General features: G+C 36.3%; 6 protein-coding genes, 2 long non-coding RNA genes and 2 pseudogenes across 11 annotated transcripts; 5 read left to right on the top strand and 5 right to left on the bottom strand.

The window, feature by feature from the left end:
* The first annotated feature begins 1894 nt into the window (after positions 1–1894).
* Positions 1895–3523, top strand: LOC132627198 (premnaspirodiene oxygenase-like). The gene is made up of 2 exons (XM_060342391.1): positions 1895–2952; positions 3099–3523. Exons 1-2 carry the CDS (start codon positions 2042–2044, stop codon positions 3160–3162), a joined length of 975 nt encoding a protein of 324 aa, XP_060198374.1. The 5' UTR covers positions 1895–2041; the 3' UTR covers positions 3163–3523.
* Positions 3524–11780: 8257 nt separating this feature from the next.
* On the top strand, positions 11781–14449 carry LOC132622226 (uncharacterized). The gene is made up of 3 exons (XR_009575848.1): positions 11781–11961; positions 12991–13041; positions 14155–14449. It is a non-coding gene; the product is annotated as an uncharacterized LOC132622226 (long non-coding RNA).
* A 38026-nt stretch (positions 14450–52475) lies between these two features.
* Positions 52476–54350, bottom strand: LOC132622231 (uncharacterized). The gene is made up of 3 exons (XR_009575849.1): positions 54090–54350; positions 53520–53570; positions 52476–52772 (listed from the first exon to the last, which is right to left on the bottom strand). It is a non-coding gene; the product is annotated as an uncharacterized LOC132622231 (long non-coding RNA).
* A 10922-nt stretch (positions 54351–65272) lies between these two features.
* On the top strand, positions 65273–66280 carry LOC132628896 (pentatricopeptide repeat-containing protein At2g36730-like; annotated as a pseudogene).
* A 424-nt stretch (positions 66281–66704) lies between these two features.
* On the bottom strand, positions 66705–83322 carry LOC132627200 (TOM1-like protein 3). Of its 4 annotated transcripts, none has more exons than XM_060342394.1 (11): positions 82855–82993; positions 82691–82739; positions 82428–82585; positions 79315–79393; positions 78608–78706; positions 78406–78519; positions 77916–78061; positions 76358–76439; positions 75446–75531; positions 75180–75371; positions 66705–67607 (listed from the first exon to the last, which is right to left on the bottom strand). In XM_060342394.1, exons 3-11 carry the CDS (start codon positions 82535–82537, stop codon positions 66920–66922), a joined length of 1596 nt encoding a protein of 531 aa, XP_060198377.1. In that variant the 5' UTR covers positions 82538–82585; positions 82691–82739; positions 82855–82993; the 3' UTR covers positions 66705–66919. The 4 variants fall into 4 exon arrangements, with proteins under 4 accessions (XP_060198377.1, XP_060198379.1, XP_060198375.1 ...); XM_060342396.1 differs by having other exon boundaries at positions 82691–82729; positions 82855–82991; XM_060342392.1 differs by lacking the exons at positions 82691–82739; positions 82855–82993 and adding an exon at positions 83166–83322.
* Positions 83323–87687: 4365 nt separating this feature from the next.
* LOC132627201 (small ribosomal subunit protein uS5x-like) lies at positions 87688–89967 on the bottom strand. Its single transcript, XM_060342397.1, has 2 exons — positions 89233–89967; positions 87688–88021 (listed from the first exon to the last, which is right to left on the bottom strand). The coding sequence occupies exons 1-2, from the start codon at positions 89893–89895 to the stop codon at positions 87848–87850; spliced, it is 837 nt and encodes a 278-aa protein (XP_060198380.1). The 5' UTR covers positions 89896–89967; the 3' UTR covers positions 87688–87847.
* A 1923-nt stretch (positions 89968–91890) lies between these two features.
* On the top strand, positions 91891–97204 carry LOC132627202 (pentatricopeptide repeat-containing protein At3g26540). Its single transcript, XM_060342398.1, has 2 exons — positions 91891–94652; positions 96403–97204. The coding sequence occupies exon 1, from the start codon at positions 92131–92133 to the stop codon at positions 94225–94227; it is 2097 nt and encodes a 698-aa protein (XP_060198381.1). The 5' UTR covers positions 91891–92130; the 3' UTR covers positions 94228–94652; positions 96403–97204.
* Positions 97205–98214: 1010 nt separating this feature from the next.
* Positions 98215–100695, bottom strand: LOC132628897 (putative receptor-like protein kinase At3g47110). The gene is made up of 5 exons (XM_060344649.1): positions 100645–100695; positions 100262–100498; positions 99590–100164; positions 99217–99506; positions 98215–98857 (listed from the first exon to the last, which is right to left on the bottom strand). The coding sequence occupies exons 1-5, from the start codon at positions 100693–100695 to the stop codon at positions 98328–98330; spliced, it is 1683 nt and encodes a 560-aa protein (XP_060200632.1). The 3' UTR covers positions 98215–98327.
* Positions 100696–108892: 8197 nt separating this feature from the next.
* Positions 108893–110984, bottom strand: LOC132628898 (amino acid permease 6-like; annotated as a pseudogene).
* A 5302-nt stretch (positions 110985–116286) lies between these two features.
* On the top strand, positions 116287–121692 carry LOC132627203 (pentatricopeptide repeat-containing protein At1g43980, mitochondrial). Its single transcript, XM_060342399.1, has 2 exons — positions 116287–119195; positions 120619–121692. The coding sequence occupies exon 1, from the start codon at positions 116564–116566 to the stop codon at positions 118490–118492; it is 1929 nt and encodes a 642-aa protein (XP_060198382.1). The 5' UTR covers positions 116287–116563; the 3' UTR covers positions 118493–119195; positions 120619–121692.
* Positions 121693–121896: the final 204 nt, after the last annotated feature.

Consider the following 121896-nt stretch of genomic DNA (forward strand, 5'->3'; position numbering starts at 1 on the left):
AAAATAACACTACCATAAATAGTTTTTTTAGATGATTATGCCTAAAATTGATATGATAGAGATTTCATGGTACTATGCTCCTGAAGCAACTTTATCCACCTTGTCATTGCTCTTACACTTTTTGCTCTTCTCCGTCCTTGGATATATTAATAAAAGTCATTGCAAATATTAGTTGAGGTTGGGAAGGACTAATAGATCTGGAGATATGAAGATTTCATTTTTAAGATTATCTAGGTTGTTATCATTTTTTGTGTTGTTACCTTTATCAAATTGTATTTATAACAATTCTTTTTATATTATTGGTGATTTATTTGAATTTATTTGCAAAATTTTAATGAAAACTTTACTTTTGCTTATTTTTTAGTAATAAAATTACAAAATTGAAGATACATGAGACATACGTTCTGTAGATCCATGGGACTTACGCCCCGTGTCTCGGGGCTTATGCCTCGCCCCATGCTGCGTAAAACGCCTCGCCTTGCGCCCCGTCTCTTAAAACATTGGATGTGAACATGCTTCTCATATGAAAAACAAAACGTAAAGAAGGCAGAAGGAAAAACTTTTACATACCTAATAAGTTTGCATAACTGCTGTTGTATATGCTCTGTAGTTTAATTCCATCAAATGGTGAGGGGTAGGCATATTCTTGATGTCCGTTTTATATAATGATGATTAATTAATGTGCAGAATTTAACATGTCAGCTAAAATGTTTCATCATTAATTCAATTTGTTAACTGAAGAAAACTAAAAAGTTCTGTAACGGAGGAAGTAAAAAACCATAAGGTGCTATATAATTCTTATTTCCTAGTAACTGTTAATTAGTAAAGCAGTTACTCAGAATTTATATGGATTTCGTTAAATCCCATTCACCCAGATAATGTTTCAAATTCAATTATGTATAGTCAAACTTTAATGTAGGAGCTGAAGCATTCTTTCCAAGTTACAATATATTTTAGGTATTATTCAGTATATAATAGGATTTCATTAAATAATACACTCACTTTTAATGTTCATAATTATCTAGAATTCAGCCAAAAAGTTGTAGAAACTTTACTGACGTAAACATTGAAGTAATTTAATTTTAGTTAAGGGGTAATTTAGTTGTTCAACATTTGAAGGGTATTTTCGTAAATCAATTTTTAACTATAGAGCTTCTCACTTTTAATACAATATAATAATATTAGAAAAATATTAATGATGACCGGTTGCGATGAATCTTTTCCCCACATTTCTATATAGTAGAAAAGAAAAGTATTAATGATGACAAGGTTGCGAAATCCAATTCAAAGTCCATAAAATGGGATTTAGGAAAAAAGGTTCACAGGTGATGTAAGTATCATAGACCCTCTTATGAGAAAAAACACTTTGCTGAAGGTGTGAGACTGTGAGTAAAACACCAACCCAAGAAAGAAAATATATGAATATAATTTATCTTTTCAACAAAGCTACAAATGGGTCACCGAAAAACAAAACTCACAAAAGAAAAATCAAAATGTTGGTAGAAAATTCATGGCACACCAATTTTGAGAATATCGATCATCTAATGCAGGGGTGACTTTTGGGTGAAGTCACTAAAGCAAAGGCTTTAGGCCCCTCATTTTTGAGAGCCCCACTTTTCATAAATATAGGTTATATATATTTATTTATTTTGAAAAATTATTGTTCTAGTAAAAGAAATTAGTTAACTAATTGACGAAAAAGAAGGCCCCTAAATCAGTAAGTAATGTTTACTAATACAAATAAAAGTTAAGACCCCTCATTGAAGTTTGGCTTTAGACCAGCCGTCCCTGATCTAATGGTCTATCTCTCGCCTGCTGGCCTACATCAAAATTTGTCATTAATAGAACCCTTGGATTGAGTCAGCCTACTACTATGGAGAAGTAAATGTTGTATGTTTTCTTATCACTTCAGTTTCCGAAAAGGAAAGGATTACTCCTGTAGTTTTACTTTTCAAAGATTCCCATATTATATAAACACGAAGCTAAGCATGTAACTCCACACCATAATATCATACATTATGCAATTGCTTACCTTTCTGAAATGGAGACTCAAAACTTGTCCTTCATCTTTATTCCACTCTCGCTATTTATTTCCTTCATCTTCCTTCTATTTCAGATATGGAAGGACTCAAAAACAACCCTTAAAAAAAGATTGCCTCCAGGGCCATGGGGGCTACCTTTTATTGGGAATTTGCACCAATTAATGAATGGTTGCCGACCGCATCATACTCTAAGAAGTCTATCACAGAAATATGGACCCATCATCCACTTACGTCTTGGAGAAATATCAACTGTTATTGTATCTTCACCTGAAATGGCGAAAGAAATTTTGAAAACTCAAGATCTCCAGTTTGCAAGTAGGCCTGCACTTATGCATGGAGATATTGTTTTCTATAATCACACAGACATAGGAACTTGTCCATACGGCGATTACTGGAGAAATATGCGCAAAGTGTGCACCTCGGAACTTCTTAGCTCGAAGATGGTCAAATCATTTAGCTCAATTCGACAAGCTGAGATGTCAAGTGTTATTTCATCGATTAATACCATGCCTGGTGACTTGATCAACCTATCAGGCAAATTTAAGTGGTTTACAAGTTGTGTAACTTGTAGGTCTGTTTGCGGAAAAGTGGTCCATGATCAAGATAAGTTGATAATGTTAGTGAAGGACGTAATGTCATTTTACATAGGATTTGAATTGGCTGATATGTTCCCTTCGCGAAAGTGGCTTCATAATTTCAATGGATTGAAGTCCAAATTGATGAAGGCTCACGCAAAGGTGGATGTACTTTTGGAGAATATCATTAATGAACATAAGGAAAATCAAGCAAATGGTAAAAAGGGTAATAGTGAGTCTGGAGGTGAAGATTTGATTGATGTTTTACTAAGAGTCATGGAAAGTGGAGAAGGAGGAACCCAATCACAAATAAGAATATCAAAGCAGTTATTTTTGTAAGTGTAGTTCCATTTGATATTCTCATTCTCTTATTCTTTTTTCTTTTTGCATACGAATTTTTGAAGTTATGTTTTATGCTAGAGTATGACCTTGAAATATTAGAAATTGGGTTTAGAATTTTGATGATTTTAATTGCATGCAGGACTTGTTCATCGCAGGAGCTGAAACATCATCTTCAACAATTATTTGGACAATGGCAGAATTGATAAGAAATCCAAGTGTCATGGCTAAAGCACAACTTGAAGTTAGAGAAGTCTTAAAGGGAAAGAAAACATTTGAGGATACTGATTTGGAAGAGTTGAAGTATCTAAAATTAGTAATTAAAGAATCATTAAGGCTACATCCTCCGGAAAGCCACCTGGTAATTGGAATTAGTGTAATTACTAGGGTAGTAATTACACAGCCTAGTAATTACACAGTAGTGTAATTACAACGACCTGTTTGTTTGTCATAACGTAATTACAGTGTAATTACAAGCGTGTTGTTTGGTTGCACAAGTGTAATTACACAGTCAGTTTAATTTAAAAATAAAATTTAATTATAAAAAATTTAAAATTAATATTTTAAAAAATATTGCCTTTATAAATAATATTAAATTAGTTATTTAATAACACATTGTTTCTTGAAAATATATTAATTAATAATCATATATTTGTAACTAATATTGTAACAAAAATAATTGATATATATTTTTCAAATTAATATTTAATTATAAAACTTAAAAGAAGACTTTTTTTGTGAGAACGTCATGGATTGGATGTTTGACAAAAAATTAATATTAATAAAAATAATGCCATAACATCATTCAGATGTTTGACACAAAAAATCCATCAAATGTAAGTGAAAAATAAACAACATGCAATGTGAAAGCAAATAACTTAAAATTGAAAATATAATCTAAATTCAAAATCCAAAAGAAAAAGTTCAACATAATACTCTTATGTCAAATTCCAACATTACATAAGTAAGTTACAATGTAGCTTAAGTAAATAATTCAAAAGAAAGGAAAAATATAAGTCTATAACCCCATTCACAATGAAATTATACTTTAATAACGTCACCTGTTATATGTCAAGTTTGTTAATAACTCATTCTTTCCAATATTAAGAGGTGTAGTTTCAAATATTAGAATAATAACACGGTTATGCTAAATGAATAAAATAAAATAAAAAATACGAGCAATTACATGGAATCACAAGAAGTAAAGGTTGGGAATGAAAAGAAAGAAAATGAAAAATAAATAATATAAAAAGAAAAATACATTTTAAAAAATAAAAATAATAAAAAAGTAAAAATAAAAAAGAAATTAAAAAATAGAAATAAAAAAATATTTAAAATCAAAAAAATTAAAATAATAGAAATAAAATAAATTAAAAATAAAAATGAATTAAAGTAAAAAAATAAACAAACTAAAAAGTAACCCTGTAATTACAGGGTGTAATTACACCCAATTCTCAGCCCCCCCTTGAGAATTGGAGAGTGTAATTACACCCTGTCAATTACACCCAATTCCCACCTAACTGTGTAATTACCTGGTCAAACAAACAGACCAAACTGTGTAATTACACCCAATTACACCCAATTCCAATTACCTGGGTGGCTTTCCAAACAGGCCCTTAGTGTTACAAGCTACATGTGTTGTCAGCTAGTGATGAATAATAAGTTTATACAACAACTTCGTGTGATCCTTTTTACATTAATATCTGTTGCATTAATATAATGACCGACTTGTCAACTAAATAAAAAACATATCTACACTATTAGGGATTTTGTGCCATTCATATTAAAAATTCATCTTAACCAATGATGTGGTTATGTGATCTCCTTCTCATTTCCATCTGCTTACGAGTAGATAAATTTTCACAATCAACTATTGATTTCACGGATTGAACTTCCTTGAAGTTTCATTACTATTTGTTGCTTCTTTAAACACTTTATGTGCCTCAACAAACTAGTTATGTTGGACTTATGAACTATGTCTTAGACACCTAATTTTGGCTCATCCTACTTGAAATTAACGTCTCAGCACAAAATAGCACAAAATGCAACTTTTTACATATTTTCAAATTTTAATACGATTTATTGATACTTATCCTTATTTATGAAAAGATTAGGATTTTTATCAATTTATTGTAGTTTGAATTAATTTAAATAATCATTATTTTTTCAGAGTCATCTATAGAGATACAGCACAACAGTACAATTATATCTCAGTAAATAACTATTTTTATTTCTTTACAGCACATTACATTTTTTTATAGTATCAATCACATTTTTATTTACATTTTTTAAAATTGTATATTAATATTCGCATTTTTATATGTATATTAGTTATATTTTAATACAGTCCGTCAATATTGAAAAGCCAGAAGAGTTTATTGCAAGCACAGTTAATTCAGAGATATTTAAAATTCACCTTCGGCAAATTACTTGTGATCAAATCACATTTTTACTTTTACTCACTAAAATAAAAAAAAACATGTTTACTTTATTCTAGGCCTATGAAAAGCCACTTTTAGCTTTTTTTATTTTATTTTACACACATCATCACAATTAGAAGAAATCAGACTCTTTCTTTAGCCTCTCTTTTCTCTACGGCCCCCACATATTTTCATCTTTTTACTTTTCACCTTTTCCCCTAAATTCACTCATTGCCTCCATTTTTCAACGACACAATCTTTAATTTTCTACACTCAAATTTAAACTCTCTCTCTTCCTCATTTTCTACATCTTGTATTTTTTTTCTCCACCCTTTCCTCCCCTTTTTCGACTTTTTCTCCAGTTCTTTCCCCCTCAAACTCTCTCTCCTCTCTTATTAATTTCCCTCATCATCGGTTCCACTCCCAAAACTTCTCCCCTCATTTCCTTTTTTTCTTCAACTCTTTCTAACTCACCCTTTTTTTGACGTACCCTTACCACCCCCATCACGTTTTCAATGTTAAAAACAGTGTTTTAAAAGGCGGAGCGTAAGGCGGGGCGTTTTACATACGCCTCGACGAGACGTAAGCCTCGAGACACGGGGCGTAAGCCCCATGGATATTTAATTTTTAGTATTCTTAAAATAATATAATTACAATAAATATTTTTAAATAAGTAAAATTACATAAAAAAAAAAAAAACTGTAAATAAATGATATATATATATATATATATATATATATATATATATATGTGTGTGTGTGTGTGTGTGTGTGTGTGTGTGAGCGCGCGCGCGCTTGATCCTCACAAAAAAATGATCAAAGCAATCAATTATACACCGCTTATAACTTGTAATTATATATAACATAATTTTACAAGTATAAACAATACAATGAAATAAAAGCTATTATGAAATGCAAACAATTCTAACATTTTAACTTTCAAACACGGAAAAAAACACAGTTTCTTAAAACACTATTACTATCATACTATTCATTTTATCTTCTTATAAGCAAATAATCAATAAAATTTATCAATATTACAATTAAAACATAACTTCTTCATGAATAAAAAATAAAATTATATGATAATTCTGATACATAGGACTTATGACCAATGACAAGTGAAAATGTACAATTCCGCTATGTGTTTTTTTTTTTAAATTAAGTGATATTCACCCTCACGACGTTCTCAAATAGTAAATATCCAATACTGCGACTTGTTATATGAGTTACACCCAATCTTCTATTTCTATAGATGAAAAACTATTAAGTATCATTATTTTGTTAAACAATTATGAGGGTGAATGATTTTAATTAAGGAATTTAAAATATAATTTGTGTAAGAACTGTTAGGCGAGCCCTGGACGTTGGGCGTTAGGCGTGTTTAGGGCGTACGGTTGGGCGCTTAGGGCGTAAGCCTCATAGGAACTAAGCCCCGCACGTTAGTCCAGGGCGTTTTGCCACTGTCCTGCCCCGAGACGAGCCCCGAGACGAGTCCTGACACTGTCTTTTAAAACAATGGTTAAAAAAACTCCCTCATCTCTTTCATTTCGGGGAAAAATACTTTCTCCTCTTCATTTGATCATCACTTCCGATCCACTCATTTTTGCTCTAAAGGAGGCTTTCATTTTTTAGTTCTTTGCCTAACAACACTTTCCATACACTACCAATTTCTGTACAACTTTTTTTTTGTCTCCACATTCTTACTTCCATACGTTTTGTTAATTGTTTTTTCTACAAAATTATTTTCTGCATTTTACATCACACATTATTTATAATTTTTTTACCTACTTCGCACTTACATGCATCTATATACCATATACATATTTTTTATATCACATATTATGTACATACAACTTATTGTATTGATAGGCTTAGCTGGGGTACTTCACCAGTGGCTGGTCACCAGTGGGATCTTTGCGGTGATTTATCTGAACATACTGTTACACCGCTATCTCGCTATCATCACCATTGTCTCATCATTTTTCGTATCTTTTTTTTTAGGCTTTGGTTTTACTTTGCTTTTTTTTTTTTTTTTTGGTTGTTGTATAATTGATATTGAATAAAATTCTCTGTTTTGGCCGATGAAGAAATTTCCGTTGATATATATATTATAATTTTCTTACTTCATTTTGATAAATATTTATCCATTATTAATATTTTTACTAAGTCTAATGCAGGTATCTGAAGTTACTTTCCGAAAATGACGCTTGAAAGAAGTTCAAATGGCTTCTCGGATTCTCTGTTTATATTCACTTTTACATTCTTAAAATTTATAAAGCCCAAAACATAGTAAAAAAATTTACTTTTGGGGTGTCGGGTGGATATTATTTATTCACTTGTCGTCGGTGATATTTTTATAGTTGCCACGTTTAGCTAGAGTTTTGATTTAATTACTTAGCACACTTTAGTAAATAATTAGGATAGTTTACCTCGATATTTAAACTTTAGAATGTGATCTCATAATTAGTTAGTTAATTAGGTGTAAAATGCTAGCCAATTAAATAAGTAAACTCACTTTAAGTTGAATATAATTGAACGTAATAAATTTCATGCGTAGGTTATACTCTTCGTACATTTACTCGCTGTTATACATTTTAAGTTATAGATATTTTTTGATCAATTAGATACCATATACATTCTTTGATCTCGTTCTTTCATTCAAAAACAAAACCATTATGTTCATTCACCCATCTCCAAAAATACTTTCATATTCATCAAAAGAATTCTTTTAAACAAAAGTTACTATTCATTGGAAAATAATTGTTTTAAAAAATTGATCCTTTAGTTCATACTTTTGTTAATTATACCTTCTTCTTTTTTTCATTTTAACCAAGCTGTTTCTCTGCATACTTTGTTAATCATAAAGTAAAATTCTTTTGTCTCTTTAAGAATTGGGTCTCTTTGAATTTTAGTAATTAATGTGTATCCTTTACACACTAGTTCACAAGCATATAATTTTCTACATTTTTATTCTTATTTTCATTTTTATTTTATGACGTCTATTTTTATTTATATATATGTACAAATCTTCACATTTTTACTGCATAAAAATATTCATGTTAATTGTTCTTTTACTGATATTCTCTAGTATTCTTTGTAATTAATGGTCAAACGTTTTTTTGTACATTCCTCGTGTAACTAAATCAGGTCCAGTTGGGAACCACATATTGCGGATTCTGAAGGATGTCTAACACCTTTCCTTCAGAATAATTTAAACCCTTACCAAAAATATCACTTATTTTCGCAGACCATTAGCTGCATATATTAATAATTTATAGGTACCCTAGTATACCTTAAATGCTAAGTGACGGCTTGGTAAAAATAGGGTGTAACACTTAGCATAATATTTATCCATGCAAATAAACTACTTACCAATCCAATTGCACTAATAAGTTCTCTGATAAAACTTGTGAATATTTGAACAAGCGTATTTTTACATTCTCTCCATTGTGCGTTGCCAAGGTGTTGGCATTTGTATGTTTTGATGATTGACAAAGTGAATGAACCAGGTCTATGAACATGTTATCTCAGAATTTAGATGCGAGACAAAATGAATGAACCAGGTCCATGAACATGCTCCATCTCAGAATCCTGCTATGGGTAGAACTCTTGAATTAAAATATTCTGAGATAAGGACTTGGCGGAAAAGATATAGGAGTCTTTGGAAGAATTATCTAAGATAAACTTCAGACTCTTAAAGTGCATATATGAAGTTGTATGACACGCAAGAGGTTGAAGTCAACTCAAACACTATCTCTCCTCTTGGGCCTTATCAAGTAGGTGTTTGTGTTCAGCCGAATTACTACTCATCCAAGGCTATATATATGCAAGTCCTCTTTGGGAGAAAGTTACGTACATGCAAAAAAAGAGAAGAAGAATTCCAGGAAATAGACTAAAAGCAATATTTGTGAGTTCTGATTCCTAAAGTGTGACCTGATACGACGGACAAGATTGAAGAGCCCGATTCATTGAGTAATTACAATCTTCAAGTCTAGAATTTTGTATTAGGATTGTTTATCGAGTTGTACCTTTTCAGCTTTCTTAGAAGCATTGGTAATAGGTATAAAAACTTGTAAAAATTCAGCTTCAAGTTAAGTGCAACTTGAAGAGGGTTCAATAGTCTAGGGAGATTATTGAGATAGGAATTAGAGTTAGTTCCTAAATTGTAGAGTTTGTAATCTGAATTTACTGAGGCTCACAGTTGTAGTGGAGTTTGGGACAAATCCTGCAAAGGTGTAGGCTGTGATTTTTTTACCCTTGTGAGCCCGGTAGTTTCCATGTAAAAAGAATGTGTCCTTACATTTCTGTTCTTTATTACTCCGCAAACATAACTTGAAACAAACAGAGTAACCTGGTCTATTCTTTAGGCGAAATCAAGCGACGTATGATAAATATTTAATCGTGCAAAATATCACAAGGCTATTCTTTTCTATATATAATAAGTGCCACAGCTTTTCAAATTGTACCCACAGTGAATATTTGTACCAAATACAACTTGTACATTTTATTCAATTATTTTTATATCCCACATAGACATATGTCATAATACTTAATATTTATACCCTTCTCATGTATAGACATATCCACTTCAAATTCAATTCTCCAACATATTTATTTCCTCCGTGCACTTTTATTTTTTCACTTTTGACTTTTCGTGTTCTAACTGAATATTTGTTCTCTCTCATGTATAGACATATGCAGTTCAATTTTAATTCTCCTACACAAATTTATTTCCTCCATGCACTTTTACTTGTTCACTTTTGACTTTTTACATTCTTATAGAAAAAGTATCAAAAGCTATATAACTTGTACACTTTATTCAATTATTTTATATCTCACGTACACATATGTCATAATGCTTAATATTTATTCCTTTCTCATGTATAGACGTATGCACTTTAAATTTAATTCTCCGTTATATTTATTTCATCCGTGCACTTTTACTTGTTCACTTTTAACTTTTCATGTTTTAGCTGAATATTTATTCTTTCCTCATGTATAGACATATGCAGTTCAATTTTAATTCTCCTACATAAATTTATTTCCTCCATGCACTTTTAACTTTTTACATTCTTGACATATTTATTTCCTCCTTGCACTTTTACTTGTTCACTTTTAACTTTTCATGTTCTAGCTGAATATTTATTCTCTTCTCATGTATAGAGATATGCAGTTCAATTGTAATTCTCCTATACAAATTTATTTCCTCCATGCACTTTTACTTGTTCACTTTTGACTTTTTATATTTCTATCTATATTATTTTTCTATATATAATAAGCAGCTTGGTTGGGGGGGGGGGGGGGGGGGGGGACACGGCTCCCCAAGCTTGTACCAACAGCTTCACGAATTGTACTCACATTAAATTCTTGTACCATGAGCTATATAATTTATATACTTTATCCAACTATTTTTATATCTCATGTAGACATGTGTCATAGTACTTAATATTTATTCCCTTCTCATGTATAGACGTATGCACTTAAATTTAATTCTCCGACATATTTATTTTCTCCGTATACTATTACTTGTTCACTTTTGACTTTTCGTGTTCTAGCTTAATATTTATTTTCTTCGCATGTAAGACATATGCAGTTTCATTTTAATTCTCCTACACAAATTTATTTCCTCCATGCACTTTAATATGTTCACTTTTGACTTTTCACATTCTTTCACTTTTGACTTTTCACATTCTTTGAGAATTAATAAGTCCCACGTGGATACATGTCATAGTACTGAAAATTTATTTTCTTCTCATATATACACGTGTGCACTTCTATTTTAATTCTCCGACACATTTATTTCTTCCGTGCACTTTTACTTGTTCATTTTAACTTTTCACGTTATTTAAGAATTAATAAATGAAGTACTCCAATTCCGTCCCATATAACTTGGCCACGTTACTATACTTGACTTTTCACGTTCTTTAAGAATTAATATGTTATATCCCGTATTTTTGAACGTCGGATTATTTGTAAGCTGAGGTGGGGCCCACACGTCAATTTTTTTTTTTTTGGAACATATGACAAGTTATATGAATCACATATGTAAAGTTAAACACAACTCATGAAGGACCCTTGGGCCAAATCAAAGTGGAAGCCTCCAAACGAATATTTTTAAGAAAACGTTTTCGGGTGACCTGACTTTGAGGGGCAAAAACGGTATTATAAGTTTGGAATTTGGAAAAATACCAAGAACTAAAAGTTGTAGATAATTGAATTAGCTTTCCAACCATAAGTCGTGGGTTCCCATGTGACGTCGGAATAATGATATATGGACGTTTTAAGGCAGAAAAGTCAGTGGGCTAGGCCCAATCTGAGCCCAATCCGAGTTAGGCCCATTACCCATGTCCTTATAAGTGCCAATTTCGGCCTTCCTCCTCATTTTAACACCAGGAACATCCAGAAAATTCTGGGGAGAGAGAGAAAAAGAGTTTGGAGAAGAAAAAAAACTAATTTTGATCGAAATCTGAGCCCCGAATCCCGAAGCCCATGAAGGGAAAAGTGTTGTACGCTGCGTTGTCTTCAATTTGAGCTAAAAATCAACCAAGGAGGAGAGTGATAACGTGGTGGCTGCATACTTAAGGTAATATGAAGGTTCCTTTTCATTGTTAACAAGTTTATTTAAAGATTTAACGGATTAGGACGGAAAAAATAGCGATATAAATTCGTTTGTCGATGTTGATGTGGTAGCCGTATAGGGGGCTGTTTTGGTGGGGTATGATGAGCTAATTTTATTTAGTATTTTGATTGTTGTTGTGTTGTGGAATGTAGAAAGGAAAAGAATTCATGAAAATATGAAAGTTGCATGATGAATATATATAGCCGTGGGTATATATGTGTGTAGAAGGATGAACCAATTTTATTTTTTATGTTAATTGCATTGTTGAAGCCTTGTAATGGAAATAGAAGGAAATGGTTCAAGTTGGTATGGAAAAATTGTTGAAAATGGTTATAGGAACTTATGTGATTTTAATGTAGTTTTTATGTAATTATGGAAGTGGAGTTCTAAATGTCTATTGTTATGTTGATTGGTGAATTTGGAGGGATGTAAGTCCATATTAGCATGAAAGGTTGGTTGTTAAGTTGTTATGAGAAGTTTTGTGATTTTATGGTAGATTTATGTAATTATTAAAATGAAATTGTTAAGGTGCAAATTATGATTATTGTAAATGAAATTGGAAGATGAAAATGTGTTATGAATATTTATGTCGAAAATTAGAAGTTTTGGATGAATTATGATTTTGGTGGAATTTTTGTATATTTTGTAAATATTTTGTAGAATGATATGAAATGCTTCCGAATTGTATTGGAATAATCTTGATTAGTAAATGGATATGAAAACATTGATATTAGTTTGGAAGTGCGAAGTTAGATTGGAAGTTGTCGCACTATGTTGGAAAGAAGACTATTTATGCTAGAATGTGTTTTGTAGCGATTGTTGATGCGATTGGTATTGTTGTTGGTATGGTTGTTGATATTTTGGCCGAGTTAGAATCTCGGGGATGTTGTATGTATAGGGGAGATGCTGCCCAAATTTTTGTAGACAAGTATTGGTTAAGATTGAATTCTTAAAGTTTTATGATTTATATTTAGTAAATGTGACCAATTGTAGATTTTGGAGGAAATGGGATTCGAATTTGGATAAGCGTAAAAGGCAAATAAGGTATGTAAAGTTTTACCTTTCCTTCTCTTGGCATGTCTTAGATGTGATAGGCTTGGATACCAGCCTTGGGGGCGACTCTACTCTTAGGAATCCGCGCCTAAATTTGCCCTTTTTTCATTCAGTAGAATTGAATTAAATATGTTATGAATAGTTGGAAAAATTGCCTAAACACCTAGAACTTGTACAAATAGGACCCGACTACCTTAAAACTCTCACAAGTGACGTCATGAAATGTAACATACGTAAATTGTGTATGCCACCTCATTTGACCCGAGGTGGGCCCACTATTCCCGGATTTTTTTCCTTATTGTTCCGTTTGACTTATTTGAAGTAGAATCCAAAGGAAACTCTTGGCTACCCTTCTAACTACTATATGACAGTTGTTTGAATTATTTTGTTAAGTCCCATAATGTATTTTGAAACATGGGAACGATTTCAGAAAGCTTATTTTGACATAAATCATTGTGACACCCGAAAGGCATACATTATGATTACTGCTCAATTTCTTTTATATGACTTGTCATCTGAGTTATTCTATTGAGTCTCCGTAAATGTGTTATACTTTGTACTGCATTAGTTTCTCACTACTCCATTCGTGGATGCCTCAATGCTTCCTCCACTGAGCCCGGGCCAGGATATGTTATCACGCGTATTCCACTGCATTGTTCGCCGTGCCTCGATGTGAGGGGGCAGGTATGACACGTACATGGGTTCTGGAGTTATGCTGTGCCATGTACATATGTTCTGACATCCGATGATATGATATGATATGTGCATATTCTGATGTTTGATATGATATGGCCATCTGATATGTTATGATATGTTACGGAGATATTCCCTACTCTGGAGTTATGCTGTGTTGTGGCGCCAGTGACGGGGTGGCGACCACGTTCTGTTCACCGAGTCCCATAATGGGGCCGGATATGGCATATGTTTTGACATGCACTATCTATGTTATATGAGTAAGCATTTCTGATATTCTGATTATTGCACTCATTTTCTGTACTTCCTGTTCCGGTTATGATTCTGTTTATTATACTTCATGCTTTACATACTCAGTACACATTCCGTACTGACCCCCTTTCTTCGGGGGCTGCGTTTCATGCCACGCAGGTACACCCAGATGATATGAAGTTATTATAGAGGATGTTCCGGCAGAGTTGGCAAGCTCCATTTGCTCCTGGAGTGCTGCCGAGTCAGAGTTTATACGTATGTTTTTCTGGATTGATGTTAGAGGCTTTGCAGACAGAGTCGTGTCGTGGGTATAGTATGTCAGTTGTGTATGCGGCTTCATCAGCCGATATGTCATTCTGTATTATGTGTTAAATTCTGTATGATTATAGATTCTGTTTGATTCGGAAAGCATCGAACAAGCATATTTTGAGAGTTTATTATATATTTTATTTTTATCTGATTTAAAAAGTCTACTAAGATTTTGTGTGTCCCGAAAGTCTGTGGGTTCGCTCGGCTCTGGATGTGGGGCCGGGTGCCCATCACACCCTAGTGGAATTGGGGTGTGACATAATAAAACTGAAGTACTCCCTTCGTCCATATTAACGTAGACATGTGTCATAATACTTAATATTTAATAAGCGGCTTGGGGGGGACAAACACGGCTCATAAGTGGCTTGAGGGTACGAACACAGCTGCCCAAACTTGCACCAAAAGCTTAACAAATTGTACACGCAATGAATGCTTGTACCATAAGCTATATAACTTGTACATTTCTAATATGTCATAGTACTTAATATTTATTCCATAGACGTATGTATTTCAATTTTAATTCTCCGACACATTTATTTCCTCCATGCACTTTTACTTGTTCATTTTTTACTTTTCGCGTTCTTGAAAAATATAAATATGTGTATGTGTCCAAATTACTTGTTCATTTATAAAATCAAAATAAAATTAATCCTTTCTAATCAATATTCTTGAAAATAGTCTATTGGAGAGAGACAATGACAAATGTCTAAGTGGATAAAAAAGTAGTTGGTTAAAGTGTGCAATTTATATAACTTTTGGTACAAATTTGTATTGCTATTATTCGTCCTCTTTTCACATTTAAAGTATTAAGAAAGAAGGAAAACTCTTTGTCAATACTTTACTTAGCTTACTCTCTTTTGCATTATCTGATTATTGTTTCTTTACATTTATAATATATATTAGTTTATATTTTCATTTTGGAATTAAAATTTGGTGATTTACGATAGAATATATCACATTTTTAATATGTCATAATACTTAATATTTATTCCGTAGACGTATGCACTTTAATTTTAATTATCCGACACATTTATTTCCTCATATTTTTTAATTAATTTAATAAAAATATTTTATTAGTTTTGCTTTTAAAAAAACCAATATATACAACAATGGTTCTTATGTTTGGATCTGAACAGTTAATTGATTGGGATGGATATCAACTTGTTAGTATACATATAAGATATTAAACAATTTAAAAGAAAAAAAATCTAAAATCAAAATATTAATTTTCCCTCACCTTCTTACTAATTTTCTTTTTCACATTGATGAACAATTTTCATTGTCATGATTATGACAAATTTTTAAAAATTATTTACAAAATACAAACCTTAAAGACAAGTTAATTAAAGTGAATAAACATGTTCGGTCTGTTCATCGCACGGGCATATATGATTAGTATAAAAAAATTCCTAAAGTGGGACAAAATATAACAGTTGCCTCATAACATCCTATTTGTTGAAATCTCTCCCTATTGTTGTTTACCTAATGCGCCAGAAAGTACTTGACCAACTTTTAAACTTTTCCAAGATCGTTTGTATGTAATTCTTAACAACTTGTTGGATGGCTGTTACCTATTTTATTGTATTGTTACTTTATACATCACATTTGTTTTTATTGTTACTTAACAATCGAATCGTTAAAATCACAGTTATGTAATGATGAAAAGTCTCATTTTACGTAATAATCGATTCGCTGTGATCATGTTCAGAGGCGGATCCAGGATTTAAACTTTAAGGGTTTAACATTTTAAGATTTTTAGTTTGAACTTGTTATATTTTAAAAGTTATGGGTTCATATATACTATTTATTGTAATTTTAATAAATTTTTACATATAAATTTATGCTCCGCATCAAAAGTTGAGGGTTCACTTGATCCCCCACCTATCATGCATGCTACATCCGCCACTGATCACGTTGTTACCTATTTCTTTTCTTATTTTGCCTTTGCTTAAAAATTTAATATTCATATTTTATCCTTTACCTTAACTTTTTGTATACTCCCTCCATCCTAATTTATGTGGCACATTTAACTTGGCACAAAAAGTTTGACAATGAGAGGAAAACTTTTGAAATTTATAGTTCAAAATAAGTCTTAGATATTTGTATGGATGTAAATCATTTCTTAAAGTTAAATTGCTTCTAAATATTAAAAAAAAAGTTACATTTTTTCTGTGACAGACTAAAAAAGAAAGTGTGTCACATAAATTGAGACATAGGGAGTAATAATTTAGCCTTGTGCCCTAGTTTTGTTTATAGGTAAAATACCTAAGCAGGCCCTCAAATTTGACCTAGCTGACAAGTATGTCCTCCAATTTTGGGTGTACATAAGTAGGAACCTCAACTTGTATAAAGTTGAACACGTAAACACAAATGTTGACGTGACACATAAATTTTGGAGGTGGCTAGATCATCATTTTGTAAGTTGGAGTTTTCAGCTGACAAAGTAGAGACAAGTTAAGGTGCCTACTTGTCGGCACCCAAAGTTGGCGTCCCTTATAGTTTATGAGTTAGCTCTATGGCCCACTCAGGTATGACTATGAGATGTATGTTTTGCGGTGCTCGGTATGTTAGCTCCGGATGCTCGTCATGGCCCTCCGGTTGGGTCGTGACATAGACGTTGGGTGGGGGTGGAATTTGGTTGGGTGTGGATGGTGGGTGTGGGGCTTGGTGTGGTATGTTGGGGTGGGGTTGGTGGGGCCTGGATTTTCCAGAAATACCAACCAACAAACATGATAAAATAAGTAAGAAATTCACTTATTTTCCACTACCCAACCGAACATGAGAAAATAAGTAGGAAAATTCACTTATTTTCCAAAAACACATTTTTCAGGAAAACATTTTCCGTGAAAAACATTTTCCTCCATACGAACACACTTCAACGACCCATCCAAATTTTAGAATAACAGACCCATTATTACCCATTAACAATTCAACGACCCATCCAAATTTTAGAATAGGTTAAATTTTTGCTCTTTCACTGGCATAGGAGTTAATATGCCACCATAACTCAGAGGCACACTTGAGAAATTCAAAAAATTTATAGGAAATTTAAAAAAGATAACCCAAAATCATTATATATAAAAGAGAGTTTTACACGATCCTTCAAGTTTAATAAAGTTATAATACAAACAACGCAACTGTTAATATCTTTCGGAAGTAGCAATTTTAATTACACTTATAACATATTTTAAAATAAATAAAATTCCAATAATTTAATAATTAATTCCCTCTTTCTCTACCCTCTTAAATATAAATTTAAGAATTAACCACCTCTTTCTCTCCCTTATAATTTCTACATCTCTTCTTTTAACCTTATAGCCGTAAATCTTGTCTCAATCTGGATTGTACGTGGTCACGAGTGAGGCATATATATATATATATATATATATATATATATATATATATATATATATATATATATATATATATATGTAATATCTTTATATTTTTTTATATATGTCAGATATACATTTTTTTTTTCTCCCTCTCCCTGTGTGTGTGTATATATATATATATATATATTAGTAGATGAGTTTTTCTTAATGGAAAATATCCTCTCTCCATTATTTTTACCTTATTTGTAGGAATTATTGATCACTAGTTAACTTAATCGCGCTTCGCGCAGTAATAAAACCCGTCACTAAATTTTAAAATAGTAAATTATTATGTAAGAACAAAAATTCTTAAATGGGGTATTCTTTTTTATCTATTCTAAAATGTTAATATAGGTGAAATTATTGTTTAATGTTTCTTTAAAAAGCATTTTAAAGGAAGAAAAGAATCAAGAAAGATCAATCATTTTACGTGCATATGTTAATAACTTTGAAAACATTGTTTTTTACTTTGTACATTTGATAGTATGTGATATAACTATCAAGAAGTTTCCCTATCATTAGTGAATTAAAATTTGAAGCTTTCTCTTAATTCGAAATTTAAAATATAAAAATAAAGAAGAATTAAATTCCCCCCCCCCCCCCCCTTTTTTTTTTTTTTCTTCTTTCTTTCCGTGCTTCCTTCCCTATATTGCTATTCATTCACCTGAATTGAGTTTAACATTAGAATCACTAACATAGTCAAGAAAAAAGACAGCAATATTTTTTTAAATGAATTAAAGAAGAGTTGCTCGTTGACAAAGGATGCCAGAGGACAAATAGGTAATTAAAAGATGCAACACAAGGACTCCGAACTAACATAAGATATTAACTCAATTTACCTACGCCATTATTAGAGAAAACTATTCCCATTCCAAGACAACACCAAATCAAATATACATTAAATTCAAAATGAAACGGAGGGGGAGTAATTGACCGAATAAAGGAAACGGTCCTTGGATTTTTCTGAAGCTGTTGGTAAGGTAAAACCCTTTAGTTAAGCAATTATAATACGAAAATCCTTTGACATTGCATTAACTTTTGTAGCAATGACTAATATATATTGTGCTAGTTTTTCAAAAAATAAAATTACTAAATAATTTTAATTTATTAGAGTTCATAGTATATATATTAAGATATTGTTATATTATTTACGAAATATCAGTAGAATTAGTAACGTGAAAGTTGAGCGATAGTTATGTTTGTCAACTACAGATTTTAAACTTTTGATAAACATATCATATAGGAAACTTGCTTGTATATTTTATATGGAAAAAGTAATTCTAACAAAAATTAATTTTCAATTTTTTTTTTCATTCAGATGACATTTTCAAGAAATCATTAGAACCCAATTATATGAAACTTGCCGTATAACCTATTAAAAGAAGAATGCCTCCCTCTTTTTACACTATTCTTTCTCTTAAATAGATATCATACTTCAATTTACAACAAACTTTTGTTAAAACTCTTCATTAATAAATTTGTTCAAGAAGTGGATATTACATTTTCCCTCTAATCCTTTTCCATTTAGAAGAAATTTGCAATCAAGAAAGGACTGAGGGTCAATTATAGAGCTTAAACTGGAGAAAGAAAAAATAAATATAAATAGAAGTAGGTAATACCTTGCTAGTTGTTCTGCTGGAATGATAATGGATGTAGCTATCTCCATAATGTCAGTATTTGTAACCACTTCAAGCAAACATCAGATGGTAAAAATGAAACATGATAAAAATAGTATAATAATTGCTTGTTATGTAAGAGTTTGGAAAGTATAATACATGTAAGTATATGTAAATTAAAGCAGTAAATACTTTCATATTGAAACTCCATTTCTCATGATCATGTTAATGTACCGGAGGACTTGCATTTATTTAATTTTAACATCACATTTGAAAAGGCATCCATTACAGGAAGCAATTGGGCACATGATGACATAATAGCTCCTTAATATGAAAATACTACTGTAAATTGGTATTCACCTACCATCAACATGTCAATTGTTATTTATATTAGAAAACACTAAACGTGAATACGAGAAGATAGGGACGTGAAATAATATGGGAGGAGGTGGAAAAGTGTGTAACTGATATGACATTATAATGTTCATTGAAATTCAATAAATAGGTTAAAATATGTTAAAAATTTAAGAAAGACTACCAAATAACCGATATTGTAATTCAATGACTTTATTGATTAAATAAGGTAGAATATGATTAATTATTAATTAAAAGAAAATGGGGGAAAGATAGAGAAAATCTCAAAAAAAGGAGAAAAAAGATAAACACAATTCTTGGTCATAGAGAGGTGTCACGTCACCTAGTCTATATCTCGTTTTATATTATATATAGATATAGATTTATTTTCACCACATATACTTAACATATTATTTGTACACCTTTTTCTTCTACGAATAATTATCAAGGTTAACACTATTAAATACACAACAAACATCGAGATCAGAAAGATGAGAACTTGGAATTTAGATGACAAAATCGATTTTGTAAATCTACAGTCATGAGTACAAAATTTTTGAACTTTCTATATTCATTCATATGACTTTAGCATAAGCACCGACATGATTATTGGTATTTATGCACTTACCGTTACTCCCACATTGTGTGAAGCCATCCTTCAAGGATTACCCATGTTATTGGCAGATAATTAGTAATTTCAACCAACAACAAAAATACCTTAATGTAACAGAGACAATATGCAAATATATATAAAATTTGTATATTTACTGAAAAAGAATAGATGGCTTTTTATACAATAAATCAAATAAAGGCATTAATATTAGGTCCTACACTTAGTTTCAAACATTTGTTTTCCGATTAGATGGTGACATTTGATTTAATATAAATGATTTTTTATAAAACCAAGATGCTAATAAGCATAAATTTACTTGAAAAATAGGGAAAGAAATACAGAGAAAACAAAAATAAGAACAAACTGCATATTTATTAGCCTCAGACATCTCTTTGAGTGCATCTAGGGCTGTTCACAGTTTTGGTTAAAATCAAAACCAAACCGAAAATTTAACCAAATCGAATAAAATAACCGACATTTGGTTTAGTTTGGTTTGGTTTGGTTTTAAATTTGAAAAACCGATAATATTTGGTTTGGTTATGGTTATAGTAAAAAATAACCGAATAAATAACCGAACCAAACCGATAATTATATACATAAAATTTATAATTATTTATATGTATAATATTAGCTTTTCATAAATAATTAAAGATATTTTATACCTTTTAATTATTAATTTAATTTTGGTCTACTTATTTTTAAGGCCCATGTCTTAAAAGAATATGTCCAACAATCCAAGTCCAACTCTAATAAGTCGTAAGCATAAGGGTTGTTTGTATTTTGAAACCTCTGTTTGACTTGTTCTTTTGAATCTAAACTGCGTTGCAAGTTTGGTCCACCTGATTTGCCAACAGCGTGTTTTTCCCTCAATATGCAGCAAAGTTCACCCTTGTGGGCTATGAGGAAAAAAGAGTTTCATAAGAAATTTGAAGAATGTAGAGAGAGAATATTTGAATTATCACGGCTAGTCATAACCCGAAAAAATCGAACCAAACCGAACCAAACCGACAATAACCAAACCGGTGGTTATTATTTTACTTGGTTTGGTTATGGTTTTAGACATTTAAAAACCGACTAAATTGATTTGGTTATGGTTTTAACCAATAACCGACCCAAACCGAACCATGAACACCCCTAAGTGCATCTACCGGAACAAAAGCAAAGAAAATGAAAATTCAAAACATTACAATCAATAAGCACATTCAAAATAAATACAAAGCAAGTAGGCACAAAGTGAAAGACTATTTCCACTGACAAAACTAAAAAAGGGTAAAATAAAGCCACGTTGATAGGATTAGTGTAAAAGGTGATAGTGAGACAATAAAGATGACGCTGCTAAATGGACCAAAGTAATTATCATAATCAACTAAGTTTAGTGTGAAACAAAAATATCCAAGTTCGATTTTCAATTGACATATATTGAAACAATATCTTTAGATGAAAGAAAGAATAGTTGTACAAGAAAAGAAAAGACAATAAAATTTTGTGGAACGTGTAATCAACATCTAAATTGCACTTCATTCATAAAAAGTGTGTTGCTCAATATACATATATATAGCACTTGCAATACGCAAAATTTATGTAATGCATTAATACTGCTACATAATGCATGAATAGGAATTAATTGTCATTAAGGCCATGTTATAGTGCTCTTACGTGGGTTGACATAATGCATGAATAGGAATTAATTGTCATTAAGGTCATGTTATAGCGCTCCTACGTGGGTTGTTTTAGGCTAAACGATAGATCGGACTTTATTGCAAAGTTTTATCATAAAGACAGCCTTGGTGCTTACTGCTACGTGGTTAATTTTAATATTTATTTTATAAGGCTTTTATTAATTCATTTACTTAGTAGATTATGTACAAAATGAATCAAAAAATTCAAAAAAAGGAGAAAAAAGATAAATAAGAATGCTAGTCATAGAGAGGTGTCACATCACCTTATCTATGCCTAGCTTTATATTATACATAGATTATTCCATATATATATTAATGAATGGAGGATGAACTACATTAATTGGCCGAATAAATTCCTAATTTGCTGAGTTGCGTAAATTACGGCCAAGTATGGATGGTTGCCTTATCTGTGCGTTTTGTTATAGAAAAAAAGATGGGCTAAAACTGATATATCAAATTATATGTTTAAAATACGTGATGTTAAATTTAACATTGCCTAGTTGTAAGAAATACTCTATATGAAAATGAAAACTTACAGCTGTAATTAACATTTAGTTACACCAAGGAGAGGGTTTCTAAAATGGAGAATAGGAGGTGAGCTGTGAAGGGGATGGAAAGAGAGATAAGGGACCGGTTTGGGTCAAGAATTTGGTAAAATGACAGAAAACTCCCTCCTCGTAATGTGTTACTAGTAAAGGTGTTAAATATGGCCCAAAAGATGATGAACTGGCTAACCCGCCCAAAATTTTATGGGTTGGACTTAAGATAATTTCATGTTGGGTTGATTTTAGCTCAACCTAACATAGCTCATTTTAAAGTGATCTTCAACTTAGCCCAATTCTAGCTTATTCTTAAGATTTACCTAAATTTGGGTTTATTACTTGAGATTTAATTTAGTTTTTCTATGTATACACTTTTCTTTTATCATGCATCTTATAAGTTTGTGGTGTGTTTGATATGAAAAATATTTTTCAACAAAAATGTTTTTCTCGAAAACCTCAAAAATATTTTTCAGGAAAAATATTTTTCGCGAAAAATGTATTTCTAGAAAATATTTTCCACGAAAAATGTTTTTTTTAGAAAATAGACCCTTCAAAAAAACTGGGTCAAGTTGAGCGGATCATTGACCCAGCGCATTTCAATCCAACCCATTTCAGCCCGAGTAACTTTTGGGTCATTGTTAGCCTAACTCATTTATTACCTCAACCCATTTTAATTAGGAAAATTTACAGCCCATAACTACCTCTAAGACTTATAATTTATTAGTAATAGCAACCTTTTTTTTTTAATTACATTTGGTAGCTTAATTATTTATCAAATTACCATCTATAACTTGTTTTTATAACTGCAGTGTATTTCCCTAAAAATAAGGTACATCTCTCCTACTTACCCACAATTTTTTTTTCCAAATATTTTTCTCTCACCTATGAAATTTATTTTCTCCCTCACCCCTCTTTCTCTCTTTGTTCCATCTCCTAGTCTTTTAAATTGATTTTTTCTCACCTACCAAATTTATTTTCTCCCTCACCCCTCTTTCTCTCTCTGTTCTATCACCTACCCTAGATCTCATTTTCTCTTACAAATAAGAAGAATCCTACAGTAGTAGCAATAGCCATGGTCGACGACAGAGTGAAGCCATGGTCAACGACGGAGTGAAAAGAAGAGCTCTAACAACGGTGAAGGACCACGGAGTGAAGCTTTATTGACAAGTCCAATTGAAAGTCTTTATCTCCGGATAACGTCCTTTTTGTAGCAATCTGAGACGACTCGCTTCTTTCCCATGAGAACACCATTGATGAGAGTTATGGAGCTTCATGCCCACCAAGTATTTGATAAAATGTTTCAGTATATTTCAGTGTATTTCTGTGTATTAACAAACAATATATTTAATTTTCAGTGTATTTCAGCATATTATTTCGCTGTATTTCAATATATTTATCTTTTTTTGGTGTAAATATAGTGAATGTTCCAAATATAGAGCCTATTTTTACTACGTTTTCACGAATTTTGTATTTCGCTGTATTTCAATGTATTTCTGCATTTTGTATTTCTAATTTATGAAACAGTTTCTGATATATTTCATTGTATTCCATTGTATATACGCATACTACAATTTTATATTTCTTAAACAATTAACTATATTTTATTATATTTCAGTGTAAATATTTCTGTATTTGGAAGTTTTTAGATCTTCAGTAGTTTTTGAATTCAAAAAGTTTTGATTGTGATAAAAGTTGAGAGAGATTCGTAAGCTTTTATGGAAGAACAACCGTTTTGCGTGATTTATGAGAAGTTTTAAATTGAATCCCATAATTTTTTTTCTTAAAAAAATTGTTCCATAAATAGGGTCTGGTTTTACTCTTCAGTGATTTATGTGAAATATGGTTGATTTAATTTGACTTATTATTTAAAAAGGAAAAAAAATTGTGTTCCAAAGAATATTGTGTGGGGTCACTTTATATATGTGTGGCACCTAAACATATAAACTGTTGACAACCAAGACATTCAAGATTTATTTCACTTCTTTCATACTCTAGTTCGTGCAGTTAAAGCAGTACTTTTAGGAATTCTTCTAACTTGTGTGAATTACGTATTTCAGAATTGGCTCCAAAAAGAAAGTACAACAAGAGGAATACAGCTACTAGCCAGAGGGCTACTGCTGATGCAGCTACAGAAGAGAACACTTAGGCTCAGAAAACCGCTGCTACTGCTACTGAGAGGCCTACGGAGACCCATACCACAATTACTCCGCCTAGTGCTACAGACGCAGATGTTAGGGAAGCTATTTAGCTGCTCACTTAAATTGTGGCTAACCAGGCTCAGCAACAAGAAACGGCCCCTAGCTCAGGTGCTAGTGGTGGGCCAACCAATTCTAGGACCCAAGAATTACTGCGCATGAAGCCGCCAGTGTTCACAGGGTCTAAGAAAGAGGAAGTCCCTCAAAATTATATTGATGGTGTCCAGAAGGTATTTCGTGTGATGCATGTTACTGATATAGAAGAAAATTATATTGATGGGCTCCAGAAGGTATTTCGTGTGATGCATGTTACTGATATAGAGGAAGCAGAATTTGGAGCTTTTCAGCTGCAAGATGTGGCCCACATTTGGTATGAAACATGGAAGCAGTCCCGAGGGGAGGATGAACTTCCTGATACATGGGATGAATTTGCAGACGCTTTCATTGAGCACTTCATGCCAATCGAAGTCAGGGAAGCAAAGGCTACTAAGTTTGAGAACCTAAGGCAGAATGACATGACTGTCTAGGAATACTATCTCAAGTTTGTGTTGTTGTCCAGACATGCCCCTCACATAGTTCCTGATATGAGGGTCGTGGTTAGAAGGTTTGTTCTTGGGCTTAAACCCGAATTACATAAGGATGCCAATACAGCTGCTCAGAATGGCAAAATGACTATTTCCAAGATACTGGCATTTGTGCAAGGTAACGAGACTAGGTTGAAGGAAGAAGAAGCCCTGTAGAAGCAGAAAAATAGGGAATTCAGCAAGAGAGCCAAGTCTACAGGTAATTTCAATCATGGAGGATCTCATGGAGGTGGAAATCGTTAGTTTTTCAAGAATATGCCTTCAGGACCTGCTTCCTCTACAGCCAGTAGCCTCTCTCAGAGGTCTAAATTCAATCAGAAAGGCCGAAACTTCGGGGTAGCGGCTACTGGCTGTATAATTCTCAAGCCCAGCAGGGGCGTAGAGCAGCAAAGTCTGGAAATACGGGGGGTGGTCAACACCGTTTGTATGCACTGTCAGGTCGTCAGGATACAAAGGCCCGTGGAGATGTTGTTACAGGTATGATAACAATCTTCACTTTCGATGTTTTTGTTCTTATGAACCCAGGATCCACTCTATCTTATGTAACCCCTTATATTGCTAAAAAAATTGTGATAGAACCCGAAAAGTTGCATGAACCCTTTAAAGTATCCACACAAGTTGGGGAATCAGTTATAGCTAGACGTATTTATAGGGTTGTCCGGTGTTAATCGACCACCGCAATACCATAGCAGACTTAATAGAATTAGAAATGGTAGACTTTGATGTAATCATGGGTGTGGATTGGTTAGAGTCATGTTATGACTCAGTGGGTTGTAGAACCAAAACAGTAACCTTCGATTCTCCCCATAAACTTATAGAATGGACGAGTAGTTCAATAACACCCAGGTGTAGATTTATTTCCTATCTTAGAGCTAGAAAGATGATTTTCAAAGGGTGTATTTATCACTTAGTTCGAGTCAGGGATGCAGATGCAAAACTCCGACCCTCCAGTTAGTACCAGTTATCAATGAGTTTCTATAAGTCTTTTCAGATGATCTACCCGGAGTTCCTCCCGATAGGGAAATTGAATTTAGGAGTGACCTATTTCCCAGCACTAAGCCGATATCTATTCCGCCGTATAGAATGGCCACAACAGAATTAAAAGAGTTAAAAGTTCAGTTGAAAGATCTTCTTGACAAAGGATTTATAAGGCCAAGTGTCTCATCTTGGGGTGCACCGGTCTTGTTTGTCCGAAAGAAAGATGTATCCTTGCGTATCTGTATAGACTACCGCCAGTTGAACAAGGTCACCATTAAGAACAAGTATCCTTTTTCCAGAATCCGTGACTTATTTTATCAAGTTCAGGGTGCTCAGTATTATTCCAAGATTGACCTCAGATCGGGCTACCACCAGTTAAAGGTTAAGGAAGTTAATATTCCTAAGACAGCATTCAGAACCCACTATGGTCATTTTGAATTTCTTGTCATGTCGTTTGGGTTGACGAATACACCAACAACATTCATGGCCTTGATAAACAGGGTACTCAAGCCTTATCATGATTTATTTGTGATTGTGTTTATTGATGACATATTGGTGTATTCCCAAAGTGAGGCTGATCATGCAGAACATCTCAAATTAGTATTGCAGACACTTAAGGATCGTGAGCTTTCTGCTAAATTCTCTAAGTGCAATTATTGGCTCAAATAGTGGCATTCTTAGGCTATGTGATTTCAGGCGAAAGTGTTAAAGTTGATTTTTAGAAAATTGACGCTCTAAGAATTGGCCCAGACCCACCTAGGCATCAGATATCAGAAGTTGCTTGGGTCTGGTAAGCTATTACAGGCATTTTGTTGAGGGATTATCCTCCATCTCAGCTCCGTTGACTAAGTTGACTCAGAAGAAGGTCAAACTTAGATGGTCAGATACATGAGAGCAGAGTTTCGAAGAGTTAAAGAAGAGATTGACTTCTGCTCCAGTTTTGACGCTACTAGAAGGAACGGAAGGGTTCGTGGTTTATTGTGATGCTTCGGGGGTTGGTCTCGGATGTGTTTTAATGAAACATTGTAAAGTAGTAGCTTATGCATTTATACAACTTAGGGCTCATGAAAAGAATTATCCGACTCATGATCTAGAATTGGCAGCTGTGATTTTTGCACTTAAGATATGGCGTCACTATTTGTATGGAGTGCACGTAGATATTTTCATTGACCACAAAAGCCTGCAGTATATTTTCAAGCAAAGGGAGATGAATCTTAGATAGAGAAGATGGCTTCAATTGCTAAAGGACTATGATGTAGATATTCTCTATCATCCAAGGAAGGCGAATGCTGTAGCCAATGCTCTTAGTCGGCGTTCTATGGGAAGTTTAGAGCATGTTGTCGTGGAAAAGAGAACTATGACCAAGGAAGTTCACTGTTTGGCTAGTGTAGGGGTTAGAATTTTAGACTCCGAGGATGGCGGTGTTTTTGTTTATAATAGAGCTCTTGCCTCCTTAGTCGTTGAAGTTAAAGAGAAACAGTATAATGATCCCTATTTCTTGCAGCTGAAAGAGGGGATTCACAAACATAAAATGACGGCTTTTAAATAAGGGGGATATGACGGTACCTTGAGATACCGAGACAGATTATGTGTACCAGATGTAGATGGGTTTAGAGAACGAATTATGTCAGATGCTCACAATTTCAGGTATTCCATTCACCCAGGTTCCACGAAAATGTATCATGATCTTAAGGAGATTTATTGGCGGAACGATATGAAAAATAATGTAGTAGATTTTGTAGCTAAATTTTCAAATTGTCAGCAAGTGAAAGCCGAACACCAGAGGCCTGGTGGCTTGGCTCAGAATATTGATATTCCTGTGTGGAAGTGGGAGATGACAAATATGGACTTCATAATAGGTTTACCTCGGTCAGCTAGGAGGCATAATTCAATTTGGGTGATGGGGGATAGGCTTATGAAGTCAACACACTTCTTGCCGGTTAAGACAATAGACTCAGTAGAAGATTATGCCAAGTTATATATCCGATAAATCGTCAGAATTCATGGGACTCTAGTGCCAATTATTTTAGATCGTGGTGCCTAGTTCACGGCCAACTTTTGGATATCCTTTCAAAAAGGATTGGGTACCAAGGTTAATCTTAGCACAGCTTTTCATCCCCAAACAGATGACCAGACAGAGCGTACCATTCAAACTCTTGAGGACATGTTGAGAGCATGTGTCCTTGATTTCAAAGGTAATTGGGATGGTCACTTGCCTCTTATTGAGTTTTCTTACAATAACAGTTACCGTGCTAGCATTGGAATGGCACCGTATGAAGTTTTGTGTGGGCGCAGATGTAGATCACTGATTGGTTGGTTTAAAGTTGGTGAGGCAGAGTTGTTAGGACCAGACTTGGTTTATCAGGCTATAGAGAAAGTTAAGTAGATTCAAGAGAGTTTGAGAATGCCTCAGAGTCGCTAGAAGTCCTACACAGATGTGAGACGAAGAGACTTAGAGTTTCAAGTTAATGATCGGGTATTTTTTAAAGTTTCTCCCACGAAAGGAGTTATGAGATTTGGTAAAAAAAAAGAAGCTTAGTCCCTGCTATATTGGACAATATAGAATCCTGCGAAGGGTTGGTCAAATGGCTTATGAGCTTGAGTTGCAACAGGACTTAGTTTCTGTGCACCCAGCATTTCACGTGTCTATGTTGAGAAAGTGTGTGGGAGATCCATCGTTGGTTATCCCGATTGATAGCATAGTGATCAATGATAACTTGACTTATAAAGAAGTCCGAGTGAAAATCCTTGATCATCAGGTTCGCAAGTTGAGAACGAAAGAAGTTTCCTCAATAAAGGTATTATGGAGAAGTTAGAAAGTTGAAGAGGCTACATGGAAAGCCGAAGAGGACATGAAGTCTAGATATCCCCATCTCTTTGAAAAGTCAGCAAAAAATGTTAAAGGTAATTAACCTTTTCATTCAGCCCATATAAATGTACTAAGTCTCCATGTCTTTCAATATCCAGTCAGCTCAGTATTCAGTCGGTTCAGTAGCTACTCAGTTCAGTAGTTATTCAGTTCAGCAAACTGTTCAATTCAGTACTCATTTCAGCTCAGTATTCATGTGTTCACGACAGTAGTGTACACATGTTCCCGTCAATTTAGTTAACCATGACCCATTATTCAAGGATGAATGATCACAAGGGGGAGATATTGTAATACCTCGTACCCCTAACTAGCTTATGTTCATGATTCGAGGACTTAGAAACCAAGACAAAAGTGTTAGAAGTGGGAAAATAGGGCTAGAGCGTTAAAAGTACATTTTACATCAAAAGTACGGTACGTACAATGAAGACGTACACTGAGGGAAGGAGTTATGAGCTTACTGGTTTTACAAGGCAAAGTACGCCCAGTGATGTACGGGGCGTACATCAAAGTACGGGATGTACTTGTGTCCCGTACATTACCCGACCAACTAGGCCACCCACTGGAATTTAGCATGCAAGTACAAGCTGAAAAGTACGGGACATACCATAGCCCGTACATTTCCCATGTCAATCTGAAACTATAAATACCAGGGGTTCAGTTCTAAATTCACTTTCACCAGTTTCCAAGACCTAGAATGAACAACTCTCATTCTCCATCACCAAAAACACTAAGAGTTTTCAAGAAAACCCATCTAAGGGTTCAAGACATAGGCTTTTGGGATTCTTCTCAAAGTTCATACCTTTCGTGCAAATTTTGGAGCGTATACAGTTATGTTGTCACGACCCAACCAGAGGGCCGCGACGGGCACCCGGTGCTAACCCACCCAGGCACTTCTTAACATACTTTCACATTTACCTCTAGGTGATCCATATAGCTAATTCATACTTTCTATCCATTATTTAAGCTAATTCCATTGGACAACAATACATATATACATATCACCATTAATAGCCATTCCCATAGCAATGTACATAAGCCGACGAGGCTAACAAAATGACATCCAAAATATAAGCCGACAAGGCCAATCACATCTAACTATATACACATGTCTACGAGCCTCTAAGGAGGGTGTGTCGTATTATATAGGCGGGACAGGACCCCACTATGCCCATAAATATACACACAAAAGAATAAGTACCAAAAGCTTTAGCTCCGAATGAAGTGGAGCTCCGCTAAGTAGTCCCTGGAAATATAGCTATGGATCAAGCCTGTCTCCGTGGCCACCTGCAGGCATGACGCAGCGTCCACAAACAAAAGGACGCCAGCACGAAGAATGTGCTGAGTATGTAAAGCATGATCAATATCATTATGAAAGCATAATAGACAACATAGAAATAGCATAAGATGAGAGATAGTAATATCATCTTCATAAGCACTTACTTGCTTCTCATAGGGGATTTCCAATTCTAACACGTAGTTGTGTACATACATCCATATCCGTATCCGTACTCATTTACATTTTGTATTCATAGTCGTATTCATATTCATATTCTTATTCGTATTGGTATCATACTCGTATTTATACTCATATCTATATCACATACATAGCATTTACATAGCTTACCCGACCACAGAGTTTAGGTGTTTCACGTACCCAATCATGGCTAGGCTCGGTTATCCTACATATCTGGCCAACCAAGGCTCGGGGTTCACATACCTAGCCCTACCAAGGCTCCAGGGTTATCCGTACCCAACTGCAGTGGTGCGCGTGCATCATATATATATATATATATATATATATATATACACACACATACACACTTATATTCTACCCGACCATATAAGCTCGGGGTTTCATAATAATCATACATAGGCACATATACGTAAAAGCTCATAGGCATTCTTAGCATCATTACTATTATCATCGTCATCGTTATCATTATCACTATTATCGTCGTCATCATTATCGTTATCACTATTATCGTCATTCATTACCTCTATCTTTATAGGATTACTCGTCATATGAGAAAGCTAGTACAATCGTAACATATCGAGAATCATGAGCTTAGTAGCTTTTGAAGATAGAATCATTTGGAGGACATCATAGGCTCATAGAAGGTTTAGATATTTTGCCAATGAACCATGCCTTATGAAAGAAGGGTTAGCCTTACATACCTTTCCGTTCAACTATTCTATCACTTGCACGTTCTCCTCCAATGCTCATGTTTCTACATTCATTAGAGTTATATTATCATTAGAAATCGATAGCTGGCATACACGACTAAAACTAGAGAAAATTGGACAGCATCTCCTTTATTTATACGACTTCCTCCATATCATCTATCAACTCCCAAACATCAATAATACATTCACAATATCATAACAATACTCCTTATTCACATATATTATCCTTACTTCACAATTCACTTCCAATCATCCATATCAATGGTCATAGCACGCTATTATATTCACTCATATACAGTGTTTATCCCATATTCTTAGCATCATTTATAACATAACCATATCATAACACATCAAGAATCATGACTCAATTCAAGCTATTACTCAAAATGACACTATTCTCACATTCAAGACCCATTTTCTATATTCTTCTACAATCCAAGTGTTTCAACTTTCAACCACCTCAAACAACATGGAAATACCATAAAACTTACCTTAGATGGTGTGGGAATGAATCTTGAGTGTAAATACTTCACTTGAACCAAACCCTAGTTCTCCTCCAATGGAATTTCTTGTGGTCCTCTAACCCTTGGAAGCTTTCTAACACATAAACACTTGATTCTAGTCTTTGATCTTTGTGTTCTCTTGGACTTCAATAAAATATGCTTAGAGAAGGGTTTTTGAGCTCTCAAAACTTGTACAATATGAAAAATGAAGTAAAAGAACCCAAGGCATCTATTTATACAAACATTAAAAATCTGCCCGTCGGGACTTCCACGGACACTTATACGGCCTATATAGTATTGTACGGCCCGTATAAGTGGTCGTGGTTTGCCAACCAAAAATCCATCTCCCTGCTGGGAGTTATACGGACTCCTTATATGGAACGTATAAAGCTATACGGACCGTATAAGTGGTCGTCTAACTCCATTTCTCTAAAATGGTTTTCGTCGCTTCGTTCGATCTCCAATCCTTATGGAACCTTCTTAACACTTGTATAATACTTTGGTAACAATATAAGGGAAATTATAACTCTTCTCCAAAACAACATTAAGTCATCACTAACTTGGTACTCGTAATTCCTTTTCGATACCTATCATATGCCTTACCTTCTCTTGGCAAACTTTCCTCTCTTACCTCGAATGTCTTTGAAATCTTAATTAGGGTCATCAAATGTCATTCCTTACTTATTGAAATACCGTATACTTCGTTCTCTTCATTAGTCTTTTCATTGTGCATTAACGGAAATTTTTTCAAGGTGTAACATATGTGATGCTAACTATCTACGTTAGGGAATGTTCATGATTCTCGCTACACCTCATTCTTTATGCTTATCAGTGATTTGACTCAGAATATAGTTATGCCCTAGTTTCATGAGTAATTGTAGAACTGTTATCTTATAGGGTTATAGTTCCATAATTCGTTCCTGGTTATCATTTTGAATATCATGAACTTAGTACGTAATCATTATAGACTTGTGAATCGACATCACATGAGTCTTAGTCAGTGTATAATCAGTTATTGGCTTAAGCTCCATAATCAGAAACAATTATCATGCGGTCAGTTATATCTGTGTCTCAGTATCATTAAGTGTTTAATGTTGAACACATGTATATGTATTTTCGGGCCCTATGCCACATTTTATGCATGCGTATTGCTTGGGCCTGAGGCCACAATTTTTGTAAACATTATTTGGGCCCTAGGCCACAATTTATATTTATAGTTATACATGTGATTCTTCATTCAGAACCAGTAAGTATTCATACCTATACTTCATATATTCAGTTATCAGTTTCAGTTTTAGTACTTGCAGTTCTTTCTTTCAGTTTGTTTTACATACCAATACAATTCAAATATGCTGATGTCCCTTATTATTATTCGGGGGCTTGCATCTCGCGATGTAGGAAACGATATACAGGTCGACGATTCAGCTACCTAGGATTGCTCGTATCAGCTACTTGGTGAGCCCTAGTTCCTTCGGGGCATTATCCTGCTTTAAGTCTTTCCAGCATTTTAGACAGCTTTCTTTTTAGTATTCTTTAGAGGAATTGATAACGTTCAAATCCAGTACTCAAAGAGAAAGTATACACGATCGTATGCAATATAATTTACCTAATAATGAGTTGGGGTCGAACCCGCAGTGAACAATATTGTAATGACCCTTTTGGTCATTATAGTTCTTTTGGCACTTTCGCCCATTCCCGAGCATCAATTGGCTCACTTTTGAACTGAGGGGACCGTTGACATGCTTCTCGAGGTATCTAGACTAGATTCGGGAAACTTTGAGAAAAATATAGACGTGAAGTGAAAAAGGGTTGACCCGAGGTTGACTTTTGGGTAAACGGATCTTCTTCGAAATTCTGTCGATTCCGAAAGTCTGGATGGTCGTTTAGAACTTGTATGTATAATTGGTTTGATTCCCAATGCATTCGAATGCATTTCAGGACATTGGATAGGAAATGGAAATTAAGGCATCGATGGTTGACTCGGTCAACGAGATATTCGTTGGAAATTCTGAGGCCATAGGTACATTCGTAGCGCATTTTTATGTGGGACTAGGCATCTGGTATGAGAGCAGATGGTCTCGGGAGTTAGTAGAAAAATCAGATAGAAGGAAAACATTGGGCCAAGTTTCTGGTATTTGGTGCCCGCTTTAGCGGCACCGCTGTGGCGGTGGATTTGCTGCTGAAGCGGTACTAGCCATTTAGGCTTGACTGCTAAAGCAGTCAGGTGGCTGCTGGGTTGCCCAGGTACCGCTACAGCGGTGACGGGCAGTGACTGTTCATTAAATGAGTCTTAGACCCTCGTTATTTCATATCTTGATATTGGGGGTTGTTCTTGGGGACAAATTGAAGGAATTCTTGGAGGTAAAACCTTGTCTAATCCTTTACTTCTATGTAATCACAATCATCTTAGACTTCTCCTTGCCTTTTCAATCCCTTAGAAATGGTATTTGAAGGAGGGTTTTGGGAGATTTTTGTCCAAGATTATTCTTGACAAATTGATGATGTTAATGTTAAAATGTGATGAATCTAAGCTTAGTAAGCCCATATCTTCCACTTTTAACGTTGAAGTTCAAATTTGGAGAATTAGGGTTCATGCCCAATTTGAGGATTTTTACTAGAAACTAGATTTGGGGATAATTCTTGAGCTAAATCAACAATTAATGATTGGGTTATGATTACCTAGGATTCAATTTGTTATTTTACCCGCGAATATCCCGTTTCGCCCTTATAGGCCCGTTTCCCTAATTTCTAAGGTTAAAATGGACCTAATTGATATCATAGTAATATTAGTATCATTCTCCATAATTTCTAACTTAGAATTCGATTATGCTTACACTACTTTGGTTCCAAGCTTCAGAGGAAGGGCAAGGCAATAGAGTGACTTGTTGGATTTATGGTTTGGCAGTCCAGGTAGGTTATGGTTTACCTTTGGTGAGACTTCGTATAGCGAATCACATATTTAATTTATAATGTCGAAGACAACATGTGAACCTTCGGGTGTGGAGTTAGGGTGGATATTGCCTTAGGTTGGGCCCTGATGTGTGTTGGGACTAGCCACCTCGTTATGCGTGTCGATTGTTCAATTGTGTTGGCTTGATGCCATGTGTAGTTGGTAGATATAGAATTCTGCTTGTTGTCCTGATTTGAAATAGGATCGACATACCCATTTTTGGTACTTGTACTTGATATACTGTTGGTGTACCCACTGTTGGTACTTGAGTTATTGATATATGTTGCCATACCTACTGTTGGTATTGTGATGTGATACGTTGTTGGCATAACCGTTGTGATATTGGTGATATTGAACTCGACTGTGGGTGATTAACATATGCATTGCACGTATTCTCTCATATTTATCATACATAGTCGATATTCGGTGATGATCCGGTATCGTTGATTGAGCAAAACTAATATTTGATAAACTCTTTTACTTGAGTGATTGTGAAAAAGGCCGATGTCCGAAGATCCATTCCGGAATCGTTGTTTATATGAAATTGACACTTGATAAACCCTTTTACTTGAGTGATTGTAAGGAGGCCGATGTCCGAGGTTCAATTTCGTAATCGTTGATTTATGAAACTGATATTTGATAATTTTTTTGAGTGATTGTGAGGAGGCCGATGTCTGATGGTTATATTCGGGCATCTTTGTTGCATGGCCAATTCCGATGTTATTTCGGAATCGTTGTTCATGCATGGATCCGCAGGTCCCCTAGGGTGGTTCTGGTGAGACTCCCCTTGTGAGCAATTAGCCAGGGTCCCGTCTGTCTGTTTGGCAAAGATCTGGGATGGCTGGCACTTAGACTTCGCGAGTCACACTGGGTTGTGCTACCGAGAGGTCGATATTTCCGTCCGGAGTGCACGTGTACACCTCATTTGCATTGCATGGCATGGCATCACATTCATACAATTATTGCACTGCATTGCATTATGACTTGAGTGAGATGTCGTGATGGTTGTATTGTGACGATTATGTTGTTGATGATTGGACTGTGATGATTCTATTGTGGTGATTGTTTCAAGATCGGATATACTCAGACTTATTATATTGTGGTTAGATACTTACATAGGTGGTGACGGATAATCGGTTATGATTATAATTTTTCATGCATGATTGGTTTACTTGTTTATCCGCTTTATTTTCTGAATTGTGTTAACTATGCTTAGTCGGCCTATGATGCCTACCGGTACTATTGTTTGTACTGACCTGCACTTGCTGCATCCTTAACTAGGTCATGCGGGGACCTACCTTTCCCACCTCAGTAGGCAAATCTTTAACTCAACATTCACAATAATAAAAAAAATTGCGGAAGAAAGTAAAATAACGTAAGTCTCACAATATAACATAACGTTAACAAGTGCGGAAGCAAATGAAATCCACTCCAGTATCTGGTCTGGTCATACAAGAGCATCTAAATCCGAATACTAAAGGTCTGAATAATAATACTTAAGTAGTCTCAAATCATGTCTCTTAATGGAAAGCAAGACATAAGTAAAAGAAGAGTCTTCGAGGTCAGCGGACACCATACTCACCCTGGAAAACTCAAGTGGAAGCTGAAGAGTCGATCAGCCACGAGTCGAAGAAGTAGATCTGACCTGATACTCTGCATTCATAAAAGAATGCAGCAAGTGCAGGTTAATACAAACAACAATACTAGTAGGCATCATCAGCCGACCAAGCATAGATAACACAATTCAAAAAATAAGTAGATAGCAAGGAATCCAACAAGTATAAGATAATAAGATCACAACCAAGTATTCGCCATCGCCTACGTAAAGCCTCTAAACCCAAGTACACCAAGTCCAAAATATGTATATATCCAATTAAATCATCACAATAGAATAATCACGATCCATCATCATAATAGGGTCATCACAATCCAATCATCACAACATCTTAATCAAGTCATAATGCAATGCAATGCAGTGAAATGCAATAATGGAATGGATGAGATGTAATGCCATGCAAATGAAGTGTACACATCTACTCCGGACGGAAATATCGACGTCTCGGTAGCACAACCCAGTGTGACTCGCGAAGTCTAAGTATCACCCATCCCGAATCTTTGCCCAACGGACAGACGGTACTGTGGCTAATTGCTCACAGGAGGAGTCTCACCAGCACCACTCTGGGGGACCTGCGGAGCCCATGCACTAATAACAATTTCGAAATAACATCGGAATCGGCCATGAAACAACGATGCTGGAATAGATCACCGGTCATCGGCCTCTAACAATCACTTAAGTAAAAGAGTTTATCAAACATCAGTTTCATACAATCAACGATTCCGGAATGGATCTTCGGACATCGACATTTGCAATCACTCAAATAAAAAGTTTATCATTTATCAATTTACTCAACCAACGATACCGGATCATCACCGGGTATCGGCCATGCATCAAGAATGTGTGAGAATGAGTACAATGCGTACATCAAGTATCAACAATCAAGTTCAATAGCACAAGTACTACGAAGGGGTACGCCATCAATGTATCATATAACAATACCATCAAGGGTATGCCAACAATATATCAATATTGCTAGTGCCAACAACGGGTACGTCAACAACGTATCACAATGCAAATACTAACAACGGTTTGTCAACCATATCTTAGTCAAGATAGTAACACAGATTCTGATATTTACCACAACCCGTAGCATTAACCATCAAAATGCAACAATAAACACACATAATGGAGTGGCTAGTCCCAACACATATCAGGGCCCAACCTAAGGCAATATCCAACCTAACTTCATACTCGAAGGTTCGCATGCTGTCTCCGACATTATATTCTAAATATGTGATTCGCTATGCATAGTCTCACTAGAGGTAAGCCATAACATACCTGGACTGCCGAACCTGTTATACCCTGTATATTTATACATCAAATTATTCGCAAGCAAGTCGACTCAAGTTAAATGAAGAATCATTTTCGGACACGAAATAGAAATCTTTTAATTTTCAATTTTAATTAGAACATAAATTGTTTATAAATTTTATTTACTGTAAAAATATTATTGAGGATTAGGAACTAATTAATTGTGATTAAATGTTTTAAAATAAAGGATTAGTGATTAATTAATTTAATTAATAAGAGTGGGCCCCATCGAAAAAAATAATAATTAAAGGGATGCCACGTGGCACCAATTGGGAAATGATGAGTGGCAGCAACGTGTCCGCAAGGGCAGCAGCATATAAGAGTAAATTGGATGACTTGTAAGATGTGCATTCATCTTCACTTTCCAAACCTAATTGAGAGGAAAGAAAATATGAAGCTTAAGGTCATGGCTGCTACGGCCATGGCAGATCATATAAAAAAATGTTTTCTTACTTTGAATCAATTCCAAGGTGATTTACAAGTTCAAGGAGGTGATAGCAACGTTGGATATTGAATAGGGGGAGAAGAAATTGCGAAATTGGAGCAATTAAGAGTAGAAATTACTCCGAGAAAGTTTAGGTAAGATTTTCTTGTTTTATGATGTAATTGTGTTAATAGTGTTGTAATGGAGTTATTAAAATTGGATTGAAAAAAATTGGAAGTAAGAAAATGCATAAAATTGATATTATATGAAATCATGGGTTTAAATGGATTTAGGAGAGGTTGTTGGGTTGTTAGAATTGTTATGGGATGCATTGTGAAAACTTATATGTATATCCTTGTTGTTGGTATTTCGGTGTTAACACGGGAATAATTGAAAATTCGTGTTAGGCAAATATATAGGGGAAATGTTGCCCGATTTTCGTTAAGCCCTTAACTAATGGAAGACCCTAAACGAGGATATATAAGTTAAGGAATAAGTTCTATAAAGTGATGGGCTACGGTTTACGAACTAGAAAGTATAGTTACTGATGATAACGTTACCTTTATGTTAAATAGGCTAAAAGAGCGACAAGCAAACGGTTTTGCGATTAGTCGTCAACAGGTATGTAAGACAAACCTTTCTTCCTTTGGCATGATTCTTGTGCTATTCATTCTATATGTACTCCATATGATTCCATTCTTAGACGAGTAAGGTCTAAATGTTTCTTGTGATGGCTTATTGATATTGTACTCCTATTCTGTTCTGAAGGGACCACCCATAAGATGCCAGTTGAGTTGTGTATATGGTTTTACTAATGATTTCGAGAAAATTAGTTTTATACTAAAGGAAACATAAAGTTTGATTTTCAAAACCACTCCGAAGGGGGTGCGAGATTTTACTATTTCATTTCATTTACGATTTATGTTTACATTCCATAGCATCATCTCTTGTATTGATATTTGTGGATTAAGTTTGTGTTGACATGATTATGATATTAAGCCGGAAGTGGCTGCCCGAAGGGGCCATTATTATTAAGCCGGAAGTGACTGCCCGAAGGGGCCATCATTATTAAGCCGGAAGCGGCTGCTCGAAGGGGCCATCATTATTAAGCCGGAAGCGGCCGCCCGAAGGGGCCATCATTATTATGTTGGAAGCGGCCGTCTGAAGGGACTATTGTGATGCTAGCCAGAAACGGCTGTCCGAAGGGACCATTTTGTTAACATGTCGGAAGCGGCATGTGTGTTAGATTGCGTTATTTACTTAAAGAATGTGTGTTGGATTGCATTATTTACTTAAGATTATTTTGAGACTTCGTGTATACATTTATGTTTCTTCCAGCGAAGGCTGCACGTATTGAGTTAGATTGTGATTTATTCTCTCCTAAATCAAATTATGATTATGATTTGTTACCACCTTACATACTCAGTACATTGTCCGTACTGACGTCCTTTTGCCTGGGGACGCTGCATTCATGCCCGCAGCCCCATATTGTTTGGCAGGTTAAGAATATAGCTAGGATGCTCTGACGTCTACTGGGATTGGCAAGTTTCACCTCATTCTGGAGCTGTGCCGAGTCATGTATAGATATGTATGATTATGGGTGTGTCAGGGACCTGTCCTAACTCATAATGCCCAGTTCACATCTTAGAGACTTCTGCAGACAGTGTCTTGTGGTATGTTTGTCGAGATGTCGACAAAGTGATATCAGTTAAGTCATTTATGGATTTTAAAAGAGTATGTATTTTAGATGATTTAGATTGGTCTAAACTACTTATTGATTGAAATTTTTCATAATCGTTATAGAGATAATGATTCCTATTTGAAAAAAAAATTATTTTCTTAAAAGTTTTTGAAATGACAGATTTTAATAGAGCGATTGTCTAAGGGTTCGCTCGACTCTGATGAGAGTCGGGTGCCCGTCATGCCCTACCATTGGTAGGGTGTGACAAAGTGGTATCAGAGCAGTTCGTTCTAGGGGTTATCTGCAAAGTCGGGTCCGGTAGAGTCTTGTTCATGGGTGTGTTGTCGACCACACTTATGAACAGGAGGCTACAGGGCATCTAGGGTGGTTTCGCTTCATTCAGATCATAGATTGTGTTATAGAGCTGTGTTATAGACCTTAAATCCTTGCCACTAACTTTAAGATTTGAATATTGTTTAAGTGATTGTAAAGTGCAGCTATGATTGCGAAATTGGAATTGTTCGTAAGAAAGGTAAGTTCTTTGATGATTAATGATTGCTATGTGAGTCAACCGCTGCAGGTTAAGGATTGCAGTAAGAAAGGTATGCTTCTTATCGAATTGAGAATGTCATTTGTGAAGATCATTTGTACATGTATGTACACGGTGTTGTAATATGATTTTGGCCTTGTGAGGCATGTTGATATATTTTGATTGTTGCCTTGTGAGGCTTGTTGGTTAGCAGTATACAGGTGGGTAGTACAAATTACAGAGGAGGTTCTGCCAAAATTTGGTTAAAAATTGATTGTGATCAATATATATATGTGTGCTATGATCAGTAAGATGCACAAGTGTAAACTGAAGGATGGAAAGTTAATAATAAGTGTAAATCAGCTGAAAGAAGGGCTATGAGATGGGTTCAGAATGAGTTTGAGAGTTAGTTTGAAATTACTCGAGGATATAGAAGTGAGTCGAGGGCTAAGTTAAGTTCTCTCGGGGATTAGAAGCAAGATTGATGAATTAAGATTAATGTGATTCGAATAATGTGGTAAGATTACGGAAAGAGACATAAGAGGGGAAGGATATTACATCCCGCATTCTCATTCATTGGAAAGTGTGCGAGTTAAATGATATTAGTAATGGACGCGAGGTTATCCCCCAAGCTTATAGGTGATTAAAGTGATGGTGTAGATGTATCGTAAGGATTAGAAGTTGTAATATGGGGGAACCCTAGCGCTAATTGATATCCAACCCTAAAGATCGAGATCAAGGACAAAAAGCGAGTGATAGTTAAAAACCATTAAAGGAAAGTCAGAAAGTGACACATGAAGCTGAGGATTCCAGAATACGAACTATAACAACAGAGTAAAGCAAGGATGTTGGAGTGGGAAAAAAAATGTTACCCTCTGGGAAATTTCGTTTTACTCGTAGAACCTGTAAGGGTTCACAGGTTACCAGAGTCATGCGATACTCCAGGGATATTAAAATCTAATGAAACGACAAGGGACGTCTGTGCGTTACAAGATCTTGTTTAAAGAAAAGAAGGTAAAGTGAAGTGAACGATACGTCATCTTAAGGGAATAACAATAGAAAAAAAAATAGTCGAATCATGACTACATACACCATGAGTACAAGTCCGAATTAATCAATGACAGTGCAACTGAACAATATGCAGATAAGGGAGACAGTAACACTTCAGCAGAACAGCTCGAAATACGGCTGATAACCAACTGTGAAATAAAGAGAAGAGCAAAGACAATGACGTGGAGTTATTACCTCGGGAAGCAACAGAAAAAGGAAATATTACCGGAATGACTATGTAAAGACCCGGAAGGCGTTATAATGAACTAAAGTGAGTCGACAAATGGAAGAGGTATGTGAAGGGCATGATTAACTAAGAGGACACTTGAGAAAGTATTGGGTATTCAGAATCAGTTCAACATTCGAGGAAGAATGTTCTAAAGGGGGGGAGGATGTTATACCCCGTATATTTATATGTCAAATTATTTGCAAGCAAGTCGACTCAAGTTAAATGAAGAATCATTTTCGGACACCAAATAGAAATCTTTTAATTTTCAATTGTAATTAGAACATAAATTATTTATAAATTTTATTTAGTGTAAAAATATTATTGGGGATTAGGAACTAATTAATTATGATTAAATTTTTTTAAATAAAGGATTAGTGATTAATTAATTTAATTAATAGGAGTGGGCCCCACCGAAAAAAACAAAAAAAAATTAATTAAAGGGCTACCACGTGGCACCAAGTGGGCTGCCACGTGGCACCAATTGGGCAATGATCAGTGGCAGCAACGTGTCCACAAGGGCAGCAACATATAAGAGTAAATTGGATGACTTGTAAGATGCGCATTCATCTTCACTTTCCAAACTTAATTGAGAAGAAAGAAAATATGAAGCTTATGGCCATGGTTGCTACGGCCATGGCAGATCATATAAAAAAATGTTTTCTTACTTTGAATCAATTCCAAGGTGATTTACAAGTTCAAGGAGGTGATATCAACGTTGGATATTGAATGGGGGGAGAACAAATTGCGAATTTGGAGCAATTAAGAGTAGAAATTCCTCCGAGAAAGTTTAGGTAAGATTTTCTTGTGTTATGATGTAATTGTGTTAATAGTGTTGTAATGGAGTTATTAAAATTGTATTGAAAAAAATTGGAAGTAAGAAAATGCATAAAATTGATATTATATGAAATCATGGGTTTAAATGGATTTAGGAGAAGTTGTTGGGTTGGTAGAATTGTTATGGGCTGCATTGTGAAAACTTATATGTATATCCTTGTTGTTGGTATTTCTGTGTTAACAGGGGAATAATTGAAAATTCGGGTTAGGCAAATATATAGGGGAAATGCTGCCCGATTTTCGTTAAGCCCTTAACTAATGGAAAACCCTAAACGAGGATGTAGAAGTTAAGGAACAAGTTCTATAGAGTGATGGGCTACGGTTTACGAACTAGAAAGTATAGTTACTGATGATAACGTTACCTTTATGTTAAATAGGCTAAAAGAGCGACAAGCGAACAATTTTGCGATTAGTCGTCAACAGGTATGTAAGACAAACCTTTCTTCCTTTGGCATGATTCTTGTGCTATTCATTCTATATGTACTCCATATGATTCCATTCTTAGACGAGTAAGGTCTAAATGTTTCTTGTGATGACTTATTGATATTGTACTCCTATTCTGTTCCGAGGGGACCACCCATAACATGCCAGTTGAGTTGTGTATATGGTTTTACTAATGATTTCGAGAAAATTAGTTTTATACTAAAGGAAACATAAAGTTTGATTTTCAAAACTACTCCGAAGGGGGTGCGAGATTTTACTATTTCATTTCATTTACGATTTAGGTTTACATTCCATAGCATCATCTCTTGTATTGATATTTGTGGATTAAGTTTGTGTTGACATGATTATGATATTAAGCCGGAAGCGGCTTCCCGAAGGGGCCATCATTATTAAGCCGGAAGCGGCTGCCTGAAGGGGCCATCATTATTATGCCGGAAGCGGCCATCCGAAGGGACTATTGTGACGCTAGCCGGAAGCGGCTGTCCGAAGGGACCATTTTGTTAACATGTCGGAAGCGGCATGTGTGTTAAATTGTGTTATTTACTTAAAGAATGTGTGTTGGATTGCATTATTTACTTAAAGATTGTTTTGAGACTTCGTGTATACATTTATGTTTCTTCCAGCGAAGGTTGCAGGTATTGAGTTACATTGTGATTTCTTCTCTCCTAAATTAAATTATGATTATGATTTGTTACCACCTTAAATATTCAGTGCATTGTCCGTACTGAGGTCCTTTTGCCTGGGGATGCTGCGCTCATGCCCGCAGCCTCAGATTGTTTGGCAGGTTAAGTATATAGCTAGGATGCTCTGACGTCTGCTGGGATTGGCAAGTTCCACCTCGTTCTGGAGTTGTGCTGAGTCATGTATAGATATGTATAATTATGGGTGTGTCAGGGCCCTGTCCTGACTCATAATGTCCAGTTCACTTCTTAGAGACTTCTGCAGATAGTGTCCTGTGGTATGTTTGTCGAGATGTCGATAAAGTGATATCAGTTGAGTCATTTATGGATTTTAAAAGAGTATGTATTTTAGATGATTTAGATTGGTCAAAAGTACTTATTGATTGAAAGTTTTCATAATCGTTATAGAGATAATGATTCCTATTTGGAAAAAAATTTATGTTCTTAAAAGTCTTTGAAATGACAGGTTTTAATAGAGCGATTGTCTAAGGGTTCGCTCGACGCTGATGAGAGTCGGGTGCCCATCATGCCCTACCATTGCTAGGGTGTGACAGAACCGCAACACCAATAAGTCACTCTATCGCCTTGCCCTTCCTCTGAAGCTCAGAACCAAAGTAGTCTAAGATAATTTAATTCCAAATTAGAAATCATGGAGATGATACTAATATTGTTATGATATCAATTAGGTCCACTTTAACCCTAGAAATTGGGGAAACGGGCCCAAAAGGCGAAACAGAAAATTCGCAGGTAAAATATCAAATTGAATCCTACGTAATCATAACCCAATCATTAATTGTTGATTTAACTCAAGAATTGTTCCAAATCTGATTTCAAGTAACAATCCCCAAATTGGTATGAACCCTAATTCTCCAAATCCGAAATTCAATGTTAAAAGTGGAATATATGGTCTTACTAAGCTTAGATTCATCACATTTTAACATTAACATCATCAATTTAGCAAGTATAATCTTAGGGAAAAGTCTCCCAAAACCCTCCTTCAAATTCCATTTCTAAGGGATTGAAAAAGGAAAGGTAAAATCTAAGATGATTGTGATTAAAGAGGAGTAAAGGATTAGTCAAAGTTTTACCTCCAACAATTCCTTCAATTTGTCTCCAAGAACAGCTTTCCTAAGCTCTAATATCGAGATATGAAACAATGAGAGTCTAAGACTCATTTAATGGATTTAACTGCCCATCACCCGCTACAGCTGTACTGTGACCGCCCCAGCTGCGTCGTCCCAGTGGCCAACTGACCGCTTTAGCGGCCAATCCTAAATGGCTCGTACCGCTTCAGCGACAGGTCTACAACCCCAGCGGTGCCGCCATTGCTGTGCTGGTGCTACCAAAGCGGGCACCAAACACCAGAAATTTAGCCCAATATTTTCCTTCGATTCGATTTTTCAACTAACTCCCGAGACCATCTGCTCTCATACCAGATGCCTATTCCCACATAAAAACGTGCTACGAACGTACCTATGGCCTCAGAATTTCCAGCCTCCTCGGGTAAAAATTTAGCCAACCAATGCTCGGGAACGGGCGAAAGTGCAAAAAGGACTATAACAATCAAACGGGTCATTAAATCAGATACCAATTGAACCGTTGCTAGCCCTCGAGCAAGGAACAAAAAAAATTAGGAAAATACCTGAATTAGTGAAAAACTAGGGATATAGGCTACGTATATCAGAATCAGTCTCCCAGGTAGCCTCTTTCACAGGACGGTGCTTCCATTGCACTTTTACAGAAGCAATCTTCTTGGACCTCTACTTTCGAACCTGCCTATCCAATATCGAGATAGGCTCCTTCTCATAAGTCAAATTCTCATCAAGAAATATAGAATCCTAACGGATAATGTAGGTACCGTCGGCATGGTATCTCTTTAGTATCAAAACATGAAAAATCGGGTGAACTGTCGCCAAGCCTGGCGGCAATGCTAACTCATAAGCTACATCACCTATGCAATCCACGATCTCAAACGGGCCAATGTATTTAGGGCTCAACTTTCCGCTCTAAACAAACCTCATAACACCTTCATGGGTGAAACCTTTAATAGAACTTGATCACCAATAGCAAACTTCAAATCCCGAACCTTCTGGTCCGCATACATCTTCTGCCGGCTCTGAGCCGCCACAAGTCTGGCCCGAATAACTCTCACTCTATCAAGGGACTCTTTCAAAAGATTCGTGCTCCCAAGTAAAGTTTCTAACCCATCGAGCCAACCAATCGGAGATCTATACCTCCTACTATATAAGGCCTCAAAAGGTGTCATACCAATACTCGAATGATAACTGTTGTTGTATGCAAACTCCACCAAGGGCAAGTGCTGATCCCAATGACCACCAAAATCAATAACACACGCTCTCAACATGTCTTCGAGCACCTGAATGGTTCGCTCAAACACAACCAATCGAGCTAAACTCCCCATACTCACCGTTCTGAGACTCAAGGCATCAGCCACCACATTGGCTTTACAGGGTGATACAGAATAGAGATGTCATGATCCTTCAGGACCTCCATCCATCGGCGCTGCCTAGAATTAAGATCTCCCTGGGTAAACACATGTTGTAGGCTACGGTGATCGGTAAAAACCTCACAATGGATACCGTACAAGTAATGCCTCCAAAGCTTCAAGGCAAAGACTATGGCTAACAACTCCAAATCATGGGTAGGTGATACGCTCAAATTTACACTTTGAATAGCGAAAAGCGGACGATGTCAAATATAGTAACCCAACTAGTTTAGGATAGAATCCCACAGAGAATATGGTGTGAAAAGTTTACTAAACAAGTATTATACTAATCTTTACGGTCCTGGTGTATTCCAGAAAAAGGATTTTATGTTTGTTTTGGTTTGTGGACTAATTTAAAGTGACTGAAAATTTAAAATTGAAATTACATGGGTAAAAAGAACCAAGGTTGTGTCCCCGTCAGATAAAGTATATGATCGTGGGTATCGGTCTTGATATACTTCTAATGGACTGTTTGTATGGATGCACTTAACCTCTATGCGAATCTAAACTATTTCCAAATAAGAAAAGATTATTTATTTCTATGCTTTTTCCAAAGATAAGAAAGTATACATGAAGAACGGTTAATTATGTCAAGTAAATTTCTCTTATTCCTAAGTGAATTTATTAAACAGGATTTAAAGCCTTGAGTTCTTGTTATTTGTTCTTACCTAACTCTAGCTATTTTCCCAATAAACTAAAGTTTATCGCGTTAGCTAATGTTTGCAACCACTAACTATATGATGAAAACGAAAAACAAATAAACCCTAACAATCTATTATGCGTATATCTTTCACGATCCCCAATCACAACACACCCATTCTTGGGTTCACAACCTTAGTAAAGGTGTTTATCTACTCATGGCAACAAGAAAACAATAAAATATTGAAGATTGCATAATTGAATTTTGTATTGAACTTACGAATAAAACTTGAAAGTAATGAATGTAATTTGTCCGGAAAATCTTCAAAAGCAATAACAACTCAAAATTAATTACTACAAGTCTAAAACTCCAGATGTTCGAAAAATAAAACCTAAACAGGTATTTATACAAGTCAAACTCGGAATAATAGATCCCAGTCCTGTTCCAGCTCGACTTGCACTTCACCGGGTCGCCGTTGCACTTCAACGGTCAACGACATGTTCGACGACCATAATGATGATCTGATGATAGATTTTTACTCTGCAGGAATTCCATCGTCGAAGCACTTTGACGGACCATCGATCATGTCGACGGTGCAAGTCGACGATCTGATGACTTTGTCACTTTGCAGGAACTTGAACAACAAGGCAACTCGACGGACTGTCGAGCATGTTGACGGTCCGTCCTTAATGCTTATCATAACATACCACTTATATTCTTTGTTTTTCGCTTTCCGAGCATTCTAACTTCGAAATACCTATACAACACACAAAACACATCAAACTAACACAAACCTGCTCGAAAACTAGTAAAAATTAGAGTTAAAAACCATTGGATCTGCCATAATTTCACGGTACATCAACACCCCCAACTTAAAGTCTTTGCTTGTCCTCAAACAAGTCAACTAACAGACACAATCTACAAATGTCTCGTTATTACAAAGTAAAACTATCTACAGTGGTAGTGGCAATTAACTTTCGGCATATCATGTGTAGCACAATGACTCTCCCCCCAATAAAGACAAAACCAATCAAGGACTCATTGCAACTAACAATGAGGCTTCAATTTATGACATCTAGTTATCAAAGAAACCATAGCGCACACGAATCAAGACTCACGGGAAACCAGTCAATTAACAAATTCTCATGCCCTCACAAAGACCAAAGAATGTCCCAACATATATGTACACCCAGAATGGGACCAAAGACAAAGGAGAAGAGAAACACTCACACTCACAAAGAAATTCTCTAGCTAAGCATGCAATTACCATAAACTTGCCCTTATTTTCAGTGTCCTCAACTTTGGACAGTTCGGCTGTGATCACACCAGGACTTTTCAAGGTTGTAATGTAGGCTCAGGGACAGGTATGATAGATATTTGGATAATTGTGACTCACCCTCCTTGAACGCTACATATTATTCTTTTTTTTTTTACCCTTTTCGCCTTTTGTTTTCTTTCCTTATTTTTTTTTCTCTTTATTGCCTCGGTGTGATTTTATTACTATTCTACTTCTATATAACTTTTTTTTTCTTTTTTTTTTCTTTTTCTACACTTACCACACTGATATCTTTTACTAGGCAATTCACGTCCACCCCACTTTAGGCTTACACCTCATGTTCCCCTTATTCCACCTATCACCCCACGTTTAGCCTCAATCTTAGTATTTTAGTGCCAAGGAGGGACCGGGTGCAAAGATATGGATATTCAAAATGGGTATCGGCTTATTACATCTACTCAAAGAATAGGTTTTAAGGCTCAAAATAGCTAACAAGGGATATTAATCTATGGGTAGGCTTATATTTAGGCTAAACAGGGGTTCCTGTAACACCTCATATCTTTAACTTAAGCCTTGATCATGAACCCCGACTTAGAATGTGAGAATTGAAAATTTCTCTTCAGCTGTAAGATGGGGATTACGCCCCAGAATACGAATCGGTAAATCAGTATACGGCCCGTATTTTAAGTCGTAAAGTGATACCAAAAATCACTGTACATTTTGTAATTTGGCGTATGGAATTTTATATTGTTAAATACGAACCGTATTTTGAAATACAGCCCATAAAGTGTGATCGTAGTTAGGAAGGAACATAAAACAGTGATGTTTATTGAAGTATGTTGACATACGGTCCAGGTTTACAGACTGTAAATCGGTTTACGGATCGTATTTTGGCCCGTATTTCCCAGCCCGCACCAGAGCCTATAAATACCAGCCTTCAGTTATTTTATTTCGTTTTTGATAATTCCAAGCCCTAGAAACGGAGTGTTCTTCTCCCAACAATCCAAAACAACAAGGTAAGTCATTCCAAACTCTTCCAAATCAATTCTATCATATATGCTCTTAATCTAATCATGAAACCATGTTCTTAACATAGGGTTTTGGAACCGGGTAGGAGAGCCAGATAGATTTTTATCCACTAAACTCATCAACCAACCTTGACCTTGACTCTCATTACGTACTCCAACTCTATCTATTAATGAAGACGCTTTATCTAATGAAGCAGCATTGGGAACCCCCATTTTTTTCTTCGGAGTCATTTCTTTTTCCATCCCCCCGCCCCGGTTGGGAAAGCTTTATTATACGGATATTCTTCTATACGCTCTTTTTTTTCAGCTGCCTCATTAGGATAAGGAATGGGACCCGACCTTGTGGTAGTGAAATCTTTCAATAGTAACATAGTCACACTACTCTAATGAAAAAAAATGAAATCAAAATAATGAAAGTAAAATACTCTTCTTCAGAATTAGACCTTCTGTAAACGAAACTTCATACTTCTGGATAGGCCTGAGAAAGCCGCCAGAAGCAGAACCCCGTTTTTTTTCTAGAAAATCAAGAAAACCCAAATTCATAAGTTTGGTAAATGACATAAAACTCCCACCTCGTAACGTGCTACTAGTAGGGGTGTCAAATATGGCCCAAAAGATGATGATCCACCCAACCCGCCCAAAATTTTATGGGTTAGACTCAAGATAATTTCATATTGGGCTGATTTTCGCCCAACCGAACATAGCCCATTTTAAAGTGATCTTCAACTTAGCCCAATTCTAGCTCATTTTTAAAATTTACCTAAATTTGGGTTTATTGCTTGAGATATAGTTTAGTTTTTTTATGTATACACTTTTCTTTTATCATCGAAAATATTTTTCACGGAAAATGTTTTCCTCAAAAATATTTTCACCGAAAAATCCGCGAAAAATGTTTTTTTTTAGAAAACAGACCCTTCAAAAAAACTGAGTCAAGTTGGGCAGGTCATTGACCCAGCCCATTTTAGCCCAAGTAACTTTTGGGTCATTTTTAGCCCAAACCATATATTACCTCAGTCCATTTTAACATGGCAAATTCAGCCCATTTGACACCCCTAGCTACTAGTGTGCTAGGTACATTCCTATTTATATATGTATGTATGTACACACTAAAACAACTTAGGCTCCAAAAGTTGAAATTTGAAGGTGTTATCCAAGACAAAAGTATCAATTTTCATAAATCACAATATTAACTATCAAAACATCTTAGGCACCAATAATTTGAAGAAATAGCTAATTACCAGAAAGGCGAAACAACAAACTTGTTTGAAGAACAATCTGAGAAGAAAATAACAGCACAGTTCGTAGACTGTAGAATAGAAGATACACCAAAGTAAGATAAAACTTTATCTTTGAGGGTAGGTTTATAATGATCCTTTAAATATACACTTATCAGTTTTATTTCTTTAAGGATTCAAAAACATAAACTATCTTGTCTGAGGGGTTAATTTTGGATGATATGACAGTAATGATAATCGATCCGAGTCATTTCAAATCCTAGTTTGGTGTAACTAGTTCAGTCATCCTTAGGAAGTTTCAGTTGCATATACCTCAAAAATTAGCCCCGACAGCAGATTCCTATTGATAGTGATCCAAGTAAGATGCCAAATAGAAAATATATGATTCTTTACTTCTTAGAAATAGTCATGTATGAAATAACAACAATAATATAGTTTGGAGATAATAGTCAAAAACACACCTTAAGCAGTGTCTGAGCGAGGATTTTCACTAAAGGGATTCAAAATATGAAAAATTAAACATATGAAGAACCCAAAGGGGGTTCAACATCTATTAAATATACATAAAAAAATAATTTTGACTACGTATAAACAATACTTTTTATCCCTCTTGAGGGGGTTCAGATGAACCCCTCGGCCCCATGTGGCTCCACCCCTAACCTTAAGTATCACTTTTTTGTGAGTTTCCTACGTGAACTGTTAGATGTTTACATTTCCTACCTAAACTATCCCAAACTATCCCAAACTACTTATGAAAACACTTTTTGCCAGTTTCCAGCACCATCAGATACTAGTCGAGGTGTGTTTTGATAAATTGTTTGTGATAGTACATGTAGGACACGCAAACACTTGATAGTTCAAGTGTGTTTTAATAAATAGTTGGTGATAGTTCAAGTAGGAAACGCAAACACCTAATAGTTCAGGTAGAAAACTCACAAAAAAGTGATACTTAAGATATTTATTTAATACAAAAGTATTAATGATGAAAAGTTTGTCAAACCCAATTTTGAATTGGAGCCACGGGCAAAGTCCATGAAATGGAATTTAGGAAAAAAGGTTCATAGGTGATGTAAGTATCATAATAACTCATATGAGAAAAAAAAAATCTTTGCTGAAAAGGTGTGAGACTGTGAGTACAACACTGACCCAAGAGAGAAAATACATGAATCTAGTTTATCTTTTCAACAAAGCTGAAAGTGGATCACCGAAAAACAAAACTCACAAAAGAAAAATGAAAATGTTGGCAGAAAATTCATGGCACGCCAATTTTGAGAATATCGATCAATCTAATGCAGGGGTGACTTTTAGGTGAAGCCACTAAAGTCGAGGCTTTAGGCCCCTCATTTTCGAGATCACCACTTTTCATCAATATAAGTTATATATGTTTACTTATTTTGAAAAATTACTGTTATAGTAAATGGAATTAGCTAACTAATTCTCGCCTGTTGGCTTACATCAAAAGTTGTCACTAATAGAACCCTTGGATTGAGTCAGCCTACTACTATGGAAAAGTAAATCGTGTATGTTTTCTTATCACTTCAGTTACCAAAGAGGGAAAGGATTACTCCTATAGTTTTACTTTTCAAACATTCCCATATTATATAAACTTAAAATATTGGTGTAGACGGATGGCTAGTAAAAATCTAAGATATCTCAAGTTCAGTTGTAATTGACATGGATTCTAATTTATCTGTCAATTCAAATTTTTAAAAAAGTTATTCTTTAATTCAAAATTTAATGTTGCTACATTATTTAATAATTTATTAAACATTTTCCTTAAAATTTCCAAGTGACTCGTTATTAGTTATAATATTATGAAATCATTGATATTAATTATTATTAAATGATGATTTGATTAGACAAAAGATAAGGCAAAAACAAAAAGAGATAACATCCGAATTTTTTAATTTTAATTTGAATAGAGAAACACTCCTTATTGAAACTCTTTGTTTAATAATCTTTTTTTTTCTTCATGTTTCAGGCCTTATGTACAGGATTTTCTTTGCTTGCAGTTGTGCCTTCAGTTGAACGATTTTTCCCTCCACATTTTTCTCATTCGTAAGGTATACAATGCATATCACCATTCCTTTCTATTCTTTTAGTTGTATATGTGCATGCTTCATTTGAACCCGCTGGTTCTCGTTATACTCATAATATTACTGGACTCTTAATCATGAATTTATATGCATAATGAAATATTTCCAAAACATTCTTTCCGTATTTCTTAAATCAAGTAAAATCTGTAATAATATGAATCCGTAAAGTAATGCAAAACTATATGTCAACTTACATAGCCGCTTACAAGACTGACATACTGTGTACATGACTCTATCTACAAAAGTCTCTAATGTAGAACATGATATCAAAACATAATTTTGGGACAGGGCCCCAACATACCCATAATGCATCTAACTCAAATCATAAAGAAATACTCTAACTCGGTCATACTCTGAATGAAATGGAGTTTACCAATCTCGCTGATAGCCTGGGAATGCCCTACAGTCAGTCTCCTGTATAATCTTTCCTGCAAAATTATTTGGGTCTACGTGGCATGAACACAGCGCCCCCAGGCAAAGGGATGTCAGTACGAATAATGTACCGAGTATGTAAGGCATAAGAACATCAAGTACATATGAATCATGAAAACCAGTCTCAATATTTGAATGCATATGTGGCTAACATCTGAGAATATCTGCATAACTCTATATGACTGAAACTGACTCTGTGGCATATGATAGGCATAGGTTATAATATAACTAATAGTGCTGTGAAACGTACAGCCCTATCCATATATAATATAATAGTGCCGAGGAACGTACAGCTCAATCCATATATAATATAATAGTACCGAGGAATGTACGGCCCGATTCATATATAATATAATAGCGTCGAGGAACGTACAGCCCGATCCATATATAATATAATAGTGCCGAGGAACATACTGCCCGATCCATATATAATATAATAGTGCTGAGGACGTACAACCCGATCCATACATAATATAATAGTGTCGAGGAACATACGGCCCGATCCATATAATATATATATATATATATATATATATATATGCATGTAAGACTCGGAAAAGGATTCTCTGAACTCCTCTGATGACATAAGAAGCTAGGTATGATAAGTCTCTGGGAGTTATGGACATAAAACATAGGAGGCCAAGGATACAAATATCTCTACTCTATCTAAGAATAGAGTCTTTGGAACCCGCTTGCTCACTGTGTTCGTTCATATGATAAGGATCATGCCAAAATGAAAAAAAGGGATAGCCTTAACATACCTTGTCCGCTTCTTAAGCTAATCCAAACTTAAGTCTCGGGTTTCCCAAGATCTATAACAACATCAGTAGATACCAAACATTAGCTATAGGTACTTAGGAATCCAACCCTAAGCTAGCACGTCATTTATAGAAATTCGGACAGCATTTCCTTTACAAATTCAACAAACCCAGAGAATTCAACTCGGCCCAATCATCAACAACAATACCAACAACCATATTAACAACATCAACAATTAATCCCATCGATCCAGCCCGCCAACAATATAAAAATAGTTTCAATAATTTAAACAATAATGCAACAAGCGGCAAGCTCAGCTTGTCAATTAAACAATAGTTTTAAACCCCACCTTCATTCCTAAATTTCTCAACAATATTAATAACAAACAACACCTCCGGGTTATTCAATTAATTTCCAGTCATATAATTTCATAAGAACAACCTCCCAAAACAGTCCACCGAACTACAACACCAATTTATCTGATTTCCGATAAAATTTTCGTATTTCTTTCATCTAGCAATGTAGATACGACTTGGATAAATCAAATACATCTAGGAGAGAGGATTTCTTACCTTATATGCTAAGAACTACTCTTCTTCCACATTACTTCACTTTGAAGAAAGTCCGGATCCAACAACACGACAAAATGAAACAACGAGATCGAAGCAGTACGCAAAACCCGTACGTTGTTCTTTGAGAAGGATTACACTTTTCTTCCATGAAATAAATAAAGCACAACATTTTTGGTTTCAATATGAAACGTTGCTGCACACCAAATGGAAACTATGTTGTACCCTTCTTTATCTTAGGCGAAATACCAAAGCAAATGAGATTAAAACTTAGATAATATTTTGCCCTTTGCACGTGCCACTTGTTGGCCAAACTTTTATAGTAATCATCCCTAGGCTGCCACAATAGCACTATGTGCATGCCAAAAAATGAAGCTACAGCCCACTCAGAAGTTGTCTACGTGGACTATGTCCCCCTAGTACTTATCCAAACAAATTCCAATTAATCTATTTCCCCTACCATTTTCAATTTAATCAATTACACACGCATAACTAATTTCTTAATCACAATTCACTTAAATAGTAATCATTTTTAATACATTTTATGTAGTAATTGTCATGATCATGTGATATACCACTAGTCCATGACCTCATTTACCACACATAAAATATTATTTACAATTATCGCCGTCACCCTTTTCCATCTTAAATCATTTCGGGACTTCATCCCTTGTATACACCGAGTTCTTGATTGTTATGCCTGAATATGACCAAATTCTTCGGGCTCGGATAAATTTGCTCATGTTGGATGATTCAATTTCCTAGTCCAAAAATACGGGATGTTATAGCTTGGATCGTACTTCATTCAAATAAATTTCGAACCTTAACGAAACTTATTTTCTTCAATTTGTTTAACTTCTAATCCTTATGATACAAATGTACACACTCTAACCACCTATAAGCTTGGGGAATAACCTCGTTTCCATTACGAGTGTCATTTAACTCGCATGCTTTCCAACGCATGAAAACGAGGGATGTAACATTATTAAACATTTTCCTTAAAATTTCCAAGTGACTCGTTATTAGTTATAATATTATGAAATCATTGATATTAATTATTATTATATGATTATTTGATTTGACAAAAGATAAGGCAAAAAGAAAAAGAGATGACATCCGATTTTTTTAATTTGAATTTGAATAGAGAAACACTCCTTATTGAAACTCTTTGTTTAATATTTTTTTTTTCATGTTTCAGGCCTTATGTATTGGATTTTCTTTGCTTGCAGTTGTGCCTTCAGTTGAATGATTTTTTCCTCCACATTTTTCTCATTCGTAAGTTATACAATGCATATCACCATTCCTTTCTGGTCTTTTAGTTGTATGTGTGCATGATTCATTTGGATTTTTTTTTCTCAATCATATGAGTTGAATAATTGTTTATCTTCTTCACTTTTATATCTTTTGACACTTTAAGTCATGGCACTCTCTATGACTAGAATATATGTCTCTTTTTTTTTCTTCTATTCTTCATCTTCTTTCTCTGATCTCTTCCCTAACTATTACACTGGTTTAAAGTCAAATATTTGTACCAAAGTCTTAAATTTCTATTAACACATCAGGTTTTCTCTCATTTTAACTTCTAAGAAGGCAGCAACAATGATAAACCGAAAAATGAAGGTCGCTTTCATGTTACTAAAGAGAACTAAGTAATCGAGAAGAGATTGGAAAAAAATAAGCCGTAGTTGTGGTAATGATTCCAATTAATATTTTTTGGGAGGGACTTGCAGTGAAAATTCGAAACAATAAAATCTGATAATAGGAAATCTAAAGTCCCCAAGAAAAAATGATCAACAATTCTTACTTTTCTGACAACTTCTAAATGTGAGATAAAGACATTAATATATAGAAAGAAGTGTTGTTTAGTCTGATAATATTCATGGTAACTCCTTCAAATTCTCCCAATATGTGCACTAACTGATTTGATCTTTATAATAGTTTAATTTGATTTTAAGTTTCACATTTACCACCAATACACATATATCTTCCTTTCTAAGACATGATGCTTAAACTAAACCGAAATTATTTTGCACTTAGCATTTTAGATTTACACTTATTCTCTTTGTTTCTCCTTTGATTTTCTTCTATTTACAAGATTGCACTAATAATTTTGGGGTAAAACAGTTTGTCATATTTTTCACTTGATATGCAAGAATTTATGCTTATATAACCATTTCTATTTGTATGAATATTTAAATTTCCGTGTTAACTAAATGCTAGATGCAAAATTAGGATTTTAGTTAAGTTTACACTTTTGTGTAATTAATTTTTACATTCCTTTTTGACCGGACAAATCCAATCCAACAAGACAATTATTTTTACTTTGGATTATTTTCTCCAGCATTTTAACTTATTGTGATGATCCATTTTAGTTTTTAGGTATTGTTTGTTAATAAGGGAAAGTAGTTTCGGGTCTAGCAAAATAAGCTTCTCATTTGTTTCAACTTACCTTACAAAAGATCATTTTCAAAATCACAATATACAGCGAGAAGCACTGTCAAATTCACTAGTTTGGTAAATGACATAAAACTCCCACCTCGTAACGTGCTACTAGTAGGGGTGTCAAATATAGCCCAAAAGATGATGATCCGCCCAACCCGCCCAAAATTTTATGGGTTAGACTCAAGATAATTTCATATTGGGCTGATTTTCGCCCAACCGAACATAACCCATTTTAAAGTGATCTTCAACTTAGCCCAATTCTAGCTCATTTTTAAAATTTACCTAAATTTGGGTTTATTGCTTGAGATATAGTTTAGTTTTTTTATGTATACACTTTTCTTTTATCATCGAAAATATTTTTCACGGAAAATGTTTTCCTCAAAAATATTTTCACCAAAAAATCCGCGAAAATATTTTCCACGAAAAATATTTTTTTTAGAAAACAGACCCTTCAAAAAAACTGAGTCAAGTTGGGCAGGTCATTGACTCAACCCATTTTAGCCCAAGTAACTTTTGGGTCATTTTTAGCCCAAACCATATATTACCTCAGTCCATATTAACATGGCAAATTTCAGCTCATTTGACACCCCTAGCTACTAGTGTGTTGGGTACATTGCTATTTATATATGTATGTATGTACACACTAAAACAACTTAGGCTCCAAAAGTTGAAGAGTATTTGAAGGTGTTATCCAAGACAAAAGTATCAATTTTCATAAATCACAATATTAACCATCAAAACATCTTAGGCACCAATAATTTGAAGAAATAGCTAATTACCAGAAAGGCGAAACAACAAACTTGTTTGAAGAACAATCTGAGAAGAAAATAACAGCACGGTTTGTAGACTGTAGAATAGAAGATACACCAAAGTAAGATAAAACTTTATCTTTGAGGGTAGGCTTATAATGATCCTTTAAATATACACTTATCAGTTTTAGTTCTTTAAGGATTCAAAAACATAAACTATGTTGTCTCAGGGGTTAATTTTGGATGATATGACAGTAATGATAATCGATCCGAGTCATTTCAAATCCTAGTTTGGTGTAACTACTTCAGTCATCCTTTGGAAGTTTCAGTTGCATATACCTCAAAAATTAGCCCCGACAGCAGATTCCTATTGGACACCGCTAGCTACTAGTGTGCTGGGTACGTTGCTATTTATGTATGTATGTATGTACACACTAAAACAACTTAGGCTCCAAAAGTTGAAGAGTATTTGAAGGTGTTATCCAAGACAAAAGTATCAATTTTCATAAATCACAATATTAACCATCAAAACATCTTAGGCACCAATATTTGAAGAAATAGCTAATTACCAGAAAGGCGAAACAACAAACTTGTGTGAAGAACAATCTGAGAAGAAAATAACAGCAGAGTTCGTAGACTGTAGAATAGAAGATACACCAAAGTAAGATAAAACCTTATCTTTGAGGGTAGGCTTATAATGATCCTTTAAATATACACTTATCAATTTTAGTCCTTTAAGTATTCAATAACATAAACTGTGTTGTCTCAGGGGTTAATTTTGGATGACATGACAGTAATGAAAATCGATCCGAGTCATTTCAAATCCTAGTTTGGTGCTGCTAGTTCAGTCATCCTTAGGAAGTTTCAATTGCATATACCTCAAAAATTAGTCCCAACAGCAGATTCCTATTTGACACCCCTAGCTACTAGTGTGCTGGGTACATTGCTATTTATGTATGTATGTATGTACACACTAAAACAACTTAGGCTCCAAAAGTTGAAGAGTATTTGAAGGTGTTATCCAAGACAAAAGTATCAATTTTCATAAATCACAATATTAACCATCAAAACATCTTAGGCACCAATATTTGAAGAAATAGCTAATTACCAGAAAGGCGAAACAACAAACTTGTGTGAAGAACAATCTGAGAAGAAAATAACAGCAGAGTTCGTAGACTGTAGAATAGAAGATACACCAAAGTAAGATAAAACCTTATCTTTGAGGGTAGGCTTATAATGATCCTTTAAATATACACTTATCAATTTTAGTCCTTTAAGTATTCAATAACATAAACTGTGTTGTCTCAGGGGTTAATTTTGGATGACATGACAGTAATGAAAATCGATCCGAGTCATTTCAAATCCTAGTTTGGTGCTGCTAGTTCAGTCATCCTTAGGAAGTTTCAATTGCATATACCTCAAAAATTAGTCCCAACAGCAGATTCCTATTGATTGTGATCCAGGTTAGATGCCAGATAGAAAATATATGATTCTTTACTTCTTAGAAATAGTCATGTATGAAATAAACACAATAATATAGTTTGGAGATAATGGTCAAAAACACACCTTAAGCAGTGGCTGAACCAGAATTTTCACTAAGGGGTTTCAAAATATGAAAAATTAAACATACGAAGAAGCCAAAGGGGGTTCAACATCTACTAAATATACATAAAAAAAAAAAATTGACCATGTATAAACAGTAATTTTTTCCCTCCGAAGGGGGTTCAGATGAACCCCTCAGCCCAATGTGGCTTCACCCCTGACCTTAAGTATCACTTTTTTGTGAGTTTCCTGCCTGAACTATTAGATGTTTGCATTTCCTACCTCAACTATCCCAAACTACTTATGAAAACACTTTTTGCCAGTTTCCAGCACCATCAGATACTAGTCGAGGTGTGTTTTGATAAATTGTTTGTGATAGTACATGTAGGACACACAAACACTTGATAGTTCAAGTGTGTTTTAATAAATAGTTGGTGATAGTTCAAGTAGGAAACGCAAACACCTAATAGTTCAGGTAGAAAACTCACAAAAAAGTGATACTTAAGATATTTATTTAATACAAAAGTATTAATAATGACAAGTTTGTGAAATCCAATTTGGAATTGGAGCCACGGCCAAAGTCCATAAAATGGAATTTAGGAAAAACGTTCATAGGTGAGGTAAGTATCATAATAACTCTTATGAGAAAAAAACTCTTTGCTGAAAATGTTTGAGACTGTGAGTACAACACCAACCCAAGAGAGAAAATACATGAATCTAGTTTATCTTTTCAGCAAAGCTGAAAGTGGATCACTGAAAAACAGAACTCACAAAAGAAAAATGAAAATGTTGGCAGAAAATTCATGGCACGCCAATTTTGAGAATATCCATCAATCTAATGCAAGGGTGACTTTTGGGTGAAGCCACTATTCCAACCCGATTTTCAATCAATCTATTCCAACCCGATTTTCGATAATCATCCGACGTCCGATTTCAGCAAACGAAATATGCATCCACATGTAAAAACATGCTACGAACGCATCCGTGACCTCGGATTTCCCAACGGAGATATTGTTGACTAAGTCAACTCCCAAACCTCAATAATAATTCCCAAACCAAGTCCCAAAATGCACCTGAGTGCATCGGGAGCCAAACCAGTCCCACCAATGCATCATAAATCAGTCTATGAACCTCTCGGAATCGATGGATCTCGAAATGAAATCCGTTGACCAAAAGTAAACTTTCGGTCAAACTGTTTTCGCTTAAAGCCAATTTTTTCTAGAAAACATTCCAACGCCCAAAACGATGCCTAGGAAGTCATGCCAACTATATTCTCAGGTCAAAATGGTTCTAACGAGACTTAGGAACTGGTCAACGAGGGAAAAAAAGGGAAGAATCACGGTAATGACCAAATGGGTCGTTACATCATATATCAATTAAACAGTCACTCGTCCTCGAGCGAAGAACAAGAGTAGGAGAATCTTACAGTAACTAAGGAAATCATATCACAATCAACACGAAGCTCTTACAACAAGAAGCAAACCCAAACCGCAATCTGTTCGCACTTAGCCAAAAGACCCAATTACCATGTCTCTAAAACACACAACGGATCTCTCATAGATAAATCAAATAGCACGAACCTTTAGACATAACTAATCATAAAACATTCAGAACTGGTTAGATATTCTGAGCTAGTCGCTCCTTGAATCACAATTTCTTAGAAGTACACAATACAAACCGAAACCATGACTTACTCTTTCCAAAAGAGAATCCTAAATCCTCCAGAAAACTCTAAGCTATTTCATCGAAACTTGTCTTTCTCGTAGCCAACTTGGTCAGTCTTAAGTCTCCTTAACTCTTCAAATCACTTATCTAGGAACTTACCATCGAGTATTGCATAGAGCAAGATCTGCCAACATCCAATGATCAGAACGGAGCCTTATCAAAATCTTAGAATCTCTCCGAAGCACAACCATTATCATTATGACCCATTGTACTAATCGAAAGGCTGACTCTGGTGAAATACCACAAGGACTACTAATAACAAATCTCAAAAATCAGGCGTTCAAACTGATTTACTTGGAACCCATAAATTCCCTTGGAGTTACAAACTCGATTTAACCATTTCCATTCAACCCATAATGACGCGAAATGAACGCACCATTTCAGAATATACCAATAATCACACAAACTGATTCCAAGATCTGAAACCCATCACACTCTTACCGTGCATAGCAAAAGATAAGTTACCGCTCTTGGCTCTAAAAGCTGAAACTTACCTCAATTGTTCTAAAGATACCGGATGACTAAATCTTGCGAATGTGGCCTCAAATTCCTTAACATTACCCAATACACATACCTTGTACAACCCGAATTTTCCGATGCTAAGAACATGCAGTCCCATAAATCACTTCTAGTCCATCAATTCCAAAGTCGTCCTATCAATATTACTCATTTATAGACCTCTTAGTAAAACTCAGTAGTATTCCTTAGTCGAACTCACAGCTTTCACAGACTATACAAAAGATCCATCACAAGGGTATCACAACTGATTCACAATTTTGGTAGAAGTGTCGCCTCAAATTCGAACCTACGAATTCTAATCCTCAAAATCAATAGTGATACATCATATCTCAATCATTCTGTCTTCATAACACATTTAAGCCACTTTCATTACCGCTCAGAAATCATTCAAACTATCACGTTTCCGCTGCGCCACTCTAAGAAACTTTACAATACTAGCTTCAACTGGCTATGCCAATATCCCACTAGTCCTCTACATACCACATCACAAATTATGACACAATCATGAACTCATCTACTTCATGCCAGACCACAACGCCATGAAGTCATACGACCCCGCAACCAATCGAGACAATCAAAGTGGTTGATTATTAACAGTTGAACCCCCATCAATACGTATTCCATTTAGATACTGCTCTCGAATTGAACTTACAACGAACAAGGGCCTATTATGCGGCTTGGATCCTAAAAGTATGATCATCATCCGAGAAGGTTATCATGGCACAACACGTGATATTCTCGATGTCAGCCTTGGAATGTTGAGGTACCGCTTGACTTTGCTTGGCTTCCTCCTCAACCGAGCTTGACATTACATGAGTTGTTCTAACATAACTCTCATCAAGAAACTTTTTAGGGAAAAATTCTCGCAGTGTGACAGGTTTCACACACGTTTTTGGAGACGCGTCGTTGATCTTTTCTGTAGAATTTTTTGACAATCTTGGATTTGATGGTTTCACCTTAATTTGGTATAGGTTTAGAGACTTTTGGTTCCTTCATTTCTTTCGAGTAACCAATGTCCAACTTCTACCTTCATCATCATCACAATGATTGCTTATTTCTTGACTATCTTCAGGCGTTTCCTTGCAGTAGTCAATTTTTATTGGCTCAAGGCTGCCAAACTGTAGAAGGAAAGTGGCAGTAACATGATTTGTTTCTGCCATTTCATCAGTGTCTATGACGATCTTCCCTTCTTTCACCAGCATCATGATCTTCTCTTTCAAGACGAAATATTTTTCAGTAGGATGTCCAACAATGCGATGGAATTTGCAGTACTTAGGTTCACCAACTTTACCAACTTCTTCTAGACGCTTTGACTCAGGGAGTTCAATGAAGCTTTGTGCTAGCAAACTCTCCAAAATTCAGGGAACGTCTTCGTCGGGAAAAGGATACACCTTTGCTTCTAGCTCTTTTAAAGTTGGGCGACGATGCTCCCCACTCAGATGTTGACTTGGTGTTTTCTCCTCCTTCACCTTTTTCTTGGTGGTGACTTTGACAGAATTCGCCTTCACGACCATGGATTTTTTGATTTGGCCTCTTTGCACTTTCTCTATTTTCTTAAAATCCTTCTTCTCCTTCCTTAGATTTACCACCGGGGAAGGTTCGATTAATGTAATCAACCACGATCTCATCTTTCCATTGTTTTGTTCCAGTCAACTCTGTCATGCTTACAGTACAACGGGTACTGTAGAAGCGATTGAGAAACTCTTTTTCAAGTTGATCCCAACTATCAATTGACTCCGACTCAAGGTCAGTGTACCAATCGAAAGCATTACCCTTCAAAGAACGAACGAATTGTTTAACTAGAAGGTCTCCATGTGTACCAGCATTGCTACATGTCTCCACAAAATGCACAACGTGTTGTCTAGGATTCCCTTTGCCATTAAACTATTGCAACTTTGGTGGTTGATATTCGGCGGGCATGTGCATTCGGTCGATCCGTTTAGTATATGGCTTGGAGTAATACAAAGAGCTCTGGGATGGTCCTTTATATTGAGCTCTGATGGTGTTTGTTATCATGTCTTATAGTTGTTGGACTGATAATGTTGCAACTGAAGCAGCATGTTTTGCACTTTGCATGTTAAGAGACTTAGCGGGCGACTCATCGACAAGCTTTTCTTGCGGCACATAACCAGGTGGATGAGTAGGTGCGTAACTTGACTCCCCTCCACCGTAGACTTCCAATTTTTTCATTAATTGGGCAATCTGGAGATCCTTTTCCTCCACGAATTTCTTGAGCGCCACAATAGTTTGTGTCATTACGGCGAGTTGTTCATTCATACTAGTCGCGTTCGTCATTAAGGCATTCACCGTGTTTGAAGACGAAGAATCTGCTGAATCCTCAGATTTGTTAAAGTTGGAGCCAAGTGTTTCCAATGAGATGAAATACTTTGATCCCTCCAAACCACTAGCCTTGCGCATCCTACGAGTCATCGGGTCAGTATCAATGTCAACATTCATGGGTGGAACGCCGTGGTTGTTTTTCGAGGCCATCATAGTAGTAGAATTTGCAGATCTGATTCGTGAGATAAAGAGATGAGGGGTAGAATCGGTCCCACTGGGCGTACCAAAAGTTATTTGCGATAAACTTGGGTTAAATGAATTAATCTGCAATCACAAAACAAATAAATAATAGAAATGATTTTATTAATCGATTTGTGAGTACAACTCCGTTGTTATCCCCTGATTCTAATCTCTAAGTAGTTCTCCGTGATTCGAGGGCCTTAGTAGCTTTTCTCTCGATCTAAGAAGATGTTTGACCTTCTTGAGATGTGTTGATCTCCAAGAATGTCGAGTAGCCGTTGGATTGATCTCCGGGAAGGAACTCTGTTGACTGCTCTGAGTAGTAGAAGTCTTTGGAGAAGATGTTGTAGATGCTTTTTTGTTCTCCTTTTCCAATAGCCAACGATGTCTTGAAATAGGATGTGTGCCCCCTTTATAGAGTTGTGAGCTAGAGCTTGCGGGTATTTTGGTCCCCAAGTAAATCTAGCGGACCTTGCGCTTGAAGAATCGTGGGTTGGGCTCATCTTGTCAATTTAATGGACTGACCCAAAATGCAGTTGGACTTCATTTAAGTCATATAATTTTAACTTAAATATTAATCAAACTTTGTTAGCCAAAATTTGACTTGGTTAACTTAGAATTTAATCCAAATTTCGTATGGATTAATTCAATTAAAATCTCAATGTCTACAATTACATCAAGGTTGTCCAGGTGGCAGCTTCTATATGGTGGTGATAACCGCTAAGTGACGGGTATACTAAGTTAATTAATTTGTTAAGAGCCTGTTTGGAAAGCCACAAGGGAAATGGAATTGGGCGTAATTGGTTGCAATTACACAGTTGACAAGTTTGTTTAGCCAGGTAATTACCAAATTAGAGGGGAGTTGAGTATAATGGGGTGGGGGTAATTACACTCTCCAATTCTAATTGGGAGGGGGGTTAAGAGTTGGGTGTAATTGCACCATATAATTAAATGACAACTTTTAAATTTCTTTTGTTTTGTTTTTTATTTTAATTTCTTTATTTTAAAATTTATTTTTATTTCTAATATTGTAATTTCTTTTCTTTTAAATTTATATTTTGTTTCTATTATTTTAATTTCTTTTTTTGTGTATACTTTTAAATTTTTTTACATATTTATCTTTCATTTTCTAATCTTTACTTCTTGCGTTCCATGTAATTGCTCATATTTTTTGTTTCTTATTTATTTTTTCTTTATTTTCTTCATTTAGAGTAAATGCGTTGTTATAGATTTTGAAACTACATCTCCTAATATTAGGAAAAAGAAAAACGAGTGTTAACAAACTTGGCATATAACGAGTGATGTCACTAAAGTATAATTTCGTTGTTGAATGAAACCACAAACTTATGTTTCCTTTTCTTATGGATTACACTTACTTAAGCTATGTTCGAACTTATTTTATGTTACGTTGGAATTTGACATAAGAGTATTATGTTAAAAAAGATTGAATTTTAAATTTATGTTATATTTTTGGTTCCAATTTATTTATTTTAGTAGTATTCATGAATTGTTATTTCACATTGCACACTATTCATTTTTGAATTGATTGATTATTTGATTGTCAAACATTTAAATAATGTTATGAAATTATATTATAAATATTAATATTTTTTCAAGCATGCATCCACGATAATCTAAACCAAATCCACGAATATTAATCGCAAATCCACGCATTCATAAATCTAAACATACTGATAAAGATGTCATTCATAAAGCTATACGAGTTCCTATAACCCAAAATCATACAAGTTCATCTATGTAGTCTCTGTGAACGATTAAATGATGGTTGCGGGCTTAACCTGTGTATTATACAAAAAAGAAAAGGAAATCTAATATATGATCAACGATCTAAAAGTGCGCTCACCAAAAATGAGGGTGATGCAAGACCCATCGTGTTGAAAGTTGTCTGTACTATGATGCGATTGAGATTTTTCGTGTGATGAGGAAATGTAAGATTCAACCGGATGAGACAACCATGGTGGTTTTACTTTCAACTTGAGCTGAGTTGGGTGACTTGAGTTTAGGGAAATGGATTCATTGTCAAGTGATTGAGCAAGGTATGTTTGTGAATAGTCAATTAGGAACTTCCCTTGTGAATATGTATGCTAAATGTGGAGCATTGGATTATGCTCGTTTGATCTTCGATAGGATTAGTGAAAGAAATATGTGGAAATGGAGCGCAATGATTCTTGGATTAGCTCAGCATGGATTTTCTGCACAAGCTTTGGAACTCTTTTGGAAAATGAAGGATTATTCTCATGTGAAACCTAATTATGTGTCGTTTCTTGGTGTGCTTCGTGCTTGTAGCCATGTTGGAATGGTGGAAGAAGGGCGTTGTTTGTTTCAAGACATGAAAAGTGTCTATAAGATCAAGCCTATGAGCACACTATGATGCCATGGTAGATATCTTGAGTCGTGCTGGTTGCCTTGAAGAAGCGTACAAATTCATCATTGACATGTCTGATGCATATATGGAGGATATTGCTCAGTGCATGCCATATTAGTGACTATCCTGGAGTGGGACAGAAGGTGAGAAGGAGGTTGCTTGGATTGGAGCCTAAAAGGAGTGGGAATTTGGTCATGGTAGCAAACAAGTATGTTGAAATTGCATTATGGCAGAAAGCAGCAAAACTGAGAAGAGTAATGAAAGATCAACTTAAGAAGTTGGCTGGAGAAAGCTGTGTATCAGTTCTTTAGGATCCACAGATTGTTATCAAGTTGCTTAGTAGGACGTTTTCTTGTTCCTAAACACTGTTCACATCACATTAACATGGTTAAACAAGACGGATGTTCCAACGTCCAACATGTTGTTAAGTATCATCTTTAATGAGATTCCATGGGAAGATGTCACGTTTTCCTCTAGTTCAGTCGATGCAACATATAAATAGATTGTCAGATACCTAAGCAACCACCATTGACACCCTATAATGTGTTCTAGACGTATCACTTGGTTCCACCTTGTTTCCATAACTGATTCTGGATCTACCTGGAAACATATAATCACGTACCAAAACCAGTGTCATGGACGAATTTTTTCCTGCTAATTGAGAGAATTTTTCCCTGCTAATTGAGAGAACACCAGTCATTTTAGGATTACATATCAGTTGAAAAAAAAAAAAAAGGAACAAAAATGTCAACCACCTCATATGATTCAAGATATAAATGTCATGTCAACTACACTATCACTCACCTAAGGGCTGAAAACCCAGCTGGAAATAGACCAGAGAGAGCAGCTCAAGTAATCCATAAACTTCAGTCCTCTTTACTAATATTTATTGCTACAAGATGTAAAAGTTGATATACACCACCACAAATTATTCATATTTATTAAGTCACTTAAAATGATCTATTGGTTGGGTTTGAAGATGAAGAAGACTTGGCTTTTGCAAAATCCACAAGATCTTTGAAAAGTGCGTCCTCAGGTTTATCTGGTTTGGATGGGGAAGAAGTAGAATTAATCGAGAGATTCTTTGTTTGTCCAACTAAGCTGTCATAAGAGCTCGTCGATCCAGTTCTTGAGGGAGGGGAACCACCAGAAACATGTTTCTCAAAGTATTGCTGTCTCTGATCATATCTGGCAGGTGGTGGAGGGAGTGGGGTAGTAATAGGAGCATCCCAAGGTGCTGGAGGCAAGTTATCAGCAGATTTGGCCTTTGTATCGGATTCGTTGTGGTGGTTTTTTCTAGCAAACAAAGATGCAGTGGGGTTCAGGAAGTCATCATCAGCAGTTGGGTTTAGCAAATCATCCGGAGGGGGTGCAGATGAAGATGGCTTGGGACTTGACCGTGGGATGGGGCTTGCATTGTTTGAATTAGTTGAAGCAGCAATAGGTGAGGATCCTTCTGTTCCGAAAGATCTTTCAGATTCAAATCTGTCACCACTGAGATAATCAACCATTTTCCCATCTGTAAAAACTGATCTCTTTGATGAAGGCGGGGGAGGAAGAAATGGAGTAATTCGTGTAGGTTCACTCTTCACATCGATAGTCTTCCGCCCCTGTCCTTGTGATGGATCTCTTGAAGATCTGCATATTGAGTGACAGTAACACATCAAGAAAGGGAAAAAGAAAAGCCAAGGACCACACCATCGAAGGATACTAGTAGAGATTTTGGGGAAAAAACAACAAAACATCCCTGCACTTTTTGGAATCTTTAAGTAAATTAAAGAATAAACCTACACTCTAGAATGGCTATAAAGATACTGACAATTATAATTTATAAGCTCTCTTTATCATAAAATATCCCCCAAGGGACAAACTATTGGCAATTATATCTACTCAGGGACGTGTAGATCATGCAAGATCTCATACTCATTGCTCAAGAAATTCTCACTCAAAGAAGATTCTTAATCAAGAAACAGTGTTATGCACATACCAAAACACAGATGAATAAAGTAAATCACAGCGATACTAAATTGCACCATTTCTTAAGCATGCTGGACACCAATAAATTCTCCTCTGAACTTGAGAACACTGAAGTTATGGTCACGCCAGAGGCAGCAGCAGGAAGAGTAGGTCCAGAAAGGAAATTAAAAAATCAAGAATTGGGTACCAATACCATGGACCCTTCTACCCCAAACTTTCCCCTCCAAGACTTTTGAAGGCCTTTGCCCTCGCAAGTACTGTTACGCGGCGCCTTCCTGAGACTTCTTGGAAGGGCGACGTAAGGCTAAGCAACCGAAGATTCCAAAGTTGCTATCCGCCAACCGGGGTCCCCTCCGCACGCTAGACGAGACTGTCAGTGCCGTGCGGGAAAACCAATGTCAGGAACAATTGAGAGAACAGAAAAGTGAATTGAGAATGAGAAAGAAAGAGAGCTTGTTTGCATTAATGAAAATTGATTACAATGAGAGCAAGCGGTGTCGAGGGGGAGAGACACCAGTACAGAGAATTGATTGCTTGCTTGAAAGTTTTGATTGTTTGATCCCCCCTAATAATGCTTTAAAAATAAAAACCCAAGTCATAGAGCTAGACATGGTTTTGCTAGAGAAACACAACCAAAATTACATAAAGTAAACTACTCTATAATTACAACAAAAGAGACCTAACTAGAGCAGGTCCATGTGCACCCTCGGTCGGGGCACTGTCATACGCGCAAGGCACGGTGCGCGCGCGCACTGGGGCGCGGGCGCTAGGTGCTGGGCGCTGGCACTGTAGCTGGGCTGCACTGACATTGGGCGCTGGGCACGCGTTGGGGCACGGCCAGCACAGGGGCGCGCGCGAGGGAAATTGATGGGGCGACATAGGCAGAAGCAACCTTGTCACTTGGGGCGTCCGAGACCACGGGGCCGTCCATGGCGCTAGGTGCTGAGAGGCTTGCCATGGCGCCATGGGGCGCGCCCAAGGGGTCATGGGGCATGGCTGGAAAGCCGCCCATGACATTCTCCCCCACCTGAGTTGGCGACGTCCTCGGCGCCTTGTTTGCAAGATAGTCATCGATCAGGTGCTTGTAGGCTTTGAGGCTGGTGCCTCTCTCCCATGTATTCTCTTCGGCATCACATCCCAACCATTTCACCAGGAACTCTTGGTGATCTTTTCTTGAGGCATGTATGACTCGATCGTTGAGGATGGCTTCTACTATCTTTTTTCCGGTTGCTTGTGGGCCTCGGATACTGGGTATTGTGAGCTGGCTGCGTGAAGGATCTTCTTTGTCTTCTCGAAAAGGCTTTAGAAGACTGACATGAAACACAGGATGAATCTTCCACCAAGCTGGGGTATCCACCCGGTATGCTACCTTCCCAATGCGCCTCTCAATGGACAGAGGGCCAATGTATTTTTGCAACAGGCGGGGGTCATGGACCCCTGCAAATAGGTATCTCTTTGGGATCTTCACCATCACCTTGTCCCCAACCTGATATTCCACAAAGCGGCGATTTTGATCTGCATGCCTCTTCATCCGCTTTTGTGCCTTCACTAGATAGCTCCGCACTATCTCTAAATTCTGCTTCCATTCTTTCGAGAAGCTAGCTGCTCGTGGAGATTTGGCCATGTTTGGGGCATTCACAGTGTGTGGGAGTAGCGGTTGCTGCCCGGTAACAATTTCAAAAGCGCTCCTGTTTGTGCTAGAGCTCTTTTGTGAGTTGAAACACAGTTGGGCCGCATCCAATAGCTTCACCCAATTCTTCTGCGAGCCGGTAACAAAGTGCCGCAAGTATTCCTCCAACATGCCATTGAACCGCTCCGTCTGGCCATCGGATTGTGGGTGAAAACTTGAGCTGTGACTCAATTTAGACCCCAAGCACTTAAAGAGCTGGGTCCAAAAGTTGCTAGTGAAGCGAGAGTCACGATCGCTAACAATATCCTTGGGCAGACCCCAATATTTGACAACATGGGTGAAGAAGAGTCGAGCTGTCTCCTCTGCTGATATATACTTGGGTGCTGAAATGAAAGTAGCATATTTGGAAAACCGATCAACCACGACCAAGATAGTCGTGAGATCTCCAACCTTGGGCAAGCCGGTGATGAAATCCAATGAGACGCTTTCCCAAGGCCTCTTTGGGACAGGTAATGGCTCCAACAGGCCCGCTTGCGTCAAGCGATCGGACTTGTCTTTCTGGCATACTAGGCAAGTCTTCACATACTGAGCGACATCATCTGCCATCTGAGGCCAATAATATGCACGGCGTAGCAGTGCCATGGTACGCTCTTCTCCCGGGTGGCCTGCCCATAGAGTATCGTGACATTCCATTAGGAGAGTTCTCCGCAAATCTCCTCCTTTAGGAACATAAAGGCGGTTTCCTTTTGCCTTCAAGAACCCGTCCTCCATGTAGAACTGGCGAGTTTTCCCTTGACCTGCTAGGTCGACCAAGTACTGTGCCGAAGGGTCTTTGCTGAGAAGATCCTGGATTTGATCTTTTATGGTGGTAGCTACTTCGCTCCCCCTGAGGGTGGCGAGCAAGCATACCGATGCTAGATCGGCCCTTCGGCTAAGTGCATCCGCAACATGGTTGGTCTTCCCACTTCGGTATTCCAGATTGAAGTGAAATTCCGCTAGGAGCTCCTGCCATCTGGCCTGGCGGCCATTTAGACTTGGCTGGGTCATGAAGTGACTGACAGCCGTGTTATCCGTCTTCACCACAAATGGGGATCCCAGAAGATAGTGCCTCCAAAGGCGCAAGCAGTGGACAACAGCCAATAATTCTTTCTCGTGAGCCGCATAGCGCCGTTCTGCATCCTTCAACTTTCTACTCTCGTAGGCCACCGGGTGCCCCTCTTGTAGCAAGACTCCGCCCAAGGCGTAGTCGGAGGCATCCGTTTCCACCTCGAAAGGTTTAGTCAAATCAGGCAAGGCCAAGACAGGGCTACTAGACATAGCCGCTTTTAGTGAATTGAAAGCGTCTGCTCTCTTTGGCGACCAATCCCAAGGTGTGATCTTCTTGAGGAGTTCCGTCAGTGGTAATGCAATGAGGGAGTAGTCCTTGACGAACCGCCGATAAAAGTTGCATAGGCCAAGGAAAGCCCTCACGGCATGGATATCCTTGGGTGGTGGCCAATCTGTGATAGCCCTGATCTTTTGTTGGTCCATCTTGATGCGACCTTCTTCAACAACATGCCCGAGGAAGTCAATCTGTTTTTGGGCAAAAGAGCATTTGGACAGCTTTACGTATAATTCATGCTCTCGCAACCGAGTTAGGACTTTCCTCAGGTGCTCCAGGTGTTCGCCTAACGTTTTGCTGTACACCACAATGTCGTCCAGGTATACTACCACAAATTCGTCAATGTATTCTCGAAAGACCTGGTTCATTAGGGTGCAAAACGTGGCCGGAGCATTGGTCAAGCCGAACGGCATGACCAGGAAGTCGAACGAGCCATATCTGGTTACACATGTCGTCTTGGACTCGTCTCCTTCAGCAATGCGGACTTGCCAATAACCTGTCTTCAGGTCTACTTTGGTGAACACTGTGGCTCCGCCCAGTCTATCAAACAAGTCCGCCATTAGTGGTATGGGATACTTGTTCTTCACGGTGATCTTGTTGAGAGCTCGATAGTCAACACAGAGCCTTAGGGTACCGTCATGTTTCTTTTGGAATAGTACAGGTGACCCATAAGGTGATTTGGAGGGAACGATGATCCCCGTGTCCAGCATCTCCGTCAATTGTCTCCGAAGCTCGGTGAGTTCGGGTTGTGACATTCTGTAGGGTGCGCGGGCAGGTGGCTTCGCGCCAGGCACCAATTCAATTTCATGATCGACCGTCCGCCTAGGCGGGAGTCGCTTCGGCATGTCTTGTGGCATGACATCCTCAAACTCCTTCATGAGCTCCTTCACAGGCGTTGGAATAGGGCCTGAAGAAGACCCAATCTCTTCATTGCAAAGGGTAGCCAGGAACGTGGGTTCTTGTCGGTGGACCCCCTTCTTCAGTTGCAATGCAGAGATATTTCCTGATGCCATCTTTATGGTTGTGCACGGGACAATGCAAGGTTTGGCCCCGTTTGCTCCCATCATCAGAAGCATGTCCGCATAGGGTATGGGAATGATGTTAGTTTGCCTCATGAATTCCAACCCCACTATCAAGTCGAAATCGTCAATGATCACAACCCGCAAGTCGAACTTGCCTTCATAAGGACCCATCTTTACCGGCACTCCTTTGGCTATTCCGCCCACCAATTGGGGTGGCGAGTTGATAGCTTTGACACGACCCTTACCCTTTCCAACAACTAGACCAAGGCGTTCTACTTCTGTGGTGGCCAAGTAGTTGTGCGTAGCGCCTGTGTCTATCATGGCCTTAATAGGCTTGCCATTTACTCTCAAGTCGACAAACATCAGGGTCTTCTCCTTTCTGGGAGGAGGCCCGTTGCCTGTCTTTGCTTTTCCCTTCTTGGCCGTTGAGTTTGGGTCTTTCTTTTTGCATATGCCGGCACTGGTGCCTTCTACAGCATTGGAAATGGAACAAACAAGTGCATTGAAGGCACCTATTGGTTCTGTCTGATCCGCATCATCCTCATCATCCGTCCCATCATCCAAAATTTGATGGGCGTTCATCTGTGCCTGTGGGCATTCATTGTTCCAATGTGGTCCGCCGCAATGACGACACCCTGAGGGGGGCTTCCGCCCCCGATCATTATTATGAGATGCAGCACTATTGCTGCCTGAGGAAGAACCTTTTGATTTGGTCGCACTACGATCTCCCCCACTTCTGCTGGGGCCAGCATTGTAGGATTGGCCCCCTTTGAATCCCCCACGGGCTGGTGGTTGAGGTTTATCCTTTCGAGCATCCACTTGATAGTCACTGAGGCATTCCGCGGCTTGGATGGCCTTGGGCAAGGTATCCACCCTCTGTCTTTGTATTTCCATGCGGGCATAGGGTTTCAAGCCTTCCATGAACGTGAAAAGTTTGTCCTTGTCGCCCATGTCCCTTATGTTCAGCATGAGGGCAGAGAACTCGCGGACATAATCTCGGACTGACTTCGTTTGCCTGAGCTCCCGAAGTTTCCTCCGTGCATTATACTCGACGTTCTCGGGGAAGAACTGTAAGCGGATGGCTGCTTTTAGTTCTTCCCATGTCTCAAGAGCATCCTCGCCTGCTTTTATGGCTTCATATTTAACACGCCACCAGAGTTTGGCGTCGCCTTGTAGATACATGGCAGCAGTTGCGACCTTCTTTGGCTCTTCCAGTTCGCCCACAGCGTCAAAGTACTGCTCGATGTCAAAGATAAAATTTTCCACTTCTTTGGCATTTCGAGAACCCTGGTAGGGCTTTGGTTCAGGAATCTTGAGTTTCTGGGGTGCCAGGGCAATGTTTGCCGCGCCCCCAATGGGATTGCCCCCTCCTCGGAGTAGGCCTTGTAAGGCAGCATTGACAACATTGATCTGATTAGTCAAATTGTCGATGGTTACTTGCATGGCAGTCAGTCGATCTGCCTCCTGAGTCCTATGGGCTAGGTCCTCATCTCTTTGTGTGGCGGCCGCTTGTGCGGCTGCATCAGTGTCAGTAGCAATGTTTACAATGTCTTGTTCGGCCTGCCGCATCCTGCGGTCCAGGTCCTCCACCCTTTCAGGCACGGGTCGAAATCTGTTGACCGCCGTTTCCAAAACCAAGAGGCGGTCTCCATGGTTCACCATGGTCAGAAAATGATGACAATAGCAACGTGTTCCCTCGTCCGATGTCGAGCCTAAGCTCTGATACCAACTGTTACGCGGCGCCTTCCTGAGACTTCTTGGAAGGGCGACGTAAGGCTAAGCAACCGAAGATTCCAAAGTTGCTATCCGCCAACCGGGGTCCCCTCCGCACGCTAGACGAGACTGTCAGTGCCGTGCGGGAAAACCAATGTCAGGAACAATTGAGAGAACAGAAAAGTGAATTGAGAATGAGAAAGAAAGAGAGCTTGTTTGCATTAATGAAAATTGATTACAATGAGAGCAAGCGGTGTCGAGGGGGAGAGACACCAGTACAGAGAATTGATTGCTTGCTTGAAAGTTTTGATTGTTTGATCCCCCCTAATAATGCTTTAAAAATAAAAACCCAAGTCATAGAGCTAGACATGGTTTTGCTAGAGAAACACAACCAAAATTACATAAAGTAAACTACTCTATAATTACAACAAAAGAGACCTAACTAGAGCAGGTCCATGTGCACCCTCGGTCGGGGCACTGTCATACGCGCAAGGCACGGTGCGCGCGCGCACTGGGGCGCGGGCGCTAGGTGCTGGGCGCTGGCACTGTAGCTGGGCTGCACTGACATTGGGCGCTGGGCACGCGTTGGGGCACGGCCAGCACAGGGGCGCGCGCGAGGGAAATTGATGGGGCGACATAGGCAGAAGCAACCTTGTCACTTGGGGCGTCCGAGACCACGGGGCCGTCCATGGCGCTAGGTGCTGAGAGGCTTGCCATGGCGCCATGGGGCGCGCCCAAGGGGTCATGGGGCATGGCTGGAAAGCCGCCCATGACAGTACTTATGGTAATATAATCAGCCCATTATTCTGTTAAAAAATGTAAAAAGGAAATGAAACACTACCAATTCCTCTTTTTTATCCCCAAAATTTCATATTAAAAAACTGGACATATGTTTATGCTGGTGGAAAATAAAAATCAGAAGCTAATTATTATTTATATGAGAGCTTGGTAATGAATGATAACCTGGTAATGATGTTGCGAAAAAGCTTCATCAACTCTTTTATGTATTAATCACTATGAATGTTTGAAACCTTGGTGAAACCCAAAGTCTGAAACAATATCACAATTCTAGTCTCTTTTCAATAGCACCAATGGAGTTAACTACCCACTGTTTTTTAGTAAGAAAATGTGACAGTAGGCTACCTCCGATGCATGTCAAACAGGCTAAATATCAAGTGTACTAACTACCTAACCAGCTGAGAGAACCAAAGTGAAAATGATCTCTAGGAACCATTTGACATAAAATTCTTCCCCACAAATGAAATCCAACTTCCCTTCATGGAGAATAAAGGGATTTAATTTATATTCTCATATAAATGACCATCTAAAGATCACATCGAAATGTATTTACTGCATCACGTACTATTAAGTGGCAATATTTGCAGTAAGAACAGAGAATACGCCTGGCAAAACTAAAAAAAACTTACTGTGTGGGTGCCGGGTGAGGAGAGAAGGAACAGTATAGCAGCAAAATGAACAAGCATTACCTCCGTGCTAAGCCAGAGAAATCATCTTCTGACTCATCATCCTCATGATTCACATTCATAAGGGGTGCAACAGGAGTTTCTCTCGGCGGTGCAGTAATGGTTGAAGTTCCATTGGCAATATCATCATGTTTACGAAGAACTCGCTGCAGATTGTCATTGAGTGCCAATCCTTTACACAGCAGATCCTCGTCTCTAAATTTGCAAAGGAAAACAAGTTAAGGAGCTATTTGAAATGAAATAAAACCACAAAAACGACAGGTTCTTACACAGTGTTGTTCACAAGAATCATCACACGCTTTTGGTAAGAACGGCACTGCTCAACAAGATCGACTATCACCTCATCCTTCACGGACTGCATAGATATCACGTAATAAATTAAAACATGAACGATAATTCATCTTGAATTCTTAACAAGTACCGCCAAGCATGAATTGTATGTAACAATGATGATGAACCAATATGGATTAGCACTCAATGATGGAATGGAACATCACTTATCCAAAAAGGGAATACAACATGAAAGCTCCTTGTATTTCAGCTTACCAAAGTACTGAAAGGAAGAATAGGGTATCTATAATTGACCATATGGACTAAAACCTACAAGTTTAGAGAAGTTTCAAGATATCTGTAATAGGAACATAAAAATATCTCAATCAACACTAAAATGACAGATTCCCAATTGTTCTCAGCTTCATGTCCACAAGTACTTCAGTATATTCCCCAAAAATGTTTGATGCCTTCTACTTTCAACACTCAATCTTTAAACCTAAACTTATCATTCAACCTTAATGTACTGCAGCAATATTTTTCTTCAAAAACCTAGATGCAGCAACATGCCCCCACCAAAAAGCAGAGAATAACCATGCCAGAAATGTTACATTAAAGGACTTATGAAGGTACAATGTCTTTTTTCGTCTATTAATTTTGTTTCTTTGGGGAGGGGGTAGTTAATCTTTTTAACTAAGCTTCTCTTTTCAAATAGTGAAGGGGTGGGAGGGAGAACAGAAAGTGTAGTTTTCCACTTGACCCAATACAGTGGTCAAAGACTATCCAAACTAAAGAAATTCATTTGACCTACGAATCATTCATTCGCCCCTTCCAGTTTTCAACTTTATAGTAGTGAATGAGGGAAAGTAACCACTATGAACCTGAGAAACAAGAAAAAAACAAGTTCTGACCTGAGGATTCTTTGGATCCAAGGCACCAAGCATCTCCGTTAGAACATCTGCTAGCCCGTCAGCACTTTGAATCTCCGCAACACTGAAAAGACAGGAAATGGAAATGTCGCTTACTTGAAATTACCAGTTCTTTTTTCTTTCTACATTTCTTTTATACATGAGGTCTCGTTAAACAGCAACAAGTGACAGAAGGCATTGGACAAAGTTGTAATAAAGTTTGACATAAGTCGGATAAAAATCCACAGTAATTAAAGTGCATAGTCTCTCCAAAGGCCATATAGTACCACCTCTGCTAAGATGGGAGCGTATAATACCAACTAAAAAAGGTTACTGAATCAATGTTGTGAGCAGCATCCAAACTGGCAACATCAAAACTGTGTTTCGATAAAAGTTGCTCTATTTCACCAAAAATTCTTAATGGTTACTACATTCTTCAAGTATCAATGCATCAGCTACGAAAGGATCAGATCTACTATCACGTTGACATAATGTAAAAGAGAAAGGAAAAAAAAAAAAGCAATGCATTGTTCCAATCAAAAATTTCACCTAGACTTTAACAAGGTTGCAATTAGGGGTCGCAATTTTGGCCCAGACCCAATCGACACGCCCAACCCGCCCAGATTTTCATGGGTTTGGGCATGACATACAATTATGATGGGCTAAGTTTGGGCTAGCCCAACTTAACCCATTTGTCCAAGGTAGCCCAAAGCAGCCCATTACTTTAGCCCAAATTGACCCATTCATTATTGGGAAAATGACATAAACTAGCTACTTCAGACTCTTTATTACAAAACATAACTATACTCTCTTATTTACACTTAAACTCTTTATTACAAACATAACTATACTCTTTCTTATTTACAAAACCTAACACGACAAATTATAAGAATCTTCATTTATCATTTTTTTAATTATTTTTTATTTTTAAAAAAATATTTTTCTATTTTATTTAAAAAATATTTTTTTTATTTTTTTTTAAAAAGTATTTTTTAAAATTTAATTTTTTAAGTTTTAATTTTTTTAAAAAAAAAAAAATTTTGCTCAATGCTTAAAAAAATTCGTCAAAATTTTGTATATGAAAAATTGAGGATGCATTGTGTCAAAATTTGAGTATAGCTTGAAAAAATAAACTTATAATTGGTTTTTAAAAAATATTGATTTTGGATTTGTTTAAAAGTTATGAATATTGTAAAGAATTGAATCAACTTGGGCGGGTTGGGTTACAGCCCATTATTTAGCCTATCTTGACCCATCCCATTCTGGCCCAAATACACTTTGGGCAGGGTTGGGCATTAGCCCATCTATCTATTCAGCCCATCTTGATTAGCCCAACTTCAGCCCAAATAGCCCATTTGCCACCCCTAGTTGCAATAATTGAAGGATACCGCAAGTACTCACTCATATTTTAATTTCTAGACAGTTAAATTGAGAGTCTAAAAGAAACACTTATTGAGCTCTAAAACACAGAGGTGCATATAAACAGTATTGGAGCACCTTTTTTTGTGCAAGGGTAACCACCAATATTGGAGCACTTACTGAAAATAGAAAGGTGCAATACCTGAGTCCAGAAGGATCGGATTCAAGAGAGGCCTCAACTGCAGCTTCCTCATAAGCTGAAGGCGTGTGGACTATTGGATGGGTTTGTGGTGGTGTAAATAAAGGTACACTATTTTCCTCTCGAGGTGGAAACTCAACACCCGCGGCCTGCGATATTCATTTTTAAGGAAAACATATGAAGATTTGAATGAATTTATGATAGGTGATCAATCAAATTGATAAAAACTACTATTATCTACAGAACCAAAGCATACATCTTAGTGCTGTGAGGTTAACCTTTTCTTTTTCTTTTCCTATTAGACAGCAGCTATATATGTTTTGTTAACGCTCCATCTAGAAAGTACATATTTCCAAAAAGGGCTTCTATGATAAAATATCTAAGTTATTAACTTATTAATACCAACTGCAACTGAAAACGTGAACCTTCGCACTACATTAAGGGAAAGATCAACCAAGAACGATGTTGCACAGGCTTTCACCCAAAGAATCACCTTCAGCTCATTATATGCAGCATAATACTGGGGAAATCTTCCACCCGGCCCTCCCAAAGCTTCTTGCCATGAATCTATCAAAATCAAAATCTTCTCCCTCACATTTAAATCAGGCTGTAATCAAATACAATAAACATAGTTATTAGAGATCTCAAAGAGGCATACCAAGTTGAGGAAACCACATATATTAGGAAGTTGTTACCTTCTTCTTCACAATTTTGACCATGTCTTTTAAAATGTCACGCTCCACAATTTGCTGAAACACATTTTCTCCACAATTTTTGCTCAGGGTCTCAAGAACCTGAATAAAAAGCTCGGAGAAAAAAATTAGAAATAATCTTCAATTCAAGTTTCTGTTTACAAAATTTTGCAACTTCAAAGGGCAAATCCCATGACGAGAGTCACATTTTAGAAGTGTTATATGCACATGAACAGATATACTCCCAGGATATTCATTGAATTTGTTACTGACAACTCAAATGTGTCTTGGGACACAAGCAGTCAAAACATGATGCGTAGATGAAGTGAATTGCTATGGCCAATAGTTATTGAACTATCTGCAAAATGCCAACACTATGAATGTGCTGAAACACAGAGGAGATATTTCAACATAGTACACCAGCAAGCTAGAGTTTGATAACTTTATTCACTTCCTATCAGTTATACGAGTTTCACAGACGATATGTCAGGAACGATAAGTTGAGACCAGTGGCATGTCATATTTGTTTGTTGAACTAATGATAAGTGGACGCTAGGATATGGGACGTTAAATTTTAGATCTGTATCTCTAATCATAATTGGGGAAAGCAAGAGAGCAATAATCTGGAAGATACCTCAGCAAATTTATCTATGTAGCCTAAACAAAAAGATGAAATCTAGTAAAAGTATGTGCAAATGAAATGTACTTACGAATAGTGTAAGGAGCTGTATTTTTGGATTCTTACTCCCTAAGCGTTTCTTGATAATCTTAAGAGCATCCTTTGCTTGTCTGCAAAAAGAATTTGATCGGTAAGCTGGTACGAAATCAACTATAGAAAAGCTCAACCTGGCAAAACAAACTAGGACAATTTGAAATTAACCTACACGAAGACAAAAAACTTCAGAAGATCATTAGATGGAAGTACATGAACTGACAGTGAAGAAATACCATTCAAGTAAAACAAAAAAAAAAATGGAGTGCACCTTAAGCTTTTATCAGCCAGAAAGTCTACCTCCAACTTTATTGTTGTTTTACCTACTTCACTGATATCATGCCCTGGAATTTCTTCGAGAGACTAAATTGGGATGAGTCAGTGGGTCATTTCAGGTTATAGTTGAAAGTGTGCTCACTTAAGAAAATGTATATAAATGTATCATGAATCATGACAGGCAGTCCTTGAAACGACCTCTACAAAATGTGGAGTGAAAGGAACACAGGTCTAATTCATCCTTTACACCACATTGTAGGACTAAGTTCAATGGAAAATCCTTACATAGTGTTCACTTTTTATCTTTTTTTGTTCGGGCAGGCGGGGATAGATATCCTTCTTAGATAGATCCTTTTTTTTTCCTTTTTTTTTTCTATATCCTTCTTAGATAGATATAGAAAACCAAAAGCATGTTTTCCATCAACAATAAACGTCTTCTCAAAATCCCTTCTTTTGTGTTATGGCAAGAGCTCACGACAAACCACATTTTTTATAATAAAAAGGAACAAAATTTCAGCACCTACCATACATCAAATCTCATACTAACTTAAGATTTTTGCTCAAAAAAGTTCGATTTCGGTCATCCCCACACGTAGTATAAGCCGATGAGCCTCCCAATGTTATAAAATTCATAATGACCTAACTGTAACAATGATTTGGACTTCGTCAAGCAAGAAGGCGAGTATTTATATGCCATTACCCTAACTAGTGAACATTTAGAACTGCAGCAGTCAAAGGAGAAGAACACAACAACAGGTAGGTAGACTTAGGTTCATAATGCTACATAGAAGTGCCAGGGGTGACACATACTATATTACCTAATAAGGACATCAAAGCCATTTGAGCACAATAAAAAAAATCTTCTTAAACATTTTTTTAGTGCTGACTGGATAGTCTTTGAGAGAATCACATTTTTCCAGAAGGTTCTCAACTTTGGTATTACGTCTTCTTTTCTGAGGAATGGACACATAGTCACAATTTCAGTCCCCGATAAAGCAATTACTTGGTGTCCATTCATAAATAACATATCACTACTTATATATTTTCACATAACAGCTTCATTTGTGATAAACAGCAGAGGAGTTTCTGTAGCTACACATTCAGCTTCTACAGCAAAAACAAAAAAAAAAGACCTGTTTTCCTTTCCTACACAAAGGAGGCAATAGAACAATCTTAAAAGTGGCAATTGCCTAAGAGCTTCTTCGTGCCATGCTATGAAGAGCTTGGTGTAGGGATTGCATTCATATTCTTCTCCTCCACTTCAACCAAGTATAGAAAATCTAGCCATTTTTTTCTAAATCTGTTAGGAGTGCGTTGGGTTATGCCAAGGGAAGTGAAGAGTTTGCTACCTTGCTGGCAAACTAAGAGAACCAGTAGAAAACTGAAGATGCTATGGAAGGCAATCCCATTATGTATTTTGTGGATAGAAACAAAAGATGTTTTGAAGGAAAGAAAGACCATATTTCTTCTCTAACGAGATGCTAAGAAAATTTATACTTTTGGTGTAAGGGCTATACAATAGAGGATATGACACCCCTGAGGATGTAATGGAGGAATTGTAATATTTTCTCTGTTTTTTGTAACTCTTGCAGTACCGATAGTTTTCTTTTTTTGATTGATACCATCCTGGTACCGATTTTTGATAAAATTTTACTTCACCTGATCAAAAAAACTTCATAAAGCAATAGCCAACTCGAAGGATCTCATTTAAAAGCAGTATTAACTTTTAATTACATAGTACTTCAAGCACAACATCAAAACTAACAGATTCATGAAGTAGCTTTGATTTCTTGATAAGAGATGCTCTATTCAAGTTCTACGACTGGGTTTTCCTTTGACCAATTTCCTCCATTCCATCTATCTCCTTACCTTAGGGTCTTCATTCACGCTTCTCTTACTTTCCCTACTTCTAGTGAGATCAAAGAAAAAGAAATTAAGAACATAATATACGAGGGACCTTCAATTTTGACATCGTCCATTCTGAAAATAGTAATGAGCCAGCTATGTTGTTTCCTCTTAGTAAATCATTTAGCTCCCGACGCATCTTAACCTTGAAAAGATATTTGACTAAACTAATGGATCAAAAAGGATAATTGATTATACTAATTCAACCAGATTCGCACCAATTTGGCTACAGATAGAACAAACAAGCTGTACATAGCAATCGTGTTCAGTAGAAGTATAAACACAAAACAAGAAGATGATACTAATTCAAAAGACTGAACAGAAAAAGAAGCGTAACGATATGGTTAGTGGTAGCAGCTTCCAGCATATATTAGCTTTTAACATGAACCTATTGAAGCACAATCCTCACTTGACCGTCTATATAATCCTTGCTGATGTAGATAAAAACACAAAACCAGCCTCGATATTAGAATAATCTTGATATTTGTTTTTTTTAAAATAACTGTGTTGTCCGGGTCAGCATGTGCGCACTTCGACTTATTACACTTATTACACAGGATACATGTCACCTTCCACCTGCATCAGGTACCCAGTAACTTTGTCCACCAAGGCTAGGACAGATGGAAGAAATCACCTAGTACTTTTGTCTAGGCTGCAATTTGAACCTAAGACCTCATAGTTTTCAACCACTTCATTGACCAGCTAGGCCACGGCCTTGGGTGCACAAAAAGAATCTCGACATTATGACCAACGAACGAAAAAATTAGGTACTTCACCTTCAGAAGCCAGAGCTAAGTTCCTTTCAAGTAATCTTTAATAGAATAAAACTAATTTTTCAACTAGAAATCATGGAGCATAGTGCAGTCAATATTCAAAACAAATATGCTAAGCTACAAAATACCAAATGAGACAGATAGGCAAGATAGTTACCCAGGATTCATGTTGATAATATCACAAAGCTCAATGTTTATAGCCCAGTCTGGACCAATCAACATATCACTAGTTGCCCTTTCTGCAACAGCCGCCGCATTGTTAGCCATCTTTTCTACTTTCCACCCTTTCTTCAAATTGTTCCACCTTTGATCTCCCTAAAAGGAAAAAAAAAATCAAAATGAAATGATTTTTTTTTATTTTATTACAAAGGGGTGGGGGAAGGATATGACAAGGTGGGAAACAAACAATCGAACTCTCACCAACAACGTGAAAATTCAGTTAGCCAACCAACTGAGCTACTAAGATCCCCTTAAAATGAAATGATAAATTCAAAGGTAAGAACATAAAACACAACCTTTAAACACTAAAAAAAAAAAGAACAATAAATGAATCAAAGTAGGACCTAACCAAGAATCAAACTAACCTTTGATTAAACAAAAGATACCAAGAAAATCACCAAGAATCAAAAAAGGAAACAGATGATCTAAATTCTCAATTCTTTACCCAAGAAAATTCTAATCCTAAAATGAACAGAAACAACACCCAATAATAAGGAAAGCATCAAGGTCAAAAATAGACCAGATCAATAATGAAGCAAACCCAAACAAGAATATTTTCAAGATCATGACTTTACAGAATAGAAATGAAGAAAGATCAAAGTAAAGGGTGTGAAAATCATATAGATAAGTAAGAAATAAAGCAGTCAAGATCTTGATATAATTTAAGTAATTTTACCTCTAGGAAAAGAAAAAGAACACACAATCTAGTGTAGGTGACTGCAAAGTAAACGTCTATTGGAGAGAGAGAGTGATTTGTTGGATTTAAGTGTGGGGTTTTTTTTTTGTAAAAGGTTTTACGTGTTATTTTAGCTTTCCTTGAAGTTTGACGGGGCAGGCTATTGTAAGCGCGTTATTGAACCCACTAGAAATGGACCGGTGGTTTAGTCTTAGCTTAGGATTGACCACTAGAACAATTGTGTGGAATGGAATTAACACAATGTTTTTTTCTTTACGAAAAGTGTGAACCCGCCGTCGCTAATTTTTTATTTTTTTATTCAGTGTCCGATATTCGCATTGAAACTCGATTATATCAGGATTTGCGCCGTGTAAGGCCGCATTCGGGGAAAGCGTTCTCTATCAAGGGTCTTTTCATATCCAAGGCTCGAACCCGAGACATCTGGTTAAGGAAGGAGCAGCGGCATCATCCGCTCTTGTGCAAACCACACAGGAGAGATAATTACCACAATATGGTGGTATTAATGTGATCGTTTGACCAAAAAAATGTGATTCGTTAAAAGGAAAAGAAATGTGATTCGTCGATTCTTACTTAAATGTTTTGGATTCAATCGAAAAATTGGAAAATGTGATCGTATATATAAAAATCATACTGAGTTTGATCTTTAAAAATAGAAAAGTTTCTCATTAGATGGATCAACTCGATATTAGATAAGTGAATCCGATCAGGGGCGGACCTATATGATATCAGGAGAGTTCATATGAATTTGCTTCATCCAAAAATTACATTATGCATACAACTCTATGTTTTGTATTTTAAAAATATTACTCCCTCCGTTCACTTTTATTTATCTAGTATTCTAAAAATAGATTTTCACTTTTACTTGTCAATTTTAGCATATCAAGACTAGGGGTGTACAAAGCAAACCGAAAAACCGTACCAAACCGATAAATCGAGTCAAACCGAGAAAAAACCCGACTAGTGGTTTGGTTTGACTTGGTTTGGTGTTGGAAAAAAAAACCCGATCATAATTGGTTTAGTTTGGTTTTAGCTAAAAAAAGTCAAACCGAACCAAACCAACCCGACATTACATGTATTCAATTTTTAAAATATTTTATACATAAAAATATTTATTTGTAAAGTAATTTATAAATATTTCTTAAATTTTTTCGTATTTTTTTTTTATCTATTATCATAATATTCAAGCTTGAACTTAGAATTTTGCATGTCAATAAGTTTTATATCCTATAGATGTTAGTAACTCAAATAAAGTCCAAACCAAAACCAACTCAACACTAATCCTAACAAAAGAAATTCAATTTACCACTAGAAATGACAATAATGTTGGATATTTATTCTTTAGTTTTGCATAATTGATTTAGAGAGTAAAAATACATAACTTAAGTTTTTTTGTCTTTGTCATATAATTAATACTTATTTTAGCATGACTTAGTATTTTCAGATTATGATCATTTTCTTTTATGGCTTGTTAATTAGCAATATTTATTTTAACCGATTATATTAGCTTTTGTTGAATATTTTAATATAATGTCATCACTCTTCTCACATGTTGTGTTATTTTCTTAAGAAACACCTTAATTATATAATTGTATCTTACTAGGGTTAAAGAAATATTTGAAGTAAAAGTTATATGTTTTGTATCAAGACTATTCCCAAAAAAACCCGAAAAACCGAACAACCCGAGGTTGAAAAACCCGAATTTATTGGTTTGGTTTGGTGTATAAATTTTAAAACCCGACGCAATTGGTTTGGTTTGGTGTTTAAAAAATCCGAACCAACCCGATCCATGTACACCCCTAATCAAGACAATGCAATTTCTTTTTCCTATTTTTCCCACAGTATTAAATACTCACTTCAAATCATTTTTCAAATCCAATAAAAATATGCACCAATTAATATGGGTACATTGGTAAATTATGCACTTCATTTATGTTTCTTAATGGGTGTGTATAATCAAAAGTGGACAAGTAAAAGTGAACGGGGGAGTATAATTTAAATTTGACCCTTAAATCAAAGAGAATGTCTGGGCTACACGACGAAGTGAGTTCAACTCTTCTAAATGACCAAAGTTCAATCGAATAATACATTAAATTCTCACCTTTGAAAAGTTCAACTATAGAGATCCACTACTTTAGAGATTGTTGTAATAATTTATTTTGTTGTTTTTAAATTAATTAAAATTTATTTTATTAGTAACTTCTTTGCACATTTACTACTTCTTATATTAAATTTCTTCGTGAAAGTTTTGAGTCCGTCATTAAATTCCACAATTATACGATTAAGAAAGGACGAAAAATTGTTAAAGTCAATGACGATAATTAAGTCTCTTTAGAAGAATTGTCAGTTAAGCTTCATGACTATTCTTTTGTATAGTTCCACCTCTAGAAGATTTACAACCAACAATTGTCAGAGTCAATAACAATAATAAATAATACTCCTCCCTGATGGAAATGATATTCAATGTAGTTTTGTCTTTTTTTTCCCTTTTAAAATTTGTTCAAAGATAAAAGACAATCGAACATGAATGATGAACCCAACCAATGGTAGTAAATCAAAGGACAACAAAGTTATTAACACCTATATGCTTTGATTTTCTTTTTAGAGCAAATTGAAATTTATACACCATATAAATTCATGTTATTTTACTTACTAGTTGCATGAGGCCCGTGCTCATGTCCGTGCTAAGTTTGAGCCCAAACTCATGATGAAAAAATAGTAAATTTAATTATAAAAATATAACTTATATCACATTCTTTTATTGTATAATTAATTTATTTTAGTGGCACATTAATCATGTCTTGTTGGTAAGTCTTCATAATTATTAAAGTTTCTTAGTCATAATTGAATAATTTTTAAAGAACAAGTCATTTATGAGGAAGGAAGTTTTGAAGAAGAACTAGCAAATACAAATTAAAGGGACAAAATATTCTATATTCACTAAAGAAGCAAAATTTTGGAGGTTTAAAACAAATAAAGGGTGTGTTTGGTTTCCTGAAAAACATTTTAAAAATAATATTTTTCTTCATAAATACACCCAAAGAGAAGAATACGGGGTACTAAGTAATAAGATCTAATAAATGTTCTGATTGAAAATGAAACGGTGACTCCAAAGTTGCATAAATTTTAGCAAAATCTATAATAACAAAAAATGTAAATGGCACTCCCTCGATTCTTTTTTACTTGTCTCTCGTTGACTTGACACTTCCCTTAAGAAATTATTTATTAGGAGTAAAATATCCTAATTAAAATTTAAGATTGACTACTAATACTCTGTGTAGTTACTTAATGATAACGATAATATAGGAAGAATTATTAAATCTTTCGTGATTTGCTAAAATAGACAAGTAAAAATATATTTTTAGTATGACGTAAAAACGAATGGAAGGAATAATTTAATAAGGGACAACAAGAGATTAAAGAAGAAGAAGAGAAGATATGGTCCAATTACAAAGGCCCAAGTGGGCATGGCTATGAAAGAGAGCAAAAGTAAAGATATGTACGGTAAAATCAGCCACGTGGTGCAAAAACATAATGTGAGGATTACAAAAAACCCCATATTAGCGCTTATATATAATAGTAATTACATGGAACTCTTACATGAGTCTTGACTGAGTAATTCCGACATGACTACTTCGTGAACCAAACAACCCCTCTACATATGCATAATGCAATCCCTTATAATTTTATGCGGTGTATAACAATTCGTGTATTATTGTATAGGGGTACTAAAGTCTATATATCACTTCCTATATCATAACCTTTATACAATCGACCTAACAAAAGCATAACAATTCACGCATTACTATATAACAATCTGTATATCGTAGCCTCTGCACAATCGACCTGACAAAAGCTAGCAGCAGTCATGCTTATTTGTGCAAGGCATAATTAAAATTTCTCCTGTAAAGATGGTATAATAACTGGTATGCAGTATGCACATATGACAAAATGAATGCAATATATATTATGGAAATCTGTTTCCACGGGAAGAAATGATTGGCTGTACGCGCGATTTAATTTAATTTTAGGAGTATTAGTAACAATTTAAATGTACTCCATAAAATAAGCAATCGAATTGTAATAAAACAGTAGGATCGAAAAGTCGGGAAAATATTTAGCAAAAGCACAAATCAGCATGACGAATTCTCAACATAAATAAAAGTGAATTACCATTTCAATAATCATACTTCTGTTAAAATGAAACATGCTATAATGTAAGAAAAATAAAAGAGATGACAAGTCAAAAAATACGTACACAAAACAAACGTAAATGGGCAAGTGAACAAAAACATCAAAAAACGTTTATGTTATCAGTTAACAAAACAAACATTACTACCAATGAACTAGGTGAAATTATCGCCTTGCAAAAGATCTAATATCAACCAGAAATAACATATCTGTTCCCATCAAAGACCAATTAAAGAAAGGTAGAATTGAGCTAGGACCTACAGCAGTACCTCTAATAAGTAAACTGTTCCAGCAAAAGCTCGGATCAGTCAAGTAGGCAGAAAATTCATATATATTGCTGGAAAAAAAAGGAATATTATCTTTTGCAAAGTCTGCGGAAACATCCCTCGGAACAGAAAACAAAATTTAGAATACTAACATTTCACGATAAGATAACTACTCGAACGAAACAACCAATAACAACATCTAATCAATCAAGCCTGAACCCCCTCAGGTGCTGCTTCCTCAGTGGCGTAGACAATAACCTTGTTGGCAGGTTTACCCAAGATGTCAAAGTACTCTTGGAACGGAGATTTGGTGAAGCGAGTCTCCTTCCAGAAGTCTGGAGTCAGGAACCCATAAGTCTTCATTAAACAATCAAAGGTAGCCTGCATATATAAAAGCGCCGCATTAGCATCCAGCACATTCAAGTAAAATGCCAATAGATATATTGCAAATGAGCAAAACATAGGAAAAGAGTTTCAGTTGATGCTTTTTTATGCTGTAAAAATCATCATCCCGCTTTTGCAAAAAATACAATAGCTTGTGTCACAGCAAAATTTAGTTTAACTAAGGTCATTTTTAACAAACAAAAGTCTAAATAGAGTCATTTTACAGCTTTCTTATCCAATTTCCTAGAAACAAATGCTTACACCACACTTGGAGCATGTCCATATTCACGAGTTAAACTTAACCAATCTAGAAGGAAAAAAACACAAGTATTCAGGAAATGATGAGAATAAAGAATGTTACAGCTTCTGTCCCATAATTAACTTGTTTGCATACTCAATCACAAACTCACTCTATCACAAATTAAACAGTTGTTCTTAATACAACCATCCTTTTGGAACTAAAACACAACAACTGATGCTATTCTGTCCTATTCTACCAAGGACAGGTGTTATTTCCTAAAAAAATTGGATATAGTGAGGCCAGATATAGTCAAACACGATAACAATGCTCTCACTTGTAATATTGATATACAAATCTATCAAAAAGGTCAACTTTAGGCAACATAAAAGCTGGCAACATAAAAGCTACTACAAAGTTCATAGATATTTACAGCGAAGACTCCTCAGTATACATACTTCACATTTAATCATCTCCACATCTCTTATTTCGAATTTATATCAAACAACATGCACAGTCCAATGATATTATGGTTCAATTATAATGTTGACAAAACAATTGCATCAATTCTTATCTTAAAGTATCAGTAGATATAATAAACATATCATAATTTACTCCCTGCTGTTCAAAAAGTGGGTGCACTTAGCCTTTATTTTTGAGTTCAAAAAGAGCGTCCAATTACCAAATCGAGAAAGAATTAACCTTATCTTTCTAGACTTGCCTTTATTAAGTGTTAAGTGACCAAATCCCGAAACCTAGGGGCAGTTCAGCCAAATTACCTAGTCTTCTCTAAAGAGGGGTTCATATGGATAAGTGGACACTCTTTTTGAACCGGATATTAAAACATACATAAAAATAAATCAAAGCTAGTATATTCAACAATATCACAACAACATATTAAAACATACATATAACAAAACCATCACACAATTAAAAAGACATATCACAAGATCTGTTGAAAATATCGAACCTTAACGAAGTTTCCAAGGGTTTTGGTAGATCCACGAGAAGAAGTAAAAACATCCTCAATACCAGCAAACTGAAGCACCTTCTTAGGAACACGTGCAGCAACAATACCCGCACCACGTGGAGCAGGCACCATCCTAACAGTAACAGACCCACATTTCCCAGTAACCTTACACGGCACAGTATGTGGTTTCCCAATCTTATTACCCCAATACCCTCTCCTTACCGGAATAACCGACAGCTTAGCCAATATAATAGCGCCACGTATCGCAGTCGCAACTTCCTTAGAACACTTAACACCCAACCCAACATGTCCATTTCCATCACCCACAACAACAAACGCTTTAAACCGTGTTCGTTGACCGGCACGTGTCTGTTTCTGAACAGGCATGATTTTCATTACCTCGTCTTTAAGTGATGGTCCGATGAGTAAGTCGATGATTTGGAATTCCTTGATTGGGAGTGAGTGGAGGTAGATTTGTTCAAGCGAACCGATTTTGCCGTCTTTTACGAGACGGCCGAGTTTTGTGACTGGAACCCATTTTTCTTCTTCGGATTCCCGACGTGGACGGCGGCCCCCCCTACCACGACCACCACGATCACCACGGCCACCACGTCCGCCGCGATCACCTCCAAAGCCTCGGCCAAATCCTCCTCTTTCCGCCATGATTGGTTAGGTTTACGGCTAGGGTTTTGGTAAATACAGAGAGAGAGTGTGAGCAGGAAGTGTGAAGATGATGAATAAGAGGTTGCTTTATAAGGGTAGGGTTTCGGGAATGGGGGTAGATATTGGGCTTTGAGGGAAAGCTGATTTGGGCCTGGGTTACACTTGGTATGCATTTGTAGGAGGGTTATTCGTACCTATTTCGGGTGGTCTTTAATTTTGGTCCCTCAACTTTTTGATATTTAATTTTTGTCCTTTAGCGTTTTTCGCGCGGTATAATTTTAGATTTTGTTCGGTGTATTTTTTTAGAATTTACTCTGTTTAGTTTAGATTATATTATACAAGTTATGTCGGACATGGGAAAACTTTTAAACTCCGCAAAAACAGGAATTATGCTGAGCGAATTTAATTCTTACAGAACTTATGCCGCGTGAAGCGAAAGGTCAGCTTCCGAAGATAAATGTAACAGAACTTGTGCCGGGCAAAGAAGATATGGATATTTTTATTAAATGAGTAACAAGAAAAAAAATTAAAAACCAGTACGTTTGAAAGGAAATCCGTGCAAAAACTTCTTTGTGGAACTATGGTGGTCATGTCATAGGGTTATTTGCACTTTTGGCTCTATTTTGTGCTGGTCTTTAATTTTTGGCTATCAAGCCAGATAAGTTTTTTGCCAGGCAGAAGTTCATATTTTCACATTATGTGATTATAATAACTCACAAGTTATGTCGCGGACTCTTAAAAAACTTATGACAAGCTAGACATAAGTTCGAAGTTTAAGGATAAAAATTAAAGATCAGTCCATTTGAAGGACAAATCGAGCAATTTCTTCTATGTCCAATTCTATTGTGGCTCACATGTGTACCTTTCCTCAAAGCCCAAATTTAGATTTGAGGCTGTTTGGTACAACATAAATTACTTTTCCATATATATATATATATATATATATAAAAAAATGATTTTCCTAACTTAGGGCGGAAGTCATATTCCGCAAGACTAGTTTAACATTTATTTTATCTTACTTGCTCCAACTAAAATTTAGATATTATTTTTATGAATGGTACTCAAAAGTTTCAGCAAACACTCTTTAATTTAATGAGTATTTCCTCTGTCTCAATTTATGTGATATAATTTGACTAGGCATGAAGCTTAAGAAATAAAGGAAGATTTTTAAATTTTGTGTCCTAAAATAAGTCAAAGATATTTGTGTGGTTACAGATCATTTCGTTAAGCGTAAAAGGTAAAGTTTAAAGTTAAATTGTTACCAAATAAGAAAATGTATCATTTTCATACATTTCCTTTTTTGACAGACTAAAAGAAAAGTGTATCACATAAATTAGGATAGGGAGAGTACTACTATTATTAAAAAAAATGGAAAGTAATTTTCAGTCACCAATCAAATATGAAAAAGATACATATAAAAGAACAATAACGCATCCATTGTAATCCCACAAGTGGAGTCTGGGAGGGTGGTCTATACACAACCTTATTCTTACCTTGTATAGATAATGAGGGTTTTTTTCGATGGACCCCCAAATAAAGTATATAAAAATTAGTATGAAAAGGAAATACAATAATGAAGAGAAAAGAGCAGTAGCAATAACAATAATATGATAATCGAAGTAAAAGAAACATGTAATAATAAAATCGGCGAATAAGATAGTAGAAGAGTAATAATAATACTGATAAGGGAAACAAGACAAAGCTCGACTACCTGTTAACCTTCTATCCTAATCTTCGACCTTCATATTTTCTTATCTTGGGTCATGTCCTCAGTAAAATACAGGCATGATGTGTCATGTTTAATCACATCGCCGCAAATACTTCTTCGGCGTACATCTACCTCTTCTCACACAGGGCCGACACTAGGGGAAGCCACTAAAGCAAGCCTCCCCAAATTGAAGGCCCCAAAATTTTATTTTATAAGAGTATATTATAAAATTATGAATAAAAGGGACTAGATTTTATATTTCTATTCTTGAAATGTGATAGGTTATATTTCTATTCTTGCCAACACACAATAATCCCTAATTTGTTAGACTTAAGAGAGTACAGGGTAGTCCATTCTAGGCTAAAATCAGACATCAAATAAAGCTGATGCCAATTTAAATTAATTAAGTTGCAGACAACATACCGAAGCTTGTAGTTTCATGAAATCCAATTATAGTTTGTCTCTCTAAACCATAATTAAACTATACATACATCAAGAATTCAGTACTCTTCCATGCAACTAGTTGCATGGGCATAAACGCTGTATCCGTCCTTAACTACATCATTAATGGCGAACCCACAATCTCACACAACTCCAAATTTCCAAAATCTCAAGAATCCAAAGCCTTGACCACAACAATAATCAACCACTTACGTTTAGGTAGACTTGGAAAAGCTGTATCTATTTTATTCTCAGCTCCAATACCTTTCCCTTTTGCACTTTATGCTCATCTCTTTAAAATATGTGCCTCAAATAAGGCCATTGTTGAAGTCCGTAAAGTTGAGTCACATTTGGTTAGTTTTGCACCAACCCCACCTGTGTTTTTGCTCAATAGGGCAATTGAAGCGTATGGGAAATGTGGGTGTTTGGTTGATGCCAGAGAACTGTTCGATGAAATGCCTCAAAGAGATGGTGGTTCTTGGAATGCTATGGTTACTGCTTATTCACAAAATGGGTATGCTGGAAAGGCATTGGGGGTCTTTTTTGATATGCATAGGTGTGGGGTTTTTGCTTCTGAGGTTACTTTTGCGAGTGTTCTTGGTTCTTGTGCGTCCACGTTGGCGTTTTGGGTATCTAGACAGGTGCATTGCCTTGTTTTGAAGTATGGTTTTGGTGGTAATGTGATTTTAGGGAGTTCACTTGTGGATGTGTATGGGAAGTGTAGGAGAATGAGTGATGCAAGGAGAATGTTTGAGGAAATTGAGAGACCGAATGAGGTTACTTGGAATGTGATTGTTAGAAGGTATCTTGAGATGGGTAATGGAAAAGAGTCTGTCTTTATGTTTTTCAAAATGATTAGTCTTAATGCGAGGCCGTTGACATTTACAGTATCGAATGCTCTAGTTGCTTGCTCTAGTTTTAAAGGATTTCGTGAAGGAATTCAAATTCATGGATTCAGTATCAAGATTAATTATGAAGAGGATGGAGTGGTTTCGTGCTCTCTGATTGATGTGTATGTCAAATGTGGGGATGTAGTAAGTGCTCGGACAATTTTTGACCTGTTGTCCCATAAAAATTTGATTCATTGGACTTCTGTGGTGTCGGGATATGCTATGAGTGGGAAAACTAGGCAAGCAAGGGAGCTTTTTGATAGGATGCCTGAACGCAGCATAGTTTCATGGAATGCAATGCTAGCAGGATATACGCGTAATTCACAATGGGATGAAGCAATGGAGTTAATCATTTTAATGTGCAATGATACGAGCGACATTGATCATATGACACTAAGTTCGATCCTAAATGTTTCTGCTGGGCTTTCAGATGTTGAATTGGGGAAGCAGGTTCATGGATACATGTATAGGCATGGTTTCTACTCCGACTTGTGTGTTGCCAATGCGCTTCTTGATATGTATGGAAAATGTGGGAACTTGAGAAAGGCTAGAGCTTGGTTTTACGAAATGAGTCATTTCCGAGATATGGTTTCTTGGAATGTTTTGTTGAGTAGCTATGCTCATCATAGGATGAGTGAAGAAGCTTTAGTGATTTTCTGTGATATGCTAGGAGAGGCAAGGCCTAGTAAATTCACTTTTGCTACTATCTTGGCGGGTTGTGCAAATATTTTTGCTCGTGAACAAGGTAAACAAATCCATGGGTTTATGATTAGAAATGATTATGATTTGGACATCGTGATGAGAGGAGCTTTGGTTGATATGTATTCCAAATGTCGTTGTCTTGACTATGCTCTGAATGTTTTCTTTGAGACTCCTGTGAAAGATGTTGTTCTGTGGAATTCTGTGATGCTGGGATGTTATTATAACAAACAAAGTGAAGCGTTATTGCAATTGTTTGAGTTGATGAAGGAGGACAGAGTGAAGCCAGATAGTACTACCTTCCAAGCTGTATTGCTTGCATGTATTTCTCAGGGTTGTGTGAAATTGGGTGGAGAGTATTTCAATTCAATGAGTCATGATTACTTTATTATACCACAGTTGGAGCATTACGAATCCATGATTAAGCTATATGGTCTGCATGGATTCTTTGATGAGCTTGAAGATTTTGTTAAGAAGATGCCATTTCAACCCACAGCCCCTATGTTAACAAGAGTTTTTGACTTTTCCAAGGAATACGATAACACACGGTTAGGAAAATGGGCTGTCATACATCTCAATCTTCTGAAGGACTGAAATTTTCTATTCCGTTCTGCTTCAAAGTTATGGACAAGATCTAACTTGTAACAAGGTGGGCCAAGGCAATTGTCACTAGAACATGTAGACACAAGCCTGCTTGTGCACTTTGGAACTTTTTCAGTGTGCCAGATTGCTGAATATTGCTCTCAGACTAAATATTTTACTGGGGGCAAATGCTGCAGAGAAGCAGATCCCCAGAAAGTGCTTGAACTTATGAATATATGCATAATTCGAGCACAACAATATTTTTGAACTGTAATGCATAGAAGTTGTTTTTTAGGTGGCCGCCACATAACTCCTTGTGTTATGAAAGATGATCATTTGTGGTGGCTTTCGCATTTTCCACAAGAAGTGGCTGTGTACAGTCATAAGTTGATGGTGGTCTCTAACAGATATATAGGGAGCATATCTTCCTTTCCCAGGTATTCATGCTACAGCACTCATTTCGCTTTGCCCCTTTGTGTACTGCATTTCTAAACATGTGATGAGAAAATTGGAAGTTTTAAAGTCTTTCTTCTAGGCTCTAGCATTTGCCCATGAATTGTGTAGCATGGGATGGTTTCCTAGTAACACACTTGAAGTATGGAGCTCCTCTTATATACCTGATCAAAAAAAAAAAAAAAAAAAATCCTCTTATATTATGGTTACAACAACAAAAACACAACAACAACAAACCCATGTAATCCCACAAGTGGGGTCTGGGGAGGGTAGAATGTACGTAGACCTGACTCCTCTTATATTATTGTTCACTATAATAATAGAAGGGATGGGTAGAAGTGTTAGTATTTTGATTTAGGTGTATAAGTGTAGGCCCTTGCATTATACAAGTTAAATGTTCGTCTTCTGTTTTGTGCTCTCGTGTATTCGCATTTTTTCCAGTAACTTTTGGTTGCTTTTTTGTTCTACTTACAGCCTCTTTCTTTAATGCAGGGTAATTTGGGTGGAAGAAAATGTGTTTGCTTCTTTTTGATGCGTATGAAGTTGTACCTATGGCATTTAATACATGCTTATTTATGAAATCACTTTTTTTTCCAATAAAACTAATTTAATTTTCTCGGTTTTCCCAGTGCTCGGCTACCGTTTCACCTTTACCTGAAAGGTTTTACTGAAATGTTTAGAATAGATGGTTCTTGAAGCCAGCACACTTTCACGTGCATTATCCTTATGGGACATAGCGCAACCCACCCAATTTGAGACTTCATTTCACAATTCATGGTTCATGGGTTGACCTTTCATGGTCAAGATGGTATTTCAAAGGGATCTCTTGAGTTCTAGGAGTGTCATATCACAAATGGGTAGGTTGGGTCAAACTCTGTTGGGTTAAATTGATTAGTCAGTAAAATGTTACCTTTTCAAAAAGAAAATTGATTAAGTCAGTGAATGGATCATGACTCAACCCGTCCAAATTTTGCTTGGATCAAGATGAGCTAGGTCAAGTTGCACTAAGTTGGTCATAGCGCAACCCACCCAATTTGACTCTAATCTCCCGTTATACCAAGCACTAAAACACAAATTAAAAACTTAAAATCCATCTCCTACATTAGCAGTACTTTTACAAGTGGAAACATAAATTCTGCATAAATCGACAGAAAGAGGGAGAACAATAGTATGTTTTTCCATTGCATGTCCATTTTTCACAAAGTATAGGAGTATAGTTTTCCTTACAAGATTCATTTCAGTGTGCAAGAATTCTACAAACAATGATGTTTGAGAAAGGTTCTTAAATATTATACTAGACAACATCTTGCCGCCACATTACTGACTTGCTTGATTTACTTCAAAAATTGCATTCATATTCCTTTTCTTAATCTCACTGCTTGTCAAAGTAGGTAATCTGTTTTGAAGTCTAGGGGAGTGACTTAGATATCTTATAGTTCTGTCCACAACACCCATGATTTTTTTATTGTTTTCAGCAGCTACATTTTGCTAAGTACTTCTTAGTTTTATTTTTTTTCACCTTTTTAGATAGGCTGGTATATTGACCTGGATATGTGTGGATATCTTTTTAATAGAAGAGAATTTAAAAATTCTGATTGGGAAATATACATCAAAGTTGGGTAAGGATATAAGAACAAAGTTTAAGGAGTACTTCCAGATTTATGTCTTTGGTCACATGGCAGATGAAAACCAAGCTGTCTGACTATCTTAATCTTCTTTTCTCACTTGCAACAGGGTATCGTCTGGACAGAAGCAGACCGATGACCAATGGAGAAGGAAAGCTATTCAATTAAACAACAATTTGAGGTCAATTCCCTACAGATGGTGGATCTATTATTCTGACAAGGTTGCTTCAAAGAAACTGGGGACAACAGGCTTTTCGCTTGAGCGTGGTAGAACTAATCTAAGGTGATCATGGGCGAAGAAATTGGTTCTTAATTAAGATGTATAAGTTATGTGTGTGAAAGAGCCATTGTATGTGGATTGCACTCCCGTTGCTATCATTGAACCAGCGGAAAAGACTACTCGCATAGATGGGTGAAAAGATGATGTTGGTTAAGCTGACTTCAGGATTCTTCTTACTTTATCTGACCGGAGGCCAACAGACGAGTTCATTGTAGTCCTGCAAGCAGTGGAACAAGGCTGGGTGATCGCAATAAGTCTAGTTCTAAGTCATGTCGGAAGGTAAAAAACAGCAAACGCAAGTGCATCCAGGAGCTACAAATCTGCTATGGGGGAAGGGAAGGTCTTTAAATTTTGTTTTGATTAAGTTTAAAGTGATTTTTTACTACAAGTTAGGCTTCTTTTTCTTTCTCTACAGAGAAAGAAAACGTAGAATTTTTAAGGGTGTAGAACACCTTTTTCGTAGAGTTAATTTTTCTTTTTTGCTATTTAGACTTTAGCTCATTTTTGTGCTGGATTGGAAAGATCATTTCCTTGCTACTTTTGTGTTGGCTAGATATCAGAGGTAATAGTGTTGTTGTCGGAAAGGATGATGGTTTTTGGTGATTGTGACTAGCATGACAAAGTTAAACGATTTCTATATGTTGTTGGAAGCAAGTGATATGAAAGAGTTAGAAAAAACGACATAGGGAATAGTTGCAGTTTTAAAAAGATAGTAGATATTATACTTGGGGAAGCATTTCATAGTTTAGAACAACCAAATTAGAAGACAAGATCTAAAGATAAAGAAATGAAGAAAAAACATTAAACTTTGTTATCATTCAAATCTTCTCTCATTTAAGAGATTGTTCAAGCTATTACTGCAAAAATCAGCAATACGCTCATCAAAAAGAATTTCCATCTTTGGAGCAAAGACGAGCTGCTACTTTATACTTTCTAGAATTAAGTAGATTATGGGTGTTTGGAAGGAAGGAAAATGTTTTCCTAGAACATGATTTCATCAATACATTTACATTATTAGGTCACGGAAAAAAAGTCCGGTGCACAAAATGTCTCGTCTTCAAGCAAGGTGGGGGAAAGCCCGCACCCAGAGGGTGTAATTTAGGCAGCCTCCGCGGACGCAAGCATCAGTGGCAGATTCCACGGTTCGAAACCATGACCTATAGGTCACACGGAGATCACATAAACCTGATCAAATTTGCTACCTGCTAATTTACAGTCATTGAAAAACAAGTTTGATCATGTTGAAATCTGAAAAAAAATGGATCATGAATTCAACAATCATCCACAATAGCAGTATGCATTTACTCTTCAGGGTGAATTTTTGGGTCCAAGAAACCTGTCTCTGATTGAATGAAGTCTATCAAGAACTTGCCTCATATTCATTCTGTTTTGTGGATATTCTGCTGAACATTCTATTCCAATTTGAAGAACAGAAACCAAGCATTCAATCCATTCAGTCTTGAAGTTTACCTGGAATGCTGCTTCTTCTAGAGCTGATTCGTCAACAATTTCTAGCACGTGATCTGGTAATCAACATTTGACAAAGTTGTGAAGGTTGAAGCCATCTTAAAATGTTATATTGATGAGACTTTTTCCAGTGAACAGCTCCAACAAGAGAATTTCATAACTGTAGACATCTCCCCAGGTTGATGCAGCACCTCCCATACCATATTCTGAACAAAAAAAGAACAGAAAAATGCATTAGTGCTATCGTACGGATTGATGTTCTATCTAAACTACTCTTCATAATCATACTACAATACATAACCTGGAGCTATATATCCAATGGTTCCTTTAACCACTGGGGAGCTGAACTGATTCACATCAGTTTCCCTGTTGAATTTTACAAGTAGCCTTGCTATCCCAAAGTCACTAATATGAGCTGTTAGATTGTTGTCAAGAAGCACATTGCTAGGCTTTAGATCACAATGAATTACCGTAGTTGGGCACTGGTAGTGAAGATAATGCAGTGCAGAAGCAACATCTGCTGCTACGTTTATTCTTTGAAGAATATCTAAACTTGCATATCCACATTGTCTTTCTTGAGGATGCAGCCACTTATCCAAGCTCCAGTTTGGCATAAATTGGTATATAAGAGCCTTGAAATCGTTTCCCTGGAAATCAGAACTTGAGCATACACTTAGAACCTTCACGAGGTTTCTGTGGCGAATGTTCCTTAATGCTTGGCATTCAGCTAGAAAGCTTTTGGAAGCTCCTTTCTGCTGGAGATTAAGAACCTTAACTGCAATAGCTACTTCGCTTGGTGGAAGGGCTCCTACGTACACTTAGCCAAAGTTATCCGTCCAATCAAACTCTGTGATGAGAATCCCCTGGTTGCATTATGCAGGTCCTTGTACGTTATTTTGGGGTGGAAGTGGATATCCTCTGTTGATGGTGTTGGAGGAAGTTCAGTTCTTGAGCTTTTTATGTTCTTCTTTTTCAGGTATATGAAGGTTAATGTGTACAACACCAGAAGCAACAAAGAAAATGCAATGACAACTCCCAGCGTGACCTTAAACGCAGCATACTTCTTTCTTGGTTTCTCTATGTTCTTTACAAGGCATGGACGTAAATGAAGCTGTGGGATTCCCCCACAAAGGTTGTTGCCTCTCATTTCAGCTGCGCCAAGATTCCTAAACACACCATCTAAAGGAACATCGCCTTCAAGATTGTTGAACAACAGGTTCAGATTAAGTAAAAGATGCAACTTTACCAAATCCCGAGGCATCTGACCACTTAACCTGTTATTCGAAAGATCTAAATACTCTATTCTTGCCAACTGACCCGTGTATGGAATGGCTCCTTGGAAGAGGTTGGATTGAAGATAAAGCTTATTTAAAGAAAAGCATTGGCCTATCTCATTAGGCATGTCAAGATAAAGCTTATTTAAAGAAAAACATTGGCCTATCTCATTAGGTATGTCACCAGACAATCTGTTATATGAAACATCAAGTGCGGCCAGAAATTGCAAATTTCCAACATCACTAGGCAATGCACAGTCAAGGAGTTGTGTGACAAGTTAAATGTTCTGGAAAGGCTGGAAAGACCGATAAATTGTTTGGAAATGGTCCCATTTAAGCTATTGCGAGAAAGGCCAACTTCTTGCAGAAACTTGAAATTGCCAAAACCAGAAGGTATGGTTCCTTCTAGACTGTTATTATGCAAGTATAGGTACAGTAAGTGTGTAAGGTTGCCTAGGGAAGAGGGAATTTCACCAGTTAATTGATTTGAGCCCAAGTAAAGTACTTTCAACATTGGAAGTTTTCCAAGTGAAGCTGGAATATTACCTGTCAAGAAGTTTAGGCCCATTCCCAATGCTGTTAAATCAAGAAGATTTGCAAACTCTGCAGGAATGCTCCTATGTATAGAGTTATTGTAAAAGTTTAGCCAACTCAACTGGGATGATAAGTTACTGATCGATCCGGGAAACTCTCCAGTAAACTGGTTGTAGGCAATATCTAGAAACTGTAGCCTGCTACAATTTGTTAAAGGAGTAAGAAAGTTCAAATCATCACTTCTGAGTTGATTAGGATTGACATTTCCAAAACTCAAGGGTATGGATCCAGTGAACTTGTTAGCTGACAAATCTAGCTGTAGAAGATTTGAAGCATTGGATAATGGGACGGATATCGCGCCCGTGAAATCATTACCACCCAAGTAGAGCCTCTGAATGTTAGGAAAAATAAGCCCCAGATCCTCTTTCAGGTATCAATGAAAATTGTTCTAGCAAGCTCCCGAAGCTCCTGTTGCATCTCCTCAAGCTCCAGTATCGATCAAGCTGCTTCCAGTAATCTGCCCCAAGCCAGTCAGGTGGTAGACCCTCTTTCTGAGCATCAGAAAACATGTCTGACAACCGAGCACGCGCCTCCTTTGTAAAATTGCTTCTAATAACATGATCCTCGGCAGGGCTCCATGTACACTTTTTCTGCAAAGAGTAGTAATATCAACACTATTTAGAACCTGATTCTAACAAAAATGGATGAGCAAACTCACACTAGAAACAGAGAGATGAGAGTAAACTGACTAAATGTTTGCCTCTAGAGGCAGGAGAAATCTCACACATGTATTTACTATTGCTATACAGATTGAGCTGTCCCAATAACTTTGTGCAGATATTTCCATCAAAATGCAGGAGAGAATTGATTACAAACATAGACTGCTAAATTAATACAAAGAGAAAGTGCAGAGGCAGATCCAAACCACCAATTATAACAAGGCTCCTCGTACTAATAAACATTAAGACCCTATGATTCTTTATTTCAGTTAAATAAACCTACATTATACACCATATAAACCTTAAAAAGCAATTAGCAGCACATGGGTGTCAGGCAAGAAACATCAAAAATGCTGAAAATAGAATGGCTCGAGCAAGCACTGCTCCTGCTTTTTCAGTTTTTTTTTTTTTTTTTTCTCTGAATCCTCACTACCAAGCTCCCAAGGTATAATTTTCCCTCTCTTTGTAGATAGTTTGTCTTACTTTCTTCTGGTTTCATATCACATATATTGCATACTAAGCCTACAAAATTGGACTCATTGTCAATTATATGTGAATGCATCAGTTGTACTTGTATACCACAATTTTTCCACTTACCCTTTTTGATCTTCAATTGTTTATCAACTCTATATCTTCTCTTAGTATAATTAATAGTAAAATAGCCCGTGCTTTGCGCGGTCATAGAAAAAATATACATTTGCTTTTAAGAATTTTTTTACTGAATTTGCTTGCGCGACATGAAATGCATCAATAAATTCAATTTTTTATTTTTTTTATAGATTCCATCAAAATAGGAAAAAAATAAAATCTCAGGTATATCCATACAAATATTAATTTTATCCATACAAATTTTTGCAACCTTATGTGTTTTACTTTGTTTTTTGCTTTCTTTTTTCTTACTCGCTTCTACCGTTCTTTTTATTACCTTTTTTCCTAAAGATAAAAGAAAGGGTAAACTGACTTTGTCTTTTAAGTCTAGGAAACTATATCAACAATCTTTCATCAAAACTATTGTAAGCATAAGTTGCAAAAATATAGAACACGAAAAAAAACAACTTTTGAAACGCCAAACAATTATTAGGTGCTCTTGACCGTAAAATCTATAATCCATCTATAACTTACATACATGAACCAAGTAATCACCATGTGTTCAAAGGTAAAAGCCTTTTAGCACACGGTGTATATACCAAGTCAATAGATGCATAACGTATTTGCATATAGAAGTTTAACATGATCAATTAATATGCATTCTCTCCTCATTAAATCACTTAATTATATAAGTTACGTAATTTGGTGTAAACACCGGGTGGATATATAAGTACTTAGAGAGTGCACATATGTATTTTCAAATACCACTATGATTGCTTATTCAATACATTTGAAATCTGCGATAGAAACTGTTATACCCCGTATTTTTATACGTCAAATTATTCATAAGTTAATCGACATAAGTTAAGGACGGGATTATTTTGGGATATGTAATAGGAACTTTTAATTCTCAATTTTAATGAGTGCACGAGTGTTTATAAGTTTCAACTAGTATGAAAATATTAGTGGAGATTAGAGATTTATTTAACTATGATTAAGTTATTAAGTGGCACATATTGATTAATTAAAGTTAACCAAGTAAATTAGTGGGACATGTGTCAATGTTATGGGCTACATATATATGGTCATAAGATGACTCATAATACACCATTTCATTCACAAAATTCATCCATCAAAATAGAGTTAGTGAGAGAAGCTCTCCAACTAGAGAGAGAGAGAAAAGTTCGGTCACTGTTCACGACGCCGGAACTGTTCACGGCGGCTACTGTTCACGCCGGAACTGTTCACGACGGCGGAACTGTTCACGACACACTGTTCACGGCGTCACTATTCACGGCCAAGAGGAGAAAAATCCAACCCCATTTCTAGCCTTCCCAAAAATAATTCCTTGGTGTTAACCCACTATTTGGAGGTCCCTAAGTAGCGTGGAAGCATTATTGGAGCGATCAAACCATCCATTTTTGTAAATCGCAAACCCTAACTTTCTTGTGGAGTAAAGAACAAAGGTAAAAATTTCTATTGTTTTATGGGATATAAATGTTTTATGCATATTGTGGTATGTTAATATGGATGAAATTGGTGAAATATCGTATGTTGGAAGTGGGTTGTGTGCTTGGGGAGTTAGCCGTGTAAATGGGGGTGTGATTGGGTTAATGAATAAAAAAAAATTTGTAGCATGTTTGATTGTTGTAGAGTGGAGAAGAGAATAAAAATCATTAATATATGTATATGTGTGTAGTGTGGCCGTGTATAGCCCCAATGTTTGGCAAAGGATGAATCAATATCGCTTAGTGTTTTAGTTGTCGTCGTTATGAATTCTAGTTTGGAAATGAGAGTTTAATGTCCCAAATTGATATGGTGAATATTGCGGACTGATTTGGAGAATTTTGTGAAATTAATGCAATCTTTATATTTATGAGAATTATATCGTTATAGTGTAGATTGTTGATACAAATCATGACTTGAAAATGAGGAATGTGGTAAAGGGGCTGCTCTCGGTTTTGGGGCTGTTTTCGGCCCAATTTGGAGAAATTGTTGGATCGTTGGAAATATTATGTGAATTGTTTAGAATGTTCTTGAATGTTGTTAGTATGGGTTTGGGTTAGTATTTGAATGTATAGGCGTTGATGTTGGCTTGAAGGTAAGCCATTAATTGAATATTTGGAAAGTTGTCGAATGATGAAAAGGAGAGTATTAATGTAATATTGTCTTTCGGATTGGTTATTGGAGTTGCTAGGTTGGTTATTGTGGTTGTTGTTGTTGATTTTGAGCGAGTTAAATTCTCGGGATGGCCTATTTACAGGGGAAATGCTGCCGAATTTTCCATAGGATTTAGAGTTAGTTTGGAATGAATAATTGCTTAAGTGCCTATGGTTAATATTGGATATTCGTTGGCATATTTGTAGACCTTGAGGAGCCCGAGGCGTAGATTGGGATTAACTTTAGATCGGCTAGCTTGGAGTGCGTACGAGGTATGTAAAGTAACCTCCTTTCTTTTTGGCATGTCTTAGTTTTACATAGGCTAAATTAGAGCCTTAAGGAAATTCCAAATCCGAAATCCGAGCATGTTTTGATTCGTATATGTTCTTTGGCACTCTTATGTATGATTTGATGAAATATGAACCCTTATGTCTTTGAAATAATCATTTTCCGAATTTTGCATAAAAAGGGTTCACTTTAAAGAAGTTCGTAATTTTTGGAATGCCATACCTTTCACAAATATGCTCGGATTACTCAAATATTTTTGTAGAAGTCTATATGACATATGATATGTATGTTTTCTATAGGCGGGCCCGACTCGGGTAAATACCCACCCGTGGGTCCCGCGACTTTCCTTTATGAAATTTGGAAACTTTGGAAAGAATTTGTTAAGACTATTATTTCGATTTTCAAATATGATCATTTTTACTTATGTTTGAATTTATGATAATGATTTTATGCATATGACTACTCACGACTCTACTCGTGCGTTCTGTTATATCTTTCGCCGGTTCCCGGGCCGGTTCTGTTATCGTGCGCACTTTGATATACTCCGAAGTTATGCTGTGTTATGGTTCTCCGAGCTACTCGCTAATGAGGGTCGGGTTCCACATATATTTGGTGTTATGCTGTGTATGGCGTTATGTTGTGATGTGATATGTGACGGGGATACGGAGATTTGAAACTTTCTGGTGTTATGCTGTGTTATGGCGCCATCGACGGGAGGGCGACCATATTCTTCTGTACCCTATGCATGACTTACATGTTTGAAACTAAATATTTTGATATGATTGGATTTGTACTTATGTTCGGCACTTCTGCTTCGTTTATGTCTCAGGTTTGTTTTCTGTATATTCTGCTTTGCATACTCAGTACATATTTCGTACTGACCCCCCTTTCTTCGGGGGGGGGGGGGGGGGGCTGCGTTTCATGCCCGCAGGTACAGACGCACAGTTTGGTGATCTACCCATTTAGGACATCCTCTTCTGCTGTTTGGAGTGCTCTTCTCATTTCAGAGCACACATTTTGGTATACATTTGTTCGCTATGTATATATGTATTTGTTCAGGGGTACGGCGGGGCCCTGTCCCGTCATATGATTCTGTCGGTCTGTTTAGAGGTCTGTGGACATGTTTGTGGGTTAGGGTCTTTCTGTATGGATGTATGTACATGTCGTTTGGGCGATCCCATACGCCGAGGCGGCCGGTCCGCATATGTTGTTTGGGCGATCCTATACGCCGAGGCGGCCGGTCCGCATATGTTTATATATTGCTTGGTTAGCCCTGTGTGGCTTTTGTTGGTATTTTCTGCGTGCAGAGTATATTGGATAGTCCGTAAAACAAAGGAAACTCTGCCGAAATTTTTCTGGAAATTACCTAAATCTGAAATAAAGCCTTGTCGGCGTACATATATATCTGCATACGGTTGCGTTGAGATGTGTTTGAACAGTTTGATATAGTTTGAGACGGCATATAGTAATTATGGCCGTATATGCTATCTGTTTGTGATTTGATTTGGATAAGTGTGTTACGATTTGATATGTTTGTCTGTCTGGGTGTCCAAGTAGGGCACCAGTCGCGGCCCACGGGGCTGGGTCGTGACAGAAACATAATTGGAGCACATGAGTTTGTGATCTGCTAAATTAAAAAGATACCTGTACGATATACTCATACCTTGCACCTATAGGAAAGCATAAGACTATCATTAGTTCAAATGAAACAAACTAAAAGGATTTATACTTTATAAGTATTTAGCTGAAAACAAAAAAGAGATGAAATCCACTTACCCGTATGAAAGCAAAGCCAAAAGATAAGTTTATATATAGAGTTGAGTTCAACATTTGATGGTAAAAAATCCTTTGGAATTCCACAATTAAGGGTGGAGTCTTTCCATTTTCCAGACTAATTGAAGGAAAGAATGTGTTCGTGCTAAAATTTCTGCATGAGCTTTAACGGTTATCTGGGTTTTAAAAGGCAAAGCAAAGGTGAATCTTTATGGGCATGCAAGTAAGTACTCAAAAATTAATGAGCAAGTAACTGCAAAACGTAAATAAGAAATGACAACGTAAATTCTTTCCATATGGCCTGCTTGGAAGGAAAAAAGGATATAATAGAAAAATTAGTTTGCTGCCTTAAGTGATATGCCATTTATTTGTTACAAAACGTTTCATTCATCGAAGTAAATACTTAAGCACATTTCGCGTAATAAAGAAAGTTTAATGAGTGATTAGTATGCTTTTTTTACTTAGCATATAAATGTGAAAAAATAGGAAAAATGCCAAAAAAATGAGAAAAAAGATAAATAGGAATAGTGGTCATAGAGATGTGCCAATCACCTTGTCTATGCCTAACTTTATATTATATATATGCATTAGCAAACTGTCCTATGGTCTCTGTCCGAATGTGGAAGTGTATACGCCCACCTTACTTAAATACTGAGCATTTGAGGTGAGGGTATATGGTTCTTAGTGCATCTGGACTAAAGAATTGTGAATAAGGACTAACTAATCAGTGACCTATGGATCTTGTAACGAACGGTCCCGTGCTTTGATACGAAATCCATCTGATGCAAAGCAAAATATAAGCATGAGAATTGGCAAGATACAAATTAAAAATTTTACGAGATCACAGGAGGAAGGCATTACAATTTGAATTTCTTAAGTTGCAGTTTTTTTTATAAACATAAAAACTCCACACGTTGTGAAAATCATCCAAATTTTTCCAATTCTTATACAATCTTACCAAATGAGTAAATCATAGTTCATAATAAAATTAATGCGCTACTAGAAGACCTTTCTAAAAAATACAACATCAATTGATCAAACTTTAGTTCAATAAAAAGGAAAATTTAACATGAATAGTAATGTAACTACTCTTTAATATAATCCTCTCACATGGTAAACATGATTGGTAAATATATTTTACCAACTTGCAGATTAATATTTAATACAAATGGTTGGTAATTATACTTACCACTTTTTTTACAAAATATAAATGTATGGGTCAAATTTTACATTTATATTTTTTGAAATCATGATTTCAAATCCTAAATTATGCCTTTTTGGATGATTTGAGATTTCAGAGATGAAATCGCATGTCCAAACGCCGAATCGCATGTCCAAATGCCTACTAATTATCATATATATATATATAGAAGCTGCCAACTTCAAAGTTGGATTACGTCTTTGCCCCTACTGTAAATTAATTATTAATTAAAATGTAATAAAATATAAAATATCTAATTTAATAAATATTAAATAGTAATATTATAATTACATTGATGATAATTATTAAATTCTTTACAATAAAATCCAACCACGTTCAGTCCTTAGTTAATACTATTATTTACAGATTCTTCAAATCCCATAATTCAATACTCGTGTTCCTCATGTTTCTCTCCTCCCTCTTTATGCTCATCAATTTGTTCTCCTGAAATTGCTCCCCACCTTCTACCATTTTTTCTACTACTTGTTTCTATCAAAGTATGAAGAATACTAAGAGATGAAATTCAATGCATGCACACCACATCCCTTTTACTTAATAGGTCATTTAAATTTGCCAAACCTTTAGACTTCTCCAACTGAACTACTCTAAAATAGTGTAAATACCATGTCTTCACTTCAAAAGGATAGTGGAAGTAGAGAATCTGAATTCCATGTGGTAGCCAAACCCAAAGGAAAAAATAGCAGCTATTCGTCCAATTATTTACAAGATGATAATGTTAGTTTCATCATTTAGACAAGATATGTGGTAATAATATCAGTTAAACTCTCATCCTTTATTTAGGGAAGAAATGATTCTCATTTTGCCTACGCAAGTGTGTTTAGGTACCATTTTTTTTTAAAATTAAATTGTCACTAAGCGGACTTCATGGATGTTTTATTTATTTAAAAAAAAAAAAGGAAGTACAAGTTCCAAAGCTGTTTAGGCACCATCATCTCCATAGTTTTTTTTTAGATTTTTGCAAAACAATGACTATATATGTCCATTGTTGCTATTTATTGTAATTAGCACATTAATTAATATATTGTAATTTTCTAATGAAGAACATCCTAAGCTGCATGTACAATGAGGATAAAGGTGAACCTCATTTGAAATTTATATATATGATGCAGATTTTAATATGTCAAGAATATGTGCAAGGCGTGGTGTACACCTATTAAGATCGTGACTACATTCATTCGCTTATTTTTGTACTTATGTTTTGATTCTAAATTCTCATTTTGATAAGTTCCTAAATTCTCATTTTGATAAGTTCTAGAGCTTATAGAAATGAACACATACAATTTATATTGTATCTGGATTGACAATTAGACACATAAATTTAATAGTGCTTTTCATGTTCAGCCGCTATTACAAGAATCTGATAAATACTTATAAGAAGAATTTATCATTTCGGTTTCCTCAAATATTATTGCACAAAGATGTGAAAATATTGCTTAATAGATAATGATCATATAGTATGAAAGTTATACATGATTATCTTTGTACATCAATTACATGTGTTTGCAAATGTATTTTCATATAGAATTCATATGCATAAAAGATAATACTCCTTTGTAAATTAAGTATTTTAGAATAGTAATTCTATAATTTATAGGAGACATTAAGTTAGTTAAAACCTTTTGAAGTATTGGTCGATGACTCGAATCGGAGTTTGTTGAATTCAATTACTCTATTGCAAAGTAATTAAAGAGAGTTGGCACCGTCTGAGTATATGATGACTTATGTGCTATCAAGATAATTTCTAAAAATGCAATATTAACACCAATGTCATTATTAATATTTGCAACAAAAATTTTGATCATGATAAAAGTAACTTAAGTAGCAGAAGACACACCAATATATAAGGATTTATATACTAAATAAGTTGCCTTATCATTACTTCTACATCATTCAAAATTTTATAGATATTTTTAAAATATTCTAACCTTAATAAACTAATAAAAAAATGTAAATACTTCAAATGTTTGTTTATAACTACTCTATATACATTTAGAATGTACCCAATTAAATTTTAATCATAAAACTTTCCTAATAACTCAAACGCATAATATAAACGTGCGAAGCACGTGTCCAGCCTAAACAGCTTATGCCAGCCTATTGACCGTGTTCTAACTCTATCCTCTGAGATATCAAGTTAAGTTAATTTAGGCAATTAGACACAATTATATGTGAACGTAGCTAAGAGTAGAGAAGGCATACTTATTTCATCAGACAAAACTAAAACATAACAGATACACCATCCGGGGGGAACCAACTCCACAGGGATAATATCATGATGATTTAAGCATCTAAAGCTAAACTGCAAGGGATACAACAGCTTGTGTCTCAAAACTAAGAGTCACCAGGGGAGCAACAGTATTCAAATTATTTGATGGAACAGCAGTCTCCAGCTAGAAAGTAACCCAAAACTAAATTTCAGAGACAGCCAAGCATACAGAATTTCTAATTGAAAACATTACATAAATGAACCGCAATGATAATCTATCTTTCAAATGATTTGACATGAACTAAGCTGTGTTGTCCTTAAAAAAGCGTGCTGTATTAAATCTGTAAGAATAACATATAGCCAATCAGCTTGGGTTACACTTGTTAGTGAAAACATTACATATTAAATTTGAAAAGTTGTGAGAACTTATTGTTGAGTTGAGAAAGGCTTGTTAATGCTTGACATCAGTGGCAAGATCCTTGATAGATCCGGCAGCTGCAACAAGTGATACGATGAGGCAAGTCCAGCTCAGTATTTTCAGCCATACCCACGTGAAAGAATACTTTAGTAACTTTCTCTGGGCAATATGCATCTCTATTGGGAAGTAGATGGTTAATGGATAGAAGGATGCTGCCCCGATCAAACCCAAGAAGTCATTGAAGAAGGGGAATATCATGGAAATCACGGCTGTCACTACAACATATGCTGTTCTCCACACCAATCAGTGGCGGAACCAGGATTCTAACAAAGGGGGTTCAAAAACATAAAGAAGCAGACGAACGAAGAAGCCAAGGGGTTCAATGTCTATTATATATACATAAAAAATAAGTTCACCTTATATATACAGTGTAATTTTTCGCCGAAGTGGGTTTGGATGAAACCCCTTGGCCCTTACTGGCTCCGCCCCTGACACCAACCTGAACAAGTTGAGGTTGTAATTAGCGCCACAGCAGGTAACTTGCACAGCGTTCAGAGTTGATGAATTTGCTGTCTGGCCATCGCTGGCTGCATCAAGCCTCCACAAACCTATATGAAGGTTGGCAGAACACCTGGTAAGCTCCGATAAGGTGGATGGCAATGCAGACGTTGTCCAAGTCAATTAGCCAAAAGGGTTCATAGAAACCAAAACCAGTGAGGAAATTTCCTGGAGCTTTGTTTCCAAAGGTTGCATAGCCAATGGTACCATATAGTATACAGATCAAGGTTGTGGTGGAAACTCCCGGTAGTGATGCTCTCTTCATTACCTTGCTTTCTGGAGTTGATGATCTCAATGTGTCCTGTAATTCAATGAGAACGGTGGAATAAGCATACATGCAATATCTCCAATCGCTAAAGCTTCTCCATACTTTCTCTGATCCAGATACAATATCCACCCCAACTACCACCCCTGTTAGGTTTGTCGTCACACGGTTCCCCACACCTACAGCTTTGGCTATGGAGAGTCCAAGACCAATTGAAGCATAAGCAAAAGATATAGCAGCAGCAAGAATTGACAGCCATGAGAGCTTGTGGAAGTTTGGTATTTGGCTAAGAATTATTTGAATCACTACAAATATGATCATATATGGGTAGCTCTCAATTGAGCAGCTAGCTTCGTGGCCATTTTTGTGAAAACAATTCAACTTCTTTACAGCCACCATACTAATAGATGTTGTTATTGTGTATCCAATGGTAACTCTGACGAGGTTAGCATATTGCACAATTCCACAGAGTGTCACCTTCACACCTCCTAAGTGAGACGGACAACGTCCATGTAAGTGTAGTTTCTCTTGCTGGAAATAGGGCCTGGAGAACGGTAACAGTAGGCAAGAAATGTAGAAGTGAAGTAATTAAGTGATGAAAGAAAAAGCAAAGAGAACAACAGGACCAGCCACCCATCCTAATTTTGCTATTGCCCATGCTAGAGAAAGCACTCCAGAACCAATCACAACAGTAATAATATGTGCACTTGCAGTCAACAAAGTTTCTGTTCTTTTCTCGCGTCCGTCATCATCAAAGTTTTCTTGAACGTCTCCACTTTCTAGCTCTGTTGGCACGTATGTGGTTTTCTTCTGAAACTCTCAGGTGCCATATTCAAAGTGTTTTTCCAAGTTAATTTGTGTCTTGTAACAAGAGTCTTATTTATGTGTCTAGGTTTGATGTAGTACTCATACTCTCCTCTCCATTTCTCTTTTCTTCATTTTCCCCAAGTTCTAGCTTAGATTAGGGACACATCACATGAGTTAAAATTAATGACTAAGATTTAATTTATTAAAGTAAGGCTTCAACCATGATTTATGGACAAGTTATTAATTATCTAAATCATGGTTGGGGCCTTACTTTAGTAAATTAAATCTTAGCTATTAATTTTAATCTATGCCATGTGTCCCTATTCCAAGCTAGAACTTGGGGAAAATAGAGAGAAGAGAAATGGAGAGGAGCTCAATCCGCTATGGAACCCTTTATATAACATCATCTATAAACTTTTTTCCTATTTGGTTAAGGATTAGAATTAGTAATTGGGATAGAAGTTAAATTCCAAAAATAAACATATTTTCTCCTATGGAAAATAGCAAATCCCAATCCAATTGGGTATGTGCTTGATGACGGCCGTGAGTAGCACAAGTCCTTTTATGGACGTGCTTTGTTAACCATTCCATTACGACTAAGCTGCTACTTGAAGTCTTACTACAATATTCAGCGTCAAAAATATAAATAAATAAATTAATAAGAGTAATGTTATTCTAGAACTCTTGGCTTAATATTGGAAATTACTTAGATGCACTTAGAGTCCGTTTGGATGGCACCTCCGGACCCCGTTGCTTAAGTTGCTTATTAATTGTTTTCAGTTTTTTTGAGTGTTTGACTGACCAGCTTAAAGTCATTTTGTGCATAAAATAAGTCCAAAAAAATAATTGAGCCCATTTGGCTTAGCTTATCTAAAGCAGCTTATAAGCCGAAAATAGCTTATAAGCCAAAAAAAAAAAAAGTTAGCCTACCCCAACTTATTTCTTTTTGGCTTATATTAAGCCCATCCAAACAGGCTCTTACTTGATTCCCTAAAAACGTCACTTACTGGAATAACATTCCTTCACGTAAACTATTTTTATGATTGGGGTCCATGTTTTGGAGGTCACATAAACTATTCCTTCATGACCCCGTCGGGAACTGAATTTTTTATTCAGACAATATTCGAAATATTAGTATTACCCACCTTGACGAACTCTACTCCACTCAACTTATATCTTGTCTGTCACGACCCGACTAGGGGCCATGATGGGTACCGGGGGCTAACCACCGAGCACCGCTCATTCTATTACTCATCATACTCATTAAGCGTACATTCTTTAATCTCACACTTCCATTCATAGGAAAAAACATTTTCATTGGGAACATATTTACCTTTATATACGTAAGCCCTTTGGCTATCCACATAATACATATATACACGTGGAAAATTGTGAGACCATACTACCCACACATACGTATCTACGAGCCTCTACTAGAGTACTAGACATATGGACGGGACAGGACCCCGTCGTGCCCAAAACATATATGTACACAAAACAGTAAATCAATGGCACCTCCGGAATAATGGAGTGCTCTCAAAAGTCTGCTTATCGGCTTCTATAAATCTAGGTCGCCTCCCTGTCTACCTGTGGGCATGAACACAGCGTCCAAAGAAAACGAACGTCAGTACGAATATTGTACTGAGTATGTAAGGCATGAATGAAATGAACATAATAGAGAAATCATAATACATAAGATGAAGATATAACCTGCGTAACTCTTAAGGGTGGATACCTTTCATGCCTATATCATATGTAATCATAGTACATGTATCATCATAGCCCATACCTCATCGTATCATATATATGCATATCATAGTAATGTATCTGCTCATACACATTAAACATTATCCGTATTCGGCCACGTAGTGGCTCGACAATATCACATACGCGTCTTCCGGGCTTTTCATACATTTAAATACATAGTAGTATCGTACCCGATTATATAGGTTCGGTGTCTTACGTACCCAGCTATAATAATGTCTGGTGTTATACGTGCCTGGCCCTACCAAGGCTTAGTGATATCCGTACCCGGCCCTACCAAGGTTCAGTGGTATCCGTACCCAACTGCAGTGGTGCGCGCGCATCATCGTATATATATATATATATATATTCTACCCGGCCATATAAGCTCGAAGTTTCATAATAGTCATACATAGGCACATATACATAAAAACCCATAAACATCTTTAGCGTCATCACTATTATCATCGTCATCATTATCATTATCATTATTAACGTCGTCGTCATTATCGTTATCACTATTAGCATCGTCGTCGTTATTGTGTATGCATATATGTATAAACTGCCCGACCATATAGGTATGGTGTGATAATCATTAATCCGCGTTTGGGATAAACATCTCATGCCGCCCACTAGTGGTGTCTGCCCATGCCATCTGGATATGGTGTGTACGCTGCCCGCCTTAGCGGTGTCTGGCCGACCATATAGGCGCGGTGTAATATCATCATCATGTACTCATCATAATGCATGCATGAAATCGTATGCAGCCCGCCTTCGCGGTGACATGCCCGGCCATATAGGCACGGTGGAATCGCATCGTCATGTACTTATCAGGAACTTAACATTTTCATGCATTGCATAGGCATACCATAAGCTTAACGTCATTATACACTTATCATAAAATATACATTAGAACTCAAAGACAACTATACTTTATCGGGGTGATATAAGGTCGTGAACCCCCGATTCCATTATGGAGCATTCATGAGAATTCTGCCTCACCTTAAAGGAATTAGCATATAAGGTGAGTGCATACAATAAACAACATCAATGGATCGTAGTTAACATCATTAGCTTTGTGGAAACATCATGTCATGAACTCTAGAATCCTTAGATTTAAGATCATCATCTTCATTATCGTGCTCATAATGTATCTCTTATCTTTATCTCATATGGCTATTCACGAACATAGACTCTTAGTTTCCAGAATATAAGAAAGTCATGGAGAGGTAGGGAAAATAATATCATAGGAATCATATAAGGATCATTAGCTTCGTAGGAATGTCATATCCTGAGCCTTAAGACTTCTAGACTTAGATTCATCATCAGTATTGTCATACTCGTAACATATCTCTTTTCTTTATCTTGTATGAAGCTCTTTATAATCATAGACTCATAATTTCTGATACGTAGGAAAATCACGAAAAGATAGGGAATATCATGTCATAAGAATCATGCCTTAGAAAGAAGGGATTAGCCTTACATACCTCTTTCGTTTAACAATTCCATCGCTTGATTGTTCTCCTTCAATGCTCACGTTTCTACCTTCAAAAGAATTCGCATTAACATTAGCTAATCGATTATATGAATGTGCTTACTAAAGCTAGAGAAAATTGGGCGGCATTTCCTTTGTTTCTATTACTTTCTCCATATCATATATCAACTCCCAAACGTCAATAATAACATTCGTAATATCGCCATCAATAACTTTCATCAAATTCATCATTATCAAATCCCCACAATTTCCTCTCAAGGTCATCCATAATCATGACCATAATACAACATTACATTCATTCTCACCTAATATTTCTCTCATGCTCTCAACATCATTCATAACGTAATTACAATCACAATATATCAAGAATCATGATTCAGATTAATCTACTACTCACAATTGCCACTAATCTCATATTTCGTAACCCATTTTCCATCTTCTTCCATAATCCAAGTCTTTCAACCCCTCAATACTTTAAACAACATGGAATGATCATAAAACTTACCTTTGATAGTATGAGAATGAGCTTTAGGTGGAAACACTTCACTTGAGCAAAACCCTAGTTCCACTTCCAAAGAGATTTCTTGTCTTGGATGAACCCTAGTGAGTTTTTTGCACTTGATTCTCTTGGATTTATGATATGAACCTTTGATTTGTCTTGAATTTGTGTTGATGAAATATTTAGAATCCTCTAGAACTCTTGAGAGAGATGAAGAAGTGGAAAGAATGAGAAAATAAAAGTGGGAACATGTATTTATACTTGCAACTAAATCAGTCTGTCGGGCATTATACAGACCACTTATACGGTCCTTATAACCATGTACGGTCTGTATAAGTGTCCGTGGTTCATTGCCATGGAAAACATCCCTTCTATTGGGTTATACGGACCCTTATACGGTCCGTATAAGGTGGCCGTGTACCTCACAGCTTTTCCGAAGTTGTCCTCGTTGCTTCGCTTGATTTCCAATCCTTATACAACCTTCTTAACACTTATTTAATACTTCATTAACAATCTAAGGGACATTATAACTCTTCTCCAAAACTTCATTAAGCCATCATTAATTCGATACTCGTAAATCTTTCCAAAACACAACATATGGTTTGCCTTCCTTAACATCTTCCGTATCCTACCTCACATGTCTTTGAAATCTCATTTAGAATCATCAAATATTATTTCTTACTTATCAAAACATCGTATACGTCGTGCCCTTCGTCAGTCTATTCACTGTGCATGAACGGAAAATTTTCCGAGATGTAACATTGTCCTACACAAACTCTTACAACATTTCCACAATATCTCACCTTAGAAGATCAACCTACCATTATCAATTGCCGCTGACAAACTCGGAGTTTACGACACCATTATGTCGTTCAAGCCTCTGAAAGCTCCTGGGCTGGATGGCTTACACCCAATTTTGTTTCAAATTAACACTAGAATGGTATGCAGTCTGCAGTTACGCAAGTTTGTCATAACGCTTTTACTAATTCTAAAATTCCCGAAGACATCAATACCACCTATATCACCTTAATTCCTAAGGTTAAAAACCCTGTAAATATTACCCAATACATGTCTATAAGCCTTTGTACCACCATATCTAAGATCATTACCAACATTATATTTAATTGTATTCGCCCTCTGCAACATAAACATATCGGTCCCACTCAATCTAGCTTCCTTCCAGGACGTAGGGCTACTGATAACACTATCATAGAACAAGAAGCTTTACACTCACTATGAAAATCTAAACGAAAGCAGGGAGCAATGATTCTCAAATAGATTTAGAAAAAGCTTTTAACTGCCATGAATGGTCCGTTATCCACTAATCACTTCAACGGCTTAATTTTTCTAGAACACTCATCCAATTAATCATGTCATTTGTATTTTTACTTCTTCTTCCTCGCTACTAAAAATTTTCAACCTTACCGAGGCATACGCCAAGGTGAGGTGACCCATTATCATCCTATTTATTAATTAATTACTACTAGTATTTGGATACTTGCATTGCACGTGTATCTCATGTATAATGAGAAAAAGAATATTTGAGAGAAAAAGTGCAAATTGAATTTGGTGAACAACCCTTCTATTCGAGTGGTTTGATTGTTAACTATAAATGATCAGATTAAGCAGTTTGATAGGGTTGAAACACATTATTATTTTTGTGGTTTGATTATTTGTCTTAAGTGGGTTAAATAACCTTTATTTTTCATTCATACAGAAAATCCCGTTTTGTGCAAATAAGGGTTAAACCACAAATAACAAAGAGGAAATACTATAAGTTTAAATTCATTTTTATTTTCTTTCAGACATCCTTAAACTACAATGGAGGGAATGTTTACTGTTTCGCCCTATGAATATCTAAAGTTCTCAGACATGGAAGAATATTCTAACCAAGAATCTACCAGACCAAATATTAAAGCTACACTGAACGTTATTTGTGAGCATTGTCATGTTTGTTAGGAATATATCACTCGTATGTACCCTTTTATACAAAGAGCTTACAAATACCACACACATTCATTTTCATTTTATTCTCGCCTCATAACTCAGTGTCCCTTATTTAGAAATTCATCGAATTCTTTGCAAATACTTCATGGGAAATTAATAAAACTTGGTTTTAACAAGAATACCTTTCTTGGTAATTGTTGTCTTGATTTGTATAGCAAAGTTGGAGCAAAAAATGATGCTTTAAAAGTATTTAATGAAATACCCAACAAGAATGTTGTGTCATGGAATATGTGCCTGAAAGTGCTTGTGAAGTTTTGTGATTTGCATAGTGCACGAAACCTGTTTGATGAAATGCCTGAGAGAGATGTTGTGAGTTGGAATTCGATGATTTCGGGGTATGGTTTGTATGGGTTGTTTGAGAATGCTTTGGGTGTTTTCTTGGAAATGCAAAAGTATGGTATTAGGCCTAGTGGATATAGTTTTTCGATATTGATTTCGTATGTTGAGTTTGCTTTCCATGGTAAGGAAATACATGGAAATATGTTAAGGAATGGTGTGGATTTGTCTAATGTGGTAGTTGGGAATACACTGATTGATATGTATGGAAAGGTTGGGTTAGTGGATTATGCTACTGGTGTATTTTTAGCCATGGAGACGGTCGATGTTATTTCATGGAACTCGTTGATTTCGAGCTGTTGTAAATCAGGGTATGAAGATACAGCTCTGTCTTATTTCTGTTTGATGAGGGCTTGTAGATATTTGCCGGATGAGTTTACAATGTCATCTGCGCTTATTGGCTGTTCTAACTTGCGCAGTTTGGAGAAGGGTAAGCAAATTTTATGTCTTTGCATAAAGATGGGGTTTTTGTGCAACACGATTGTTTCAAGTGCAGCAATTGATTTGTTTTCTAACTGCAACAGAATTGAAGATTCAGTTCGGATATTCGAAGATTCAAATATTTGGGACACAGCTTTGTGCAATTCGATGATTTCGAGCTATGCTCTGAACAGTTTAGAAGAAAATGCCTTGCGTTTATTTGTCCTAACTTTGAGGGAGAATATTAGACCTACGGAGTTTACACTTAGTTGCATTCTTAGCTGTGCTACAGCCTTCCCTGTGGATATGGGGATTCAAGCTCATTCTTTGGTCATCAAGTTAGGCTTTGTATTAGATCCAATTGTTTCCACTTCACTTGTAGATATGTATTCTAAACATGGATTGATTGATTCAGCCTCAAATATTATCAGTGACCTACTGACAAGAGATTTAATATCGTGGAACACCATGATCTTTGGGCTGGCTATCAATGGTGAACCTACTAAATCACTCAGCCTTTATTATGAACTACTTGAAGTCGGCGGTCAACCCGATCGAATAACGTTGACCGCTGTTCTGTTAGCTTGCAGTTATGGTGGTTTTGTTGATGAAGGTATAGCTATATTTTCATCAATGGAAGAGGAATATGGAGTTAGACCTGGCATTGAGCACTACACTTGTGTTGTGGACATGATGACCAGAGCTGGTAAACTTAAAGAAGCCGGAGATGTATTACAAAATATGCCTCATGAGCCCAACAGTGAAATATGGGAATCGATACTTCTTGCTTGTGATATTTATGGGGACTTGAAAGAAACTGAAAAGGTTGCAGGGAAGATAATGGAGTTAGCACCAGAATCATCTCTGCCTTATTTGGTGCTAGCGCAAGTATACGAGTCCAGGGGAAGATGGGAGAGCCTTGTTCGGGTCAGGAAGGAGATGAAAGAGAGAATTGAAAAGAGAATAACTAGTTACAGCTGGATTAGTGTACGCAACTGTGTAATCACGTTCCAAGCAAACCAAATTCTTAGTTGTGGCAGTAAGGACATAGGTATCTATTCAACATTGAGGCTACTGATGAAGGACACACGGGATAAAGATTTATGCCTGGCAGTTGCAACTGGGAGTAATAGCTGCTAAACGGATGAGTATGGTAGCTCTGATGAAAAAGCTAAATTTGATATTGATTCTTAAACAGTGGGCAAAGCTTCACTGTTGATGTGTGGGTTCGCTTTAAGTGCATTCAAGGTCTGAATCTGATTCATCTTTGTCTTTAAGCAAATCTAGAGATAATAAGTGAGTATAAAAGAAGGTTTTGCATGACTTTGAAACTAGGGAAGCACTTTTGCTTTGACATCTTGATGAATCAAGTTAAACTGACGTGGATAAAGATGGAGAGATATATCATGTGGCAATTTGCAATGATGTGGTATAAGATTGTATCTTTCATTGCACCAAAACGGATACAAGCTTTTCCAAACTTCAAATTTCCACATGTATACAATGGGGACCCATTAAGGGTAAAAGGATACTCTCTTTGTTTCAGAATGCAGAATTGGAGCAATTCCATAGAGCTCAGAATGTTGCATCCGACAAAAACCTATATTTCGAAACTTAAGCTACCCAGCTGTTTTATTTTGGCCCATTAGAGAGGTATTCACTTCATCAATATGAGATCATTCTTTCAGCTAGAGCAGTTTTATGTGTCTTAATCAAGCCACGAACATCTTTATAGAACAGTGATTGTCAAGTAGCGGATATTACTGATTAACCTCTCCATGTCTTGGATGCCTCATGATAGAGTTTGAAGGGTGAGAGATGCTGGGAACTGGAAGATTAAAAGGTAATCTAGAATCTTATCTCTCTCTAACCTATGAAGCTAGCATGTTTAGAAATAACTGAGTGTCCACTATTTTGGGCGTAAACAAGAGTTTTTAGAAGATCTTGAATCTATTTTTGATGTATTAGAAACCTTGTGAGAAGACAAAGGATTAGGAGTTTGTTCCCTTTCTTTCACTTTAATAATGGGGGACTAGACACCTCTTTTGTAGTTTATTATTAATATACAAATATGTTTCCTTCTCAAAATATAATAGTTGAGTGTTTATTTTCTATGTTAGTTTGCCGCCTTTCTCATTCTTTACCTTTATGATAATCATTCTTTGATAGATCAGAATTCAGAAATTTCCATTAAAACCACACGGAGATGATTTAAAGAATAATGTACAACGAGAATGAGTGGCTCAATCACACTTGGCTAACGAGTTATCCCAATGATCTGTGCAAGTAGGGATCTTCACTTTACACCAAAAGACTAAATGAAGACTTTTATCTCTCTCATTATGATGGAACAGTTTTCTCTTTCCTTCTACACTATACTAAAAAAAATTGGAGCTGCATATTCTCCATATAGCCTTCCATACGCCTTCCAACTCGTAATTGCCTCCTCCACTATCCTTGGTGAAGCCCGTCCAACATTGAACGATGAACACGTGACATTTCATAGCTGTTTAGTGAATTTGCAATGCAACAAAACGTGGTCAGTGCTCCTCCCCACTTTCTTTCCACAAATGACACTAACTCACTACAAGTCTCCTTCTATACATAAGATTATCACGTTGCCAATATTGCTCCTTTACAGCACATGTGAAACGAAAATACGTTCCATGGTGCTTTAGCACCCCAAACATTCTTCCACGCCACACTTTTACCCTCCTCCTCTGTTATCTCACTATAGTATGATTACACTGACTAGATTTTAGTATCTACTCCTCCTTTCATCTTTTTCTTCTCACTCCCAATTGGAACCCTTCAGAAAACACCATCCGGTGTGATTCCCTGATTTTCACATACAGGAAGAAGATAACTAAAACCATCCTGTGTGATTCCCTGAATTTCCCTTAAAAAATGGACACGGGTGCGTGTCGGATCCTCTGAAAGTAGTGCATATTTTAAGGATCCGACACGGGTGCGGCATCATTTTTGGAGAGTCCGAGCAACATAGATTGACATCATTATGCATATGTATATTGACAATGTTAGAAAAATAGACTTAGAATGTGCCCTAAATCAAGATTTACTTTTTATCAGTAATTTTGATTTTGAAAATAATTGAAGTAGAGCACGATGAGCCTGTTTATGGTGTTTTTTCTTTTGTGATTAATTCTTCTTCTCTTCTTTGTACTTAGAAGCCTATAGAAGTGTTCATTCTTGATGACGGGTGATAACTGTGCAAGAAAGTTGAATTTGATACTTCATTTTCTCAGGTACAGAAATTTCCAGTTCTCCATTTAACCGCCAAAAGGATCTGGATGAAAACTGCTTTCTATTATCGGTAGCTTCTTCTTCTTAAGTTTGTTATCCTCCTATCTCCGATCAAATTTTTTATGACCTGAAAGATCTATTTCGAAGGACATGGAAAAAGCGGACAAAAGAGGTCAAATATAGTTGTTGTACTTGCTGTCCACCTCTTGGAATAAGTTATCTTATTAAATACTGTTTAATTTGAACTTACTTTTGGCTAGAAATTATGCCTCTTTTGTAGATGTAATGTGAAATGTATAGAACTCTAAGTTGGAAAGGCAAAAAAGAACATTGATAATATCGAAGAGGTCTAGAGGAGGACAGTTGAGACCTTCAGAGAACCTGTGCAAAATTCATGTCGAACCCCTAAAGTTTAATGTCTCTTTGTACTTTTCTTTTCTTTTGTCCATGCCTATATTGGAGTACGATATTTTTCATTTGAAAAAAACACGATTATTGCATAACGTACAATAACCTTCTACGTACATTCAACTGGATATGAATACTCGTCATCTTTGGAAAACTTAAAGCTAGGTGGTTGGGCCCTAGATCATTCTGAAGCTTCTTCTGGAAATGCTGTTATGAAACCATAGGGATATGGCCGGTTGTGAATTCACTATGTTAAGAATATGTGCCATGAGCCGTATTTATAAATGTTTGTTTTCCTGCCATAGATTCTGATATATAGCTGCAGAACAAAATATTTGGATGAACTGGAATTCTTGAGAGCTGGTTTTCTTGTATGTTCTTTGGTTATCAGAAAAGATTGAGTCTTTGTCAAATTTTGCTATGTTTGTTGAATTCTTTGAACTGCTAACATATTCTAGGATTGGAAAAGTAACATAATTACTTTTTGGTTGAGTTATAAAGCTAGGGGTTGTTGGTTTAAAGAAAAAAGAACTTAGAATTATGCATATTTTAGTTGAAAATTTTCAATTAGTAATAGATACCTCCCTTGCGATTTTAGATATTACGCAAACCTTCTTTCGACACAAAACTATGTGGGCAAGTAGGGCATGGTCTTCTTTTTCTATGTAGTCCCACACTAGTTCTAAATAGTCCCACACTAGTAAATCGGAATGCTTGAGAAAAGTACAGGAAAAATGGTTTTTTTTTTTTTTTTTGGAAACAAGTCCAAATAAGAAATTCGAGAACATCTATACTGATTATCAGAAAAAACATGCGTCAATATCCACAAGCCGGTTTGGGTTCCCCTCCGCCTCTCTGGGGAAAAAAAAATA

Source organism: Lycium barbarum, chromosome 2 (genome assembly GCF_019175385.1).
Source record: "Lycium barbarum isolate Lr01 chromosome 2, ASM1917538v2, whole genome shotgun sequence".
NCBI lineage: Eukaryota > Viridiplantae > Streptophyta > Magnoliopsida > Solanales > Solanaceae > Lycium > Lycium barbarum.

Excerpts from the sequence above, each read along its gene's own strand:
- LOC132627198 (XM_060342391.1), top strand. The coding sequence starts at position 2,042 with ATGGAGACTCAAAACTTGTCCTTCATCTTTATTCCACTCTCGCTATTT. Across the intron at positions 2,953-3,098 it reads ATATCAAAGCAGTTATTTTT|GACTTGTTCATCGCAGGAGC; the intron begins GTAAGTGTAGTT and ends AATTGCATGCAG.
- LOC132627200 (XM_060342392.1), bottom strand. The coding sequence starts at position 82,537 with ATGGCTAACAATGCGGCGGCTGTTGCAGAAAGGGCAACTAGTGATATG. Across the intron at positions 78,062-78,405 it reads CTGCATATAATGAGCTGAAG|GCCGCGGGTGTTGAGTTTCC; the intron begins GTGATTCTTTGG and ends TGAATATCGCAG. Across the intron at positions 76,440-77,915 it reads TCCGATCCTTCTGGACTCAG|TGTTGCGGAGATTCAAAGTG; the intron begins GTATTGCACCTT and ends CTGTCTTTTCAG.
- LOC132627201 (XM_060342397.1), bottom strand. The coding sequence starts at position 89,895 with ATGGCGGAAAGAGGAGGATTTGGCCGAGGCTTTGGAGGTGATCGCGGC. Across the intron at positions 88,022-89,232 it reads CCCTTGGAAACTTCGTTAAG|GCTACCTTTGATTGTTTAAT; the intron begins GTTCGATATTTT and ends TTATATATGCAG.
- LOC132627202 (XM_060342398.1), top strand. The coding sequence starts at position 92,131 with ATGGGCATAAACGCTGTATCCGTCCTTAACTACATCATTAATGGCGAA.
- LOC132628897 (XM_060344649.1), bottom strand. The coding sequence starts at position 100,695 with ATGGAAATATCTGCACAAAGTTATTGGGACAGCTCAATCTGTATAGCA. Across the intron at positions 100,499-100,644 it reads GCTCAATCTGTATAGCAATA|AAAAAGTGTACATGGAGCCC; the intron begins GTAAATACATGT and ends TACTCTTTGCAG. Across the intron at positions 98,858-99,216 it reads AGGCGATGTTCCTTTAGATG|TGTACGTAGGAGCCCTTCCA; the intron begins GTGTGTTTAGGA and ends ACTTTGGCTAAG.
- LOC132627203 (XM_060342399.1), top strand. The coding sequence starts at position 116,564 with ATGTACCCTTTTATACAAAGAGCTTACAAATACCACACACATTCATTT.